Genomic DNA, 144179 nt, shown 5'->3' with positions numbered 1-144179 from the left:
CACCAGTTTAATGCCACAGATTAAACTTACAGAATACATATAAAAACATAGCATGTCATCCAATCACATAACGGATATATCACCAAAGGGATCCTCAAAGCCACATAGATCGATGGTGTGGAATACTGGCAGGCTTTCCGGATACTCAGCCAGTGTGCAGGATCAAACCCCAGGCAGATGGTCGAACTTCCGTATGGATCAGAGTCAGATGCAGAATAAAAACGGGAACCAAGCTTAACGCGTATTGGACGCAAAGTCCTTCATCAGAAGCGTGGTTCACAAGTACTGAGAGTCCGTTTATAAACCCCATTCATTAGGGATACCAGCTGTTACGAATCTCCATTGAATCTCGCGCTGTCGGACGGGCGCCTGCACCGTCATCATCGACGACCGGAACCGGAAGTGACGCTCGCGGTTCACCCGCGTTCCACGGGTCCGGAAGTCAAAGCGGCTGCTCTCCATAGCCGCGATGGTCAGCTGTTCCTGCGTTCCATCATCAGGAAGTATTATACAGTGTTCTCTGCAGTCGGAATATGCCACTTTTTATGGAGATCTGTATGGTATCCATATACATATGGGGTCTTCGTAGTGTCCTTGAATTTATAGAGTCCCAGCAATATAAATTCCAAGTTACATTCGTAAATAAAAGAAAAAATAAAAGACAAAGAACCAGCATGTATCAATGATAATTATGAAATGTGTGTAAAGTAGTATAAAGCAGTATTGGGACTGAGAGCTACATTAGATGAGAAAACATTTAAGCTCAAAGTCTCCATTGAGACCCTTTGGGATGAGAGTGCCCAGACGATGTATACTTTTCATCTCTGCTTGGGCCAATCTTTTTTCTAAATCCCTAGTTCTCCACTTTTGTTGCACTACTTGTATACCCCAAAAGTTTTTTAGAAAGCAAGTGTCCGACCCGTGTACTTTCTTAAAATGTGAGGATACATTGTGGGTGTCTAAGCCCTTACGAATATTATATATGTGCTCGGCCCACCTAACCCTTGCACTCCTTCCTGTCCTACCAACGTAGGAAAGGCCGCAGGTACATTCAAGCACGTATACAATATTCTTAGTGTGGCATGTGATAAATTCCCGAATGGGATAAGTGTGACCGTTCACAGTATATTCTGTAAATTTCCTCACCGGGATCTTCACTGTCTTACACATTAGGCATTCACCGCATCGGTGAAAACCCTTCGTTCTCACACTCTGCCTTATTTCTGTATCTAAACTGCTTTTTACAAGTTGGTTTTTTAAATATGGTGCCTTTCTATAGATAAAGGTGGGTCTGTTGGGAAGCACATCACCTATTACTGCGTCCTGCTTAAGGATATTCCAGTTGTTGATAAATATTTTTTCTATTCCTTTAAATGACTTGCTGAATTGACTTATAAAGGCCCATTTATAGCGATCATCATTAGTGTTCGGTTTTTCCTTAATTTCCAACAATTTAATCCTTTCTACATCATCCACTTTTTTTCTTGCTATATCCACAGTTCCTGATGTATACCCCTTTTGCAGTAGTCTGTCTGAAAGATCATCTAATTGTTGGTTACATGTATCTACATCTGAACAGTTTCTTTTTACTCTTATAAACTGGCTGAATGGTATTCCATCCAGCCAGTTTGAATGGTGTTGGCTGGTTCTGTCAATGAAACTGTTTGAATCAGTTTCTTTCCTGTAGGTTTTGGAATGAACCTGATTATCCGAGATATAAATACTTAGATCGAGAAAAGAAACTTCCTTGTTACTTTTGGTGAACGTAAATTTAATGTCCATATTATTGGAATTTAATATATTGCAAAAGAGTAACAATGACTCCTCGTCACCCCTCCAAAAAAATAGTACATCATCGATATAGCGCCGCCAGGACACCAGGCCCGCCACCAGAGTGCCATTTGGCCAAATCTGGATATCCTCCCAGTACGCCATAAACAAATTAGCGTAACTGGGGGCGAACCTGGTGCCCATGGCGGTGCCAACCCGCTGTAGATAAAATGTACCGTCAAAGAAAAAATAATTATTTATCAAAATAAACCTGATACTGTCCAGTATAAAGGTTTTTGTGAGGTCATTGTAACTACTGAGATTTAGGAAATAAGAGACTGCTGTAAGTCCTTTCTCAATGTCTATAATTGTGTATAGTGTACACACGTCAGCGGTACAGAGAAAGTCTCCCGCCTCCCATTCGTATGCTGTTAAACTTCTTAAAATATCTGCTGTATCTTTGACAAAAGATCTAGTCGTCATCACCAGCGGCTGCAGATAATAGTCAACCATTGCTGAAAGATTACTGGTTAGACTATTGCAGCCCGATATTATCGGTCTGCCCGGAGGGTGGAGGGGAACCTTATGGACTTTTGGGAGAACATACATGGTAGGAATGGATGGATTTTTTATATTCAAAAACTCAAAACACTAGCCATGAACATAGGCCAGGGCCTCAGCCGTTCCTTGCCACTCCGTGTGGTAAATGGCATATTGGCAAGTTTACGCTTCTCCTCCGACAATTTTATTTTAGGTTTTGGAGTCCTTTTTTTACTGATATTTGGTGTTTTGGATTTGACATGCTCTGTACTATGACATTGGGCATCGGCCTTGGCAGACGACGTTGCTGGCATTTCATCGTCTCGGCCATGACTAGTGGCAGCAGCTTCAGCACGAGGTGGAAGTGGATCTTGATCTTTCCCTAATTTTGGAACCTCAACATTTTTGTTCTCCATATTTTAATAGGCACAACTAAAAGGCACCTCAGGTAAACAATGGAGATGGATGGATACCAGTATACAATTATGGATGGACTGCCGAGTGCCGACACAGAGGTAGCTACAGCCGTGGACTACCGTACTGTACTGTGTCTGCTGCTAATATAGACTGGATGATAATGAGATGTAGTATGTATAAAGAAGAAAGAAAGAAAAACCACGGGTAGGTGGTATACAATTATGGATGGACTGCCGAGTGCCGACACAGAGGTAGCTACAGCCGTGGACTACCGTACTGTACTGTGTCTGCTGCTAATATAGACTGGATGATAATGAGATGTAGTATGTATAAAGAAGAAAGAAAAAAAAACCACGGGTAGGTGGTATACAATTATGGACGGACTGCCGAGTGCCGACACAGAGGTAGCTACAGCCGTGGACTACCGTACTGTACTGTGTCTGCTGCTAATATAGACTGGATGATAATGAGATGTAGTATGTATAAAGAAGAAAGAAAAAAAAACCACGGGTAGGTGGTATACAATTATGGATGGACTGCCGAGTGCCGACACAGAGGTAGCTACAGCCGTGGGCTACCGTACTGTACTGTGTCTGCTGCTAATATAGACTGGATGATAATGAGATGTAGTATGTATAAAGAAGAAAGAAAAAAAAACCACGGGTAGGTGGTATACAATTATGGACGGACTGCCGAGTGCCGACACAGAGGTAGCTACAGCCGTGGACTACCGTACTGTACTGTGTCTGCTGCTAATATAGACTGGTTGATAATGAGATGTAGTATGTATAAAGAAGAAAGAAAAAAAAACCACGGGTAGGTGGTATACAATTATGGATGGACTGCCGAGTGCCGACACAGAGGTAGCTACAGCCGTGAACTACCGTACTGTGTCTGCTGCGACTGGATGATAAATAATGATATAAAAAATATATATATATCACTACTGCAGCCGGACAGGTATATATTATATAATGACGGACCTGCTGGACCCTGTCTGTCAGCAGAATGAGTTTTTTATAGAATAAAAAAACACCACACAAGTCACACGACGAGTGTTTAACTTTTTCAGGCAATCACAATATAGTATACTATACTGGTGGTCAGGTCACTGGTCAGTCACACTGGCAGTGGCACTCCTGCAGCAAAACTGTGCACTGTTTAATTTTAATAATATGTATGTACTCCTGGCTCCTGCTATAACCTATAACTGCTCCCCAGTCTCCCCCACAATTAAGCTGTGTGAGCACAGTCAGACATTATACATAGATGATGCAGCACACTGGGCTGAGCACAGATATGGTATGTGACTGAGTCACTGTGTATCGTTTTTTTCAGGCAGAGAACGGATTATATTAAATAAAACTGCACTGGTGGTCACTGGTCAGTGGTCAGTCACTAGTAAACTCTGCACTCTCTAGTACTCCTAAGCTCCAGTAAATCAAGTGTCTCTGTCTCAATCTCACTCTCTCTCTTCTAATCTAAATGGAGAGGACGCCAGCCACGTCCTCTCCCTATCAATCTCAATGCACGTGTGAAAATGGCGGCGACGCACGGCTCCTTATAGAGAATCCGAGTCTCGCGATAGAATCCGAGCCTCGCGAGAATCCGACAGCGTCATGATGACGTTCGGGCGCGCTCGGGTTAACCGAGCAAGGCGGGAAGATCCGAGTCGCTCGGATCCGTGTAAAAAAAGCTGAAGTTCGGGCGGGTTCGGATTCCGAGGAACCGAACCCGCTCATCTCTACTCTACACCCCATTGTTATTCCTTGTGGAGCCCAGTGTACCCCGCAGCAGAAAAAAATATTATTATTACTATCTCAGCAGACATGCAGCAGTGCGGTAGCTGTACAGCATTAGCCTCCTAATACAACCTGCTACACTGTTGGCGGATTGCAGGAGCGTCATTTCCCTAGTGGCAGGGACGCTCTAGGATTGCACATCACATGACATTTCCCTGGTGGCAGGGACGCTCTAAGATTGCACATCACATGACATTTCCCTGGTGGCAGGGACGCTCTAGGATTGCACATCACATGACATTTCCCTGGTGGCAGGGACGCTCTAAGATTGCACATCACATGACATTTCCCTGGTGGCAGGGATGCTTTAAGATTGCACATCACATGACATTTCCCTGGTGGCAGGGACGCTCTAGGATTGCACATCACATGACATTTCCCCGGTGGCAGGGACGCTCTAGGATTGCACATCACATGACATTTCCCTAGTGGCAGGGACGCTCTAGGATTGCACATCACATGACATTTCCCTGGTGGCAGGGACGCTCTAAGATTGCACATCACATGACATTTCCCTGGTGGCAGGGACGCTCTAGGATTGCACATCACATGACATTTCCCTGGTGGCAGGGACGCTCTAGGATTGCACATCACATGACATTTCCCTGGTGGCAGGGACGCTCTAGGATTGCACATCACATGACATTTCCCTGGTGGCAGGGACGCTCTAGGATTGCACATCACATGACATTTCCCTGGTGGCAGGGACGCTCTAGGATTGCACATCACATGACATTTCCCTAGTGGCAGGGACGCTCTAGGATTGCACATCACATGACATTTCCCTGGTGGCAGGGACGCTCTAGGATTGCACATCACATGACATTTCCCTGGTGGCAGGGACGCTCTAGGATTGCACATCACATGACATTTCCCTGGTGGCAGGGACGCTCTAGGATTGCACATCACATGACATTTCCCTGGTGGCAGGGACGCTCTAGGATTGCACATCACATGACATTTCCCTGGTGGCAGGGACGCTCTAGGATTGCACATCACATGACATTTCCCTGGTGGCAGGGACGCTCTAGGATTGCACATCACATGACATTTCCCTAGTGGCAGGGACGCTCTAGGATTGCACATCACATGACATTTCCCTGGTGGCAGGGACGCTCTAGGATTGCACATCACATGACATTTCCCTGGTGGCAGGGACGCTCTAGGATTGCACATCACATGTCATTTCCCTGGTGGCAAGGACGCTCTAGGATTGCACATCACATGACATTTCCCTGGTGGCAGGGACGCTCCAGTATTGCACATCACATGACATTTCCCTGGTGGCAGGGACGCTCTAGGATTGCACATCACATGACATTTCCCTGGTGGCAGGGACTCTCTAGGATTGCACATCACATGACATTTCCCTGGTGGCAGGGACGCTCTAGGATTGCACATCACATGACATTTCCCTGGTGGCAGGGACGCTCTAGGATTGCACATCACATGACATTTCCCTGGTGGCAGGGATGCTCTAGGATTGCACATCACATGACATTTCCCTGGTGGCAGGGACGCTCTAGGATTGCACATCACATGACATTTCCCTGGTGGCAGGGACGCTCTAGGATTGCACATCACATGACATTTCCCTAGTGGCAGGGATGCTCTAGGATTGCACATCACATGACATTTCCCCAGGATAGTGATAGTGAGAGCACAACAGCTGCGGGATGGCTGCACAAATATGTCATCGTGACTCCACCCCCTACTATACAGCGGTGTGAAAACTGGCTCTGTATATCTGGGGCGGGGCTTCAATGACGCGATTCAGTGCAAATGGCGTCATTGTGTCCCCCTTGGACCGCCCACATGTTCTCTGGTGTGGGTGGCCGAGGGGGTGCAGGGGCCGGCAGCAGATGTAGGAGACTTGATTGCCTTTCCAGGGGGGCCTAGAGTGCCACACAATTTTCGGGAGCCTCCCAGCCATTCCGGACGGGTAGGTAAGTATGATATAAAGTAGAGAGATAGGCAACATATATAGAAGGAGAGCGGCTTCTCCGTCACCTGTCACATCTGCTCACCTCATGTGCCGGCCAGCGGGATTTCCCCATTACTCTTCCCTACCTGACTGAGCTGAGCTACAGTCCCCCGGTGCAGCCAGTACACGGGTTACCCCGATATTCCCCGCTGTACACAGATAACTGGTGGCAGCTGCAGATAGGTTTGGAGCACCGCTGTGGCAAAGAAAGAGGTGATAATATCTCCGCAGCATCGGGAGCGCGGTGACGCAGTGTTCCACTCTCCAGAGACTTGTGTCTCACGCCTATTACTGGAGATGTGCGGCGGGCACTTTTCGTGTTTTGTATTTTGGTTTTGGTTCTAATTCCACTTTCGTGTTTTGGATCTGGATTGGTTTTGCCAAAAACACCCTTTCATGTTTTAGTTTTGGATCTGGATGATTTTTGAAAAAAACATAAAAAGCTAAAATCACAGAATTTGGGGGTAAGTTTGATCCTACGGTATTATTAACCTCAATAACATTCATTTCCACTCATTTCCAGTCTATTCTGAACACCTCACAATATTGTTTTTAGGCCTAAAAGTTGCAGGAGGTGACTGGATGACTAAGCTAAGCGACCCAAGTGTGCGGCACAAACACCTGGCCCATCTAGGAGTGGCACTGCAGTGTCAGACAGGATGGCACTATTCAAAAACTAGTCCCCAAACAGCACATGATGCAAAGAAGAAAAAGAGGTGCAATGAGGTAGCTGTGTGACTAAGCCAAGCGACACAAACAATTAGGCCCATCTAGGCATGGCACTGCAGTGGCAGACAAGAGGGCAGATATAAAAAAAGGCCCCAGACAGCACATGATGCAAAGACAAAAAGAGGAGCAATGAGGTTGCTGTATGACTAAGCCAAGCGACACAAACAATTCCCACTGGAATTATACAGCAATATCACTGGAATTATATGGCAGTACCACTGGACATATACAGAAGTGTCAGACAGGATGGCACGTTAAAAAAATAGTCCTCAAACAGCACATGATGCAAAGAAGAAAAAGAGGTGCAAGATGGAATTGTCCTTGGGCCCTCCCACCCACCCTTATGTTGTATAAACAGGACATGCACACTTTAACAAACCCATCATTTCAGCAACAGGGTCTGCCACACGACTGTGACTGAAATGACTGGTTGGTTTGGGCCCCCACCAAAAAAGAAGCAATCAATCTCTCCTTGCACAAACTGGCTCTACAGAGGCAAGATGTCCACCTCATCATCATCCTCCGATATATCACCGTGTACATCCCCCTCCTCACAGATTATCAATTCGTCCCCACTGGAATCCACCATCTCAGCTCCCTGTGTACTTTCTGGAGGCAATTGCTGGTCAAGGTCTTCCTGGAAGAATTTATAATTAATTTTGATGAACATCATCTTCTCCACATTTTCTGGAAGTAACCTCGTACGCCGATTGCTAACAAGGTGAGCGGCTGCACTAAACACTCTTTCGGAGTACACACTGGAGGGGGGGTGTCACAACTGAGGGCTGGTGTCGATAACTGGAAGCCTCAGCTGTTGGGGCTGACAGAGGTGATAGAGGTCTCCTAGACATGCGCTAGACAGTAGTACCAGATGCCCGAAGGCGTGACCACGACAACAGAGGATGTCTTTGAGGGGTTTTATTAAATAATAAAAGTCAATAATGAGCAACGACAAGTGAACAATAAGCCCACAACTGGTCAAGACCAGTAATCCAGAATGTGCATGGGAGTGTTGTATATACTTGGGAACCCAGGTGAGGTAAAAGGAGATGCTGAGAATCATAGATAAAGGTGGGAGTACAGCTGGGGTTCGCAGGTAAGGCTGAGAATGAAGCTGGGGTTTGCAGGTAAACTGTGAATGTAAACAGAGGACCGCTGGAAATTGGCTGCCGGAAAGCCGGATTACACTCTGCTAGTGCTGGGTGTGGGAACAAGAGAGGCAGGTTGCATCACAGAGCACTAGAACAGGGGAGCTGGAACTGCACCACAGAGGGAACACCAGGAAGTCAGGCTAAGTAACAGGAAAGGTCCACAGGAGAGTCCACAGTGAACTGCACACTGGAATCGCTGGAGAGACAATTGAAGCACTGGCAACCTTCTGGGTGCTGGGACAGGATACTTATACCTGCTGGATAGCAGGGATTGGCTGACAATTATGCCCTGGCTCCAGCAGCACTGTGGATAGGTGAGAATGGTGACATGTGATCCAAGTCCAAAATGGATGCGCCCATAGACGGAGATTGAAGGGGAAAGAAGCACTCTGAAACCATGTGTTAAACAACAATGGCGGCGGAGGCTGCAGCAGCAGAAACTCCACGCGCCCAGATGCGCGCAGCGGCCACAGGAATGGAAGCGGCGACCGGAGCACACAGAGGACGAACTTCCAGCAGAGGACCACGGGCGCGGCAGTGACAGCCGCGACGGGGCCAAGAGCGCCGCACCACCACAAGCGCACACACTGAGGAGGCCGCTAAAACCAGCACTAAAGACAATAACTAAAAATATAGCTATAGCCCGGCCCTGGCTCGCTGAGCCAATCTCAGGAGGCACCTAACAGGTAGGAACCGGCGTCTAGTTACCCAGATCATGACAGGGGGCAACTTGGGTAAAATAAAGCCAGTTTGTGCAAGGGCCTCCAAATTGCCTCTTTTTCCTGCCAGCATACATACGGACTGTCTGACGTGCCTACTTTAATGCTGTCACTCATATAATCCTCCACCATTCTTTCAATGGTTACAGAATCATATGCAGTGACAGTAGACATGTCAGTAATCGTTGGCAGGATTTCAGTCTGGACCAGATGTCAGCTTTCGCTCCTGACTGCCCGGTATCACCACCAGCGGGTGGGCTACAAAATCTTATCCTTTTCCTTGCAGCCACTGGTGGTGGGAGAAATTGAAGGAGGAGCTGTTGACGGGTCACGTTCCGCTTGAGTTGAATATTTACTCACCAGCAGGTCTTTGCACCTCTGCACACCTGTGTCTGCCGGAAAGAGAGATACAACGTAGGCTTTAAACCTAGGATCGAGCATAGTGACCAAAATGTAGTGCTCTGATTTCAACAGATTGACCACCCTTGAATCCTGGCATAGCGAATGAAGTGCTCCATCCACAAGTCCCACATGCCTAGTGGAATCGCTCGATTTTAGCTCCTCCTTCAATCTCTCCAGCTGCTTCTGCAAAAGCCTGATGAGGGGAATGACCTGACTCAAGCTGGCAGTGTCTGAACTGACTTCACGTGTGGCAAGTTCAAAGGGTTGGAGAACCTTGCACAAGATGGAAATCATTCTCCACTGCACTTGAGTCGGGTGCATTCCCCCTCCTTTGCCTATATCGTACTTGGATGTATAGGCTTTAATGGCTGCTCCTCCATCCTCTGAAGCATATAGAGCGTTGAATTCCACCTCGTTACCACCTCTTGCTTCAGTTGATGGCGGGGCAGGTTCAGGAGTGTTTGCTGGTGCTCCAGTCTTCGGCACGCAGTGGCAGAATGTCGAAAGTGGCCCGCAATTTTTCGGATCACCGACAGAATCTCCTGTACACCCCTGTCATTTTTCAAAAGATTCTGCACCACTGAATTAATTGTATGTGCAAAACATGGGATTTGCTGGAATTTGCCCAGATGTAATGCACGCACAATATTGGTGGCGTTGTCTGATATCACAAATCCCCAGGAGAGTCTAAGTGGGGTAAGCCAACGCGCGATGATGTCCCTCAGTTGCCGTAAAAGGTTGTCAGCTGTGTGCCTCTTACGGAAACCAGTGATACACAGCATAGCCTGCCTAGAAACGAGTTTGGATTTGCGAGATGCTGCTACTGGTGCCGCTGCTGTTGTTGCTGCGGGAGGCAATACATCTACCCAGTGGGCTGTCACAGTCATATAGTCCTGAGTCTGCCCTGCTCCACTTGTCCACATGTCCGTGGTTACAACCGCATTTTTTAGTACACTGGCGATACTTTTTCTGACGTCTCTGTACATTCTCGGTATCGCCTGCCTAGTGAAGTGGAACCTAGATGGGATTTGGTACCGGGGACACAATACCTTCATCAATTGTCTAAATCCCACTGCACTAATGGCGGATACCGGACGCACGTCTAACACCAACATAAGTGTCAAGGCCTCAGTTATCCACCTTGCAACAGGATGAATGCTGTCATATTTCATCTTCCTCACAAAGGACTGTTGGACAGTCAATTGCTTAGTTGAAGTAGTACAGGTGGTCTTCAGACTTCCCCTCTGGGATGATGATCGACTCCCAGCAGCAACAACAGCAGCAGTCAGCAACAGCAGACATACCACTCAAGGATCCTCCCGAGGAATCCCGGTTAGGAGAGGACTCGTCAATCTTGCCAGGGACATGGCCTGCATGAACTGACGTTCATGGCTGAGGAGGAAGTTGACATTGAGGGAGTTGGTGGTGTGGCTTGCAGGAGCTTGGGTATAGGAGGAAGAAGGGATTTAGGTGCCAGTGGACTGCTTACGCTCTTACCCAAAGTTTCATAACTTGACAGTGACTTCTGATGAATGCGCTGCAGGTGATGTATAAGGGAGGATGTTCCTAGGTGGTTAACATCCTTACCCCTACTTGTTACAGATTGACAGAGGCAACACACAGCTTGACACCTGTTGTCCGGATTTGTGGAGAAATAATTCCACAACCAAGAGGTGGCTTTTTTGGTAGTTTGCCCAGGAATCACAATGGGCTTCTTCATCCCACGGACAACAGGTGTCTCCCCCGGTGCCTGATTTAAGCAAACCACATCACCATCAGAATCCTCATCTTCCTCCTCAGCGCCAGCAACACCCATATCCTCATCCTGGTGTACTTCTACAGTGACATCTTCAATTTCAATATCAGGAACTGGACTGTGGGTGCTCCTTCCAGCACTTGGCAGGGGGCGTGCAAATGGTGGAAGGAGCCACCGCTTCCCATTCAGTGTTGGGAAAGTCAGGCATCGCAACTGCCGACACACTTGGACTCTCCTTGGGGATTTGTGATACCATCTCAGAACGCACAGTTCTTTTCTGTGCTCTTTCCAGCTTAATTAATTTTTCCATCGTCATGTGAAGCTGAACCACTAGCCATGAACATAGGCCAGGGCCTCAGCCGTTCCTTGCCACTCCGTGTCGTAAATGGCATATTGGCAAGTTTACGTTTCTCCTCAGACGATAGAATTTTTTTTTTTTTGGTTCTTTTTACTGAACTTTGGCTTTTTGGATTTTACATGCCCTCTACTATCACATTGGGCATCGGCCTTGGCAGACGATGTAGATGGTATTTCATCGTCTATGTTATGGCTTGTGGCAGCAGCTTCAGCACTAGGAGGAAGTGGTTCTTCTTGATCTTTCCCTATTTTATCTTCAACATTTTTGTTCTACATTATTTTTTGGGAGTTATATAAGACAATATGCGGCACAGGAATGACTGGAATTACTGATGGACAGGACACTACCACTGGTCTGATGCAGCACAACAGGTTGTTGTTATAATTATTATACATCAGCAGTGGACATATAGCAGCAGCATATATCGTCACTGGAATTACTGATGGCCAGGACACTACCACTGGTCTGATGCAGCACAACACAGTCACACTTTATACAGCTACACTGGATATATGGCAACAGAGGACACCAACACTGTGACTGGCTGGACTGATGCAGCACAATACACTGACTACACTGGACTGGTCTGCACAACACAGCCCCACTTTACAGCTACACTGGATATATGGCAGCAGAGAACACAAGCACTGTGACTGCCTGGACTGATGCAGCACAATACACTGACTACACTGGACTGGTCTGCACAACACAGCACCACTTTACAGCTACACTGGATATATGGCAGCAGAGAACACCAACACTGTGACTGCCTGGACTGATGCAGCACAATACACTGAGTGACTACACTGGACTGGTCTGCACAACACAGCACCACTTTACAGCTACACTGGATATATGGCAGCAGAGAACACCAACACTGTGACTGCCTGGACTGATGCAGCACAATACACTGGCTACACTGGTCTGCACAACACAGCCCCACTTTACAGCTACACTGGATATATGGCAGCAGAGAACACCAACACTGTGACTGCCTGGACTGATGCAGCACAATACACTGACTACACTGGACTGGTCTGCACAACACAGCCCCACTTTACAGCTACACTGGATATATGGCAGCAGAGAACACCAACACTGTGACTGCCTGGACTGATGCAGCACAATACACTGACTACACTGGACTGGTCTGCACAACACAGCCCCACTTTACAGCTACACTGGATATATGGCAGCAAAGAACACCAACACTGTGACTGCCTGGACTGATGCAGCACAATACACTGAGTGACTACACTGGACTGGTCTGCACAACACAGCCCCACTTTACAGAAGCACTGGATATATGGCAGCAGAGAACACCAACACTGTGACTGCCTGGACTGATGCAGCACAATACACTGACTACACTGGACTGGTCTGCACAACACAGCCCCACTTTACAGCTACACTGGATATATGGCAGCAGAGAACACCAACACTGTGACTGCCTGGACTGATGCAGCACAATACACTAAGTGACTACACTGGACTGGTCTGCACAACACAGCCCCACTTTACAGAAGCACTGGATATATGGCAGCAGAGAACACCAACACTGCGACTGGCTGGACTGATGCAGCACAATACACTGGCTACACTGGTCTGCACAACACAGCCCCACTTTACAGCTACACTGGATATATGGCAGCAGAGAACACCAACACTGTGACTGCCTGGACTGATGCAGCACAATACACTAAGTGACTACACTGGACTGGTCTGCACAACACAGCCCCACTTTACAGAAGCACTGGATATATGGCAGCAGAGAACACCAACACTGCGACTGGCTGGACTGATGCAGCACAATACACTGGCTACACTGGTCTGCACAACACAGCCCCACTTTACAGCTACACTGGATATATGGCAGCAGAGAACACCAACACTGTGACTGCCTGGACTGATGCAGCACAATACACTGACTACACTGGACTGGTCTGCACAACACAGCCCCACTTTACAGCTACACTGGATATATGGCAGCAGAGAACACCAACACTGTGACTGCCTGGACTGATGCAGCACAATACACTGACTACACTGGACTGGTCTGCACAACACAGCCCCACTTTACAGCTACACTGGATATATGGCAGCAAAGAACACCAACACTGTGACTGCCTGGACTGATGCAGCACAATACACTGACTACACTGGACTGGTCTGCACAACACAGCACCACTTTACAGCTACACTGGATATATGGCAGCAGAGAACACCAACACTGTGACTGGCTGGACTGATGCAGCACAATACACTGACTACACTGGACTGGTCTGCACAACACAGCCCCACTTTACAGCTACACTGGATATATAGCAGCAGAGAACACCAACACTGTGACTGCCTGGACTGATGCAGCACAATACACTGAGTGACTACACTGGACTGGTCTGCACAACACAGCCCCACTTTACAGCTACACTGGATATATGGCAGCAGAGAACACCAGCACTGTGACTGGCTGGACTGATGCTGCACAATACACTGATTACACTGGACTGGACTGCACAACACAGCACCACTTTACAGCTACACTGGATATATGGCAGCAGAGAACACCAACACTGTGACTGCCTGGACTGATGCAGCACAATACACTGAGTGACTACACTGGACTGGTCTGCACAACACAGCCCCACTTTACAGCTACACTGGATATATGGCAGCAGAGAACACCAACACTGTGACTGCCTGGACTGATGCAGCACAATACACTGAGTGACTACACTGGACTGGTCTGCACAACACAGCCCCACTTTACAGCTACACTGGATATATGGCAGCAGAGAACACCAACACTGTGACTGCCTGGACTGATGCAGCACAATACACTGACTACACTGGGCTGGTCTGCACAACACAGCACCACTTTACAGCTACACTGGATATATGGCAGCAGAGGACACCAGCACTGTGACTGCCTGGACTAATGCAGCACAATACACTGACTACACTGGACTGGTCTGCACAACACAGCCCCACTTTACAGCTACACTGGATATATGGCAGCAGAGAACACCAACACTGTGACTGCCTGGACTGATGCAGCACAATACACTGACTACACTGGACTGGTCTGCACAACACAGCCCCACTTTACAGCTACACTGGATATATGGCAGCAGAGAACACCAACACTGTGACTGCCTGGACTGATGCAGCACAATACACTAAGTGACTACACTGGACTGGTCTGCACAACACAGCCCCACTTTACAGAAGCACTGGATATATGGCAGCAGAGAACACCAACACTGCGACTGGCTGGACTGATGCAGCACAATACACTGGCTACACTGGTCTGCACAACACAGCCCCACTTTACAGCTACACTGGATATATGGCAGCAGAGAACACCAACACTGTGACTGCCTGGACTGATGCAGCACAATACACTAAGTGACTACACTGGACTGGTCTGCACAACACAGCCCCACTTTACAGAAGCACTGGATATATGGCAGCAGAGAACACCAACACTGCGACTGGCTGGACTGATGCAGCACAATACACTGGCTACACTGGTCTGCACAACACAGCCCCACTTTACAGCTACACTGGATATATGGCAGCAGAGAACACCAACACTGTGACTGCCTGGACTGATGCAGCACAATACACTGACTACACTGGACTGGTCTGCACAACACAGCCCCACTTTACAGCTACACTGGATATATGGCAGCAGAGAACACCAACACTGTGACTGCCTGGACTGATGCAGCACAATACACTGACTACACTGGACTGGTCTGCACAACACAGCCCCACTTTACAGCTACACTGGATATATGGCAGCAAAGAACACCAACACTGTGACTGCCTGGACTGATGCAGCACAATACACTGACTACACTGGACTGGTCTGCACAACACAGCACCACTTTACAGCTACACTGGATATATGGCAGCAGAGAACACCAACACTGTGACTGGCTGGACTGATGCAGCACAATACACTGACTACACTGGACTGGTCTGCACAACACAGCCCCACTTTACAGCTACACTGGATATATAGCAGCAGAGAACACCAACACTGTGACTGCCTGGACTGATGCAGCACAATACACTGAGTGACTACACTGGACTGGTCTGCACAACACAGCCCCACTTTACAGCTACACTGGATATATGGCAGCAGAGAACACCAGCACTGTGACTGGCTGGACTGATGCTGCACAATACACTGATTACACTGGACTGGACTGCACAACACAGCACCACTTTACAGCTACACTGGATATATGGCAGCAGAGAACACCAACACTGTGACTGCCTGGACTGATGCAGCACAATACACTGAGTGACTACACTGGACTGGTCTGCACAACACAGCCCCACTTTACAGCTACACTGGATATATGGCAGCAGAGAACACCAACACTGTGACTGCCTGGACTGATGCAGCACAATACACTGAGTGACTACACTGGACTGGTCTGCACAACACAGCCCCACTTTACAGCTACACTGGATATATGGCAGCAGAGAACACCAACACTGTGACTGCCTGGACTGATGCAGCACAATACACTGACTACACTGGGCTGGTCTGCACAACACAGCACCACTTTACAGCTACACTGGATATATGGCAGCAGAGGACACCAGCACTGTGACTGCCTGGACTAATGCAGCACAATACACTGACTACACTGGACTGGTCTGCACAACACAGCCCCACTTTACAGCTACACTGGATATATGGCAGCAGAGAACACCAACACTGTGACTGCCTGGACTGATGCAGCACAATACACTGACTACACTGGGCTGGTCTGCACAACACAGCACCACTTTACAGCTACACTGGATATATGGCAGCAGAGAACACCAACACTGTGACTGCCTGGACTGATACAGCACAATACACTGACTACACTGGACTGGTCTGCACAACACAGCACCACTTTACAGCTACACTGGATATATGGCAGCAGAGGACACCAGCACTGTGACTGCCTGGACTGATGCAGCACAATACACTGACTACACTGGACTGGTCTGCACAACACAGCACCACTTTACAGCTACACTGGATATATGGCAGCAGAGGACACCAGCACTGTGACTGCCTGGACTGATGCAGCACAATACACTGACTACACTGGACTGATCTGCACAACACAGCACCACTTTACAGCTACACTGGATATATAGCAGCAGAGAACACCAACACTGTGACTGCCTGGACTGATGCAGCACAATACACTGACTACACTGGACTGGTCTGCACAACACAGCACCACTTTACAGCTACACTGGATATATGGCAGCAGAGGACACCAACACTGTGACTGCCTGGACTGATGCAGCACAATACACTGACTACACTGGACTGGTCTGCACAACACAGCCCCACTTTACAGCTACACTGGATATATGGCAGCAGAGAACACCAACACTGTGACTGCCTGGACTGATGCAGCACAATACACTGACTACACTGGACTGGTCTGCACAACACAGCACCACTTTACAGCTACACTGGATATATGGCAGCAGAGAACACCAACACTGTGACTGCCTGGACTGATGCAGCACAATACACTGACTACACTGGACTGGTCTGCACAACACAGCCCCACTTTACAGCTACACTGGATATATGGCAGCAGAGAACACCAACACTGTGACTGCCTGGACTGATGCAGCACAATACACTGACTACACTGGACTGGTCTGCACAACACAGCACCACTTTACAGCTACACTGGATATATGGCAGCAGAGAACACCAACACTGTGACTGCCTGGACTGATGCAGCACAATACACTGACTACACTGGACTGGTCTGCACAACACAGCCCCACTTTACAGCTACACTGGATATATGGCAGCAGAGAACACCAACACTGTGACTGCCTGGACTGATGCAGCACAATACACTGACTACACTGGACTGGTCTGCACAACACAGCACCACTTTACAGCTACACTGGATATATGGCAGCAGAGAACACCAACACTGTGACTGCCTGGACTGATGCAGCACAATACACTGACTACACTGGGACAGGTCTGCACAACACAGCCCCACTTTACAGCTACACTGGATATATGGCAGCAGAGAACACCAACACTGTGACTGCCTGGACTGATGCAGCACAATACACTGACTACACTGGACTGGTCTGCACAACACAGCCCCACTTTACAGCTACACTGGATATATGGCAGCAGAGAACACCAACACTGTGACTGCCTGGACTGATGCAGCACAATACACTGAGTGACTACACTGGACTGGTCTGCACAACACAGCACCACTTTACAGCTACACTGGATATATGGCAGCAGAGAACACCAACACTGTGACTGCCTGGACTAATGCAGCACAATACACTGACTACACTGGACTGGTCTGCACAACACAGCACCACTTTACAGCTACACTGGATATATGGCAGCAGAGAACACCAACACTGTGACTGCCTGGACTAATGCAGCACAATACACTGACTACACTGGACTGGTCTGCACAACACAGCACCACTTTACAGCTACACTGGATATATGGCAGCAGAGAACACCAACACTGTGACTGCCTGGACTGATGCAGCACAATACACTGACTACACTGGACTGGTCTGCACAACACAGCACCACTTTACAGCTACACTGGATATATGGCAGCAGAGAACACCAACACTGTGACTGCCTGGACTAATGCAGCACAATACACTGACTACACTGGACTGGTCTGCACAACACAGCACCACTTTACAGCTACACTGGATATATGGCAGCAGAGAACACCAACACTGTGACTGCCTGGACTGATGCAGCACAATACACTGAGTGACTACACTGGACTGGTCTGCACAACACAGCACCACTTTACAGCTACACTGGATATATGGCAGCAGAGAACACCAACACTGTGACTGCCTGGACTAATGCAGCACAATACACTGACTACACTGGACTGGTCTGCACAACACAGCACCACTTTACAGCTACACTGGATATATGGCAGCAGAGAACACCAACACTGTGACTGCCTGGACTAATGCAGCACAATACACTGACTACACTGGACTGGTCTGCACAACACAGCACCACTTTACAGCTACACTGGATATATGGCAGCAGAGAACACCAACACTGTGACTGCCTGGACTGATGCAGCACAATACACTGACTACACTGGACTGGTCTGCACAACACAGCACCACTTTACAGCTACACTGGATATATGGCAGCAGAGAACACCAACACTGTGACTGCCTGGACTAATGCAGCACAATACACTGACTACACTGGACTGGTCTGCACAACACAGCACCACTTTACAGCTACACTGGATATATGGCAGCAGAGAACACCAACACTGTGACTGCCTGGACTGATGCAGCACAATACACTGACTACACTGGACTGGTCTGCACAACACAGCCCCACTTTACAGCTACACTGGATATATGGCAGCAGAGAACACCAACACTGTGACTGCCTGGACTGATGCAGCACAATACACTGACTACACTGGACTGGTCTGCACAACACAGCCCCACTTTACAGCTACACTGGATATATGGCAGCAGAGAACACCAACACTGTGACTGCCTGGACTGATGCAGCACAATACACTGACTATACTGGACTGGTCTGCACAACACAGCACCACTTTACAGCTACACTGGATATATGGCAGCAGAGAACACCAACACTGTGACTGCCTGGACTAATGCAGCACAATACACTGACTACACTGGGCTGTTGCTGCAGGAGATGCCTGGTGTGAGTCAGCTGGCAGCCCTGCTAATGTTGGGCGCCTTTTATTATGAAAATGCCTCTTATTTGCATTACTATGTGGCTAGGATGCACAAGCAGCTTCTGCTGATTACAATGATATACAGCATGCCTATATACTCTGTGCGACTGCGGCTGTATCTGCATACGAAATGCTACACACAGTATATAGGCATGCTGTATATCATTGTAATCAGCAGAAGCTGCTGATGCCCCTAGGCATATCAAATGCCATATGCGTTTTCCTAGTTTTCCTATGCCTAGCATTTCAAGCACTTTGTATATAATGCTTTGATACGTGAGCTTAAAGGCCGATTACCCGATCCCAATGTCATAGGACCATTTGCAACACTGCAGCCCACTGCCCCACCCACCGGCCATTACCCTTTACACCCGTCGTCTACCCATCTACCAGTTCCTCCTCCTATGCCACCACCCCTGTATTCTGCGTCGGTAGTACGTCATCAGCCGCCTATCCAGCTCCGGCCCCAAGTGGCATGCACTCAGCATGGATGAGTGCACAGTCCCCTCTACAGGGTGATTCCTATTTTGTTAATTTGTGATTTAAAAAATAAAGCGTGTTTTCTGGATATTTGGTCATTTTACCATAACGATGGTTTGTGGACTACATCTGTCACTGCTACTGGACGTTGGGACCTCATATGCGTCTTGTGTTCTTTTAAAATAGACTGTGTAATAATTGAAATTCGTCTTCTTCACCCGAGTTATGTAGACATCCGTGTTTTTCCCTTGAATGTACATGGCAAATTGTTGGTGAGCCTCATTTCTTTGCCCTTGTTTCAGTAATCTTTGGACCAGAGGCAATCATTGGTTAGTGCCAGTCAATGAATCCAGACCACAATTCTTTGTTATATTTTTATATTTGAATTATATTTTATTATTTATGTTATTTACCCATCAGCTTTAATGGAGGAAACATCACTTTGATTTAGGAGTATAATCTCTATCTACTACTATATAAAAATAGGACTATTATATCCTTAAATAGTAGTATAATAACACTGTAAGACAAATAAGGATCATTTCCTTTAACAGTGTGAGTAATGTAAGTGATGTCCTGATATATGTAAATTTACTTTCTAGTGAAATTAAACATATTAAATAGATTCAGTGGGGGATAGAACATTTGGGACAAAATAACTAATCAAAATCATCTATACTGGCAAGACTCATGCCCATATAGCTATCTGATAGGATCTTATAATCAAACACACACGTGGACACACTTTTTAAATCTTTATTCACTTTTTCATCTCTTTAATACACATATATGTTAGTTTGTCATTTTTTAACTCTATGTTTCACTGTAGTCTGGATCAATCATTCATAATATAATTTTAATGAATATCGAATAAAGGTTATATTTTAATAAAAATCCTAGTTAGTGCGTCAACTAGAGATGAGCGGGTTCGGTTTCTCTGAATCCGAACCCGCACGAACTTCATGTTTTTTTTCACGGGTCCGAGCGACTCGGATCTTCCCGCCTTGCTCGGTTAACCCTAACGCGCCCGAACGTCATCATGACGCTGTCGGATTCTCGCGAGACTCGGATTCTATATAAGGAGCCGCGCGTCACCGCCATTTTCACACGTGCATTGAGATTGATAGGGAGAGGACGTGGCTGGCGTCCTCTCCGTTATAGTAGAAAAGAGTAAAGACTGAGTGACTTAGTTATAATTGTGGGGAGGATTGGGGATGGGGAGCAGCTGTTAGGGAGTACAGTGATTTAGATTAGGAGAGAGAGAGAGAGAGAGATTGACCTGATTTACTGGAGCTTAGGAGTACTGTAGAAGAGAGTGCAGAGTTTACTAGTGACTGACCACAGTGACCACCAGACAGTGCAGTTTTATTTAATATATCCGTTCTCTGCCTGAAAAAAACGATACACACAGTGACTCAGTCACATACCATATCTGTGTGCACTGCTCAGCCCAGTGTGCTGCATCATCTATGTATATATTATATATCTGACTGTGCTCAGCTCACACAGCTTATAATTGTGGGGGAGACTGGGGAGCACTGCAGTGCCAGTTATAGGTTATAGCAGGAGCCAGGAGTACAAGACAGTCACATACCATATCTGTGTGCACTGCTCAGCCCAGTGTGCTGCATCATCTATGTATATATTATATATCTGACTGTGCTCAGCTCACACAGCTTATAATTGTGGGGGAGACTGGGGAGCACTGCAGTGCCAGTTATAGGTTATAGCAGGAGCCAGGAGTACATATTATATTAAAATTAAACAGTGCACACTTTTGCTGCAGGAGTGCCACTGCCAGTGTGACTGACCAGTGACCTGACCACACTGACCACCAGTATAGTTAGTAGTATACTATATTGTGATTGCCTGAAAAAGTTAAACACTCGTCGTGTGACTTCACTTGTGTGGTGTTTTTTTTTTTTTTATTCTATAAAAAACTCATTCTGCTGACAGACAGTGTCCAGCAGGTCCGTCATTATATAATATATATACCTGTCCGGCTGCAGTAGTGATATATATATATTTTTTATATCATTATTTATCATCCAGTCGCAGCAGACACAGTACGGTAGTTCACGGCTGTAGCTACCTCTGTGTCGGCACTCGGCAGTCCGTCCATAATTGTATACCACCTAACCGTGGTTTTTTTTTCTTTCTTCTTTATACATACATACTACGACATCTCTTTATCAACCAGTCTATATTAGCAGCAGACACAGTACAGTACGGTAGTTCACGGCTGTGGCTACCTCTGTGTCGGCACTCGGCAGTCCGTCCATAATTGTATACCACCTAACCGTGGTTTTTTTTTCTTTCTTCTTTATACGTACATACTACGACATCTCTTTATCAACCAGTCTATATTAGCAGCAGACACAGTACAGTACGGTAGTTCACGGCTGTGGCTACCTCTGTGTCGGCACTCGGCAGTCCGTCCATAATTGTATACCACCTAACCGTGGTTTTTTTTTCTTTCTTCTTTATACGTACATACTACGACATCTCTTTATCAACCAGTCTATATTAGCAGCAGACACAGTACAGTACGGTAGTTCACGGCTGTGGCTACCTCTGTGTCGGCACTCGGCAGTCCGTCCATAATTGTATACCACCTAACCGTGGTTTTTTTTTCTTTCTTCTTTATACATACATACTACGACATCTCTTTATCAACCAGTCTATATTAGCAGCAGACACAGTACAGTACGGTAGTTCACGGCTGTGGCTACCTCTGTGTCGGCACTCGGCAGTCCGTCCATAATTGTATACCACCTAACCGTGGTTTTTTTTTCTTTCTTCTTTATACGTACATACTACGACATCTCTTTATCAACCAGTCTATATTAGCAGCAGACACAGTACAGTACGGTAGTTCACGGCTGTGGCTACCTCTGTGTCGGCACTCGGCAGTCCGTCCATAATTGTATACCACCTAACCGTGGTTTTTTTTTCTTTCTTCTTTATACATACATACTACGACATCTCTTTATCAACCAGTCTATATTAGCTATATGTCTATATGTGCTGATTGGGGAGGGTTTTTTGGAAGGGACATCCTGCGTGACACTGCAGTGCCACTCCTAAATGGGCCCGGTGTTTGTGTCGGCCACTAGGGTCGCTAATCTTACTCACACAGCTACCTCATTGCGCCTCTTTTTTTCTTTGCGTCGTGTGCTGATTGGGGAGGGTTTTTTGGAAGGGACATCCTGCGTGACACTGCAGTGCCACTCCTAAATGGGCCCGGTGTTTGTGTCGGCCACTAGGGTCGCTAATCTTACTCACACAGCTACCTCATTGCGCCTCTTTTTTTCTTTGCGTCATGTGCTGATTGGGGAGGGTTTTTTGGAAGGGACATCCTGCGTGACACTGCAGTGCCACTCCTAAATGGGCCCGGTGTTTGTGTCGGCCACTAGGGTCGCTTATCTTACTCACACAGTCAGCTACCTCATTGCGCCTCTTTTTTTCTTTGCGTCATGTGCTGTTTGGGGAGGGTTTTTTGGAAGGGACATCCTGCGTGACACTGCAGTGCCACTCCTAGATGGGCCAGGTGTTTGTGTCGGCCACTAGGGTCGCTTAGCTTAGTCATCCAGCGACCTCGGTGCAAATTTTAGGACTAAAAATAATATTGTGAGGTGTGAGGTATTCAGAATAGACTGAAAATGAGTGGAAATTATGGTTTTTGAGGTTAATAATAATATGGGATCAAAATGACCCCCAAATTCTATGATTTAAGCTGTTTTTTAGGGTTTTTTAAAAAAAACACCCGAATCCAAAACACACCCGAATCCGACAAAAAAAATTCGGTGAGGTTTTGCCAAAACGCGGTCGAACCCAAAACACGGCCGCGGAACCGAACCCAAAACCAAAACACAAAACCCGAAAAATTTCAGGCGCTCATCTCTAGCGTCAACACTACAGATTCTTCTGTTTCTTTTTCTTCTCCAAATCTGAATGAATCCAGACCAGAAATCTTTGTTATATTTTTATATTTGAATTATATTTTATTATTTATGTTATTTAAAAATACTATTAAAAATAATGGTGTTGTGTTATTATTTGCATCGTGGAGGAAAATACAGCACTTGGCATTAAAATAATCTAAAAAATACACATTAAATGTAAATGTTTCAGTCTTTCTTTTTTGCTGTGTACTGTTTTTGCTCCATACATGGTCATACAGGTGGGACTACAGGTACCAGTGGACCCTTTTTATTGGCCCGCTTGCTGGTTATTGTGGTTATCCGAGTTAAAATAGCTGAGAAGCCATATCTTATGCTAAATCCTATTGTGCTGAATCTTATGGTGGGTGCACAATAGACGATTTTCTAAACAATATCGCTCATTTTTACCCTCCAGTGTGTATGCTGTCAGTGACGGCCAATGCTCGCTCCCAGGGGTCATTAATGACCCCGCTGTCACCAGTACATGCAGCCCAATCTGACTGTATCGTCAGATGCTGCATGTTTGTTCCGGCCACGGCATGATGTCACTAGGCGATATCACATGTATTATCGCATAGGGGTATATTCAATCAGAGTCAAACCTGCCGTCTTGTCGGAAAGACGGCAGGTTTCAACTTTTTCAGGTTGAAGGGGTTCCGACCTATTCAATTCCCCCCTCAGTTTTCTGACAAATCGGGAAATTCAACTTGTCGGAAAGCATGTGGAGCGGCGGAATGGCTGCGGATCCGCGTGCTTCCGACAATCTCAATCCGACTTTAAAAAAAAGTCGGATTGAGGACATGAGACGGGGGAGCGGGGCGGCACATTCTGCCCCTGCAATGGAGATCTATAACTCCGGGCATTTTGGATTGTACGGCTGCAAGTGGAAAAAAAGAAGTCTGGTTTTTCCTGCTCACCCAGAGACAGCAGGAACTCAGAAGCAGGAGAGGGGTTTAAAACTCCAATACACCCACTGCAGGTGGCACTGATGCCTGTTAGAGGCCAGTGAGTAGGGTAAAGTTTGTAGTGCCAGGGACCATGGACATTGGCTGTGCCAGGAGAGCTTGGGAAGGGTGGCTGCAGGCCACTGCAGCAGACTGACTGCTGAGCACAATCATTTTACATTTGGTGTCACACAGTCTGGGACAAATTTGCTGAGTCACCGCGCAAAAGTCAGACACCTCCGGCACGGCCAAGGAGACAATCATTTCGGTTTATGTGAGTAATGGTTGGCGGACAATAACCATAGTTATATATTACAGCACTCAGTAATCTGAGAGCTATTGTTTACTATAGTAAATCTGCAGCCCCCCATCAGAAGACAGAGGAGCAGATGTTACAATTAGTGACCCAGACAATGGGCACAACAACTGCTGCCGGGCATCTGAAGACCATGTCTGCGTCAGATGAGCCAGAGGCGTATTTATTAATATGTGAAAGGGTAGCACAGCGCTTAAAGTGGCCTGTGGATACCTGGGCTGAGAAGTTCGCCCCCTATCTTACTGGTGAGGCTCAGAGAGAATACGCTGGACCCTGGGGTGGAATCTGCAGGGCTGGGTCCCACACGCTGATCCTCAGAATTTAGAGGAATTAATTACTCTGGACGTCTTGAAAAAAGAAGTCAAACTCCCAATATCAAAGTTTCAGCGCTTTAATGATGCATTTTCATCATGATACAAACAACACTGACCACAGTAAAGTGCAACAAGATCCTGGAGTGCACACCCTCTACTCCTCGCCGCCAAGCCAGGTGACCCCGATTACACACATACTGTATGTCCATTATACTCAAACTGAAATACTCAGCACTACTAATACAATTACATAATGGCTCTAAGAAGTGAATATTAGACCTACACAATAGATCAATATATTGTTATACTTCAATGTACTTCGGGGGTCATTCCGACCCGATCGCTTGCTGCAGTTTGTCGCAGCACAGCGATCGGGTCGGAACTGCGCCGGCGCCGCAGTGCGCCGCTGCATGGCAGTCGTCGGTACCCAGCGATCGCCTCTGAGACAGAGGCGGTTGCTGGGCTGTAGGGGGCTGAATGGCGGAGTTAAGCAAGGCGCGGCCGGACCGTTTTGGGGGGGGGGGGCGTGGCGCGTCGGCTGCGCATGTCTGAGTTTACGATCGAAGCTGTGCTAAATTTAGCACAGCTACGATCAACTCAGAATGACCCCATTAGTACCAATCGCATAAATGGAACTGTAATTAGCTATAATATGTCCCTGCAACACTATAGAAAACAATGTGGTCTCATCATTTCATTTAAGCCCTTTGGGGCTACGGATCGAAACCCAGATATCTGCTGTGCCGCCCTTTGTAAGAGTAACCGAGCCCAATTACTATACCTCCTCTTATAGAAAATGGAATATGATCAATGATCCTGTAGCGCAGACATGACAAGTTGTGTTTTGCTTCCACGCAGTGTCTTGCCGCAGGATGCTCACTATTCCCCTTATGTAGTGCAATGAGAATAGCGCTTCTGTGTAATGTCCTGCACTCCGTGAAGGTGCGCTCTGTTTTACCGACATAGATTAAGCTGCATGGACATGAAATAACTACGTGCTAGAAAGTGAGGAATATTAATGTGGATGATTGTATGTAGAATCTGGAGTGATACAGCTGCATGTTGTGTAATTAGGGCGTCTGAAACATCCTGTTTTACCAGATTCTCACCTTATTGTCCTTTCATTTTCCTGACACAGCGGAGTGTCATCTGTTTTCATAGACACATCTCTAAGATGTTTACCTCGCGTGTAACACTGCGGCAGAGAGCTCTGATTAATAGTTCTTAGGGGGTTATTCAGAGTTGTTAGCACACCAAAGAAGCACAGTAATGGGCAAAACCATGTGCAGTGCAGGTGGGGCAGATGTAACATGTGCAGTGCAGGGGGGACAGATGTAACATGTGCAGAGAGAGTTAGATTTGGATGGGTTATATTGTTTCTGTGCAGGGTAAATACTGGCTGCTTTATTTTTACACTGCAATTTAGATTTCAGTTGGAACACCCCCCACCCAAGTCTCACTCTCTCTGCACGTTACATCTGTCCCACCTGCACTGCACATTACATCTGCCCCACCTGCACTGCACATGTTACATCTGCCCCACCTGCACATGTTACATCTGCCCCAGCTGTACTGCACATGTTACATCTGTCCTACCCACACTGCACATGTTACATCTACCCCTCCTGCAGTGCATATGTTACATCTGCCCCACCTGCAGTGCACATTACATCTGTCCCACCTGCACTGCACATTACATCTGCCCCACTTGCACTGCACGTTACATCTGCCCCAGCTGTACTGCACATGTTACAACTGTCCTACCCGCACTGCACATGTTACATCTACCCCACCTGCAGTGCATATGCTACATCTGCCCCACCTGCACTGCACATGTTACATCTGCCCCACCTGCACTGCACATGTTACATCTGTTCCACCTGCACTGCACATATTACATCTGTCCCACCTGCACTGCCCATGTTACATCTGTCCCACCTGCACTGCACATGTTAAATCTGCCCCACCGGCACTGCACATGTTACATCTGCCCCACCTGTAGTGCACATGTTACATCTGCCCCACCTGTACTGCACGTTACATCTGTCCCACTTGCACTGCACATGTTACATCATTGGCCCCACCTGCACATGTTACATCTGCCCCACCTGTACTGCACATGTTACATCTGCCCCACCTGTACTGCACATGTTACATCTGCCCCACCTGTACAGCACATGTTACATCTGCCCCACCTGCAGTGTGCATGTTACATCTGCCCCACCTGCAGTGCACATGTTACATCTGTCCCACCTGCACTGCACATGTTACATCTGTCCCACCTGCACTGCACATGTTACATCTGCCCCACCGGCACTGCACATGTTACATCTGCCCCACCTGTACAGCACATGTTACATCTGCCCCACCTGCAGTGCACATGTTACATCTGCCCCACCTGCAGTGCACATGTTACATCTGCCCCACCTGCAGTGTACACTTTACATCTGCCCCACCTGCAGTGCACATGTTACATCTGCCCCACCTGCAGTGCACATGTTACATCTGCCCCACCTGCAGTGCACATGTTACATCTGCCCCACCTGCAGTGCACATGTTACATCTGCCCCACCTGCACTGCACATGGTTTTGCCCATTAGTGTAGTTCTTTGGTTTGCTAACACCTCTGAATGAGGCCACCAGTTCTGTATCACTTGCTATAATTGTCCACATTTTTTTGTTTGTTGCGTAATTCTTGTACTCCCCTGGTTAAAGTGATGAACCCGTGGGGTGCTGTGAGGTTTATTTTAGTATCGGGATGTAATAGCACCTCTGAGATTTACTCTGCGCCTTTTTCATTTGTTGTAATAACGTCTGTCTGGGGTTTTCCCTCTCTCTAAATATTATTATCATCTCTTTTAACTTGGCAGATACTGTGGGGTAAATTTACTAAGGTGGGAGGTATTTTTAGAACTGGTGATGTTGCCAATAGCAACCAATCAGATTCCACTTGACATTTATCTAACTGCTTCTAGAAGATAATAGATAGAATCTGATTGGTTGCTAGTGGCAACATCACCAATTCTAAAAAAAAAAAACTCCCACCTTAGTAAGTTTACCCCAGTGTCTCCATCGCTATTAATTCTACATGTCCTTAAAAACTGAGAATAGGGCAAACTCCTTTTTAAAGAAACAGGGTGACAGCTGTTACTATGTATAAATTGTTACCATCTGTGGCTTTCATAAAAATGGACGTACTTACTGTAGAATTCTCCACCGTGATGGAAATATCTAAACAATTCATATACTTTATCCTGGATATCAAAAGTGACGCTAACCGGATGCTGTAACATGTTACGCTTCTTAAGAGCTCCTTAGGACCTGACCGAAAAATGAATCTACCATCTACATAGTTGAGGTATAAAAATCAATGTTTGCAATATTTGGATCTGAGAAGAAAATGTATTTTTTTTAACCTCAAACATATAACTGTCAGCTAGGGCCGGCGCAACTGCCGAACCCATCGCACAGCCCGATAATTGTAGAAAAAATTCCCTGATGAAGTAGAAATAGATTTTTGTCTAAATCAGTTCTAATAGGCTAACAAACAAGTCACTGTCTGGTGCTGTATACTTGGAATTGTTAGTAATAATCAAGCATTATACTGCCTGCAGCCCCGCGTGATGGCGTATGCAGGTATATAGGCTATTCACGTCAGAGGTTCGGGGGTAGTGTTGGCAATTTACTTTGAATATTGTAACAATGATGTAGAATCTTTCGGAAAAGTGTGTTTGTTCTGTACACATGGCTGAAGGAAGCTGTCTAAAAATATAGCAACAGGTTTATATAGACACCCCCTGGCAGAAATGACTGGTCAGGGGGTTTCAACAAAGAGTTATGAACCTTGGGTACAGTGTATGATAAAGGAGTTAATGGAGACCAAGTACTCAGGGCAAAGTATATCTCACATGAATGAATGGTAACAACTTGCCTCAATAGTATATCCAATTATTTTTTAAACAATTTGCTGGGATCATCCCGTAATTTGACATATATAGAAGCATCAGACAGATAAATTTCATCAGTAGAATCATGAAGAATCTGGATAGTGACTGAACCTCTCTTATCGGATGGTGGAATCACTATTTCACTACAGTCACTTACATTTTATAGTGCTTGTCGCTGTTCTCTATTTAAGTCGTCATATTTAGGGAACAGCGGCATTAACTCATTAGTGACAAAACCTTTTAACACACAGGAAAATGTCTTAATTGATGCATTGGACACAGATACAATGACTTACATACACATGTAAATGAGCCGCAAAGTCAGTAAGATCTACTTGTTGATGAAAAGACTCTGATATTTTGTAGGAATTTTTCATGTATTGTGTTTTGGAGAATGGAATGACAGAATAGGAATGTAGTGGGTTGAATTTCATAGGTTGGGGGTGGGCCTGTAGGGGCATCATGTGTTGGTATTTTGTCCTATAAGGGTTGCGTGTGGTTTTTTTGTGTATATTTATTATGTGAGTGGGCTGGGTCAGCCTCTTTTGTTGTAAACTTACCACCCTCCCTCTCTATTTTGTTGCGGTTTGATGTGGATAGTTATTCATCGGCTATTTCGATGCGTGAAAGAACGGCAAGTTACCTGTTTTCGATTAGGAAATTGGAGTTCAATTGGTGGTTGGTTACTACTGCTGCACCACCTTTACGGGGGCAGCCTCATCACCTGTACGGGTGGGTAGTCAAAAAGGTTGAGTGGATACCTTTTGTGTTCTTAGACGGTTGGCTTCAGGGTTTTATAGAGTGCGTTGTTTGGGGTTAAGCTGTTTTGTAGCCATTCTTTCTTTGCCACCATACTTTTAATTATTAATTACCTTATACAGTCATTAAATTACGTTGTCATTTAAATAAATAGCTGACATTTTTCTGCCAAATCCATGTCTCCGTGTCTTCATTTCAAGATTAAGTATTATGTTGATTAAACTTGATGCAGACACAGGGCACTCATCCGCTAGCAGGTTTAACAGGAGGTTCCATATACTGTAAGTGGCCACGAGAAACCTTATATAAAATGCATGTAGCCATAGGGATCATTGTGCCTTATAACAATGTAGGGAGATGGCGCTGATGATCCCATTTAAATGTATCTATGATTTCTCTTTTTTCCCCAAGAATGTAACAGCTACATAATGAGATTAAGGTGTAATCAGGGAGATTGCTGGTCTATTCAGGGAGTCAGGGAGATCACTGCTATTACAGGGAGTCTCCTGCAGAATGCGGGAGGGTAGGCAACTATGGCGTGGACATGTGGATGGGACCTGGATTTGGGGATATGTCACCAGCTAGTGGAAGAAGAGAGAGATAAGTATAGTTGTAGGAGGTTGTGTGAAAGTATTTTATGGTGACAGGATGAGGATGTTACAGCCAGTGTATATACGGGACCAGTACGAAATCCCGCTGGACGGGATCCTGGCGGTCGAAATACAGACGCCGGAATCCCGACCACACAATCCCGACAGGGGTGGCGAGCGGAATGCAGCCCCTTGCGGGCACGGTGCCTCGCTACGCTTGGCACACTATTATATTCTCCCTCTATGGGTGCCGTGGACACCCACGGAGGGAGAATATGTGGGGATTGTGGCGGTCGGGATTCCGGCGTCGGTATTTCGACTGCCGGGATCACGTCCAGCGGGATGTTGACCGCATCCCGTATATACGGCCGTACTAACCCATAGGGGTACTGGGGAAACCCCCAGTGAGGGGCCCACCCTCTCCACCAGGGATCAGGTCTAGAATGTGCACTTGAATTATACCTTATATATGTTACCTTTTACGGTACAGGACTACGGTGTATTCACTACAGTGCATTGCTGTTATTAATCTGGTACATTATCCTATACACTAGCAGTATTTACTATATTTATTAATAATGGGGCCCAAATCATACAGTCTCTAATAGCTGGCCAAGCCTCTGTGGTGGATGGTCACACCCCAGGCACAGGTCCATTGATTCCCCAGACGGGCCCTTCTGCCCCCGCCCAGCACTGAGGGTATATAGATAAGTTAAAAGCTCATGAGTGTTAGTAAAAGGAGAGTGGATTACTGAGGCTGCAACGTGCGTGGAGAGATGAGTGACAGTGAAGGATGTTACCGCTTGCACAGGAGGTGTTACACCTGCAGGGCTTCTTTCCCCTGGGGTAAGTGTAGTGATGTTCCTCAGAATGAAGGTTGGGGAAGGAGTGTAGAAAGAGGTGTCTTCATAGGGATTGAGACTAGAGATGAGCGGGTTCGGTTCCTCGGAATCCGAACCCCCCCGAACTTCACGCTTTTTACACGGGTCCGAGGCAGACTCGGATCTTCCCGCCTTGCTCGGCTAACCCGAGCGCGCCCGAACGTCATCATCCCGCTGTCGGATTCTCGCGAGGCTCGTATTCTATCGCGAGACTCGGATTCTATATAAGGAGCCGCGCGTCGCCGCCATTTTCACACGTGCATTGAGATTGATAGGGAGAGGACGTGGCTGGCGTCCTCTCCGTTTAGATAGAGAGTGAGACACTTGATTTACTGGAGCATTGGAGTACTCAGAGAGTGCAGAGTTTTGCTGATAGTTATACTAGTGACCACCAGTTTTATTTATTATTTAATATAATCCGTTCTCTGCCTGAAAAAAAACGATACACAGTCACATACCATATCTGTGCTCAGCCTCAGTGTGCTGCATGATAATATCATCTATGTATATCTGACTGTGCTGAGTAGTGCTCACTGCTCACACAGCTTAATTGTGGGGGAGACTGGGGAGCAGTTATAGCAGGAGTACATATTTAACAGTGCACACTTTTGCTGCCAGAGTGCCAGTGTGACTGACCAGCAGTGACCACCAGTGACCACCAGTATATTGTCTGCCTGAAAAAGTTAAACACTCGTGTGGTGTTTTTTTTTTAAATTCTATAAACGCATTCTGCTGACAGTGTCCAGCAGGTCCGTCATTCATTATATTTCTATCTTCTTCATACTAGTAGTTTAGGAGTCTGCAGTGCTGACAGTGTCCAGCAGGTCCGTCATTATATAATATATACCTGTCCTGCAGTAGTAATATATATATATTTTTTATATCATTATCATCCAGTCTATACTAGCAGACACAGTACGGTAGTCCACGGCTGTAGCTACCTCTGTGTCGGCAGTCGCTCGTCCATAATTGTATACCTACCTGTGGTGGGTTTTTTTTTTTCTATCTTCTTCATACTAGTAGTTTAGGAGTCTGCAGTGCTGAAAGTGTCCAGCGGGTCCGTCATTATACAATATATACCTGTCCTGCAGTAGTGATATATATATATTTTTTATATCATTATCATCCAGTCTATACTAGCAGACGCAGTACGGTAGTCCACGGCTGTAGCTACCTCTGTGTCGGCACTGGCAGTCGCTCGTCCATAATTGTATACCTACCTGTGGTGTTTTTTTTTTTCTATCTTCCTCATACTAGTAGTTTAGGAGTCTGCAGTGCTGACAGTGTCCAGCAGGTCCGTCATTATACAATATATACCTGTCCTGCAGTAGTGATATATATATTTTTTTTATATCATTATCATCCAGTCTATACTAGCAGACGCAGTACGGTAGTCCACGGCTGTAGCTACCTCTGTGTCGGCAGTCGCTCGTCCATAATTGTATACCTACCTGTGGTGGTTTTTTTTTTTCTATCTTCTTCATACTAGTAGTTTAGGAGTCTGCAGTGCTGACAGTGTCCAGCAGGTCCGTCATTATACAATATATACCTGTCCTGCAGTAGTGATATATATATATTTTTTATATCATTATCATCCAGTCTATACTAGCAGACGCAGTACGGTAGTCCACGGCTTTAGCTACCTCTGTGTCGGCAGTCGCTCGTCCATAATTGTATACCTACCTGTGGTGGTTTTTTTTTTTCTATCTTCTTCATACTAGTAGTTTAGGAGTCTGCAGTGCTGACAGTGTCCAGCAGGTCCATCATTATACAATATATACCTGTCCTGCAGTAGTGATATATATATATTTTTTATATCATTATCATCCAGTCTATACTAGCAGACGCAGTACGGTAGTCCACGGCTGTAGCTACCTCTGTGTCGGCAGTCGCTCGTCCATAATTGTATACCTACCTGTGGTGGGTTTTTTTTTTCTATCTTCTTCATACTAGTAGTTTAGGAGTCTGCAGTGCTGACAGTGTCCAGCAGGTCCGTCATTATACAATATATACCTGTCCTGCAGTAGTGATATATATATATATTTTATATCATTATCATCCAGTCTATACTAGCAGACGCAGTACGGTAGTCCATGGCTGTAGCTACCTCTGTGTCGGCAGTCGCTCGTCATCCATAAGTATACTAGTATCCATCCATCTCCATTGTTTACCTGAGGTGCCTTTTAGTTGTGCCTATTAAAATATGGAGAACAAAAATGTTGAGGTTCCAAAAATAGGGAAAGATCAAGATCCACTTCCACCTCGTGCTGAAGCTGCTGCCACTAGTCATGGCCGAGACGATGAAATGCCATCAACGTCGTCTGCCAAGGCAGATGCCCAATGTCATAGTACAGAGCATGTAAAATCCAAAACACCAAATATCAGTAAAAAAAGGACTCAAAAATCTAAAATAAAATCGTCGGAGGAGAAGCGTAAACTTGCCAATATGCCATTTACCACACGGAGTGGCAAGGAACGGCTGAGGCCCTGGCCTATGTTCATGGCTAGTGGTTCAGCTTCACATGAGGATGGAAGCACTCAGCCTCTCGCTAGAAAAATGAAAAGACTCAAGCTGGCAAAAGCACAGAAAAGAACTGTGCGTTCTTCGAAATCACAAATCCACAAGGAGAGTCCAATTGTGTCGGTTGCGATGCCTGACCTTCCCAACACTGGACGTGAAGAGCATGCGCCTTCCACCATTTGCACGCCCCCTGCAAGTGCTGGAAGGAGCACCCGCAGTCCAGTTCCTGATAGTCAGATTGAAGATGTCAGTGTTGAAGTACACCAGGATGAGGAGGATATGGGTGTTGCTGGCGCTGGGGAGGAAATTGACCAGGAGGATTCTGATGGTGAGGTGGTTTGTTTAAGTCAGGCACCCGGGTAAACACCTGTTGTCCGTGGGAGGAATATGGCCATTGACATGCCTGGTGAAAATACCAAAAAAATCAGCTCTTCAGTGTGGAAGTATTTCAACAGAAATGCGGACAACATTTGTCAAGCCGTGTGTTGCCTTTGTCAAGCTATAATAAGTAGGGGTAAGGACGTTAACCACCTCGGAACATCCTCCCTTATACGTCACCTGCAGCGCATTCATCATAAGTCAGTGACAAGTTCAAAAACTTTGGGCGACAGCGGAAGCAGTCCACTGACCAGTAAATCCCTTCCTCTTGTAACCAAGCTCACGCAAACCACCCCACCAACTCCCACAGTGTCAATTTCCTCCTTCCCCAGGAATGCCAATAGTCCTGCAGGCCATGTCACTGGCAATTCTGACGAGTCCTCTCCTGCCTGGGATTCCTCCGATGCATCCTTGCGTGTAACGCCTACTGCTGCTGGCGCTGCTGTTGTTGCTGCTGGGAGTCGATGGTCATCCCAGAGGGGAAGTCGTAAGACCACTTTTACTACTTCCACCAAGCAATTGACTGTCCAACAGTCCTTTGCGAGGAAGATGAAATATCACAGCAGTCATCCTGCTGCAAAGCGGATAACTGAGGCCTTGGCATCCTGGGCGGTGAGAAACGTGGTTCCGGTATCCATCATTACTGCAGAGCCAACTAGAGACTTGTTGGAGGTACTGTGTCCCCGGTACCAAATACCATCTAGGTTCCATTTCTCTAGGCAGGCGATACCGAAAATGTACACAGACCTCAGAAAAAGACTCACCAGTGTCCTAAAAAATGCAGTTGTACCCAATGTCCACTTAACCACGGACATGTGGACAAGTGGAGCAGGGCAGACTCAGGACTATATGACTGTGACAGCCCACTGGGTAGATGTATGGACTCCCGCCGCAAGAACAGCAGCGGCGGCACCAGTAGCAGCATCTCGCAAACGCCAACTCTTTCCTAGGCAGGCTACGCTTTGTATCACCGCTTTCCAGAATACGCACACAGCTAAAAACCTCTTACGGCAACTGAGGAAGATCATCGCAGAATGGCTTACCCCAATTGGACTCTCCTGTGGATTTGTGGCATCGGACAACGCCAGCAATATTGTGTGTGCATTAAATATGGGCAAATTCCATCACGTCCCATGTTTTGCACATACCTTGAATTTGGTGGTGCAGAATTATTTAAAAAACGAGAGGGGCGTGCAAGAGATGCTGTCGGTGGCCAGAAGAATTGCGGGACACTTTCGGCGTACAGGCACCACGTACAGAAGACTGGAGCAACACCAAAAACGCCTGAACCTGCCCTGCCATCATCTGAAGCAAGAAGTGGTAACGAGGTGGAATTCAACCCTCTATATGCTTCAGAGGTTGGAGGAGCAGCAAAAGGCCATTCAAGCCTATACAACTGAGCACGATATAGGAGGTGGAATGCACCTGTCTCAAGCGCAGTGGAAAATGATTTCAACGTTGTGCAAGGTTCTGCAACCTTTTGAACTTGCCACACGTGAAGTCAGTTCAGACACTGCTAGCCTGAGTCAGGTCATTCCCCTCATCAGGCTTTTGCAGAAGAAGCTGGAGACATTGAAGGAGGAGCTAACACAGAGCGATTCAGCTAGGCATGTGGGACTTGTGGATGGAGCCCTTAATTCGCTTAACAAGGATTCACGGGTGGTCAATCTGTTGAAATCAGAGCACTACATTTTGGCCACCCAGAGCCGGCCTTAGCTATAGGCAGGCTAGGCATTTGCCTAGGGCATTCAAGCATGTCTAGGGGCATCCAAGCATGTCCCTGCAGTATCTCATGCTGGGAGGGACAGTCCGCAAACTAACTGTTACTTTCCAAATGTATTCAATCAGTACTTGTATACACTGCTGTTTACATTTGTAAAAAAAAAATGCACACTGTGCCTTAAATTTCCTCTGACATGCTTGAATGCCCCTGACTTGTGAGACCTCAGACAGACAGCAGAAGCCAAGTAAATGCAATTCCTGGACCTGTGACATTTTCACTGACTATATAAGGTTATTACTGGATGGCTTCTATAACACATGTGTATTTTGGAAGACTGCTTCACAGAAACCTGACATCACCTATACTGCTTGTGCACATGGGGGAGGGGGACCCTGTTATCCTGTGTCCCTTATCCCTGTGCAATTCCCAGGTGTCTGCAGGGACATAACATGGGCAATGTTCTCCCCACACTTTATTTCCTAGTCAGTCCATGCCATAAAATTCCCCTGCCATCTAGCACTGTAACGTGGTCAGTAAGTTGCGTTGTGCTATTTCTATATGAAACATCAGTGCAGCGTGACTTTCGGACACATCAGACTGGAGGGCAGAGCATATCACTCCCACAGTATAAAGTAAAGGGCATGCAGTAACAGACACCAGCAAACACACTGAATAGTGAAGAGAATGGACAGTTTCTACATGTTTGATACTGGTCTTTTTGTATAACCAGCAAGTGTGGCAGTATCTGTGGCAGTATATGTGTATTATGGGCATTACTAATGTGGGGCATATGTGTAAAGTGCATTACTGTGTGGCATTATGTGTATTATGGGCATTACTAATGTGGGCATATGTGCAAGGTTCCTTTACTGTGTGGAATTATATGTATTATGGTCATTACTGTGTGGCATTGTGCAGAGTTGAACTGGCCCACAGGGTAACCCCCCGGTGGGCCCCACTACCTGAGCGTTGCAGGTACAGATGCAGAACTAGCGGCGGAGCTAGGGGGCACCAGACAAAATTTTGCCTAGGGCATCAAATTGGCAAGGGCCGTCTCTGTGGCCACCGTGCTCGATACTAGATTTAAAACCTACGTTGTATCTCTCTTTCCGGCAGACACAAGTCTGCAGGGGTTCAAAGAACTGCTGGTGAGAAAATTGTCAAGTCAAGCGGAACGCGACCTGTCAACATCTCCTCCTTCACATTCTCCCGCAACTGGGGGTGCGAGGAAAAGGCTCAGAATTCCGAGCCCACCCGCTGGCGGTGATGCAGGGCAGTCTGGAGCGACTGGTGATGCTGACATCTGGTCCGGACTGAAGGACCTGCCAACGATTACGGACATGTCGTCTACTGTCACTGCATATGATTCTCTCCCCATTGAAAGAATGGTGGAGGATTATATGAGTGACCGCATCCAAGTAGGCACGTCACACAGTCCGTACGTATACTGGCAGGAAAAAGAGGCAATTTGGAGGCCCTTGCACAAACTGGCTTTATTCTACCTAAGTTGCCCTCCCACAAGTGTGTACTCCGAAAGAGTGTTTAGTGCCGCCGCTCACCTTGTCAGCAATCGGCGTACGAGGTTACTTCCAGAAAATGTGGAGAAGATGATGTTCATTAAAATGAATTTTTATCAATTCCTCCATGGAGACATTCACCAGCAGCAATTGCCTCCACAAAGTACACAGGGAGCTGTGATGGTGGATTCCAGTGGGGACGAATTGATAATCTGTGAGGAGGGGGATGTACACGGTGATGAATCGGAGGATGATGATGAGGTGGACATCTTGCCTCTGTAGAGCCAGTTTGTGCAAGGAGAGATTAATTGCTTCTTTTTTGGTGGGGGTCCAAACCAACCCGTCATTTCGTGTTTGTGTCGGCCACTAGGGTCGCTGAGCTTAGTCACACAGCTACCTCATTGCGCCTCTTTTTTTCTTTGCGTCATGTGCTGTTTGGGGAGTGTTTTTTGGAAGGGCCATCCTGCGTGACACTGCAGTGCCACTCCTAGATGGGCCAGGTGTTTGTGTCGGCCACTAGGGTCGCTTAGCTTACTCACACAGCTACCTCATTGCGCCTCTTTTTTTTCTTCTTTGCGTCATGTGCTGTTTGGGGAGTATTTTTTGGAAGGGCCATCCTGCCTGACACTGCAGTGCCACTCCTAGATGGGCCAGGTGTTTGTGTCGGCCACTAGGGTCGCTTATCTTACTCACACAGCTACCTCATTGCGCCTCTTTTTTTCTTCTTTGCGTCATGTGCTGTTTGGGGGGTGTTTTTTGGAAGGGCCATCCTGCGTGACACTGCAGTGCCACTCCTAGATGGGCCAGGTGTTTGTGTCGGCCACTAGGGTCGCTTAGCTTACTCACACAGCTACCTCATTGCGCCTCTTTTTTTTCTTCTTTGCGTCATGTGCTGTTTGGGGGGTGTTTTTTGGAAGGGCCATCCTGCGTGACACTGCAGTGCCACTCCTAGATGGGCCAGGTGTTTGTGTCGGCCACTTGGGTCGCTGAGCTTAGTCACACAGCTACCTCATTGCGCCTCTTTTTTTCTTTGCGTCATGTGCTGTTTGGGGAGTGTTTTTTGGAAGGGCCATCCTGCGTGACACTGCAGTGCCACTCCTAGATGGGCCAGGTGTTTGTGTCGGCCACTTGGGTCGCTGAGCTTAGTCACACAGCTACCTCATTGCGCCTCTTTTTTTCTTTGCGTCATGTGCTGTTTGGGGAGTGTTTTTTGGAAGGGCCATCCTGCGTGACACTGCAGTGCCACTCCTAGATGGGCCAGGTGTTTGTGTCGGCCACTTGGGTCGCTGAGCTTAGTCACACAGCTACCTCATTGCGCCTCTTTTTTTCTTTGCGTCATGTGCTGTTTGGGGAGTGTTTTTTGGAAGGGCCATCCTGCGTGACACTGCAGTGCCACTCCTAGATGGGCCAGGTGTTTGTGTCGGCCACTAGGGTCGCTGAGCTTAGTCACACAGCTACCTCATTGCGCCTCTTTTTTTCTTTGCGTCATGTGCTGTTTGGGGAGTGTTTTTTGGAAGGGCCATCCTGCGTGACACTGCAGTGCCACTCCTAGATGGGCCAGGTGTTTGTGTCGGCCACTTTGGTTGCTGAGCTTAGTCACACAGCTACCTCATTGCGCCTCTTTTTTTCTTTGCGTCATGTGCTGTTTGGGGAGTATTTTTTGGAAGGGCCATCCTGCCTGACACTACAGTGCCACTCCTAGATGGGCCAGGTGTTTGTGTCGGCCACTAGGGTCGCTGAGCTTACTCACACAGCTACCTCATTGCGCCTCTTTTTTTCTTTGCGTCATGTGCTGTTTGGGGAGTGTTTTTTGGAAGGGCCATCCTGCGTGACACTGCAGTGCCACTCCTAGATGGGCCAGGTGTTTGTGTCGGCCACTTGGGTCGCTGAGCTTAGTCACACAGCTACCTCATTGCGCCTCTTTTTTTCTTTGCGTCATGTGCTGTTTGGGGAGTGTTTTTTGGAAGGGCCAACCTGCGTGACACTGCAGTGCCACTCCTAGATGGGCCAGGTGTTTGTGTCGGCCACTTGGGTCGCTGAGCTTAGTCACACAGCTACTTCATTGCGCCTCTTTTTTTCTTTGCGTCATGTGCTGTTTGGGGAGTGTTTTTTTGGAAGGGCCATCCTGCGTGACACTGCAGTGCCACTCCTAGATGGGCCAGGTGTTTGTGTCGGCCACTTGGGTCGCTGAGCTTAGTCACACGGCTACCTCATTGCACCTCTTTTTTTCTTTGCGTCATGTGCTGTTTGGGGAGTATTTTTTGGAAGGGCCATCCTGCCTGACACTACAGTGCCACTCCTAGATGGGCCAGGTGTTTGTGTCGGCCACTAGGGTCGCTGAGCTTACTCACACAGCTACCTCATTGCGCCTCTTTTTTTCTTTGCGTCATGTGCTGTTTGGGGAGTGTTTTTTTGGAAGGGCTATCCTGCGTGGCACTGCAGTGCCACTCCTAGATGGGCCAGGTGTTTGTGTCGGCCACTAGGGTCGCTTAGCTTACTCACACAGCTACCTCATTGTGCCTCTTTTTTTTCTTCTTTGCGTCATGTGCTGTTTGGGGAGTATTTTTTGGAAGGGCCATCCTGCCTGACACTGCAGTGCCACTCCTAGATGGGCCAGGTGTTTGTGTCGGCCACTAGGGTCGCTTAGCTTACTCACACAGCTACCTCATTGCGCCTCTTTTTTTTCTTCTTTGCGTCATGTGCTGTTTGGGGGGTGTTCTTTGGAAGGGCCATCCTGCGTGACACTGCAGTGCCACTCCTAGATGGGCCAGGTGTTTGTGTCGGCCACTTGGGTCGCTGAGCTTAGTCACACAGCTACCTCATTGCGCCTCTTTTTTTCTTTGCGTCATGTGCTGTTTGGGGAGTGTTTTTTGGAAGGGCCATCCTGCGTGACACTGCAGTGCCACTCCTAGATGGGCCAGGTGTTTGTGTCGGCCACTTGGGTCGCTGAGCTTAGTCACACAGCTACCTCATTGCGCCTCTTTTTTTCTTTGCGTCATGTGCTGTTTGGGGAGTGTTTTTTGGAAGGGCCATCCTGCGTGACACTGCAGTGCCACTCCTAGATGGGCCAGGTGTTTGTGTCGGCCACTTGGGTCGCTGAGCTTAGTCACACAGCTACCTCATTGCGCCTCTTTTTTTCTTTGCGTCATGTGCTGTTTGGGGAGTGTTTTTTGGAAGGGCCATCCTGCGTGACACTGCAGTGCCACTCCTAGATGGGCCAGGTGTTTGTGTCGGCCACTTGGGTCGCTGAGCTTAGTCACACAGCTACCTCATTGCGCCTCTTTTTTTCTTTGCGTCATGTGCTGTTTGGGGAGTGTTTTTTGGAAGGGCCATCCTGCGTGACACTGCAGTGCCACTCCTAGATGGGCCAGGTGTTTGTGTCGGCCACTTGGGTCGCTGAGCTTAGTCACACAGCTACCTCATTGCGCCTCTTTTTTTCTTTGCGTCATGTGCTGTTTGGGGAGTGTTTTTTGGAAGGGCCATCCTGCCTGACACTGCAGTGCCACTCCTAGATGGGCCAGGTGTTTGTGTCGGCCACTTGGGTCGCTGAGCTTAGTCACACAGCTACCTCATTGCGCCTCTTTTTTTCTTTGCGTCATGTGCTGTTTGGGGAGTGTTTTTTGGAAGGGCCATCCTGCGTGACACTGCAGTGCCACTCCTAGATGGGCCAGGTGTTTGTGTCGGCCACTAGGGTCGCTGAGCTTAGTCACACAGCTACCTCATTGCGCCTCTTTTTTTCTTTGCGTCATGTGCTGTTTGGGGAGTGTTTTTTGGAAGGGCCATCCTGCGTGACACTGCAGTGCCACTCCTAGATGGGCCAGGTGTTTGTGTCGGCCACTTTGGTTGCTGAGCTTAGTCACACAGCTACCTCATTGCGCCTCTTTTTTTCTTTGCGTCATGTGCTGTTTGGGGAGTATTTTTTGGAAGGGCCATCCTGCCTGACACTACAGTGCCACTCCTAGATGGGCCAGGTGTTTGTGTCGGCCACTAGGGTCGCTGAGCTTACTCACACAGCTACCTCATTGCGCCTCTTTTTTTCTTTGCGTCATGTGCTGTTTGGGGAGTGTTTTTTGGAAGGGCCATCCTGCGTGACACTGCAGTGCCACTCCTAGATGGGCCAGGTGTTTGTGTCGGCCACTAGGGTCGCTTAGCTTACTCACACAGCTTCCTCATTGCGCCTCTTTTTTTTCTTCTTTGCGTCATGTGCTGTTTGGGGAGTATTTTTTGGAAGGGCCATCCTGCCTGACACTGCAGTGCCACTCCTAGATGGGCCAGGTGTTTGTGTCGGCCACTTGGGTCGCTGAGCTTAGTCACACAGCTACCTCATTGCGCCTCTTTTTTTCTTTGCGTCATGTGCTGTTTGGGGAGTGTTTTTTGGAAGGGCCATCCTGCGTGACACTGCAGTGCCACTCTTAGATGGGCCAGGTGTTTGTGTCGGCCACTTGGGTCGCTTATCTAAGTCACACAGCTACCTCATTGCGCCTCTTTTTTTCTTTGCGTCATGTGCTGTTTGGGGAGTGTTTTTTGGAAGGGCCATCCTGCGTGACACTGCAGTGCCACTCCTAGATGGGCCAGGTGTTTGTGTCGGCCACTAGGGTCGCTTATCTTAGTCACACAGCTACCTCATTGCGCCTCTTTTTTTCTTTGCGTCATGTGCTGTTTGGGGAGTGTTTTTTGGAAGGGCCATCCTGCGTGACACTGCAGTGCCACTCCTAGATGGGCCAGGTGTTTGTGTCGGCCACTTGGGTCGCTGAGCTTAGTCATCCAGCGACCTCGGTGCAAATTTTAGGACTAAAAATAATATTGTGAGGTGTGAGGTGTTCAGAATAGACTGAAAATTAGTGGAAATTATGGTTATTGAGGTTAATAATACTATGGGATCAAAATGACCCCCAAATTCTATGATTTAAGCTGTTTTTTAGGGTTTTTTGAAAAAAACACCCGAATCCAAAACACACCCGAATCCGACAAAAAAAATTTGGTGAGGTTTTGCCAAAACGCGTTCGAACCCAAAACACGGCCGCGGAACCGAACCCAAAACCAAAACACAAAACCCGAAAAATTTCCGGTGCACATCTCTAATTGAGACCTGTATTCCACAACGGCTCTGTCACAGATAGATTGGATATCTGCCCTAACCTCGCTGCAGGGCTTGTGCCTCGGTACCTCGGGCTGGGTGGGTGGTGTTCTTCTTTGCCCTCCGTCACTCCTTCTCTCTTCTCCTGCAGGTCAGCACTTGGACAGCTCTCCAGAGATAAGACAGGCATAGATCAGAGTAACACCTGGGGTCATTCTGACCCTTTCGCTCGCAGCGGTTCTTCGCTGCGGTGCGAACGGGTCCAGAATGCGCATGCGCGGCGTGTGCATCGAGCACGCACGTCATTGCGGGCAACGACACTAACAACGAAGATAATGGTCGCAGCGGCGACCGCAAGAAGATGGACAGCGAGAGGGCGTTCCTGGGCGTCACCTTACCATTTCCTGCTGTTTTCGGGGAGTGGTAAGTAAAATGCAGGGGTGTCCAGGCGAACGGAGGGTGGAAGTGTGACGTCAAAGCCGGCCCCATCAACGCTGAGATCGTCGTACAGGGTAAGTGTGTCCAGGGCTGGTCTTGTTTTACACAAAACTTTTTTAGCATAGCAGGGTTGCACAAGCGATCGCAGCCCTGCTAAGCTAAAATACACTCCCCCATAGGTGGGGATTAGTTGATTGCACCAGCAGCAAAAAGGTGCTGGCTGCAATCAACTCAGAATGACCACCACTGTCCCCAGGTTGGAGGTGGCTGTTGCTGCCACAGAGGGCTGTCTCCTACCCTGCACCATGGTGCAAATCAGGCCACCTCTGAAGCAAACTTCAGCCTGCTTCAATGTATCTCCAGTGCTATCTGCTGCCTAACAGCTTCTCCTGCTGTCACACCACATGCTGCCATACAGTGAATGGCTGTAAGCACTCTGATTGGTGGGTTGTTCCAGCCATCCACCAATCAGCATGCTGGCAGCCATTCACGGTCTGGCTGCAGGCTGGGAGGCAGGTAGAGAATGATGCACTCTGATTGTGTGTAATTCACATAATACTATAGAGCAGGGCTGGCCTAACCGGTCCTCGAGATCTACCAACAGTTCATGTTTTCCAGGCCTCCTGGAGATCTGTAGAATAGTCAGTTAGGAATGAATGCAGCACATCTTAATTAGTAATGACTACACCTGTGCACCAGCTAGCTGGTCTTGAAAATGTGAACTGTTGGTAGATCTCGAGGACTGGTTTGGCCAGCTCTGCTATAGAGTGTGCGTCTGCAGTTTATTTTTTTTCTGTGTGGAACTACAAGTCTTAGGATGATAGCAGAAATAAGGGTGTGCAGTCCAAGCCCTCCTCCATATATTCTATGTTCTGTATATGTGTACACTTGAAGGTAGAGACTCTTTCAGCTTGGATTAGCACCCCTTCCACCTACCCAAGGGAGTTTTTAATTAGCATGGATTTACAAGCTGCATATTGGGGCAGGCACTATGATGGTAAGTTATGAAGAAAATTGTAGAGTTTGTCAGTTTTAGGGATAGGTTGGGGGCGCGGGGCCCCCTGGGTTGGTCTGGCTTCACCACTTTGGGGCATCACGCTGTAACGATCTAGCACTTTTTTAGCACCTAATTATTATTTTTACCAATGTACAGGAACACCTTTTAACATTCTACTTATTACCTCTCTCCCATGTAACACACTTAACACACAGCTTTCACTTTTTACTTCTAGAAAACCTTTTGCTAGTGTCATGCCTTGGGGCAGATGGCCTGTGGTGACAGGGGGGTCGCCTGTCCTGGACTAGAACCTTAGTGTGAGGTCATCTGGTCGCTGTTGGTGGGCCCATATATTTTTGCCCATAATCAGTACCAGACCCCAGGCAGAGCAGCTCTGGCCATGACGCTCTGCCCCACTACACCCCCCCCCCCCCCCCCCCCCCCCTTAATCGTGCTCTCCCTACACTGAGTGTTTTTATTTGCTGTATTCTGGGTTAATCCAGTTTTCTGAATTGAGGAAATGTACACATTTAAAATTCACACAATTCAACCTGTTCCTCTCTATTTCTGCTTATATAACATCTAATCCTAAAGGATAACATAATATCTATAAATACATGTCCTTTAAGTGATATTGAGACATTTATAGCGCCTACCTTACAAATAATTACCAATAATTAATAAAATAAAGGTGACAATTATGAAATCGCACAGTGAGCAGATACTGTGACCCCCACAAGACCGTGCGCGGGTGAAGGATCTATAATTAAATGACTCTGAGCCTGTTATTACCAAGCCCTTCATTACAGTAAGTACTGAGCTCGGCCTGAGGAAGGGCTTCCAGACCCTCGGTGGGTATCAGAGGTAGAGACTGGTGTCCTCTGGGTGTGGAGTCTCCATCTGCTCACCAGATGTAATTACTATTATCCATGTAAATACTGACACATACACCTTTATATATGCTGTATACACCTTTATATATCAGCGCAGACTGCCACTGACCAGGTACAAATGAACATAGAAAATGAACTTGATAAAGTCGCTGTAACACCGTGATGTTATGTTCCCCAGATTTACTAATATAGCAACTGGAACAGTGGTTTCTCCAGACGTCATCAAAGGCAGGCAGGTGTAAGCATTATACACCAGGCACCAGGTACTATAAGTGCTTCACTCCTTTTATAATATCATGAGAATGCTGCAAAACAATTAGCAGGACACATGAGCAATTATTCTATTTTATCAGAACCTGATTGATTTTATACACAGTATACTGTGTGTGTGTGTGTGTGTGTGTGTGTGTGTGTGTGTGTGTGTATATAAATATATATATATATATATATATATAAACAGCAAATATTATCGGCAGCACTCGGCGGAATGAAGACACAAAGAGTCAGGATGAACTGCAACGTTTCGATGTGTATTTACATCGTCATCAGGCAAACATAATACAATAACCAAACTCTGCTCACCTTATATCCCCACCATGTGTGACACTAACCACGGCGTCCGGAAACAGGAAGTTTGACGTCCAGAAATGACGTCATCGCTCCCCGTCCGTAACCATGGTATTAACATATAAACAATATAGTGAAAATAAAAACAGCAGCAACAGAGAGTATCGCACAGACTCAGGAAATATAAATACAAGTAAAACGAGCTTGGTGAATGTGCATGCATGATATATATTGTATAACGAGAAGCGTTACCCTATAATGAGTGAACAATAAACCAGTCTGAATGCCATGGGGAGAATAAATCATGCATTAAATGAATGCATGTAAACCCAAATTATCATTAAGACCACGGGGCGTAATGGTTCCCAATCTAAAAACCGACAGAACATTGCGGGAACGCATGGCGGGACATCGTTCCACCATACGTGCTGCTATTGATTCTGGCAAAAGTGATCCAACTAGATTCGCATTTGAGCAGTTTGAGTGAGCGATTACCCCCCCGCAATGATGGTGGAATATGATCTATAATCATATATCTAAGATTGGCCATGCTGTGACCCGCTTCCACAAAGTGTCGCGCCACAGGATGGTCACTTTTGCCAGAATCAATAGCAGCACGTATGGTGGAACGATGTCCCGCCATGCGTTCCCGCAATGTTCTGTCGGTATGGACATCTAATAATATAAACAATAAATTTAGTCGTGCAAGTCACAGCTATACATCAGGTAATAAAACCAAGTAGCAGATCATCCCACTGCTGGATACCTGGGATGATCTGCTACTTGGTTTTATTACCTGATGTATAGCTGTTACAGATAACCTCCTGAGGAAGGCCCGTTTTGGGCCGAAAGCGCTTGAGGATACCATTCAAGTGGAATATGTAACGTATATCACAATAAAATGAGAACTTTTTGTATATTTTGAAAAATCTGGAGAGTGCCTCCATTATTTCTCTCTCTCTCTCTCTCTCTATATATATATATATATATATATATACTGTATATAAATACACACACAGTGGAGTCACATTATAATGATCAGGTCTGAATTAGGCCCAATGTCTGCAGCTAATGACATTTAACTGGGCTATAATATATATTATTTGTATTCTCCTTTTTTATATGGCGTCACAAGGGATCCGCAGCGCCCATTACACAGTACATAATCAAATGAGCAAAACAGAACTTACAGTTCAAGACAATATAGGACAAGTACGGAAAACCAGAGATGACATCAAAGGGGATATGGAGTATAAGATAGTGTAAGTAAGAGATGGAAAGGCACATGAGGAAAGAGGGCCCTGCTCTTGTGAGCTTACAATCTAAAAGGTGAAGAGCTAACAGACCGGGGTGACACAGAAGGGTTAGACCATCATGGTGGACAAGAGGGTTTGGAGGACAGTTGGCTGGGTTTGGTGAAGAAGTACATCTTTGTAGAGAGGTGGAGAGTCGGATGGGGAGAGGTAGAGAATTCCAGAGAAAGGGAGCAGCATGTGAGAAAACTTGGAGGTAGGAGTCGGAGAAAGGAATCAGTTGGCAGGAGAATCGGCGTGCACTAGCAGAGTGAAGAGGACGGGCGGGAGTGTAGAGGGAGATTACATATAGGATATATACTGTATGAGCCTGGTGCTTAAACGAAGTGTGGTATTTCCTGCAGCAGCAAATCAGGTGATGTCTTTTATTTGTATAAAATTGTAATAGGAAAACGGCAAACGAAATTTATTCACTTTCTCTGTGCAACCGTTTCCATAAGTCTCACCAAGTATGTCTGTTCAAAATGATGTGGCTTGCTCAGTAGATAAGTGGAAGTATGTGGCCCTATGCCACACAGTAGATGCACACACTACTCCTAAGGAATCTATATAATCCTGTTAATGATATCCCCCTCTGTTTAAAGTCCCAAAACTATATATTACACAAACCATTCATACAGAAGACAATGAAGACAAAGTGCAGGAAAAAGTGGATGAAGAGTTAAATAGCACATTGTGGATGGTGAGATGTACAGGACAGTGAGGATGATAAGATGTGTAGGACAGTGAGGATGATGAGCTGTGTAGGACAGTGAGGACGATGAGATGTGTAGGACAGTGAGGATGATGAGCTGTATAGGACAGTGAGGATGATGAGCTGTGTAGGACAGTGAGGATGATGAGCTGTGTAGGACAGTGAGGATGATGGGCTGTGTAGGGCAGTGAGGATAATGGGCTGTGTAGGACAGTGAGGACGATGAGAAGTGTAGGACAGTGAGGATGATGAGCTGTGTAGGACAGTGAGGATGATGAGCTGTGTAGTACAGTGAGGATGATGAGCTGTGTAGGACAATGAGGATGATGGGCTGTGTAGGACAGTGAGGACGATGAGAAGTGTAGGACAGTGAGGATGATGAGCTGTGTAGGACAGTGAGGATGATGAGCTGTGTAGTACAGTGAGGATGATGAGCTGTGTAGGACAATGAGGATGATGGGCTGTGTAGGACAGTGAGGAGGATGAGCTGTGTAGGACAGTGAGGATGATGAGCTGTGTAGGACAGTGAGGATGACGAGCTGCGTAGGACAGTGAGGATGATGAGCTGTGTAGGACAGTGAGGATGATGGGCTGTGTAGGACAGTGAGGACGATAAGAAGTGTAGGACAGTGAGGACGATGAGCTGTGTAGGACAGTGAGGATGATGAGCTGTGTAGGACAGTGAGGATGATGAGCTGTGTAGGACAGTGAGGACGATGAGATGTGTAGGACAGTGAGGACGATGGGCTGTGCAGGACAGTGAGGATGATGGGCTGTGTAGGACAGTGAGGATGATGAGCTGTGTAGGACAGTGAGGATGATGAGCTGTGTAGGACAGTGAGGACGATGAGCTGTGTAGGACAGTGAGGATGATGGGCTGTGTAGGGCAGTGAGGACGATGAGATGTGTAGGACAGTGAGGACGATGAGCTGTGTAGGACAGTGAGGATGATGAGATGTGTAGGACAGAGAGGACGATGGGCTGTGTAGAACAGTGAGGATGATGGGCTGTGTAGGACAGTGAGGATGATGAGATGTGTAGGACAGTGAGGATGATGGGCTGTGTAGGACAGTGAGGATGATGGGCTGTGTAGGACAGCGAGGATGATGTGATGTGTAGGACAGTGAGGATGATGGGCTGTGTAGGACAGTGAGGATGATGAGCTGTGTAGGACAGTGAGGAGGATGGGCTGTGTAGGACATTGAGGATGATGAGTTGTGTAGGACAGTGAGGATGATGAGTTGTGTAGGACAGTGAGGATGATGAGTTGCGTAGGACAGTGAGGATGATGAGCTGTGTAGGACAGTGAGGACGATGGACTGTGTAGGACAGTGAGGATGATGAGCTGTGTAGGACAGTGAGGATGATGGACTGTGTAGGACAGTGAGGATGATGAGCTGTGTAGGACAGTGAGGATGATGAGCTGTGTAGGACAGTGAGGGTGATGAGCTGTGTAGGACAGTGAGAGTGATGGACTGTGTAGAACAGTGAGGACGATGAGCTGCGTAGGACAGTGAGGATGATGAGCTGTGTAGGACAGTGAGGATGATGAGATGTGTAGGACAGTGAGGATGATGGGCTGTGTAGGACAGTGAGGATGATGAGCTGTGTAGGACAGTGAGGATGATGAGCTGTGTAGGACAGTGAGGAGGATGGGCTGTGTAGGACAGTGAGGATGATGAGCTGTGTAGGACATTGAGGATAATGAGTTGTGTAGGACAGTGAGGATGATGAGTTGTGTAGGACAGTGAGAATGATGAGCTGTGTAGGACAGTGAGGACGATGAGCTGTGTAGGACAGTGAGGACGATGGACTGTGTAGGACAGTGAGGATGATGAGCTGTGTAGGACAGTGAGGATGATGGACTGTGTAGGACAGTGAGGATGATGAGCTGTGTAAGGCAGTGAGGATGATGAGCTGTGTAGGACATTGAGGGTGATGAGCTGTGTAGGACAGTGAGAATGATGGACTGTGTAGAACAGTGAGGATGATGAGCTGTGCAGGACAGTGAGGATGATGAACTGTGTAGGATAGTAAGGATGATGAGCTGTGTAGGACAGTGAGGATGATGAGCTGTGTAGGAAGGTGAGATTGATGGACTGTGTAGAACAGTGAGGATGATGAGCTGTGTAGGACAGTGAGGATGATGAGATGTGTAGGACAGTGAGGATGATGAGCTGTGTAGGACAGTGAGGATGATGAGATGTGTAGGACAGTGAGGATGATGAGCTGTGTAGGACAGTGAGGATGATGAGCTGTGTAGCACAGTGAGGATGATGTGATGTGTAGGACAGTGAGGATGATGAGCTGTGTAGGAAGGTAAGATTGATGGACTGTGTAGCACAGTGAGGATGATGAGCTGTGTAGGACAGTGAGGATGATGAGATGTGTAGGACAGTGAGGATGATGAGCTGTGTAGGACAGTGAGAATGATGAGCTGTGTAGGACAGTGAGGACGATGAGATGTGTAGGACAGTGAGGACGATGGGCTGTGCAGGACAGTGAGGATGATGGGCTGTGTAGGACAGTGAGGATGATGAGCTGTGTAGGACAGTGAGGATGATGGGCTGTGTAGGACAGTGAGGATGATGAGCTGTGTAGGACAGTGAGGATGATGAGATGTGTAGGACAGTGAGGACGATGAGATGTGTAGGACAGTGAGGATGATGAGATGTGTAGGACAGTGAGGATGATGAGCTGTGTAGGACAGTGAGGATGATGAGCTGTGTAGGACAGTGAGGATGATGAGATGTGTAGGACAGTGAGGATGATGAGCTGTGTAGGACATTGAGGATGATGAGCTGTGTATAACATCATTCTCACTAAGCTGTGTAGGACAGTGAGGATGATGAGCTGTGTAGGACAGTGAGGATGATGAGATGTGTAGGACAGTGAGGATGATGAGATGTGTAGGACAGTGAGGATGATGGGCTGTGTATAACAGTGAGGATGATGAGATGTGTAGTACAGTGAGGATGATGAGTTGTGTAGGACAGTGAGGATGATGAGCTGTGTAGGACAGTGAGGATGATGAGATGTGTAGGACAGTTAGGAGGATGAGATGTGTAGTACAGTGAGGATGATGAGCTGTGTAGGACAGTAAGGATGATGAGCTGTGTAGGACAGTGAGGATGATGAGCTGTGTAGGACAGTGAGGTTGATGAGATGTGTAGGACAGTGAGGATGATGAGCTGTGTAGGACATTGAGGATGATGAGCTGTGTATAACATCATTCTCACTGAGCTGTGTAGGACAGTGAGGATGATGAGCTGTGTAGGACAGTGAGGATGATGAGATGTGTAGGACAGTGAGGATGATGGGCTGTGTATAACAGTGAGGATGATGAGATGTGTAGTACAGTGAGGATGATGAGTTGTGTAGGACAGTGAGGATGATGAGCTGTGTAGGACAGTGAGGATGATGAGCTGTGTAGGACAGTGAGGATGATGAGCTGTGTAGGACAGTGAGGATGTTGAGCTGTGTAGGACAGTGAGGATGATGAGCTGTGTAGGACAGTGAGGATGATGAGATGTGTAGGACAGTGAGGATGATGAGCTGTGTAGGACAGTGAGGATGATGAGCTGTGTAGGACAGTGAGGATGATGAGCTGTGTAGGACAGTGAGGATGATGAGATGTGTAGGACAGTGAGGATGATGAGCTATGTAGGACAGTGAGGATGATGAGCTGTGTAGGACAGTGAGGATGATGAGCTGTGTAGGACAGTGAGGATGATGAGATGTGTAGGACAGTGAGGATGATGAGATGTGTAGGACAGTGAGGATGATGGGCTGTATAGGACAGCGAGGATGATGGACTGTGTAGGACAGTGAGAATGATGAGCTGTGTAGGACAGTGAGAATGATGAGCTGTGAAGGACAGTGAGGATGATGAGCTGTGTAGGAAAGTGAGGATGATGAGCTGTGTAGGACAGTGAGGATGATGATCTGTGTAGGACAGTGAGGATGATGAGCTGTGTAGGACAGTGAGGATGATGGGCTGTGTAGGACAGTGAGGATGATGGGCTGTGTATGACAGTGAGGATGATGGGCTGTGTAGGACAGTGAGGATGATGGGCTGTGTAGAACAGTGAGGATGATGAGCTGTGTAGGACAGTGAGGATGATGGGCTGTGTAGGACAGTGAGGATGATGAGTTGTGTAGGACAGTGAGGGTGATGAGCTGTATAGGACAGTGAGGATGATGAGCTGTGTATAACAGTGAGGGTGATGAGCTGTGTAGGAAGGTGAGATTGATGGACTGTGTAGAACAGTGAGGATGATGAGATATGTAGGACAGTGAGGATGATGAGATATGTAGGACACTGAGGATGATGAGCTGTGTAGGACAGTGAGGATGATGAGCTGTGTAGGACAGTGAGGATGATGGACTGTGTAGGAAGGTGAGATTGATGGACTGTGTAGAACAGTGAGGATGATGAGCTGTGTAGGACAGTGAGGATGATGAGCTGTGTAGGACAGTGAGGATGATGAGCTGTGTAGGACATTGAGGGTGATGAGCTGTGTAGGACAGTGAGAATGATGGACTGTGTAGAACAGTGAGGAGGATGAGCTGTGTAGGACAGTGAGGATGATGAACTGTGTAGGACAGTTAGGATGATGAGCTGTGTAAGACAGTGAGGATGATGAGCTGTGTAGGAAGGTGAGATTGATGGACTGTGTAGAACAGTGAGGATGATGAGCTGTGTAGGACAGTGAGGATGATGAGATGTGTAGGACAGTGAGGATGATGAGCTGTGTAGGACAGTGAGGATGATGAGCTGTGTAGGACAGTGAGGATGATGAGCTGTGTAGGACAGTGAGAATGATGGACTGTGTAGAACAGTGAGGAGGATGAGCTGTGTAGGACAGTGAGGATGATGAACTGTGTAGGACAGTTAGGATGATGAGCTGTGTAAGACAGTGAGGATGATGAGCTGTGTAGGAAGGTGAGATTGATGGACTGTGTAGAACAGTGAGGATGATGAGCTGTGGAGGACAGTGAGGATGATGAGATGTGTAGGACAGTGAGGATGATGAGCTGTGTAGGACAGTGAGGATGATGAGCTGTGTAGGACAGTGAGGATGATGAGCTGTGTAGGACAGTGAGGATGATGAGATGTGTAGGACAGTGAGGATGATGAGCTATGTAGGACAGTGAGGATGATGAGCTGTGTAGGACAGTGAGGATGATGAGCTGTGTAGTACAGTGAGGATGATGAGATGTGTAGGACAGTGAGGATGATGAGATGTGTAGGACAGTGAGGATGATGGGCTGTGTAGGACAGCGAGGATGATGGACTGTGTAGGACAGTGAGAATGATGAGCTGTGTAGGACAGTGAGAATGATGAGCTGTGAAGGACAGTGAGGATGATGAGCTGTGTAGGACAGTGAGGATGATGAGCTGTGTAGGACAGTGAGGATGATGATCTGTGTAGGACAGTGAGGATGATGAGCTGTGTAGGACAGTGAGGATGATGGGCTGTGTAGGACAGTGAGGATGATGAGCTGTGTATGACAGTGAGGATGATGGGCTGTGTAGGACAGTGAGGATGATGGGCTGTGTAGAACAGTGAGGATGATGAGCTGTGTAGGACAGTGAGGATGATGGGCTGTGTAGGACAGTGAGGGTGATGAGCTGTATAGGACAGTGAGGATGATGAGCTGTGTATAACAGTGAGGGTGATGAGCTGTGTAGGAAGGTGAGATTGATGGACTGTGTAGAACAGTGAGGATGATGAGATATGTAGGACAGTGAGGATGATGAGATATGTAGGACACTGAGGATGATGAGCTGTGTAGGACAGTGAGGATGATGAGCTGTGTAGGACAGTGAGGATGATGGAATGTGTAGGACAGTGAGGATGATGAGCTGTGTAGGACAGTGAGGATGATGAGCTGTGTAGGACATTGAGGGTGATGAGCTGTGTAGGACAGTGAGAATGATGGACTGTGTAGAACAGTGAGGAGGATGAGCTGTGTAGGACAGTGAGGATGATGAACTGTGTAGGACAGTTAGGATGATGAGCTGTGTAGGACAGTGAGGATGATGAGCTGTGTAGGAAGGTGAGATTGATGGACTGTGTAGAACAGTGAGGATGATGAGCTGTGTAGGACAGTGAGGATGATGAGATGTGTAGGACAGTGAGGATGATGAGCTGTGTAGGACAGTGAGGATGATGAGATGTGTAGGACAGTGAGGATGATGAGCTGTGTAGGACAGTGAGGATGATGAGCTGTGTAGCACAGTGAGGATGATGTGATGTGTAGGACAGTGAGGATGATGAGCTGTGTAGGAAGGTAAGATTGATGGACTGTGTAGCACAGTGAGGATGATGAGCTGTGTAAGACAGTGAGAATGATGAGCTGTGTAGGACAGTGAGGACGATGAGATGTGTAGGACAGTGAGGACGATGGACTGTGCAGGACAGTGAGGATGATGGGCTGTGTAGGACAGTGAGGATGATGAGCTGTGTAGGACAGTGAGGATGATGGGCTGTGTAGGACAGTGAGGATGATGAGCTGTGTAGGACAGTGAGGATGATGAGATGTGTAGGACAGTGAGGACGATGAGATGTGTAGGACAGTGAGGATGATGAGCTGTGTAGGACAGTGAGGATGATGAGCTGTGTAGGACAGTGAGGATGATGAGCTGTGTAGGACAGTGAGGATGATGAGATGTGTAGGACAGTGAGGATGATGAGCTGTGTAGGACATTGAGGATGATGAGCTGTGTATAACATCATTCTCACTGAGCTGTGTAGGACAGTGAGGATGATGAGCTGTGTAGGACAGTGAGGATGATGAGATGTGTAGGACAGTGAGGATGATGAGATGTGTAGGACAGTGAGGATGATGGGCTGTGTATAACAGTGAGGATGATGAGATGTGTAGTACAGTGAGGATGATGAGTTGTGTAGGACAGTGAGGATGATGAGCTGTGTAGGACAGTGAGGATGATGAGCTGTGTAGGACAGTGAGGATGATGAGCTGTGTAGGACAGTGAGGATGATGAGCTGTGTAGGACAGTGAGGATGATGAGATGTGTAGGACAGTGAGGATGATGAGATGTGTAGGACAGTGAGGATGATGAGTTGTGTAGGACAGTGAGGATGATGAGATGTGTAGGACAGTGAGGATGATGAGCTGTGTAGGACAGTGAGGACAATGAGCTGTGTAGGACAGTGAGGATGATGAGATGTGTAGGACAGTGAGGATGATGAGCTGTGTAGGACAGTGAGGATGATGAGCTGTGTAGGACAGTGAGTACATTGAGATTTGTATCAAATTGAGATTGGCTGGACAATGGATCAAATAACCAAATGAATTAATTATTGGGGGTTTTTTTTTTTTTTTGTTTTTTTGCCTAAAATGACACATTACCCCTCTTTCCTTTGTTGCACTTAAATTCTGTCAAACAATTGGTCAAGATATGTGAGGTCTAAGCGCCTGATTTACAGACTGACACATTGCCTGGAAAGTCTGTGTGGAAACATAATAACACTGCAGTCTTACATGTGTATTTTGAGTCACACATGTATGAAGGTACAGTAAGTCCATGTCATATCACAGGAACATTTCATTTTCTACATGCAGCATGTATCAGACGTGCAGATGTGTATTCTTACATCACATGTAGCATAGACATGTAGCATAGACATGTAGCATAGACATGTAGCATAGACATGTAGCATAGACATGTGGATTAACAGCGCAAATGGAAGAAATACCTAACACGCTGTCAGGGGCAGCTGACATGGGATTGTCAGGCCCAGTATGTGATAATAGCAGAAACGTATAAAGATAAAGGGAGTTTTATCCTCAGATATTTATTTCTACGGTCTAGGATCCGTATATGTGTGGCTTTTCATTATTTGTGTCTAGTCCTTTGACTTCTTTAGCCCCTATTTTTTTTTTTTTATGTCTTAATAAATATGATATTACATTAACAGTGTTGACGTTACAACAAATGCTATAATATAGACACAGATGGAGCCATGTTTATCTTGGCCTTTAATATGATTAATTGAGCCAGGGCAGTCAGACTTAATCCCCTGCTGTAATGACTTAATCCCCTGCTGTATTGTTCTCTGTATTGTTTTTCATCTGAGAACAATAGATGAAGGGTTTATGCTAATAAACCATGGTGTGCCTAGGTGCAGCAGAGAAGCCAAGATAACCGTGGACCCATCTGTACATGTTTGGCCTGGGATATGAGACTGACGCACATCACTGGTGGTTTTGACCACTAACCCGCTGGATTTACTATCAACAGCTTGGACGATAATTAAATTATCAACCCACTGGATGTCAGGCAGCGTACACATGTCCAGACCACCAGTGGTTTCCCCAAAACCACCAGACAAGAACCCCTGCAAATCTTCCGCAATGCTGCCCTGTCTATCTGACCAATCAGAAGGTCAGAAATCGCAGTACACTAATGAGGCAATGAAGGGGGCTCATTCATGGGGCTATATTAAGTGTTAATTGGTGTAAAATGTTTTTACAGTATGTCTAGGCCAACATGTATTATTTTATGGCTCTATAAGTGTTGTCCGGATCACAAAATAACACACAGTATGTTGCCCCTGTCATACATACCAAGAATTACCTACTGCTAGTTATCTCTCTCTCTCTCTCTTGTAGCCTAAAAGAAGCTTGTTCTCATGGATGGTCAGCATAAGTATAAGATAGAAGAGATGGAAGATTAGGTTTATAAAGGGTCCTTAATTGTTCTCTATCTTGTTAGTAGAACTTGATCCAATTTGGTTCTTCTTAAAATCTGCACCAGGTCAATCCTCTGTGCGGTTATGTGTGTCCAAGCATCGCTTTAAGAGAGACCAGTGCTTATGTAAGTCCGGGCCCATATCTGTGGGATTCAGGTGATTTAGCCATAGAATTAAAACGCCAATCATTTTAAAGGCAGAGCTACTTACTTTTACCTCATGGAGGAAAGATGAGAATTTGTATAAATGTACATTATAAAACAAATCATATCCTTGACTGGTATTTTTGGTGCATGGTAACAGTTGTGAAGAAATTAAACTTGAGCTTTTATAATAAAAGATGTTCTACCTCATTTCCTCTTCCTGTTCCAGCCACGCAACCTGCTGCCACCCATATCCATGAGAAACATGCTCCATTCATTCATCTAGAGCGATCACATGGACTCCATGAGGAGAATCCTCCAGCTTCTTCTGCTTCTCTCCTCACTGGGTGAGGGACACGCACAGTCTGACTGCAGTCTCCAGGGATGGGCAATGGAGCCAGTCACTCAACAAGGGGACATCCTCCTAGGGGGAGTCTTTGTTGTCCACTCTGGCTTTGGCTTCCAACAACCGACCTTCCAGGAGCTGCCAAAGCCAGTTCTATGCACTGGGTAAGTGTAGGTGGCACCTTTGTGATTACAGGATGTGATCCCTTCCTTCAGTTTAAGCTCAGCTGAGAGTCATGGCAGTGGGAGGTACACGATATAGGTGACCCCCTTTCTGCACATCTGTAGAGCGTGGTGGGCAGATAGGATTCGGCCACACAAGGATAATTATTGCAGTATGTAATATAGACAATACTTTTATTCTGCCTTCAAAATGGGTTCAATAAAAGCTGAAGCCAAGTTACAGTCACCTTGTGTAAGCTAGCAATAATGTCATACTTTCTAGAAGAAAGGCTTGCCTTGCTCTCACACAGGCTCAGTCTCTCATATCCAAAATGCTTGGCACCAGAAGTATTTTGGATATTGGATGTTTCCATGGTTTGGAATATTTGCATATCATAATGAGATAGGACCCGCGTCTGAGCACAGAATGCATTTATGTTTCATATACACCTTATACAATGCTTGAAGGTCATTGTATACAATACTTGTAATACGTGTGTGCATTAAACAAATTTCATGTACATTCATCCATCATTATATGATGGATGAATGTCTCCTGTCTGATGGATCAATGTACATAACATTTCTCATTTGTGCTCAAAGAATCCTGTATTTTGGAATTTTGGATATGGGAGGCTGAACCTTTATAACAGAGCAATCTTACCTGTGACTAGACAGATATATACATATATATACTGTATATATAGCATCTGAAATCCATCTCATGTCATGAACATCTTCTCCATGCCCCAGTTTCCACATCCGTTATTACCGGGATGTCCTAGGCTTCATCTTTGCGATTGATGAAGTTAACAAGTCTCCGGACCTGCTGCCTAATGTCTCCCTGGGCTTCAATCTCTTGGACTCATGCATGTCAGAAGTCAGGGCTGTCGGTGGAGCTCTGTCCCTGCTGTCAGGGGTCAGAAACCCCTTTCCAGGATTTGACTGTCACATTCCCTCTTTCATGGTTGGGATAGTAGGAGATCTAGTGTCTGCTTTATCGCTTCCGATTGCACGGATCCTCGGTGTCCTCCATTACCCACAGGTATGGAACGTTTGCAGTCAAGAGTCTGTGTGCTTTTACTAACCAATAATGAGTTATGTCTTAGAACTCCCAGAACTGTACATACTGTCTCAGCGATACATTGTGATTATAATTACCATTGAGCTTCACTTGCTTCCTTTTCATATGTATTTGTTACAGGTTGAGTCTCCCATATCCGAAATACTTGGGACCAGTAGTACTTTGGAATATTTGCACACCATGGGGTATATTTACTAAGCTCCCGATTTTGACCGAGATGCCGTTTTTTCATCAAAGTGTCATCTCGGTAAATCTCGGTCATTTACTAAACACTAATCACGGCAGTGATGAGGGCATTCGTAATTTTTTGCTAGTTCAGGTAAAAAATTACGAATGAATACACCGGGGTAAATTTACTAAGATTCGTAATTTCCGAAAAAAGGTCAAAGTTCAATCACGAATGACATCGACAGTGTAAAACTGCAACTTTTTGAATTGATTACGATGGATTTACTAAGCTGTCGTATTCGGGTTTTTCTTTTCTTCCGATGTCGATGTCATTCGTTTTTTTTTACCTATTTTTACGGCAGTGATTAGCAAAACACTGCCGTTTTTTTTTTACAATCAATCTCGGCCGGATCTGTGTGATCCGTGCTGGTGTTTATTTTTTTTTATTTTTTAAATTAAACACTGTAAAATCATTAAAAAAAATGCGTGGGGTCCCCCCTCCTAAGCATAACCAGCCTCGGGCTCTTTGAGCCGATCCTGGTTGCAAAAATATGGGGGGAAAAATGACAGGGGTTCCCCCATATTTAAGCAACCAGCATCGGGCTCTGCGCCTGGTCCTGGTCCCAAAAATACGGGGGACAAAAAGAGTAGGGGTCCCCCGTATTTTTAAAACCAGCACCGGGCTCCACTAGCTGGACAGATAATGCCACAGCCGGGGGTCACTTTTATATAGTGCCCTGCGGCCGTGGCATCAAAAATCCAACTAGTCACCCCTGGCCGGGGTACCCTGGGGGAGTGGGGACCCCTTCAATCAAGGGGTCCCCCCCCCCCAGCCACCCAAGGGCCAGGGGTGAAGCCCGAGGCTGTCCCCCCCCATCCAATGGGCTGCGGATGGGGAGGCTGATAGCCTTTGTTGTAAAAGAAAAGATAATGGGGTAAATTTACTAAGATTCGTAATTTCCGAAAAAAGGTCAAAGTTCAATCACGAATGACATCGACAGTGTAAAACTGCAACTTTTTGAATTGATTACGATGGATTTACTAAGCTGTCGTATTCGGGTTTTTCTTTTCTTCCGATGTCGATGTCATTCGTGGTTTTTTACCTATTTTTACGGCAGTGATTAGCAAAACACTGCCGACTTTTTTTACAATCAATCTCGGCCGGATCTGTGTGATCCGTGCTGGGGTTTGTTTTTTTTTTTTTTTTTTATTAAACACTGTAAAATAATTAAAAAAAATGCGTGGGGTCCCCCCTCCTAAGCATAACCAGCCTCGGGCTCTTTGAGCCGATCCTGGTTGCAAAAATATGGGGGGAAAAATGACAGGGGTTCCCCCATATTTAAGCAACCAGCATCGGGCTCTGCGCCTGGTCCTGGTCCCAAAAATACGGGGGACAAAAAGAGTAGGGGTCCCCCGTATTTTTAAAACCAGCACCGGGCTCCACTAGCTGGACAGATAATGCCACAGCCGGGGGTCACTTTTATATAGTGCCCTGCGGCCGTGGCATCAAAAATCCAACTAGTCACCCCTGGCCGGGGTACCCTGGGGGAGTGGGGACCCCTTCAATCAAGGGGTCCCCCCCCCAGCCACCCAAGGGCCAGGGGTGAAGCCCGAGGCTGTCCCCCCCCCATCCAATGGGCTGCGGATGGGGAGGCTGATAGCCTTTGTTGTAAAAGAAAAGATATTGTTTTTAGTAGCAGTACTACAAGGCCCAGCAAGCCTCTCCCGCATGCTGGTACTTGGAGAACCACAAGTACCAGCATGCGACGGAAAAACGGGCCCGCTGGTACCTGTAGTACTACTACTAAAAAAATACCCAAAAAAAAGACAAGACACACACACCGTGAAAGTAAAGATTTATTACATACATCCACACAAACATACATACATACTTACCTTATGTTCACACGCAGGTCGGTCCTCTTCTCCAGTAGAATCCAAGGGGTACCTGTTGAAGAAATTATACTCACGAGATCCAGGGGTCCAGGCTCCTCGGGAAATCCAGGGGTAATCCACGTACTTGCATAAAATAAGAAAACGGAAAGCCGAGCCACGAACTGAAAGGGGCCCCATGTTTTCACATGGGACTCCTTTCCACGAATGCCAGAAACCCACTCTGACTGATGTCTAAGTGGGTTTCTTCAGCCAATCAGGGAGCGCCACGTTGTAGCACTCTCCTGATCGGCTGTGTGCTCCTGTACTGAGTGACAGGCAGCACACGGCAGTGTTACAATGTAGCGCCTATGCGCTCCATTGTAACCAATGCTGGGAACTTTCTGATCAGCGGTGACGTCACTTTAGGTCAACCGCAGGGCAGAAAGTTCCCAGCATTGGTTACAATGTAGCGCTTAGGCGCTACATTGTAACACTGCCGTGTGCTGCCTGTCAGTGAGGACAAGAGCACACAGCCGATCAGGAGAGTGCTACAACGTGGCACTCCCTGATTGGCTGAAGAAACCCACTTAGACAGAAGTCAAAGTGGGTTTCTGGCATTCGTGGGAAGGTGACCCATGTGCAAACATGGGTCCCCTTTCAGTTCGTGGTCGGGATACCGTTTTTTTATTTTTAACAAGTACGTGGATTAACCCTGGATTTGCCCCGGAGCCTGGACCCCTGGATCTCGTGAGTATAATTTATTCAACAGGTACCCTTGGATTCTACTGGACAAGAGGACCGACCTGCGTGGGGCCATAGGTAAGTATGTATGTATGTGTGTATGTATGTAATAAAATTATACTTTCACGGTGTGTGTGTCTTGTCTTTTTTGGGGTATTTTTTTAGTGGTAGTACTACAGGTACCAGCGGGCCCGTTTTTCCGCCGCATGCTGGTACTTGTGGTTCTCCAAGTACCAGCATGCGGGGGAGGCTTGCTGGGACTTGTAGTACTGCTACTAAAAACAATATCTTTTATTTTACAACAAAGGCTATCAGCCCTCCCATCCGCAGCCCATTGGATGGGGGGGGACAGCCTCGGGCTTCACCCCTGGCCCTTGGGTGGCTGGGGGGGGGGGGACCCCTTGATTGAAGGGGTCCCCACTCCCCCAGGGTACCCCGGCCAGGGGTGACTAGTTGGATTTTTGATGCCACGGCCGCAGGGCGCTGTATAAAAGTGACCCCCGGCTGTGGCATTATCTGTCCAGCTAGTGGAGCCCGGTGCTGGTTTTAAAAATACGGGGGACCCCTACTCTTTTTGTCCCCCGTATTTTTGGGACCTGGACCAGGCGCAGAGCCCGATGCTGGTTGCTTAAATATGGGGGAACCCCTGTCATTTTTTTCCCCATATTTTTGCAACCAGGATCGGCTCAAAGAGCCCGAGGCTGGTTATGCTTAGGAGGGGGGACCCCACGCATTTTTTTTTTTAATTTTACATTGTTTAATTAAATTTAAAAAAAATAAGAACCCCAGCACGGATCACACAGATCCGGCCGAGATTGATTGTAAAAAAAAACGGCAGTGTTTTGCTAATCACTGCCGTAAAATTAGGTAAAAAAAACACGAATGACATCGACAGAAAATCCATCGAAGAAAAGAAAAACCCGAATACGACAGCTTAGTAAATCCATCGTAATCAATTCAAAAAGTTGCAGTTTTACACTGTCGATGTCATTCGTGATTGAACTTTGACCTTTTTTCGGAAATTACGAATCTTAGTAAATTTACCCCCATGTTGTGGATGAAAGAAATATTGTGCGCATTGGACGATCAGTAAATAAAGGTGCCACTATCTCCGTCATGCTCAAAAATTTTTGGATTTCGGATATCAGATTTTCGGATGTGGGAGACTCAACCTGGACTCACACAAGCTATGAAATAAATCCATTTTCCTTGTGCAGATCAGCCATGGAGCAACACTCTCAGCTCTCAGCAATAAAATCAATTTCCCGTCATTTCTGCGCACTGTGCCCAGCAACGAGTTTCAGAACGTAGCTCTCACCCAGCTTATTGGTCGCTTTGGTTGGACATGGGTGGGTATGCTGATTGTGGACAATGATGTTGGACAGCAGGGCGGGCAGGCCATCCAGGCCGGCATAGAGAGAAGTGGAGGCTGTGTAGCATTTCTGGAGAAGATCCACCTGAGTTATTCTGCAAAGCAGGTAAAGAGAGTGGTAGACGCCATAAAGGAAAGTTCGGTCAGTGTTGTCGTACTCCACAGCCCTGAGGTCCATGTGAAGGCTCTGTTTGATGTCATGTTTGATGAAGGTGTGACTGGGAAAATTATCATATCTTCAGCATCCTTTGGAATGACACCTGGACTTTTCTCCAAAAAAGCCTGGAACGTTTTGAACGGGACAGTTGGGCTGATTCCTAATACAGGCATTATGCCAGGCTTCAGTGACTTCCTCCAGAACGTCCACCCAACCAGCAACTCTACATATCCATTCATCAGGCTTTTCTGGGAGAAGGCCTTCAACTGCAGGTGGCCTGGAGGAGATATTGGCCCTGGTAGCTCAATCGCCCCTGATATAAAGGATAAAGTATTCTGCACAGGGACAGAGGAGTTTGGGGAGACAACTTCATTGTTATTTGAGACAAATGACCTCAGTTATACATATCACGCCTACCTGGCAGTGTACGCCTACGCCCACGCTCTACACTCACTTCTGGGATGTCGTACGGAAGACAACAGGGACTCTGAGCCAAGAGCCTGCGGAAGCATTAGTGATGCACGGCCCTGGAAGGTAAGAGCAGACTTGGACTGGCCCACAGGGGTACAGGGAAAACCACCGGTGGGCCCCACTGCCTGGGGCCCCACCTCCTGCTATTGTGCACTTGAATTATACATTATACACATGTCACCTTATACTGTACTATGGTTTATTTTTTTCAGTGCATTGCTGTTATTAATCTGTTATTAATCTGGTACATTATCAGGCATGCAGCAGCTGAATTTACTGTATATATTTATGAAGGGGCCCAGACGTTGCACTCTCTAATGGTTAGTCAAACCAATGAGGTGGCAGACCCCACCCCCCTCTGCAGACTGCCACACCCCTAAACACATCTGCCACACCCCTAAACATGGCCCCCTACCACTGCATCCCCCGGTGAGCCCTACATGCCCCAGTCTGACACTGGGTAAGAGCGACATGTTTAATCACAGCACCTACTAGTAAGGTAGGTCTTATCTGTAGGGAGCACACATCGCGATGGGATGGGCCGTCAGAGACGTCTCTCCACCAACTTATATTTATTAATGGTGTGATTACTCCCAAATGTGCTACGTATAGAGAAATCGCACAGTAATGAAACTGAGATTTCTATGTGCATAGTAACACAATACCAAGTACCCCCATACACACAAGTCACAGCAGTTTTCTCCTTACGGCTTATGGGCTTCAGCAATCCAACTTTGATCAGAAATAAAGCAGATACCTGGCACCAATGAAACTCCCAGCGCGACCTCCTATTTGCCTGCTGCTTCCTACACGCGTGGAGGCCCCGGCCCTGACATAAAAAATACCAGAAGAGGAAAAAGAAGAAAGATCTGGCAACTAGTAAAATATATGTCTTTATTTCACTTGATAAATTACTTCGCAGACATCAGATGGCAATATACCCCAATGATTATCACAATACAAATATACAAACATTTTGACAATAAAAACACACATATATGGAACATAATTAGACCACGTGGGTGTTCAGAGAGGGACGTATGTTTAATTACTTCTACAGCCTGTATATTAGAGATGAGCGGGTTCGGTTTCTCTGAATCCGAACCCGCCAGAACTTCATGTTTTTTTTCACGGGTCCGAGCGACTCGGATCTTCCCGCCTTGCTCGGTTAACCCGAGCGCGCCCGAACGTCATCATGACGCTGTCGGATTCTCGCGAGGCTCGGATTCTATCGCGAGACTCGGATTCTATATAAGGAGCCGCGCGTCGCCGCCATTTTCACACGTGCATTGAGATTGATAGGGAGAGGACGTGGCTGGCGTCCTCTCCGTTTAGAATAGATTAGAGAGACACTTGATTTACTAATTTTGGGGAGCATTAGGAGTAGTACAGTGCAGAGTTTTGCTGATAGTGACCACCAGTTTTATTTATAATCCGTTCTCTGCCTGAAAAAAGCGATACACAGCACACAGTGACTCAGTCACATACCATATCTGTGTGCACTGCTCAGGCTCAGGCCAGTGTGCTGCATCATCTATTATCTATATATAATATTATATATATCTGTCTGACTGCTCAGCTCACACAGCTTATAATTGTGGGGGAGACTGGGGAGCACTACTGCAGTGCCAGTTATAGGTTATAGCAGGAGCCAGGAGTACATAATATATTATATAGTGAGTGACCACCAGACACACAGTGCAGTTTATTTAATATATCCGTTCTCTGCCTGAAAAAAGCGATACACACAGTGACTCAGTCAGTCACATACCATATCTGTGTGCACTGCTCAGGCTCAGGCCAGTGTGCTGCATCATCTATATATATTATATATCTGTCTGACTGCTCAGCTCACACAGCTTATAATTGTGGGGGAGACTGGGGAGCACTACTGCAGTGCCAGTTATAGGTTATAGCAGGAGCCAGGAGTACATAATATTATATTAAAATTAAACAGTGCACACTTTTGCTGCAGGAGTGCCACTGCCAGTGTGACTAGTGACCTGACCACCAGTATATATAATATTAGTAGTATACTATCTCTTTATCAACCAGTCTATATTAGCAGCAGACACAGTACAGTGCGGTAGTTCACGGCTGTGGCTACCTCTGTGTCGGCACTCGGCAGCCCGTCCATAATTGTATATACCACCTAACCGTGGTTTTTTTTTCTTTCTTTATACATACATACTAGTTACGAGTATACTATCTCTTTATCAACCAGTCTATATTAGCAGCAGACACAGTACAGTGCGGTAGTTCACGGCTGTGGCTACCTCTGTGTCGGCACTCGGCAGCCCGTCCATAATTGTATATACCACCTAACCGTGGTTTTTTTTTCTTTCTTTATACATACATACTAGTTACGAGTATACTATCTCTTTATCAACCAGTCTATATTAGCAGCAGACACAGTACAGTGCGGTAGTTCACGGCTGTGGCTACCTCTGTGTCGGCACTCGGCAGCCCGTCCATAATTGTATATACCACCTAACCGTGGTTTTTTTTTCTTTCTTTATACATACATACTAGTTACGAGTATACTATCTCTTTATCAACCAGTCTATATTAGCAGCAGACACAGTACAGTGCGGTAGTTCACGGCTGTGGCTACCTCTGTGTCGGCACTCGGCAGCCCGTCCATAATTGTATATACCACCTAACCGTGGTTTTTTTTTCTTTCTTTATACATACATACTAGTTACGAGTATACTATCTCTTTATCAACCAGTCTATATATTAGCAGCAGACACAGTACAGTGCGGTAGTTCACGGCTGTGGCTACCTCTGTGTCGGCACTCGGCAGCCCGTCCATAATTGTATATACCACCTAACCGTGGTTTTTTTTTCTTTCTTTATACATACATACTAGTTACGAGTATACTATCTCTTTATCAACCAGTCTATATATTAGCAGCAGACACAGTACAGTGCGGTAGTTCACGGCTGTGGCTACCTCTGTGTCGGCACTCGGCAGCCCGTCCATAATTGTATATACCACCTAACCGTGGTTTTTTTTTCTTTCTTTATACATACATACTAGTTACGAGTATACTATCTCTTTATCAACCAGTCTATATATTAGCAGCAGACACAGTACAGTGCGGTAGTTCACGGCTGTGGCTACCTCTGTGTCGGCACTCGGCAGCCCGTCCATAATTGTATATACCACCTAACCGTGGTTTTTTTTTCTTTCTTTATACATACATACTAGTTACGAGTATACTATCTCTTTATCAACCAGTCTATATATTAGCAGCAGACACAGTACAGTGCGGTAGTTCACGGCTGTGGCTACCTCTGTGTCGGCACTCGGCAGCCCGTCCATAATTGTATATACCACCTAACCGTGGTTTTTTTTTCTTTCTTTATACATACATACTAGTTACGAGTATACTATCTCTTTATCAACCAGTCTATATATTAGCAGCAGACACAGTACAGTGCGGTAGTTCACGGCTGTGGCTACCTCTGTGTCGGCACTCGGCAGCCCGTCCATAATTGTATATACCACCTAACCGTGGTTTTTTTTTCTTTCTTTATACATACATACTAGTTACGAGTATACTATCTCTTTATCAACCAGTCTATATATTAGCAGCAGACACAGTACAGTGCGGTAGTTCACGGCTGTGGCTACCTCTGTGTCGGCACTCGGCAGCCCGTCCATAATTGTATATACCACCTAACCGTGGTTTTTTTTTCTTTCTTTATACATACATACTAGTTACGAGTATACTATCTCTTTATCAACCAGTCTATATATTAGCAGCAGACACAGTACAGTGCGGTAGTTCACGGCTGTGGCTACCTCTGTGTCGGCACTCGGCAGCCCGTCCATAATTGTATATACCACCTAACCGTGGTTTTTTTTTCTTTCTTTATACATACATACTAGTTACGAGTATACTATCTCTTTATCAACCAGTCTATATATTAGCAGCAGACACAGTACAGTGCGGTAGTTCACGGCTGTGGCTACCTCTGTGTCGGCACTCGGCAGCCCGTCCATAATTGTATACTAGTATCCAATCCATCCATCTCCATTGTTTACCTGAGGTGCCTTTTAGTTGTGCCTATTAAAATATGGAGAACAAAAATGTTGAGGTTCCAAAATTAGGGAAAGATCAAGATCCACTTCCACCTCGTGCTGAAGCTGCTGCCACTAGTCATGGCCGAGACGATGAAATGCCAGCAACGTCGTCTGCCAAGGCCGATGCCCAATGTCATAGTACAGAGCATGTCAAATCCAAAACACCAAATATCAGTAAAAAAAGGACTCCAAACCTAAGATAAGCTGAAGGCTGCATAAGCCTGAGGCAATATAAGCGATCAACTTTTTGTGATTGGTTGTTAAATGACTAAGCAGTTGCTAGGCAGATCAGTTTCCCAGTTGGGTTTTTTCCTATTGGATTAGAGGGTTGTGCATCAGGATGGAGAGGAGGGTCTCAGTTTAGTATATAAGGGGTGGCCATTTTGCCAGACTTCCTCTTGCCTTCAGTTTTGCCCAGGAAGGATAAGTATCACACTGCTTGTCTTTTCTTTGCTATAGATTTGTGAGTTTTAGTTGCCTTCACTGGGCATTATTTAACAGCCTTATCTCTGTTGCTGTGTGCTTTGATTGTGGTGCAGACTGTCCCCTCACCCTCCTGTCATGCCTCGTCCTCGTCGCTCTGCTCCCCCTCCCAGGCGCCTCGTGGAGGCAGGGAGTGCCCTCCGCTCCCGCTCTCCGAGCGTCGCTCCCCAGAGTGGGCTTTCCCCTGCTGCGGACAGGCGGCGGGGGCGGGCAGTTACAGCCCGCTCCCCTGCCGCACAGGGAGACGGGCGGCCAGCGGCCGCTCGTCACGTGGTTCCGGGGCGCGCGGCTCGGCCGAGCCGCGCACCCCGGCGCTTGCAGCAGGACGGGCCTCTCCCCGCCCTCCAGCTCCGGTCTCTTCCAGTCCCCCTCCGTCCCCCCCACCAGCAGCCGCATGTCACAGGGCGCGGGTGCGCGCGACCCGGCTGGGCCGCGTGACCCGGCGCTTCCGGCGGCAAGTTCGTTCACTCACCCTCAGCCTGGCACCGCGGACGGCTCCCTTCCTCCACCCTCGCTCGTGGCTCCCGGCGGCGTCCTGGTGGCACAGGACCGCCGCAGCAGAGCTGCGGGGGGGGAGGTGGGTTTTAATGTGCAGAGTGATATGAGCCCAGGGCAGCGGGTAGCGCCTCCCGCTGTCCCTGGGACAGTTCAGGACAGCACACTGCCAAATTACATCAGGGAGGCCAGCGCACCCCTGATGATTGGTGGCGACGCGGGGCCCCTGGTGTCCGGGACGGGGGACGTGGCGCCGGCTGCCGCCACGCCCGCCCCGGCTGCATCAGCATGGCAGGTTTTCCCCCCGGCATCAGAGCCCTGCTTGGGCGCCCCCTGGGCGTCGGCTGCCCCGCCGCCATGGGCGGCGCCCTCGCTTACAGGGTATCAGTCTCCCCACGCCCTCCACGGTCCTTTGCAATGCGGGTCCACGCAGGCGTCCGTATCGACGGCTTATTTTACGCACGGCGGGGCGCTCGCGGTAACAGCTCAGCAAGGCTACGCGGGGAGCCAGTCCTTCCCCGGGGGGTTTGCGTGGCCTCCGGCCCCAGCATTCCCTTTTGCCGCCAGTATGCCTTCCATGGGTTTCATGACCATGGCCGACACACAGTTTTCCCCGCGTGGGGCCAGCGCGTGCGCCGGCGGGCAGTCCACGTGGTCGGTCGGGGGACCCCGAGTCGCGGTGCCCATGCCGGCCTTTGCGGGCCTGCAGCCAGGACAGGCACCGGGCGGGGGGTATCAGGTGGCACAAGGTTGGCCCCCTCTCCCGGCGCCCCCTCAGTTCCTTCCGGCTTCATACGGAGGGGCAGGAGCAGGCGTCTGCCTGCCGCATGCGGCTTGGCGGCCATCTTACCCCGCGATTTTTGGCGCAGCAAGCGGGTCGGCCTTTACGCAGTCGATCGGGTACACCTCGGCGGGGGCCCCCTCCCTACAGTTGCCGGGCGGCCATCCGCCGCAGAGCGGAGGGGCGGTCCCTCCGCCGCCGCAATTGCGGGCAAGTGTTAATAATGTTCTGGTTCCCCCTGTGCCTGTGGTCCCCTCTTCTTCTCCCTCACAGGTCCCGCCTAGTTCGGGGGCTACAACCGGCATGAGGCGAAGATCACGGACAAGCGGGACGGCGAACGTGGAGGTACGGCCATCAGCGGAGGCGGGTGCAGCGGACGAAGAGGTTCCGGGTCCTTCGAACTCCGGTGAGCTAAATATTCCTTTACACGTTTCAACATGTAGTTCATCGTCTTCCAGCAGCATATCATCCGGCTCTCCGCGGCGCCCGCGTAAATTAGCTAGGCTCATCGCGCGGCGAATGGCTAAGGAGGCGCATAAGGCGGCCGCTCCTGCGCAGGTGGTCCCTTCGGACCCTCCCCGTTTCGGCGAGATGGTGCATTGCGCCAACACGGCGGTTACAAGGGGAGTTCGCAAGCGCATGCGGGAAAAGATCCGCAAGGGGAAGTATGTGGACGTATTCACCCTTACGGAGGAAATGCGGCAGGGTTTTGAGGCAGCCAAGAAACCGGGCGGTATGGGGGAAAATGCGTTCCGCAATTTCCACCAGTGGCTGCGTGGGTTTTTGGTGTTCATGGTTTGCTACACGGAATCCCGTCCCGCGGAGTATGCCAATTTGGTGAAATATTTGTTTTTAGTACACGATATGTACTTAAAATCCAAAGGGTCTGCGTGGCGGGATTACGACGAGAAGTTTCGTCGCAATCAGGATGGCAACCCCATCCTGCCCGCGGGTTTTAGGGACGTTGAGGTGTGGTTGGAGGTCACGCAGCAGGTCAAACCCACCCCAGACGTCACGGCCAAGAAGCCCGGGGCGTCCGGGGTGGCAGCTTCCCGATTGACGGGGAAAGGGAAGTGTTTCGCCTACAACGACGGTAAATGCGTCAAAGGAACGAGCTGTCGTTTTCGCCACTCATGCAGGGTGTGCGGATCCAATCACCCGGCCAAGGAATGCACCGCGTCAACAGGCAGTAAGCCTGCCTCTTCCACCGAGGCCGGTGGAATTGGCAAGTAAGGCCTTCTCCCCGATTATAGTTTCCGAGTTGCTGCGCTGGCTTGCGTTATATCCCGATCGGACGGCCGCATCGTTTCTCTCGGAGGGTTTTCAGCAGGGTTTTCGCTTGCCGATTCCGGATTCGGTGTATGTGGTTGCACGCCAGAATTTGAGATCGGCTCGTGAATTCCCGCAGGAGGTCCGGCGGAAGGTCGACGGGGAGATTGAGCGAGGGCGCATGGCTGGGCCCTACGCCTTTTCCCCGTTGCCCTCCTTGTGCATTTCCCCAATAGGGGTGGTGCCCAAGAAGGCCATAGGCAAGTTTCGTTTGATACAGCACTTGTCTCACCCGCCGGGGGTGTCGGTCAACGACGCTATCCCGGAAGCCCAATGCAGAGTTCGATATCAATCGTTTGACGACGCGCTGCGCTTAGTGCGGGATGATGGTCCAGGGAGTCTGTTGGCAAAATTGGACGTGGAGTCAGCCTTTCGCCTACTCCCGCTACACCCAGATTCCTTGCGGTTTCTGGGTTTCAAAATAGGGGGCGAATTCTACGTCGATCGGTGTCTCCCCATGGGCTGTTCTGTATCCTGCGCCTACTTTGAGTGTTTTAGCACATTTTTGCACTGGTGCGTCCAGACCGCCTCCGGGCAACCGGGGGTGGCTCACTATCTGGATGATTTTCTTTTTGTAGGACCCGGGGACAGTTCGGTCTGTGGGGACATTCTCTCGGTGGCCAGGTCGTTATTCTGCGCTTTAGGGGTACCTGTTGCGCAGGATAAGTGCGAGGGTCCTTGCACTTGTCTTAGCTATTTAGGTATCGAGATCGACACGGTGGGGGGGTGCTGTCGCTTGCCCGAGGATAAGGTGCAGAAGCTATTGGGTTTGATTACAGACTGTTTAGGAAAACGCAGGGTTCGGCTTAAGCAGGTGCAGTCCTTGCTTGGCTCTCTCAATTTTGCGTGTCGGATTATCCCCATGGGTAGGATTTTCTGTCGCAAACTTGAGCGGGCCACAGCGGGGACGGTTCGACAGAATCACTCCGTTTACCTGTCCCGCGAGATCAAGGATGATTTGCGGGTTTGGGTCTCTTTCCTGGTGTCCTTCAACAGGGAAGTGTTGTGGCCCGCTCCTTGTTGTTCCAGTGAGCAGCTGCAGTTGTTCACGGATGCTTCAGGCAGTCGGGGTTTCGGAGCGTTCTTTGCTGGCGCGTGGTGCGCTGCGGCCTGGCCGGCATCTTGGGTAACGCGTGGGTTTACCAAGAACCTGCTGCTGCTGGAATTGTTCCCAATCTTAGTGGCGCTGGAGTTATGGGCCGGACAGTTCGCAAATAGGGACATTTTGTTTCTTTGCGACAACCTAGGGGTAGTGCATGCGATAAATAATCAGCGTTCATCATCGCCGCAGGCCCTGCGATTACTAAGGCATTTAGTGCTAGTTTGTTTACAGCGTAATATTAATTTTAGGGCTCGCCACGTTCCCGGAGTTGACAATGGATTTGCGGATGCATTGTCCCGGTTCCAGTTTGACAAATTCAGGACGTTGGTTCCGGGAGCGGAGGCAGAGGGGTTACAGTGCCCACCTTCTGTCTGGCAGATGGTCGAAGCGGTTTAACGGCGTTGGCCAGGTGTGCACTGGCTCCCTCCACGCTACGTGCGTACGATGCTGCATAGCGGGATTGGTCAGCCTTTCAGAGTAGGTACGGGGTAGCAGGTGAGTCCTCGGCCGACGCCCTGTTGACCTTTGTTTGGGAGCATTACCAAAACGGTAGGTCAAAAGCGGCCATGGCTACTGCCCTTGCGGGCATCGCCTTTCACTCGCGACTCCACGGGACAACGGACCCCACGGGGTCGTTTGTCCTTTCCAGAGCGCTGAAAGGTTGGGCTAGGTTGCACCCGGCGCCCGCGGATTCACGTAGGCCTATAACGTTGCAGCTGCTAGCGGACTTGCTGCATGTGCTACCTCGGATTGCGTCCTCGGAATTTGAGGTGGCTTTGTTTAGTAGCGCGTATGCCCTGGCCTTTTTCGGGGCGTTTCGGGTGAGCGAGCTAGTGGCGAGCAGCAAGGCGTCCCGGGAATCGGGTCTGCTCTATGAGAATGTGCGCTTGCAGGAGGGCCTGTTGGTCTGTAGGATTGTGCGATCCAAGACAGATCAAACAGGTCGGGGTCGCTGGTTGTCCTTGGAGGCTCAGGAGGGTATGGGCGTTTGCCCGCTGCGGCTGACGCAAGAGTATGTGCGGTTAAGACCTCCGGGGGGCAACCAGTTGCTGGTACACGCGCAGTCGGACCCTCTGACGAAGTTTCAGTTTTCATCGGTGTTTAAGAAATGTTTAACGGCGTTGGGCTTGCAGGAGGCGGACTTCGGTACTCATTCCTTTCGGATTGGGGCGGCTACCCATGCGGCAGCCGCTGGTTCATCACCAGCGGCTATTCGGGAGTTGGGTCGCTGGAAGTCGGCCTCCTATAAGTCCTACGTCCGTATAGATAAGTTATAAGTGCGCCGGTTGCGCTAACCCAAAAACGTGTTTACTCGTCGGTTTTTGAACGCTTACCGTTCAGGAATCGAGGGTGTGAAGCGAATTTTTAAAATTTTTCCTCCGAGGGGGCCTAATTTCAATTGGCTGTTCTACCAAGGTCCACGGGAGGTTTTTTGAGTTTTCTCCTTCACTTGGGTTTAATTGGTTTACGTTGTGTTTCAGTTACAGATTATGTGCATAATCTGACATTAGGATATTTTCTTTTACAGCTGTCATCAATTTTGGAGACCACATATGGATGGTTGGTCATTCATACGTTTTTTGGGCAGAGAAACATCCCATGGCGGCTAGGGCGAATGAGATTTTTGGGTCCAGGCAGTTTAGATGGCTAGGTGTTAGGGGCATGTTATGGGGTGATTTGTTGCGCGTCCTGTTTGCACGGGAGCGCCGCTGGGGTCGCCCCAGTTGTATTATCATCCATCTGGGTGGTAATGATCTGGGCCGAGTGAAAGGCATAGACTTGATTTTGTCTATAAAGGCGGATGTAGTGGCTATACGTTGTCACTGGCCTGGGGTATGCATTGTCTGGTCGGAAATGGTGCCCCGTTTCCATTGGCGTGGTGCGGTGCGTTTCTCGGCGCTGGAGAAAGCACGCAAAAAGGTGAACTCGACGGTGTCTCTGTTTGTCAAGGCCATAGGCGGAGTGGCAATTAAGCATCCTCTGCTGGTGCTGCGGAACAGACAGTTCTATAGAGACGATGGGGTTCACCTTTCTCCGGAAGGAGTGCAGTTTTTTCTGGAAGATATTTTCGGTCTTTTTCGGTAGAGCTAGTTTGTTTCTGGTTGGTTAAGTTTCTGTTTGCGGATGGCGGTGGCGGTTTGGTAAACCTTGGTGGCGGGAAATCGCTGCCAACCAGCTGTCACACAGGCATAAGTGGTCATTGTGGGGCTCCCTCTTTAAATGGACGGCAGGTGTGTCCTTTTCTTGCGGTTGGACATTTAGACGTTCCCCTGCGGGAACCGAACGTTTGCCAGAGAAAGAGGGGTAAGGCCAGCACAATGCGGGTTATGCGGGAAGGAGGCGGGGTATGTGTACTCCCCTCCTTGGTTTGGTGGTTTCCATCTAGGTGACGGGTGCTGGTGGTTTGGCAGCGGTTTTCTGTTTTTGCCATCCTCCAAACTAGAGTTAATTATATATTCAATTTCAATTCTAATTCGGCCTCAATTATTAGTTTAAAGAGTTGGTCAGCGATTAATAAACATCGTCTGACCTTTAACTCCAGCTACTGTGTCCGTGTCTTTATTTCAGTGTGTGGTGTGGTTTTATTTAGTGATAAGCTAGCTTAAATACAAGGTTTATGTAATCACAATAAAGTTATGAGCGGCTTAGATAAGCTGAAGGCTGCATAAGCCTGAGGCAATATAAGCGATCAACTTTTTGTGATTGGTTGTTAAATGACTAAGCAGTTGCTAGGCAGATCAGTTTCCCAGTTGGGTTTTTTCCTATTGGATTAGAGGGTTGTGCATCAGGATGGAGAGGAGGGTCTCAGTTTAGTATATAAGGGGTGGCCATTTTGCCAGACTTCCTCTTGCCTTCAGTTTTGCCCGCCCGCCCTCCCAGAATGCGGATAGGTCTTGTTTTGCTGTGGGCTATTGAAAGCCAGATTGGCGGGAAATCGCTGCCAACCAGCTGTCACACAGGCATAAGTGGTCATTGTGGGGCTCCCTCTTTAAATGGACGGCAGGTGTGTCCTTTTCTTGCGGTTGGACATTTAGACGTTCCCCTGCGGGAACCGAACGTTTGCCAGAGAAAGAGGGGTAAGGCCAGCACAATGCGGGTTATGCGGGAAGGAGGCGGGGTATGTGTACTCCCCTCCTTGGTTTGGTGGTTTCCATCTAGGTGACGGGTGCTGGTGGTTTGGCAGCGGTTTTCTGTTTTTGCCATCCTCCAAACTAGAGTTAATTATATATTCAATTTCAATTCTAATTCGGCCTCAATTATTAGTTTAAAGAGTTGGTCAGCGATTAATAAACATCGTCTGACCTTTAACTCCAGCTACTGTGTCCGTGTCTTTATTTCAGTGTGTGGTGTGGTTTTATTTAGTGATAAGCTAGCTTAAATACAAGGTTTATGTAATCACAATAAAGTTATGAGCGGCTTAAATAAAATTGTCGGAGGAGAAGCGTAAACTTGCCAATATGCCATTTACCACACGGAGTGGCAAGGAACGGCTGAGGCCCTGGCCTATGTTCATGGCTAGTGGTTCAGCTTCACATGAGGATGGAAGCACTCAGCCTCTCGCTAGAAAAATGAAAAGACTCAAGCTGGCAAAAGCAGCACAGCAAAGAACTGTGCATTCTTCGAAATCCCAAATCCACAAGGAGAGTCCAATTGTGTCGGTTGCGATGCCTGACCTTCCCAACACTGGACGTGAAGAGCATGCGCCTTCCACCATTTGCACGCCCCCTGCAAGTGCTGGAAGGAGCACCCGCAGTCCAGTTCCTGATAGTCAGATTGAAGATGTCAGTGTTGAAGTACACCAGGATGAGGAGGATATGGGTGTTGCTGGCGCTGGGGAGGAAATTGACCAGGAGGATTCTGATGGTGAGGTGGTTTGTTTAAGTCAGGCACCCGGGGAGACACCTGTTGTCCGTGGGAGGAATATGGCCGTTGACATGCCAGGTGAAAATACCAAAAAAATCAGCTCTTCGGTGTGGAGGTATTTCACCAGAAATGCGGACAACAGGTGTCAAGCCGTGTGTTCCCTTTGTCAAGCTGTAATAAGTAGGGGTAAGGACGTTAACCACCTCGGAACATCCTCCCTTATACGTCACCTGCAGCGCATTCATAATAAGTCAGTGACAAGTTCAAAAACTTTGGGTGACAGCGGAAGCAGTCCACTGACCAGTAAATCCCTTCCTCTTGTAACCAAGCTCACGCAAACCACCCCACCAACTCCCTCAGTGTCAATTTCCTCCTTCCCCAGGAATGCCAATAGTCCTGCAGGCCATGTCACTGGCAATTCTGACGAGTCCTCTCCTGCCTGGGATTCCTCCGATGCATCCTTGCGTGTAACGCCTACTGCTGCTGGCGCTGCTGTTGTTGCCGCTGGGAGTCGATGGTCATCCCAGAGGGGAAGTCGTAAGCCCACTTGTACTACTTCCAGTAAGCAATTGACTGTTCAACAGTCCTTTGCGAGGAAGATGAAATATCACAGCAGTCATCCTACTGCAAAGCGGATAACTGAGTCCTTGACAACTATGTTGGTGTTAGACGTGCGTCCGGTATCCGCCGTTAGTTCACAGGGAACTAGACAATTTATTGAGGCAGTGTGCCCCCGTTACCAAATACCATCTAGGTTCCACTTCTCTAGGCAGGCGATACCGAGAATGTACACGGACGTCAGAAAAAGACTCACCAGTGTCCTAAAAAATGCAGTTGTACCCAATGTCCACTTAACCACGGACATGTGGACAAGTGGAGCAGGGCAGGGTCAGGACTATATGACTGTGACAGCCCACTGGGTAGATGTATGGACTCCCGCCGCAAGAACAGCAGCGGCGGCACCAGTAGCAGCATCTCGCAAACGCCAACTCTTTCCTAGGCAGGCTACGCTTTGTATCACCGCTTTCCAGAATACGCACACAGCTGAAAACCTCTTACGGCAACTGAGGAAGATCATCGCGGAATGGCTTACCCCAATTGGACTCTCCTGTGGATTTGTGGCATCGGACAACGCCAGCAATATTGTGTGTGCATTAAATATGGGCAAATTCCAGCACGTCCCATGTTTTGCACATACCTTGAATTTGGTGGTGCAGAATTTTTTAAAAAACGACAGGGGCGTGCAAGAGATGCTGTCGGTGGCCAGAAAAATTGCGGGACACTTTCGGCGTACAGGCACCACGTACAGAAGACTGGAGCACCACCAAAAACTACTGAACCTGCCCTGCCATCATCTGAAGCAAGAAGTGGTAACGAGGTGGAATTCAACCCTCTATATGCTTCAGAGGTTGGAGGAGCAGCAAAAGGCCATTCAAGCCTATACAATTGAGCACGATATAGTAGGTGGAATGCACCTGTCTCAAGTGCAGTGGAGAATGATTTCAACGTTGTGCAAGGTTCTGATGCCCTTTGAACTTGCCACACGTGAAGTCAGTTCAGACAGCCAGCCTGAGTCAGGTCATTCCCCTCATCAGGCTTTTGCAGAAGAAGCTGGAGGCATTGAAGAAGGAGCTAAAAGGGAGCGATTCCGCTAGGCATGTGGGACTTGTGGATGCAGCCCTTAATTCGCTTAACAAGGATTCACGGGTGGTCAATCTGTTGAAATCAGAGCACTACATTTTGGCCACCGTGCTCGATCCTAGATTTAAAGCCTACCTTGGATCTCTCTTTCCGGCAGACACAGGTCTGCTGGGGTTGAAAGACCTGCTGGTGACAAAATTGTCAAGTCAAGCGGAACGCGACCTGTCAACATCTCCTCCTTCACATTCTCCCGCAACTGGGGGTGCGAGGAAAAGGCTCAGAATTCCGAGCCCACCCGCTGGCGGTGATGCAGGGCAGTCTGGAGCGACTGCTGATGCTGACATCTGGTCCGGACTGAAGGACCTGACAACGATTACGGACATGTCGTCTACTGTCACTGCATATGATTCTCTCAACATTGATAGAATGGTGGAGGATTATATGAGTGACCGCATCCAAGTAGGCACGTCACACAGTCCGTACTTATACTGGCAGGAAAAAGAGGCAATTTGGAGGCCCTTGCACAAACTGGCTTTATTCTACCTAAGTTGCCCTCCCACAAGTGTGTACTCCGAAAGAGTGTTTAGTGCCGCCGCTCACCTTGTCAGCAATCGGCGTACGAGGTTACATCCAGAAAATGTGGAGAAGATGATGTTCATTAAAATGAATTATAATCAATTCCTCCGCGGAGACATTGACCAGCAGCAATTGCCTCCACAAAGTACACAGGGAGCTGAGATGGTGGATTCCAGTGGGGACGAATTGATAATCTGTGAGGAGGGGGATGTACACGGTGATATATCGGAGGGTGAAGATGAGGTGGACATCTTGCCTCTGTAGAGCCAGTTTGTGCAAGGAGAGATTAATTGCTTCTTTTTTGGGGGGGGTCCAAACCAACCCGTCATATCAGTCACAGTCGTGTGGCAGACCCTGTCACTGAAATGATGGGTTGGTTAAAGTGTGCATGTCCTGTTTTGTTTATACAACATAAGGGTGGGTGGGAGGGCCCAAGGACAATTCCATCTTGCACCTCTTTTTTCTTTTCTTTTTCTTTGCATCATGTGCTGATTGGGGAGGGTTTTTTGGAAGGGACATCCTGCGTGACACTGCAGTGCCACTCCTAGATGGGCCCGGTGTTTGTGTCGGCCACTAGGGTCGCTAATCTTACTCACACAGTCAGCTACCTCATTGCGCCTCTTTTTTTCTTTGCGTCATGTGCTGTTTGGGGAGGGTTTTTTGGAAGGGACATCCTGCGTGACACTGCAGTGCCACTCCTAGATGGGCCCGGTGTTTGTGTCGGCCACTAGGGTCGCTAATCTTACTCACACAGCTACCTCATTGCGCCTCTTTTTTTCTTTGCGTCATGTGCTGTTTGGGGAGGGTTTTTTTGAAGGGACATCCTGCGTGACACTGCAGTGCCACTCCTAGATGGGCCCGGTGTTTGTGTCGGCCACTAGGGTCGCTTATCTTACTCACACAGCGACCTCGGTGCAAATTTTAGGACTAAAAATAATATTGTGAGGTGTGAGGTATTCAGAATAGACTGAAAATGAGTGTAAATTATGGTTTTTGAGGTTAATAATACTTTGGGATCAAAATGACCCCCAAATTCTATGATTTAAGCTGTTTTTTAGTGTTTTTTGAAAAAAACACCCGAATCCAAAACACACCCGAATCCGACAAAAAAAATTCGGTGAGGTTTTGCCAAAACGCGTTCGAACCCAAAACACGGCCGCGGAACCGAACCCAAAACCAAAACACAAAACCCGAAAAATTTCAGGCGCTCATCTCTACTGTATATGTGAACTTACTGAACACCTCCTCACTTTTTACATATAGGGTGGGATGTATTAAGATACATCGCAGCGATGTTCATCACATATGTACTAACATATGCGATCAATATCACAATACGGTGATGGAGGCCCCCCGCAATACCTGTGAGGTGGTCTGCAGGGGGTCTGCGTCACGTCACAGGGGTCTTCACCTGCTCCCCTGCCGGGAAGCAGCAGCAGGCTGTCCCCGGCGTCTCCACCTCCCCCCTGCAGCCGGTAGGACCTCCGGCTGCATTGCTAGGGGGAGGAGGAGATCACCTTCCGGGTCCAGGCTGCCTGGAGGAAGGTATGCCAGGGGGGAAGGGAGAGGCATCTGCGGCAGGGGCCGGCGCCTGCGGCGGGTTGTGGCAGCTGACGAAAACAAGCCTATAGGATTCTACAGGGTATCGCCATCCAGATATGGTAATACCCACATCGGCAAAAACGCGTTGGTCGGGTAATGGTACATACGAAAATGCAATAAAACCCCCCGTTTTACCGCATTTTTTCTTTAGTACATCTCACCCATAACATGTAGACATTTTAAACTTAGAGGTCTTTTTACTAAGCCTTGGATGGAGATAAAGTATATTAATCACGCTGTAACTCATATGGGCAGTCACACAGAGCCCTTGATATAGGTTTAAGGGGTCTATTTACTAAGACTTGGATGGAGATAAAGTGGACGGAAATAAAGTACCAGCCAATCAGCTCCTAACTGTCATGTCACAGGCTGTGTTTGAAAAATGACAGTTAGGAGCTGATTGGCTGATACTTTATTTCCGTCCACTTTATATCTATCCAAGGCTTAGTAAATAGACCCCTTAAACCTATATCAAGGGCTCTGTGTGACTGCCCATATGAGTTACAGCGTGATTAATATACAGCTTCTATATACCTTATAATTACCTGAGATTCCTTTTACCATAAATAGCTTTCAAATTGTAAGACAACATACACAGGCATAGGCTCACTTATTCTCCTCTGGACAGAACATTGGTGGTCATTCCGAGTTGATCGCTCACTAGCAGTTTTTAGCAGCCGTGCAAACGCTATGCCGCCGCCCACTGGGAGTGTATTACAGCTTAGCAGAAGTGCGGACGAAAGGATCGCAGAGCGGCTACAAAAAAATTTTGTGCAGTTTTAGAGTAGCTCAAAACCTACTCAGCGCTTGTGATCACTTCAGACTGTTCAGTTCCGGATTTGACGTCAGAAACACGCCCTGCGTTCGCCCAGCCATGCCTGCGTTTTTCCTGGCACACCTGCGTTTTTCCGAACACTCCCTGAAAACGGTCAGTTGACACCCAGAAACGCCCCCTTCCTGTCAATCACTCTGCGGCCAGCAGTGCGACTGAAAAGCTTCGCTAGACCCTGTGCAAAACTACATTGTTCGTTGCAATAGTACAAAGCGCGTGCGCATTGCACCGCATACGCAAGCGCAGAAGTGCCGTTTTTTTGCCTGATCACTGCGCAGCGAATGAAAGCAGCTAGCGATCAACTCGGAATGACTCCCATTATCTGCAACTCAGAGTTCCTTTGGTATAAGCACTCATACCACTTTCACTCCGCACAAATAACCCGGTATCGACCTCATATATTGCCGGCTTGATGCGGGTCGCTGTTTGCAGTGAAAGGGTCACTCCCGAATTCCTGACCCACAACAATCACGTCATGCAGTCAAGATTCAATTTAGTCAATACATTTTCATCAGGACAAAAGATAAAATCAAGTGCTCAGCTTATGTAGCTTCACCCAGTGTTCAGAACGAGCCGCCGCGTCCCGCGCTGGTCTCTTCCGACGTCAGCAGAGAGCGCCCGTCGCAGGCCTCCTGACGTCAGGTTGACAGGTAACGGGAAGCGTTGCGGTCAGTGTGTCTGATCCCATCACCATACATGCTGCAGTAAAAACGTAGTAACATCAAAGCATGAAAATAGGATTTTAATATACCTACCGGTAAATCCTTTTCTCGTAGTCCGTAGAGGATGCTGGGGTCTATTTTAGTACCATGGGGTATAGACGGTTCTGCAGGAGCCTTTGGCACTTTAAGACTTTTCAACAGTGAACTGGCTCCTCCCTCTATGCCCCTCCTCCTGACCTCAGTATAGGAACTGTGCCCGAGGAGACGGACAACTTCGAGAGAAGGATGATATTAAGCTAGTGGCGAGATTCACACCAGCTCACACCGCTCAACCATGCCGCACAACATGCCATACAACTCAACACATGCCAACGAGCATGAATAACTTTACAGCAACTGCTGAATAACAACTTAACACGTGATAACTTGTGTAAGAAGAAAAAACATAGGGGGTCATTCCGAGTTGTTCGCTCGCATGCGGATTTTAGCAGATTTGCTCATGCTAAGCCGCCGCCTACAGAGAGTGAATCTTAGCATCTTAAAATTGCGAACGATGTATTCGCAATATTGCGATTACACACCTCGTAGCAGTTTCTGAGTAGCTCCAGACTTACTCGGCATCTGCGATCATTTCAGTGCTTGTCGTTCCTGGTTTGACGTCACAAACACACCCAGCGTTCGCCCAGACACTCCCCCAATTCTCCGGCCACTCCTGCGTTTTTTCCGGAAACGGTAGCGTTTCTTCCCACACGCCCATAAAACGGCCTGTTTCCGCCCAGTAACACCCATTTCCTGTCAATCACATTACGATCGCCAGAACGAAGAAAAAGCCGTGAGTAAAAATCCTAACTGCATAGCAAATTTACTTGGCGCAGTCGCAGTGCGGACATTGCGCATGCGCATTAAGCGGAAAATCGCTGCGATGCGAAGATTTTTACCGAGCGGACAACTCGGAATGACCCCCATAATGCAGGAAAAAGGAGCACTGAGCAGGCGCCCAGCATCCTCTACGGACTGTGAGAAAAGGATTTACCGGTAGATATATTAAAATCCTATTTTCTCTTACGTCCTAGAGGATGCTGGGGTCCATTTTAGTACCATGGGGATGTACCAAAGCTCCCAGTACGAGCGGGAAGGTGTGGATGTCCCTGCAATACTGACTGACCAAATTGAAGGTCATCAGCAGTTAAGGTGTCAAACTTGTAGAACTTAGCAAACGTGTTTTCCCCTGACCAAGTAGCTGCTCTGCAAGTCTGCAAAGCCGAGATCCCCCGGGCAGCCGCTTAGGAAGAACCCACTTTCCTTGTAGAATGGGCCTTTACCGAAGTCGGTATCGGCAATCCTGCCGTGGAATGAGCATGCTGAATCGTACATCTGATCCATCGTGCAATAGTCTGCTTAGAAGCAGGACACCCAATCTTGTTGGGGTCATACAGGACAAACAAAACTTCTGTTTTCCTTATCCGAGCTGTTTTCGTGAAATAAGTCCTCAAAGCTCTGACGACATCCAAGGACCTTGAAACAGCTGAGGTGTCAGAAGCCACTGGCACCACAATAGGTTGGTTCATATAGAAAGAAGAACCTTTGGAAGAAATTGCTGACGTGTTCGCAGTTCAGCCCTATCTTCATGAAAGATCAAGTAAGGGCTCTTGTGAGACAAAGCCCCTAACTCAGACACTCGTCTGCCTGATGCCAAGTCCAACAGCATGACCACTTTCCAAGTGAGAAACTTCAACTCCACCTCTTGCAGAGGTTCAAACCAATATGATTTAAGGAACTGCAACACCACATTAAGATCCCATGGTGCCACAGGAGGCACAAATGGAGGTTGGATGCGCAGAACCCCCTTCACAAATGTCTGCACCTCAGGAAGGGAAGCCAACTGTTTCTGAAAGAAAATGTGTGGCATACTGGAATGTTAGTAGACAAGAGATATTGGAAAGTTCCAAAAGCCTTTTAATTCTTATCAGTGAGTGGGGGAGTTTTATGGCCCCAAACCAGTTCTAGCAGACCCTGCCACATGTAGGGGGTTAGGACAGAAAGTGCAGGGGGATTTTAGAAAAAGGAACAAAGCACAGGACACTGCAGTGTGAGCTGAGGACTGAGGATGGAAGGCACAGGCTAAGTGTCCAGGAGAAACGCAGGCTGGGGACTGTGGAACAAGAATGGCACTCCACAGTCCCTGGCATGATGGAAAGAAGAGCAGCGTGTGGGTGTTGCTATGAAGAGAGGGAGAGCCCATATCTGCAGTGTGACAGGAGAGCCAGCAGCTTCAGTGGGAGATGGAGAGTGCAGTGTGAGAGCCACAGTATGCAGAGTACAGTGGAAGGAACCAGGAACAAAGGACCTTCAGGGGTACCCAAGAAGCAGGACGGGAGGTGTGAGTCTGCGGGATAGGACGAGCTGGGTGAGTGGTAGGAACCACATTTGGCGGAAGGCCCCCAGTAACGTGTACATGAGATCCCGTTTAGATGGAGCCCCTAGCGAATGGGGGAGAGCACACTAAAATGAATTTCAGTTTGCGAAAGCCGCACTACTGATTCCCAGAGACTGCGCTGGTATGTACTGTACTGTAATGATGTCACATCACTGTAAATGCTGTTATTGCCCGTGAAGCAAATGAAAGGAGATGTAACTTGATGTAACCCATATGAATATTGCGCTGGAGAGGAGAACAAGGAGTTAAATGTTACTGTCGTGATAACCCTGTCTGAACTGTGAATAAACTGCTTGCTTATGTGATGACATGGCTTGGTGTGCAATGCTTGTTTAAAATCACTGATTGACCGGCCGCTGCCCGGCTAGCACAATTTGGCGTCCATGAACAGGATCGGTACCGAAGATTTATTTGACAATTTGGGGAAAACTTTATTGGGAGGGGCCCATGAAAGCCACCTATCTCTTTTGACCCAGCGAACTGGGGGAGACAAGGGCCGGCACGGGCAGGTTCTAAGTGTTTGGCACAATTGCCAGAAGATGTTGGAACATTCATGATCATCTGTGACCCAGGACTGTAATTCACAGGAAATAGGCAGCAGTATATGTGATTTGTATTTCATGTGATGTTTTGCATGCCATGTTTTTCTGCTCATGTGATTGTTATATTGTGTGTTTGCATGCCATGTTTTTTTGCTCATGTGATTGTTATATTGTGTATGATGTATACTTCAATTATGCTTGTTTATTGTGTGTTATGTTTTGACCTTGCTGTAGAGTATAAGAGACTGTTCCTTGCTAGACTTTTTGCAAGCTCATAGTTAATTAGTTATATTGCGTGGGGACACGCAAGATTTTAGCAGGGGTGTATGTGGCATACTGGAATGTTAGTAGACAAGAGATATTGGAAAGTTCCAAAAGCCTTTTAATTCTTATCAGTGAGTGGGGGAGTTTTATGGCCCCAAACCAGTTCTAGCAGACCCTGCCACATGTATGGGGTTAGGACAGGAAGTGCAGGGGGATTTTAGAAAAAGGAACAAAGCACAGGACACTGCAGTGTGAGCTGAGGACTGAGGATGGAAGGCACAGGCTAAGTGTCCAGGAGAAACGCAGGCTGGGGACTGTGGAACAAGAATGGCACTCCACAGTCCCTGGCATGATGGAAAGAAGAGCAGCGTGTGGGTGTTGCTATGAAGAGAGGGAGAGCCCATATCTGCAGTGTGACAGGAGAGCCAGCAGCTTCAGTGAGAGATGGAGAGTGCAGTGTGAGAGCCACAGTATGCAGAGTACAGTGGAAGGAACCAGGAACAAAGGACCTTCAGGGGTACCCAAGAAGCAGGACGGGAGGTGTGAGTCTGCGGGATAGGACGAGCTGGGTGAGTGGTAGGAACCACGTTTGGCGGAAGGCCCCCAGTAACGTGTACATGAGATCCCGTTTAGATGGAGACCCTAGCGAATGGGGGAGAGCACACTAAAATGAATTTCAGTTTGCGAAAGCCGCACTACTGATTCCCAGAGACTGCGCTGGTATGTAATGTACTGTAATGATGTCACATCACTGTAAATGCTGTTATTGCCCGTGAAGCAAATGAAAGGAGATGTAACTTGATGTAACCCATATGAATATTGCGCTGGAGAGGAGAACAAGGAGTTAAATGTTACTGTCGTGATAACCCTGTCTGAACTGTGAATAAACTGCTTGCTTATGTGATGAGACGGCCTGGCGTGACAATGCTTTTTTAAAATCACTGATGGACCGGCCCCTCCCCGGCTATCACAAATGGACAAGCCCGAAATTTGGACCTTGATAGATCCCAATCTTAACCCTGCATCCACACCAGCCTGTAAAAATAGGAGAAGACGTCCTAATTGAAACTCCACCATTGGAGAATTCTTGGATTCACACCAAGATACATATTTTCTCCAAATGCGATGATAATGTCTAGACATTACTCCTTTCCTGGCCTGAATAAATGTGTGAATGACTTCGTTGGGAATACCCTTTCGGGCTAGGATCTGGCGCTCAACAGCCATGCCATCAAACGTAGCTGCGGTAAGTCTTGATAAACCAATGGCCCCTGCTGAAGCAGGTCCTCTCGAAGAGGAAGAGGCCGAGGATCTTCTATCAGTAACTCCTGAAGATCTGGATACCAAGCCCTCCTTGGCCAGTCTTGGATAATGAGAATTGCCGGAACCTTTGTTCTTCTTGTGATTTTGAGAATTTTCGGTATAAGAGGAAGTGGAGGGAACACATATACTGACTGGAACACCCACTGGGTCACCAATGCATCCACTGCTATTGCTTGCGGGTCTCTCGACCTGGAACAATATTTCTGAAGCTTGTTGTTGAGACGAGATGCCATCATGTCTACTTGAGGAACGCCCCAACGACTTGCTACCTCCGCAATACTTCTTGGTGGAGGCCCTATGCTCCTGGATGGAGATCGTGTCTGCTGAGGAAGTATGCTTCCCAGTTGTCCACTCCCGGAATGAAGATTGCTGACAGAGCTCTTGTATGTCTTTCTGCCCAGAGGAGTATTTTTGTCACCTCTGCCATTGCCACTCTGCTTTCCGTTCCTCCCTTCCGGTTTATGTAATCTACCGCTGTTACATTGTCTGACTGGATATGTATGGGACGATCTTGAAGAAGATGCGCCGCTTGTAGAAGGCCTCAACTCCAGAATGTTTATGTGAAGAAGTGTTTCTTGACTTGACTATCTTCCTTGGAAGCTTTCCCCTTGCGTGACTGCTCCCCAACCTCGGAGGCTTGCATCTGTGGTCACCAGGATCCAGGCTTGAATCCCGAACCTGCGTCCCTCCAGGAGGTGAGAACTTTGTAGCCACCACAGGAGCGAAATTCTGGCTTTCGTTGACAGGAGTATCATCTGGTGTATGTGTAGATACAATCCAGACCACTTGTCCAGTAGATCCCACTGGAACACCCTGGCATGGAATCGGCCATATTGTAGAGCCTCGTAGGCCGCTACCGTCTTCCACAGCAGGCAAATGCACTGATGAATCGACACGTGTGCTGGTTTAAAAATTTGTTTGACCATCCTATGGATCTCCAGAGCCTATTCCACCAGTAGAAACACTTTCTGTACTTTGGTGTCCAGTATCATTCCCAGAAATGATAACCTCATTGTCGGTTCCAATTGTGATTTTGGAAGGTTTATGATCCAACCGTGCTGTTGAAGCACCGTCAGAGATAGTGCATTGTTTTGCACTAACGTCTCCCTGGATCTCGCTTTTATCAGGAGATTGTCCAGATAAGGAATTATGTTGACTTCTTTCTTGTGAATGAGAACCATCATCTCCGCCATCACCTTGGTAAATACTCTCGGTGCCGCGGAGAGTCCGAATGGCAATGTCTGGAACTGGTAGTGGCAGTCCTGAACCGCAAATCTCAGATATTCTTGATGTGGAGGGTAAATGGGAACATACAAATAAGCATCTTGATGTCCACCGACACCATAAATTCCTTTCCTCCAAGCTGGAGATTACTGCTCTCAGGGACTCCATCTTGAATTTGAATCTTTTTAGACAAAGGTTCAGCGATTTTAGGTTTAAAATCGGTCTGACCGAGCCGTCCGGGTTCGGAAGCACAAACAGGCTTGAATAAAATCCTTTTTCCTGTTGTAGCCCAGGAACTAAGGTAATTACTTTTTCCTGACATAATTTATGTATTGCTTCCAGTAAATTTCTTCTGTCTTGAACAGAAACTGGAAAAGGCTGATTTGAAAAATGGGCATGGGGGAGATCTTGAAACTCTAACTTGTAACCTTGAGATACTATTTGTAGTATCCAAGGATCCAGATCTTATTGTACCCAGATCTGGCTGAAGAGTTGTAGGCGTGCCCCCATTTGAGCGGACTCCCGTAGGGGAGCCTCAGCGTCATGCTGTGGTTTTAGCAGGAGCAGCGGCTGACTTCTGCTCCTGTGATCCTGGTGCAGTTGTAGGTTTCCTACCTCTTCCCCACCCTCCTCCTGCGAAGAAGGGGGTACCTTTGGCTTTTTTTGTGTTTGTTGGGCTGAACGGACTGCATCGTGTGCGAATGATATGCTTTATTTGCAGGTGCCGCTGCATAAGGGAAAAATGCTAATTTACTTGAGGTAGTCGTCGAAATCATGACATCCAGCTGGTCCCCAAATAGCGCCTCACCTTTGTAGGGGAGCGCTTCAATATTCCTCTTTGATTCTGCATCTGCATTCCACTGGCAAATCCACAGTGCTCTGCAAGCTGAAATCGCCGTAGCTAAGGATTTGGAACCTAATAAGAAAGAATCAGAATCGGAATCAGCTTTATTGGCCAGGTATACTTGCGTATACTAGGAATTTGTCTTCGGTTTGCTATACAACAGCCAAGTAGGTAACAGGTAAGTAGGTGTGTGTGTGTGTGTGTTTGGGGGGCAAGTAAAGTTACACAGATACGTATACCGTAGGGACACAAGTTAGTTACATGTACGTCTAGTCAGTCAATGTTCAGGAGTTCAGCAGGCGGACCGCTTGGGGAAAGAAACTTTTGAGGCTTCTGGTGGATCTGGCGGGGACGGCCCTGTAACGCCTGCCTGAAGGAAGCAAGTTAAACATGCTGTGGCCGGGGTGTAGCTGGTCTTTTACTATCTTCATTGCCCGCTTTTTAGCTCTGGACAAGTACAGGTCCTGGACTGAGGGAAGGTCGGCCCCGATGATCTTCTCTGCGGTTCTGACCAGGGCCGTCTTTTCGTATGGGCTCAATGGGCTCTTGCCCAAGGGCCCCAAGAGTATAAGGGCCCTAGGATGATAGCTGGGGGTCCCCTCTTTCCAGGGGTACCAGATTTTTGAAAATCGGCCCTGGGGAACCGGAGATATCCAACATGAAAGCAGTGGTCCCCATCTGAGCCTGTTAATTGCTCTTCCCAGCCAGTTATCTCAGGTTCTGTCTGACTTAGAGTTTTTGTGAGGGTATAATCCAAAAGCTGGGACTCTCCCCTTTCAGTGGACACTGACAGCTTGTCTCTACTATGCCCAGAACCAGAGATATCAGCCTTCCAGCAGCTGGTCCCTGCTCCAGCTCCACACGCCTAATATGAAGTTTTATATTTTCATCTGTGAATTGCTCTGGCACCTGAACTCTGATCCCCAAGTCCCCAGTACCTCCTGACAGGTGTCCCCAGTACCTCCTGAAAGGTGTCCCCAGTACCTCCTGAAAGGTGTCCCCAGTACCTCCTGAAAGGTGTCCCCAGTACCTCCTGAAAGGTGGGACTCTTTAGTGTTTTTAGCCCATTCAAAGCTAAGAAATATATTTTCAGGAACTGGAGATATCTGCAGTCAAGTAAGCTGCTCTCCCACCGGAAAATTATGAATATTAAGCCCATCCCACTGTCCACCCTCCCCTACGTATTAAACACCCCCTACCACCCTTCATTCAGCCCAATGCCCCCTTCTACAGTTTAGCCTCATCTGTGCAGTAAAGGAGTAATTAGCAGAAATGACTGCTACAGGTCCTACATGCTCAGCGGAAGATAAAACACCCCCTACCGCCCGCAGGACATCAAAGCTGCCGCTGAGGGCACCCCCCACCCCTACCGCTGGAGGATAGGTAGGGGGCCCAGTGCATTGCTGTGCCCAGGGGCCTACACTGCTGTTAAGATGGCCCTGGTTCTGACCACCTTTTGGAGCCTGCATCTGTCCCTCGCGCTGGCGGAGCTGTACCATACGAGTATCGAGGAGCACAGTACCGACTCCACAATCGCGGAGTAGAAGAGGAGCAGAAGCTTCTGTGGGATGTTGAACTTCCTTAGTTGCCTGAGGAAGAACAACCTCTGCTGCGCTTTCCCAACAGTGGCGTCAGCGTTGGACCCCCATTTAAGGTCCCTGGAGATTGTGGTCCCTAGGACTTGAAGGAGTCCACTAGCGATACCACACTGTCAGCAATCGTTAGCGGAGGTGCACTAGATGACTTCTTCCTGAAGTCCACTATCATCTCGACAGTTTTGAGGGGGTTGAGCTCAAGGTTGTTGTGGATGCACCACTGGGCCAGCCGGTCTACTTCCCGTCTATAGGCCGATTTGTCCCCATCCTTGATGAGGCCGATGACGGTGGTGTCATCGGCGAATTTGATGATCTTTACTGATTGCACCTCTGAGGTGCAGTCATTTGTGTACAGGGAGAAGAGCAGGGGTGAGAGGACACAGCCCTGAGGGGCCCCTGTACTAATGGACCACGCTTGAGAGGTGAATTCCCCTGCTTTCACCACCTGTGTCCTATCTGTCAGGAAGTCTATTATCCAGGAACAGGTAGCTTCTGGGACCCCTAGGCGAAGTAATTTGGGGTGGAGGATGCTGGGGACGATTGTATTGAAGGCCGAGCTGAAATCGACAAACAGGACCCTCGCGTAGGTACCGGGAATGTCTAGGTGCTGTAGAATGTAGTGCAGGCCCAGGTTGACTGCATCCTCGACACACCGATTCGAGCGATAGGCGAACTGCAGGGGGTCCAGTTGGGGGCCAGTCACAGTTTTCAGGTGATTCAAAACCCAACATGGTGGCCCAAGTAATGTTCCGGTAACCATATAAAGGGACTTTAAGGTCGTCTTTAACTTACTGTCAGCAGGCTCCTTTAATGAAGCCGACCCTGGGGCAGGTAAAATTATTTTCTTAGACAACCTAGAAACTGAGGTGTCTACCATGGGGGAGTGGAGGGGGGGGGGGGGGGTGACTCCCGGCTTTTCCTGTCTCCCTCAGGGAAAGGGTACGCCAAATGTATTCTCCTAGGAGTATTACATTTCTTTTCTGGCTTAGACCAGGAATTTTCAAAGAATGTATTCAATTCCTTTGAAGGAGGAAAAGTTATCACCTGCTTTTTATTTAAATTAAAATAAGCCCTTTCCTCAGGTTCAGGTGTTGTTTCTGTAATCTTTAACACCTCCCTAATAGCAACTATCATACACTGAATGCTTTTTGCTAATTTGGGGTCCACCCCTCTGAAATCCCAAGTGTCGACATCTGTGTCAGAATCTGTGTCTGTGTCACCTTGAATAATCTGCGCAAGTGACCTTTTCTGGGAACTTGAGGTGTCCCGAGTGGATGACGTGGAGGGATCAGCAAATAGTACATCCTCCACTGACTTTCTCCAGCATTTTGTCTGTTGTTCAGACTCAGAGAATTTTCTAGAAAGCTTTGACATATTACTTTGTAATTTTTGCCACCACATTACACTCCTGCGCATCTAAAATGGCTTCCTCAGGGGAAGAGCTCTCTCCATTGTCTGACATGTCACAAATGTGCACTTTCACACCACAATCATGCAGGGGAGCTATCGGTGACAGACCCACACTAAAATCTGTCAGAGAAACGCAGAGAGATTTACCATTTAACACACTGCGCCCTATATGAAGAGAATTGTATATGTATATCATACTTACCGACTTTGTGGCTGCTCTCTCCGGGAGAGAGCAGCCAGGTTGACTCGGCAGGGGGGGCAGGCTGCGATGTGCGTGCAGAGGGGGGCGGGCCGGAGGTGGACCGGGGGTGTGGCGGAGGCGGGCTGGGGGCGTGACCATGGGGATTGTGTCATGTAAGCCCCGGCTGTGTAATGCCGCTATTACCGGAATTTTACAGCAGGGGGCGTGGCTATGATGACGCGATTCAACAAGAATCGCTTCATCGCCTGCCCGGACCGCCCACTTTACTCGCTAAGTGGGCGGCCAGGCAGAGGGGGACCCCTGAAATTGGGAGACTTGCCTGCACTTCCGGGGGGCCGGGAGGGTCACCCGATTTTCGGGAGCCTCCCGGCCATTCCGGGAAAGTAGGCAAGTCTGATGTATATTTATTATACAAAACCTTCAGCGCTTCATTTCAGTATTAGGCACGCTCACCTAATGTAATAAACACTCCCCCCCCCCCCCCCTCCCCTCCCCTATAACACCCTGGTACTTGTTTCAGCATTGTTTTGAGGAGGAAACAAAGTCTGTCAGCTTCTCTCTGTGATCTGCAGGAGAAAATAGCAGAGTGAGTGTCTGGCAAGTCTGAGGAGAAGCCCTGCCCTTCCTGCCTCAGCTACAATGATTTTTATACTAGCTGGAGTTTGTAAATCAGAGGCTATACACATAGGCGTGCGCAGCACATTTTATTAGGGGGTGCACCGTCGGAGGGGTGTGTCTAGCACCGCCTTTTGGGTATGTCTAGCACCATCTATTGACGGTCAACACAATATAAATATCCACCCTTGTACCAATCCTAATAAAGCAGATACACTGTCAGATGTTGTGGTGTGCACCAAACAAACACCCCTGATGGCACTCACTGTAATTACACTGATCCTCCTCAGCCTGGTCTGGCTCCCCCTCTCTTTCCCCTGCAAGCTGCAGCAGCTTACTTACAAGTCAGTCACTCACTGACACTGACAGTCGCAGACTAGTTACTGCTGCTGCTGGAAAAACGAGTGACGTGTCAGTGTTGCTGCCGACCGCCTGCCAGTATTGAATTTGTCTTCCTAAGAGGAACGCTGGCTGCATGCTGCTCCTCATCAGTGGCTGGCGTTGGCATAGCATAGAATAGGAGAGAGGTGGGCGTGTGGCGGGTGGGCGTGCGAGCAGCATGACGTAATCACGTCACATCATGCTGTTTTTGTACATGGAAGTGGAGCCGGGAGTTTGAAAGCCGGTGGCAGTGGCACCCTTGATTAACCCAGGCGTCTAGTCAGTAATACAGTCCTGACAGGGTGCAGCGTAGAGGAGACAGTAATCAGCCTGCTCGCTGCATCAGGCAAGTGAGATCGGGTGCCAGACATTAGGGGGTGCCTGTGCGCACCAGGCACCCTCCCTGCACACGCCTATGTCTGTACATGTATTTACCGTTTGCCAGTGAGAGTAAGGATATTCCATGCAGCTCAGGGCGCCCCCCTCCGCGCCCTGCACCCTGTGTGTGTTTTGAGTAGAGATGAGCAGGTTCGGTTCGTCGAGATCCAAACCCCCCCAAACTTCACGTGGTTTACACGGGTCCGAGTCAGCCTCGGTTCTTCCCGCCTTACACGCAAAACCCGAACGGGGAAAAACATCATCATCCCACTGTCGGATTCTCGCGAGATTCGGATTCCGTATAAAGAGCCGCGCGTCACCGCCATTTTCACTCGTGCATTGTCGAGATAGAGAGAGGACGTGGCTACGATCTCTGCCCGAATAGCCCAATATCAGCAAATCTCAGCTCAATATCTGTGCTCAGTATCAGTGCTGCATTGTGGAGACCACTGACCAGTATATGGTAGTACAGTACAGTAGTCCAGTGCTGTTCTCGCTGCCCAGTGTCACTCAGTTCTATTATCCTGAACAGTGCACAGTGTATCAGTGCTCATTATTATCATTGCTGCATTGTGGTGACCACTGACCAGTATATGGTAGTTGTGGCCGGAGAGACTAACCAGCCACACGCGTAGTGGCGGCCGCGGCACTGATGGGGTTAATCCTCAGCTGCCAGGCACCATTTGGACAATGGGCATTTGGCGCCACTTTTAAACTATGCACTGGCGCTAGGCGCAAGCTTTAAATGTATTGTGCGTGCTAGGCACCGGGTATTTAAAATATGTTTAATAAGGTGTCATATGTTCTATCGCTGCGCAGTTGGAGAATGATGAACTGGTGGACAGGGCACTTATGAGGAAAGTACAAGGTATTTTGTTTCTAAAAGACCTTGACAATTGTAGTTCAGCAACTTGTACATAGCCAGTCATATGTTAATTGTCCTAGCTAAAGCAGGGTCTCGATTAGCAGGCCTTTTGGTCGGCAAATGTTTTCTTTCAGGTACAAATGAAGGTTTGGAAAGAAGACTGTGCCTTCAGCATCTCCTGTGGTGTGATGACTCAAAACTGGTTTTACATGGAGACACAAGTTGCTGCTAAATCAGATTGTGTTTTATGAATGCAAACTAGTGGGTTTTGTGTAACAACAGTTTGATGTAAGATTTCTTAGGCTGCATTATGTGTGATGCAGATTATGTGTAATTTACAGTATAAGAACGTTGTCTATGTGTGAGAGGGTGAATGCAATTGAAATGCAAGTTACATTTACATTTGTGAAAGAGACAGGAAGATGATAATCAGATTGTGTTTGGGAAAGCCACTGGTTTGGTTATATATGAAGAGGAGCAGATGTGCTTTATCTAATTCTTAACTTTTGAAATGTAACTTGTATTTCTTTATATTTTCTGCGATAACCTGATTGGTTGGAGAAGACAGGGAGGGCTTACCCCCCTGTGGTACTGTGTGTAGAACTGAGATAAAAAGAGGATGCCTGCGTGTATTATACCATTTTGATTCTGCTGTAAACATCTTGCTGTATTGCTGAGCCTTTTTGAAGGCTGTATTTGGGCAAATAAAGATCTTCTGCCTAAAGACGACGCTTCATCTTATGACCTGCAGGCCTATGCAAAACATAGCCCCGTTCTCCGGCTGTCCCAGGAGCACCCCAACGTCTCCAAGTTCCGCCTTCTGTCAGCAACTGGTAGAGGACTGGTGGGGATTCATCAATACCACACAGGTGTGGTAAAGCAGCGTGTCGGCACATACAGAGCAGAACCATGGTTCCAAACGCCACGGCAGGTTAGGAGTTTGGTGGTGGCAGCATAAATCCGCCCACAGCGCAGTGGGTGGAGTCAGTAACAGGCGGTTACTGACGGTAAGTGGGAATCCCCTGTGTGGCCAGGTCTTGTGTGACCTAAGCATCCATTCTGTGTACTGGGGACGGGACCGTCCGGTCACAGTAGTACAGTACAGTAGTCCAGTGCTGTTCTCGCTGCCCAGTGTCAGTTCTATTATCCTGAACAGTGCTCAATATCTGTGCTCATTATTATCATTGCTGCATTGTGGTGACCACTGACCAGTATATAGTAGTACAGTACAGTAGTCCATTGCTGTATATTGCTGCCCAGTGTCAGTTCTATTATCCTGAACAGTGCTCAATATCTGTGCTCATTATTATCATTGCTGCATTGTGGTGACCACTGACCAGTATATAGTAGTACAGTACAGTAAGCCATTGCTGTGTATTGCTGCTCCATGTCAGTTCTATTATCCTGAACAGTGATCAATATCTGTGCTCATTATTATCATTGCTGCATTGTGGTGACCACTGACCAGTATATAGTAGTACAGTACAGTAGTCCATTGCTGTATATTGCTGCCCTGTGTCAGTTCTATTATCCAGAACAGTGCTCAGTATCTGTGCTCATTATTATCATTGCTGCATTGTGGTGACCACTGACCAGTATATAGTAGTACAGTACAGTAGTCCAGTGCTGTTCTCGCTGCCCAGGGTCAGTTCTATTATCCTGAACAGTGCTCAGTATCTGTGCTCATTATTATCATTGCTGCATTGTGGTGACCACTGACCAGTATATAGTAGTATAGTACAGTAGTCCAGTGCTGTTCTTGCTGCCCAGGGTCAGTTCTACTATCCTGAACAGTGCTCAGTATCTGTGCTCATTATTATCATTGCTGCATTGTGGTGACTAAAAGTCCAGTGTCTTGTGCTGCATCTTGCTGCTGTAGGGTGCTGTGGTAGTGTCCTGTCACTGTGCATAGGTCATCATCATTCCAGTCACAGTGGTATCTGGTATCTATCTAGTGGTATCTAATTCCAGACATTACTGCCGTCTAATTCCAGCTATATTACTGGCATATAATTCCACACATTAAAAAATGGAGAACAAAAATGTGGAGGGTAAAATAGGGAAAAATCAAGATCCACTTCCACCTAGTGCTGAAGCTGCTGCCAATAGTCATGGCAGAGATGATGAAATGCCATCAACGTCGTCTGTCAAGGCCGATGCCCAATGTCATAGTAGAGAGCATGTAAAATCCAAAAAGTAAAAGTTCAGTAAAATTGACCAAAAAATCAAAATTAAAATCGTCTGAGAAGGGTAAACTTGCCAATATGCCATTTACGACACGGAGTGGCAAGGAACGGCTGAGGCCCTGGCCTATGTTCATGGCTAGTGGTTCAGCTTCACATGAGGATGGAAGCACTCATCCTCTAGCTAGAAAAAAGAAAAGACTCAAGCTGGCAAAAGCACAGCAAAGAACTGTGCGTTCTTCTAAATCACAAATCCCCAAGGAGAGTCCAATTGTGTCGGTTGCGATGCCTGACCTTCCCAACACTGGACGGGAAGAGGTGGCTGCTTCATTTTATACCGCCACTGGAGCTGCCAGGAAAAGGATCATATTTCCAAAACCACCCGCTGGCGGTGATGCAGGGCAGTCTGGAGCGAGTGCTGACATCTGGTCCGGACTGAAGGACCTGCCAACGATTACTGACATGTCGTCTACTGTCACTGCATATGATTCTGTCACCATTGAAAGAATGGTGGAGGATTATATGAGTGACCGCATCCAAGTAGGCACGTCACACAGTCCGTACTTATACTGGCAGGAAAAAGAGGCAATTTGGAGGCCCTTGCACAAACTGGCTTTATTTTACTAAGTTGCCCCCCCCCCTCCAGTGTGTACTCCGAAAGAGTGTTTAGTGCAGCTGCTCACCTTGTCAGCGATCGGTGTAGGAGGTTACTTCCAGAAAATGTGGAGAAGATGATGTTCATCAAAATGAATTATAAATTCCTCCGTGGAGACATTTACCAGCAATTGCCTCCAGAAAGTACACAGGGACCTGTGATGGTGGATTCCAGTGGGGACGAATTAATAATCTGTGAGGAGGGGGATGTACACAGTGAAAGGTGTGAGGAATCGGAGGATGAGGAGGAGGTGGACATCGTGCCTCTGTAGAGCCAGTTTGTGCAAGGAGAGATTGATTGCTTCTTTTTTGGTGGCGGCCCAAACCAACCAGTCATTTCAGTCACAGTCGTGTGGCAGACCCTGTCGCTGAAGTGATGGGTTTGTTAAAGTGTGCATGTCCTGTTTATACAACATAAGGGTGGGTGGGAGGGCCCAAGGACAATTCCATCTTGCACCTCTTTTTTTTTTATTTATCTTTGCATCATGTGATGTTTGGGGCCAATTTTTATAAGTGCCATCCTGTCTGACACTGCAGTGCCACTCCTAGATGGGCCAGGTGTTTGTGCCGCCCACTTGTGTCGCTTAGCTTAGTCATCCAGCGACCTCGGTGCAAATTTTAGGACTAAAAATAATATTGTGAGGTGTGAGGTGTTCAGAATAGACTGGAAATGAGTGGAAATTATGGTTATTGAGGTTAATAATACTATAGGGTCAAAATTACCCCCAAATTCTATGATTTAAGCTGTTTTTGAGGGGGTTTTGAAAAAAAACACCCGAATCCAACAAAAAATTTTTAAGGGAGGTTTTGCCAAAACGCGTCCGAATCCAAAACACGGCCGCGGAACCGAATCCAAAACCAAAACACAAAACCCGAAAAATGTCCGGTGCATATCTCTAGTTTTGAGATGCATGCTCGCGCAGCTTCAGCCGCTGCGCTGTACCTTTTTTGCCACCAACGATGACCGGAGGACCCCCTCTCTGCAGGACTCCGGTAATATACTCACCAGCCTTCTGACTTCTGGCTCTGTTAGGGGGTGGCGGCAGTGCTGTGGGAGTGAACGCTAGACAGGCTTGGGCTGTGTTCAGTACCCCTCAGGAGCTAATGGTGTCCTGTCAGCGGAAGCAGAACCATTAACTAATTGAGAAGTTGGTTCCTACTTCCCCCCTAAGTCCCATGGAGCAGGGAAGCTGTTGCCAGCAGCTTCCCTGTAAAATAAAAAAACCTAACAAAGTCTTTTTCTAGCAGAACTCAGTAGAGCTCCACTGGAGTGCATCCAGTCTCCTGGGCACAATTTCTATACTGAGGTCTGGAGGAGGGGCATAGAGGGAGGAGCCAGTTCACACTGTTAAAAAGTCTTAGAGTGCCGAAGGCTCCTGCGGAACCGTCTATACCCCATGATACTAAAATGGACCCCAGCATCCTCTAGGACGTAAGAGAAAAAGATATTGTCTTGACAAATTGTTATATACGATGTATCAAGCAATGTAGTATCAAACGATACCTGAGGTTAGATTCTAGAAAAAAATACGTAGTATTATGTTTATTTAATGGCAATGCCTGCATGATACTGGTGCATATTGCCTGGAGATTAGGGTCTTGCTTGTTACATCGTTTGATACTACATTGCTTGATACATTGTATATAACAATGTATCCAGACAATGGGGGTCATTCCGGCCCGTTTGCATGCAGCGGTTCATCACTGCGGTGCGAACGGGTCGGAACTGCGTATGCGCGTCGGGCACATTGCACTTCCGTCGCCGGGCGGCGGCCCGAATAAAGAAGAAAGTGATCATTAGCGCGATCGCAAGAAGATTGACAGCAGAGAGCCGTTCTGGGGTGGCTACTCACCATTTTCCGGGCGTGAAGATCCGAACGTAGGTGTATTCAGGCATTTGGAGGGCGGATGTCTGATGTCAATCCCGGGACCTTCGTCGCTGGATCCGTCGCACGGGGTAAGTAGGTCTGACCCTGGTCTTGTTTTGCAGGAACTTTTTTAGCATAGGAGGGCTGCACAAGCGATCGCACCCTGCTATGCTAAAATACACCCCCCATAGGCGGCGTCTAGTTGTTCGCACGAGCAGCAAAAAGTTGCTACGTGCGATCAACTCGGAATGAGGGCCAGTATCTTTTTCATGCTTTGATGTTGCTACGTTTTTACTGCAGCATGTATGGTGATGGGATCAGACACACTGACCGCAACGCTTCCCGTTACCTGTCAACCTGACGTCAGGAGGCCTGCGACGGGCGCTCTCTGCTGACGTCGGAAGAGACCAGCGCGGGACGCGGCGGCTCGTTCTGAACACTGGGTGAAGCTACATAAGCTGAGCACTTGGTTTTATCTTTTGTCCTGACGAAAATGTATTTAATAAATTGAAACATTATATTTGCAATACTGTCTAAGTATATTTATTATCTGAAAGAAATCCTGAGAGTACCGTCAATACCAGCCGTTTGTATTATTATCCTGGAGATCACCAAGGTGGATGAATGCTGAGAGGTAGAGTGCATTTGCTTACACACACACACACACACACACACACACACACACACACACACACACACATACACACACACATATATATCACTTGAAGAAATAGCGGCGGCACTCTATTTCTTCAAGTGCAGTACATAAGGGACATGGCCCTTGCGGAGGGCATCGGAGCAAGGTACACCCTGTGGGGGAAGCCCAGAGTGCCGGAGTGACACAAAGGGGTCGATTCAATTCGGCAATAGTTGAATAGCGCCGGGAGTTTGCTCCCGGCGCTATTCAATACAGCGACGACTGACCCTCAATTGTCGGGAATTCTTCTGTCATCCCCGGGGGATGAGAGAAGAAACCAGACAAAAGTGCTGCCGCACGGCCGGCGCAAGACTGATTCTGTCGGGAATCAGCATCGCCCCAGGTAGTTAAGTCGGAGAACGCCCGTTCTCCCGACAAAACTACCTGTTAAGTCGGCGAGAACGGGCCATCGCCGACTTAACTGGAGCTGAATTGAATAGTGTCGGGAGCAAACTCCCGGCGCTATTCAACTGTTGCCGAATTGAATCCACCCCAAAGAATTGGATATATATATATATATATATATATATATATATAGTGGCAGAGACAGCATGTTTTCATGTGGAAGTAATCCGGAGGATCCAGGCCAGGTTTTGGAAGCAGTAGCAGAATCCCAGGTGTGTGATCAGCAGCACCTGGGATTTGCTGATATAAGGGCTTTCAGGACAGAGTCACCTTGCTCTTGATGGTGGAGTAGCTGCCCAAGTGATAGGCTGGGGTGTGTGGTTTAGACTAGGCACCACTGGAGCCTGTCAAGAGTCTGCTATGCTGAGAGTATCTGTATGTTACTGCCTGTAATACCGACTGCATATAGATTTAACTTGCTATGTGGTGACCTGCTGTGCAAAATACACACTGAAAGTGTTGATCTGAGCCCCCGTGTTTGTGATCCTTGTCACAGGTGGTGGAGAATGTGAGCAAGGACACGGTGTACAGCAGAAACTGGTGGTAAGCATACCGGTGTTCAAACTGCAAGCTTTCCCTTTTCTTTTCTTCCTCTCTGGTTATGCAATGCAAGTGGCAGCCTTAATGGGCCATAGCATTACAGGCAGACTGTTTGCTGTTATGTATTAAATAGCCAGCAAAACAGGCGGGTGTCGGCTTGGATTTGTCCTTAAAGGGGCAACGCAAGGCAATATAGAGGAGTTACTAAAACACTTTGCTGAACATGCAGCTGGGCAACAAACCCAGATTCAGATGTTACATGAAAGACAGCAAACTCAAATTCAAATGTTGTGCGATGAGTTAAAAGCGCTTAAAAAATCTGAGCCAGAGCGGGAAAGGCTACTAAAGCTCACCCCAGCGGAGGATATAGAGGCATTCCTTTGCACATTTGAGCGCACGGCCACACGGTTGAGATGGCCTGTGGAGGAATGGTCTGACAGACTGGCTCCATGTTGCCACAGCGGGTGTATGTGGATATGACTGTGGCTGAGGCACGCTCTTATCCTGGCCTGGTGTGCTTTGAGTGCGGCAGGACTGCCCGAAACAGGGTGAGCCGATGGATTGCAGTGCGGGGAAAACGGCTCAGCCGTTAGTCAGCATGGCGGCGGCAGGGGAATCCCAAGCAGAGTCCTCCCTGTTCTGGGTACAGGTACAGGTGGAAAACCGGGAGATTTGGGCCCTGGTGGATACCGGCAGTGAGCTCACCATTGTCATGGCCAACGTGGTTCCTCCGGGAGCAGACAAGGTCCAACCTCCTGTCAGGGTGTTGTGCGTCGATGGCGATGTGGAGGAGTGCCCACGGGTCTACTTACCCCTGATCGTTCAAGGTCGGTCACTATAGGTGGTAGTGGCGGTGACCTTCAGACCCCGCATCTGCTGATCCTGGGCCGGGACTTTCCATTGCTGCAGGAGCTGGTTTCCTGGCATGCTACCAACAAACCGTCAACCACCGAAACAACTCAGAAGCCAGAGACTAGAGACTACCAAAGTTTAGCATCCGGGAGAGAGGCTGCCAGTCCCAGACCACCCCAAGAGACTCCGAGGTCCATTAGAACCCAGTTGGTGAGAAGATATCCCTGCAGGACTTTGGGAGAGATCAACGCGATGACAGCAATTTGGCACACGCCTTTGAGACTGTTAAAGTAGTTAACAGCAGGGTAGTTGATGGTTTACCATCTGAGGGAGTACCATATTTCGTTTTGAAAAATGATTTGCTATATCGTGTCGCTACTTTACAAGGGAAAAAGGTAGATCAGCTCTTGGTTCCCCGGAAACTGGAGCAGTTGGTGTTAGAAGCTGCCCATGCGCATTTGTGGGGTGGCCATCTAGGGGAGGAGAAAACACTCCAATGCATCCAGTTAAGGTTCTTTTGGCCCGGCATCTATGCCTCCGGTAAGAGGTATTGCCAGGAATGCCCAGTCTGCCAGACGACAGCCCCTCGGCCAGAGTTTAGAGCTCCACTGGTACCCCTCCCTATCATTTCCGTACCTTTTGAGCGGATTGGTATGGATCTGATAGGGTCAGTGGAAAAATCTGCTCGAGGTCACCAATACATATTGGTGGTAGTTGATAATGCCACCAGGTACCCAGAGGCTATACCCCTGCGCAATATGAAATCTGGAACCATGTATACCCGCTTAGGAATACCGAAAGAGGTCTTAAAGGATCAAGGTACAACTTTTGTGTCTAAACTCATGAAAGATTTATGTTGGTGGCTAAACATAGACAGGATTACCACCTCGGTGTACCACCCGCAGACAGATGGCCTGGTAGAAAGATTTAATAAAACCCTTAAACAAATGATAAAGATAGCAGTGTCACAAGAAAAACGAGATTGGGATCTGCTCCTACCTTACTTGATGTTTGCGGTCAGAGAGGTACCCCAATCCTCTACAGGGTTTAGTCCCTTTGAGCTCCTCTATGGGAGACAGCCCAGAGGAATACTAGATCTCGTAAAAGAAGGGTGGGAAGAACAACGATGCCAAGAACCTAATGTTGTTTAGTTTGTGGCCCAGTTATATGGCCGTCTAAGGCAGATTGCGCCACTACTGGACGAACACAAGGAAAGGGCCCAACAACGTCGGAAACAGAGGTATGACGTCACCTCAGTTAACTGGTCCTTTAATCTGGGAGATAAAGTGTTAGTGCTGGTGCCCACCACAGAAAGCAAGATGTATGCACAATGGCGGGGCCCCTATGAGATCATCGAGGCAGTGGGACCGGTCAATTACAGGGTCCGACAGGAGGGTAGAAGGAGGGAGGTACAAGTCTACCATGTAAACCTGTTAAAACCCTGGAAGGAAATTGCCAATCGGCCCACTTTGGTAGCTAAAAAGATTTCAGAATGCCAGGTACCTATGGAAGTCACGCTTACTCCTGAACAGAAACGGGAAGTTTTGAACTTGGTGAAATGCTACCAAGACGTGTTTTCTGCCATTCCGGGAAAGACACAGATCATCCAACATGATGTTGTGACTCCACCCGGGGTGGTCATTAAACAGAGGCCATATCGCATACCCGAAGCAAAGCGGGCAGCGGTAAAGCAGGAGCTGGAAGAGATTTTACGCCTAGGGGTTATCGAGGAATCCACCAGTGAATGGAATAATCCGATTGTCCTAGTACCGGAGCCTTCAGGTGCCTTACGGTTCTGCAATGACTTCCGTAAATTAAATCAAGTGTCCCGGTTTGATTCTTACCCTATGCCCTGAGTGGATGAGTTGGTAGAAAATTTAGCCAATAGTCAACATCTCACTACACTTGATTAGACAAAAGGTTATTGGCAGATTCTGTTAACAGAAGCTGCTAAGGCAAAAACAGCCTTCTCTACCCCAGAAGGCTTATCCCAATATAAAATGCTCCCATTTGGTTTACATGGTGCTCCAGCAACCTTCCAGAGAGCTATGAATAAGTTGCTGTGGCCCCACAGGGAATATGCGACTGCTTATTTAGATGACATTGTTATTTTCAGCTCTGACACCTACCAAAGGTAGAAGCCGTATTACAATCTCTACGGGCACACGGGTTTACCACCAACTCTAAAAATGTGCCATTGGTATGATTGAGGCCAAGTACAGTATTTGGGGTACATTGTGGGCAGAGGACAGGTTAAACCTCAGCCTAGTAAGGTAGAAGCAGTCCTCAGCTGGTCTAGACCTAAATGTAAATCACAACTTAGGACATTTCTCGGTTTGGTCGGATATTATCACAGGTTCCTTCGAGATTTCGCCACTAGAGCGGCTCCACTAACCCAATATCTTAAACAATTCCCAGACAAGAGAACGTGGTCTGGACCAGTGGAAACTGCTTGGCAGGATTTAAGATGAGCTTTGTGTACTGATCCTGTCTTACAAGCTCCTGACTTTAAAAAGCAATTTGTGTTACAAACGGATGCCTCTGGGACAGGATTGGGAGCAGTCCTATCCCAAGAGGTAGATGGAGAGGAGAAGCCCATCCTCTACCTGAGCCATAAATTACTGCCCAGGGAGCGCAGGTACTCAACTGTAGAGCAGAAGTGCTTGGCCATTAAATGGGCAGTTGAGTCACTAATGTATTATTTATTGGGATGATAGTTTTTGTTGGTCACAGACCATGCACCCTTACAGTGGATGCATACAAACAAAGAGGTGAATGCTCGTGTGACCCGTTGGTTTTTAGCTTTGCAGTCATTTAAGTTTGAGGTGAGGCATCGTCCGGGGAAACAGCACCTCAATGCCGATGCCCTTTCCAGGAGGTTTGTAGGTCCTGTTCCTCCAAGCAACCCTATGGTGAAGCTAGGGGAGGAGGAAGAAGGCGAGGTGGGTGACCTCTGGAAGGTGGTGGAAAGCTGTGTACCTGGGCGGATGACACAGGTGGGGGTGGACGAGGCAGAGAGCTCGCCTGAAAATAGTGTAGCTTCACCAGGGTGGTTGAAGCTCTGGGGGAGGAGTGTGGCAGATACAGCATTTTTTCATGTGAAAGTAATGTGGAGGGTCCAGACCAGATTTTGGAAGCAGTAGCTGATCACAGACCTGGGATTTTCTGCTATAAGGGTTTCCAGGGCAGAGTCACCTTGCTCTTGACGGTGGAATAGCTACCCAGGTGATAGGCCGGTTTGTGTTGGTTAGACTAGGGACCACTGGAGCCTATCAAGAGTCTGCTATGCTGAAAGTGCCTGTATGCGACTGCCTGTAATACCGACTGCATATATATGTAACTTGCAATATGCTGACCTGCCGTTCCAAATAAACACCGAAAATGTTCATCTGAGTCCCCGTGTTTGTAATCCTTGTATATATATATATATATATATATATATATATATGTATACATATACTGTACATAGAACCCAGCACTCTCCTCAGCAACCTCATTCACTTCAAAACTTTAGTACATAACTGGATAAATAGTAGGGTCTTAGTTCATGGATTGTACAATGCATTTAAGCTTGCAGCCCACATCACGGGACCCCATTTCATAACAAGTATATGTATATGTAGTTTTTGCAACATTTCAGGTCACCTTTAAGACAAGTCCTCAGCAGTATGTGTAGCAGACACAATGCTGTTATAAGTGCAGCATATATATAATATCTCCGCACTATGTCACTACATCTTCGCACCAAGGGCCTAATTCAGACCTGACCGCTGTTGTGTGAAATCGCACAGCGGGTGATTATCAAATGACTGTGCATGCGTATGAATCGTAATGCGCAGGCGCGAGTGCAAACTGGGAAAAATCCTGCGTTTATTTATTGCAAGGCGAACGCAGGATGAGTGACAGGAAGCGGGCATTTGTGGGTGGTAACTGGCCATTTTCTGGGAGTGTCAGGAAAAACACAGGTGTTCCCAAGCGTTTTCAGGGAGGGTGTCTGACGTCAGCTCCGGCCCCGATCAGCCTGATTCTATCGCACTGTAGGAGTAAGTCCTGGGCTGCGCACAGACTGGAAACATCAGTAGATGGTGAGTGAGTTGTGAACGGATTTGCAGCTGTCTAGTGACTGGCGACGTTTTCGCACGGCGTACACATGCGTTCGCACACTTGCACAGGGCGGGTTTTCACTCTCTATGGACGGTGGCTATCTGATCACAGACCTCTGTAAAACCGCAGCACCGCAATCAGGTCTGAATTAGGCCCTATCTCCGCACTATATCACTGCAGTGCACTACATCCCCACACTGTGGGGTCTATTCATGAAGCAGTGAAAAGAGTGGAGAAGTGAGGCAGTTGGGAAGATGCCCATGACAACACCTTGGAGGAGGTGACAGCATCAGAGCAGGTCAGCCTCTGTACTCCAGCTCAGCAATTGAAGTTATGATATAACATTCGGCTTACTGTTATCATATTCACAAAGACTGTACACTTATGAGGAGTAAAAGTATCTCATTCCTCTCACTAATTGTGACTAGATTACATAGAACTTATTCAGGCATGTAGACAATTATATCATTACCCTACTAACTACCAGATCACCATTCTCAGTTACAGTCACTTGTATGCAACAAGATATGGTTTACCTTCCAAAAAAACACGCCCACCATTTCCCCAGCTACCATGGTTACCAAGAACCATATCCAATCAGATCAGTTTAAGCACACACTTCTCTGACACCCACTATCCCTGAGGAAGGCCATGAGGCCGCTAAGCGTCGGATACCACCCACACACTCACGAAGAGCCAACCCATCACCACCAACTCATACTACCAACCGCTATGTGAAGCACAATCCATCGCCACCAACCCATCACCACCAACCGCTACATGCGGCACAACATATCACCACCAACCGCTACAGATGGCACAACCCATCACCACCAACAACCGCTATGTGAGGCACAACCCATCTCCACCAACCCTTCACCACCAACCGCCACATGCGACACAACCCATCACCACCAACCGCTACAGACGGCACAACCCATCACCACCAACCCACCAACAACAACCGCTATGTGAGGCACAACCCATGGCCACCAACCTATCACCACCAACCGCTACATGCGACACAACCCATCACCACCAACCACTACGTGCGACACATCCCTGCACCACCAACCCATCACCACCAACCACTCACTACATGCGACACAACGCATCACCACCAACCCATCACCACCAAACGCTACGTGCGACACAACCCATCACCACCAACCCATGACCACCAACCGCTACATGTGGCACAACCCATCACCACCAACCGCTACGTGCGGCACAACCCATCACCACCAACCGCTACATGGGGCACAACCCATCACCACCAACCGCTACGTGCAGCAAAACCCATCACCACCAACCGCTACATGCGGCACAACCCATCAACACCAATCGCTATGTGCGGCACAACCCATCACCACCAACCGATACATGCGGCACAACCCATCACCACCAACCGCTACGTGCGGCACAACCCATCACCACCAACCGCTACATGCGGCACAACCCATCACCACCAACTACTACGTGTGGCACAACCCATCACCACCAACCACTACTGCAACACAACCCATCACCACCAACCCATGACCACCAACCGCTACATGTGGCACAGCCCGTCACCACAAACACATCACCACCAACCACTACGTGTGGCACAACCCATGACCACCAACCGCTACATGCAGCACAACCCATCACCACCAACCGCTATGTGTGGCACAACCCATCACCACCAACCGCTACATTCGGCACAACCCATCACCACCAACTGCTACGTACGGCCACCAACCCATCACCACCAACCGCTATGTGAGGCACAACCCATCGCCACCAACCGCTACGTGTGGCACAACCCATCACCACCAACCTATCACCACCAACCGCTACGTGTGGCACAACCCATCACCACCAATGCATCACCACAAACCGCTATGTGCGGCACTACCCATCACCACCAACCACTATGTGCGGCACTAGCCATCACCACCAACCACTACATGCGGCACAACCCATCACCATCAACCGCTACGTGCGGCACAACCCATCACCACCAACCCATCACCACTAACCAGGAGTGAAGACACAAGCTGGCAACGATCAAGCACCAGAGGATGGCACGGCACATAGTGGAGTGACCGGTAGGTGAGTTTCTGTAATGGAGGGAGTGTGGTAAAGGCTTGTTAAGCCTGAACCTTTAACACTCCCTCCCCAAGCAATGGATGGACTCATACAGGGACCTACGCCCAGAGGGACAGACCATCAGATGCAGGTCTTCGCCAAACTCCGACCAGCGCAGAGCCCCTACAAATCCCCACTACTGAAAGCGCTGCCACTGGTTTACACTGGAGTCATCCCTGACAGAACAAGCTTCTAAGGTATCCACTGCATTGTGCACATTGCTAACCTCAGTGGGGCAGCGGGATGCCGCACCCCACTAACTGTGCCCATTCCTACAAAAACCTGTTGCTCCACTAGTAGTAGAGCTACTATATACTACCCTACTGCATGCATATATTTATGTACAACCGCTGCCACACTTTTTATTATTAGTGATCATTTGTGATCTTGTTATTCTTTTAACTTTACAAGTAAAATCTAATGTACTACAACTATTCATTGGGGGTTATCCAATTAGATCCGATCCATTTTTGGCCGGCAAAAACGGACCGATATCAGTCCATTTTCATCAGCTGAAAATGGACCCACAATTGCGCAAAAACACATGGGATCGGAGATAAGTCCCCGATCCCATGTGTTATTGCTGCTGCGGTAGACGCTTATCACGGATCATGGCATACACCGTAATGCCCATTACACATTATGCCATACACCGTAATGCTTATTACACATTGTGCCACACACCGTAATGCCCATTGCACATTATGCCACACACCATAATGCCTATTACACATTTTACCACACACCGTAATGCCCATTGCACATTATGCCACACACTTTAATGCCTATTACACATTATGCCACACACTGTAATGCCCATTGCACATTATGCCACACACTGTAATGCCTATTACACATTATGCCACACACTGTAATGCCCATTACACAATATGCCACACACCATAATGCCCATTACACAATATGCCACACACCATAATGCCCATTACACATTATGGCACACACTATAATGCCCATAACACATTATGCCCCACACCATAATGCCCATTACACATTATGCCACCACATGTATTCAGCTTCACTGTTAGGTCAGGCAGCATCCATCAACCCTGTAAGTGCCGTGCACCCATGCCACGGCGGGGTCTGTGGGGGTTGTAGTTACGCTACTGCCCCAAAGTGACATTGCTGTTTGTACATAACTACAGTGGGCATACAAGTATCAGTTTATATGTTAACAATGTATCAAGTGCAAAGTTTGCTACATTACACATACATCCATATACTGTACACACACACAGTCTCTCACCTGGCTTGCAGCTGCAGCTACATTGTAGATAGGCACTATCCTCCATAGATGAGGAGAGGGAGCATTATTTTATTAACCCCCTCGCCTTGCGGCAAAATGCCGTAATTCACGGATCCATCACGAAGGGGCGGGGCCAAAAGGAAATTATATTAATTGTTTCATATTGGCTCCTTTTTGGTCTTGTGTAAGGGGGCCTGTCGGGATCTCCTATATAATAGCCCAGATCTGTGATTCTGTGCCTGTGTGTATAACGCTGGGCGTGGCTAGGAGCTCTCATTGGGTTAGTGGCAGGTCTATCACACCCAGTCCACAGCTGATTGGGCGAGAAACGCCCTCCCACACAGGTTACATCCAATAGGAGGCTCTGCCCTTTGCCTGCTGTGTTTTCACAGAGCAGGATTAGCAATGGGACTGATGAAGCTGCAGCTCCAGCCCCACACCCCAAAATAGGCCCCCTGCATCTGCAGCAACACACCCTCCAACAATTTACACATAAAAATCGCTGCAAATCCGAAAAGGGGGCATGGCCACGGGTACAGCCGCGTGGCCACCCCCCTTTTTCTATACTGTCAATGGCAGTTTGGAGAGTAAATAATCGGTACAGACCATAAAAAAAAAGGGACTGTACCTGCCAAAAAGGTGCAGCTGGAGGGTATGCCACTGCATCTGCAGCAAGTTTCTGCGCAATAGATAGGGGAACAATAGAACCTTTTACTGCAGCGTCCTATGTCCTGCTGCCAGTCCGCCTGCCCCCTCCGGCATCAACAATCCCCACTCCTTAGCGGCGGCGCAGGTGGAACAAAAGCTGCTGCGGCCACTGGCATAGATGTGTATGAAAGCGGCGCAGCAGAAGCCTTTCAGAGCCCTCCCTGCGCCGCATACTCTCTGAGCCCCGGAGCCTCTGCGTGTGAAGTCACAGAAGTGCCTCCCCGCCACAGCCGCGCCCAGATCCCCAGAGGCCCTGACTCCGCAACACAGCACCTGGCCTACCGGCCTGGAAGCCCCGAGATGGCTAATGTAACGGATACAGAGGGTGATATCGCGGAGGGTAATGTCTGGACGCTGAATCAATGTAAAAGGTGACAGTGCTGTGCAGTGCAGTGAGTGTGCAGACTGGGCTGAGGCTAGGGTGTTCGGCGCCCCCCTGCAAACTATAAATTGGCAACCTTGCGTACTTTACAAAGGCACAACGCACATAATACCCCCTGTAGTAGAGACACTTACACATGTAACGCCCCCTGTACCCAGACTTGCCTACTCTCCCGGAATGGCCGGGAGGCTCCCGAAAATCGGGTGACCCTCCCGGCCCCCCGGAAGAGCAGGCAAGTCTCCCGATTACAGGGGTCCCCCCCTGCCCGGCCGCCCACTTAGCGAGTAAAGTCGGCGGTCCGGGCAGGCGATGACGCGATTCATGTTGAATCGCGTCACCATAGCCACGCCCCCTGCTGTATAATGCCGGTAATAGCGGCATTACACAGCGGGGGGCGGGGCTTACACGGGACGATCCCGTAGTCACGCCCTCGGCACGCCTCCGGTCCGCCCCCCTCTGCACTCACATCGCAGCCCGCCCCCCTGCCGAACCGACCTGGCTGCTCTCTCCCGGAGAGAGCAGCCAAAAAGTCGGTAAGTATGCCTGTACCAGAGACGCTTACACATGTAATGCCCCCTGTACCAGTGACGCTTACACATGTAGTGCCCCACTGTACCAGTGACGCTTACACAAGTAACGCCCCACTGTACCAGTGACAATACACAAGTAACGCCCCCCTGTAGCAGTGACGCTTACACACGTAACGCCCCCTGTACCAGTGACGCTTACACACGTAATGCCCCCTGTACCAGTGACGCTTACACATGTAGTGCCCCACTGTACCAGTGACGCTTACACATGTCACGCCCCCCCCTGTACCAGTGACGCTTACACACGTAATGCCCCCTGTACCAGTGACGCTTACACATGTAGTGCCCCACTGTACCAGTGACCATACACAAGTAACACCCCCTGTAGCAGTGACGCTTACACACGTAACACCCCCTGTACCAGTGACGTTTACACACGTTACGCCCCCTCTACCAGTGCCGCTTACATACGTAATGCCCCCTCTACCAGTGCCGCTTACACACGCATGCTCCCCGCTTAGACACGTAACGCCCCCTGTACCATTGACGCTTACACAAGTAACGCCCCCCTGTACCAGTGATGCTTACACATGTAACACCCCCTGTACCAGTGATGCTTACACACGTAACACCCCTTTTACCAGTGACGCTTACACACGTAACGCCACTTGTGCCAGTGACACTTACACACGTAACGCCACCCCTGTACCAGTGACGCTTACACATGTAACGCCCCCTGTGGCAGTGACGCTTACCCCCGTAGCAGTGACGCTTACACACGTAACGCCCTCTGTACCAGTGCCGCTTAGACACGTAACGCCGTCTGTACCAGTGACGCTTAGACATGTAACACCCCCTGTAGCAGTGACGCTTACACACGTAACACCCCCTGTAGCAGTGACACTTACACACATAACGCCCCCTGTACCAGTGACGCTTACACACGTAACACCCCCTGTACCAGTGACGCTTACACACGTAACACCCCCTGTAGCAGTGACGCTTACACACGTAACACCCCCTGTACCAGTGATGCTTACACACGTAACGCCCCCTTTACCAGTGCCGTTTACACACGTAATGCCCCCTCTACCAGTGCCGCTTACACACGTAAATCCCCCTCTACCAGTGCCGCTTACACACGTAACACCCCCTGTACCAGTGATGCTTACACACGTAACGCCCCCTGTACCAGTGACGCTTACACACGTAACACCCCCTGTACCAGTGATGCTTACACACGTAACGCCCCCTGTACCAGTGACGCTTACACACGTAACACCCCCTGTACCAGTGATGCTTACACACGTAGCGCCCCCCGTAGCAGTGCCGCTTGCACACGTAATGCCGTCTGTACCAGTGATGCTTAGACATGTAACGCCCCCTGTACCAGTGTCGCTTAGACACGTAACACCCCCATGTACCAGTGATGCTTACACACGTAACGCCACCTGTAGCAGTGACGCTTATACACGTAACACCCCCTGTAGCAGTGATGCTTACACACGTAACGCCCCCTGTACCAGTGCCGTTTACACACGTAATGCCCCCTCTACCAGTGCCGCTTACACACGTAAATCCCCCTCTACCAGTGCCGCTTAGACACATAACGTCCCCTGTACCAGTGACGCTTACACACGTAACACCCCCTGTACCAGTGATGCTTACACACGTAACGCCCCCTGTAGCAGTGATGCTTACACACGTAACGCCCCCTGTAGCAGTGATGCTTACACACGTAGCGCCCCCCGTAGCAGTGCCGCTTGCACACGTAATGCCGTCTGTACCAGTGATGCTTAGACATGTAACACCCCCTGTACCAGTGTCGCTTAGACACGTAACACCCCCCTGTACCAGTGATGCTTACACACGTAACGCCACCTGTAGCAGTGACGCTTATACACGTAACACCCCCCTGTACCAGTGATGCTTACACATGTAATGCCCCCTGTACCAGTGACGCTTACACACGTAATGCCCCCTGTAGCAGTGACGCTTACACACGTAATGCCCCCTGTAGCAGTGACGCTTACACACGTAACGCCCCCTGTAGCAGTGACGCTTACACATGTAACGCCCTCTGTACCAGTGCCGCTTAGACACGTAACGCCCTCTGTATCTGTGCCGCTTAGACATGTAACGCCCCCTGTACCAGTGATGCTTACACACGTTATGCCCCCTGTACCAGTGTCGCTTACACACGTAATGCCCCCTGTACCAGTGCTGCTAACACACGTAACGCCCCCTGTACCAGTGATGCTTACACACGTAATGCCCCCTGTACCAGTGATGCTTACACCCCCCTGTACCAGTGACGCTTACACACGTAACGCCCCCTGTAGCAGTGACGCTTACACAAGTAACACCCCCTGTAGCAGTGTCGTGTCAAAGTCGAAAAATATTGTAGCACACACATATGTACTAACACACACACACACATGCCCGCTGCGCGTGCACTTGTTCCGCCGTGCGTGCACATATCCGCAATTTGCGTATGATCGCTCCCGCGATCCTGCGCGTGGTATGGGTATTTACGGCGGAGTTTGTGAGCGCATAGAGGGTTATCAAAACATTACATATTTAACCCAAATAGTGCACTTTGTACACATAGCTCCCCTGCACCACACCAGGAAGTACCAACAGTTTAAATGATTCCAGGACTAAGGGATTCGCCTTTGCATGATAGGAAGGGACAGACTAAGGTTATAAGGTGATGTCTAGTATCCAGCTGTAGGGTATTTTAAGGGTAACATTCCGGTGTTGGTTAGAGGAAGATCGCAGGTTCCTGCGTATAGTTATGTGCAGAAGTAAAATATAGATATAAACTGTATTTACTGTATATTATGTATGCGGCAGGAATCCAGAGGAGACCACCCACAAGAGCAGTTGAGAAAGACATCGCCCACCTTTTCAACTCAACCTATGACCTCTCCTGTAATGTAAAGATGCATCTCTGTGTCCAATGGACAAAGGGATTGCAGTATCCATTGTATTGTATATGGAAGTAGTGTATAAAAAGCCTGTTGTTACCAAGACTCTGAACGCTATCTACCTGATGAGCGGAGGACTGGTCCAGGTTGCGCAAGCGAACATTCTCACGTATATACATTGACTGTAGCCATTATTCTGTTGTAGATTTATCTTGTTAGCCTTGTAGTGTATAATTTGTACTGTTATCCCCTTTTCAAATAATCCACTTTGGCCTTAGAACCCAGCGGTTAACTACAAATCGGTGTTGTGTCCTCATTTCCCTGCTAGGGTTTAAAGTGTATTTAACTGTATAAGGTTTAAGTGTATTGATAAGGTGTGTACGCACTGCGGGTACTTAATACCGTCAGTGCTGCGTAAAGTTTAAGGTGTAACATCATTGCAGTGCTTTGCAGCACAAGGTTTAGAGTGTAATAATATCATTGCATTGCATTACGAATAAGGTTTAAAGTTTATCAAGTGTGTGCACGCGCTGTGCGTACTTTGTACACCCAGCGCGGCGTGTGTACGCTAAGTACGTACTACGTACGGGACTCTGTGCGCAAATAGCGTACAAAGTGCGTATCGTGTATATTAAAGTCTAGCGCCCGAAGTGGCTCTATGGTAAAGGTGTGATTTAGAGGTATAGCTTTATGTTTTAAGATAATATCGACATTATCAATTGGGGGCATCGTCCGGTTTTTCCTCATACCCACAATCTAGCAGGTGAAAGCAGACTTTATCTATCAGCAAAGGGCGGACAGGTATCCTACGTAAGCCTTTTCCTGGCCGTAGAATACACTGGTAAACTCTATCTCAATTGCTGATAAGATAAGCGTCTGCTCTGCATGGTTTGTAGGGATGCTGGTGGGATCCGTAAGGTAAATACGCAAAGCTATTTTTTTAAAGTCTGTGAATTTCTGTTTGGCGCCAAATGCGCACACAACACACGCATACACATGTGTTTTGTACTTTGTATACCTGCTCACATTGTTGCCATAAGTAGTGATTATTAGATTCATTTTGACCTGTGCTGAGAAATTTGTTGCTATTTAGTTAAAATATAGAATAGATATTAAGGAAGTAAAACGTAAAACACAAATACAGTCTGGCCTAGTTAAACAGGTTTATACAGAAAGATACTGTGTGTTGTGTTAAGTGAGCGATTATAGTTAATATCGCTTACATTTATAGAAGTGTGGGATTTGTACTATTGCGGATGTACGGTTTTTGTACACGTGTCTCGGACAAAGGACGGGACTGCGTACGCAACGTAAAGACGTGCAGTAAAGACGTACGCACGGTCGCGTGTTTACGCAACGTGCGTAAGGGTACGACCGCTAAGTACAAATTACACAATAGCATTGTTTAGTATTAGGCGCGGGACGGTAGCCACGCGATAATAGCACAAATTGCTCGGTTTCCAAAATTTAGTTTAAATAAAACCTTTTCTACTGTATTACCTCTGGGGAAGCTATCAGTCAACAGGAAAGGATATTTTTATGATCAGAAAACTATAGAGTGTTAGTGTGGGCTGAAAAAGGTGTGAATGTATTGAACCCCGCTTGGTGAACTTGGTGAACTCGGTGAACTTGGTGAGCACGGTCTAGGTGAATATGTGCAACGGAGTGTGATAAAGTTTTTTCTAAAGTTGTTGTTTTCTTGGTATTACACTCCGGCTGTTTTGGAGCACAGTGTGAAGACTCCAGTGATCCTACAACTTATAGATAGCAAGTGTCTATAAGCGGTACGATTGGACCGCATGGTTGTGTGAGCAATACGTGGCGCAACGTGATACGAAGTTTTGCATATTTGTACGTAAATCTCGTCATCATACGCGTTGTGTAGAGCACATGCAAGCGTGATTTGTGTAAACATTGTCTTTTAGGCAGATATTCACTGGGTACGGTAAGTTACTTCTAAAGGCCCAGGGGATATAGGCAGAAGTAGGGCCTGCATTGGCTACACGTGTCTGCTAAAAGGGGCGGATCCGTGGTACTCGGAGCAGAAGAAGTTAGTGGAAGAACTTTGAGGACTTCCACCGTTACTGTGTTTGGAGCATTTTAAGGAAGTTTTCCCGTGTTAAAAGGGTCCACAATAGGAGCCAAGTGCACAACACAGGGACGTTCCTCAGTCAGGGTTCAGACAGCAGAATTGAGACCCAGGGGGTCAGCTCGGTTGGTAATGTGGGGGAAGTATGGTCCCCACACTGAGACCTTTTGTGATGAATGGACACGAATGACTGTGGGGGATAAAGCATCATTTCCTGGGATAGGTAGTTTTGAACCAGAGGTATTGCAGAATTTAAGGGTTAGGATATGTCTGATAAAATCCCAAAAGCAAAGGGTCAGACACACAAACTGTTTAAATTTATGGCAGCAAGAGGGCGATATGCAGAGGGAACTAGCTCACGCAGCCGGTTCCAAACCTAGCAGGAAACTGATGGCAACCGCACCACCACCACCACCGTATATTATAGGGGAGAAAGTGGCTACAGACAATGGCATACTGGTATATGATAAGAGTAAAGTTGATAAATGTACTAATGCTAACTCGTGCAAGTTGTATCCCATTTTAAACTTTCCTCAGGACTGCGAGCAAGAAGATGAGCCCAGCACGATATCAGCACTCTCCCTAGCAGCTACCATACAAGACACCCAGGTGGGCACGGCCCAACCAGTAAGATCAGTAGTGAAGGCCCCCTAGCGGAGGGATAGGTGAGGTCGTGTCCACAGGTAAGTACGGTACCGTACATTATGCAGAGACAATTGCACCTCACATTGTAGAAGCAACTCAAAACGATCAGGGTGATCGCAGTCCCCAATGGGAAGACTGACGCTCAGGGAATCACTCCCGTCAGGAACATTGCTATGCATTGTCCTTGGTCCCGGACAGAATTGAGGACAATTATGTCTGAATTTCCCGATCCCAGAAAGGATCTAGTCGCATGCCAGAGGTTTATTAAACAATTAGGTAACGCCAGCGAACCCACAAACAAAGATTGGCGAACAGTGCTACGGGCATGTTTACCCTCCAATATTGACCCCGCGAAATTCATTACTGATTGTAAATTAGACGCAGAAGTACCTCTCACTGAAGAGTACACTCAGGAGAACGTACGACAGATCAATCTGCAATTAGGAGTATATTTCCCTATTGTTGTCAAATGGAATAAAATCTTTTCCATAAGACAAAAAGAAGGTGAAACTGCTTCTGAATATTTCCATCGAGCACTGCAGGAAATGGCTAGATACACTGGGGTCGAGGACATTAAGGAAAATGTACATCACAGGGAGGTAGCTGTGTCAGTATTAATAGACGGGTTAAAAGAAACGTTGAGAACAAGGGTACAAACCACTCTACCTAACTGGAGAGGTATCTCGGTGGCTGCATTGAGAGAGTCCGCTGTCGAGCATGATAGGAACATCATTAGGCACAGAGAGGAACAGGGGGAAAGGCTGATGACAGTAAGTATACAGGCTCTTACAGCAAAGCCGCATCAGCCAAATCCCCAGGCCTCTGACTCATGGAGAAAGCCAAGAGTTTGTTATCTGTGTAAAAGGGAAGGGCATTATGCCAGCTATTGTAACAGCACACAAAAAGTCAGACCCCCTAGACAAGAACACGAGCAAAGTTATGATACACGTAATTGGGATCAGGGATCACATAGGAAAAATTATGAGCCACACGCAGGGGAAACAAGGAGGTATCCACCTAGGAGAGACTGGCAGGCCTCCGAAAATTCTCAGTTACCCCCCCCCCCCCTCACATATTGTAGCTGCCAGCGCGCTGCGGGAGGGTCACAATATACAATAGGGGTTAGGCCACGCCTGTAGTCTGCAGCCAGTGAAGTTGATTGCTAGCCTTAGTAATGAACCTGAGGTCACAGTTGATGTAGCTGGTAGATCATTCCTGGTAGATACAGGGGCGGCCAGGTGAACTCTGTGATTTGTCTTCAAAGTTTCCTCTTCATCCCGACAGATTTGCAGCTCAAACGTCACATGTCTACTCGGTCTTTTCGGAGGTCTGCCCAAACCCAGTATATCTCACCAGCATCACTGTGCCTGACCATGCACAAAGGGTGGAGAGTGGAAATACTGGTGAAGGGAGACTGTGCATAGATACCGATAGACATGATGGTGTGACAGCCTGATGGTGAACGCAAATCTGACAAATTTTCTTTTTATTATTTTCTCTCTTTTACACTTTCCACGGATGGTTTACTTCACATAACTGATAATACACAACAGTTAAACAGATTTATGTTCCCTACAGAAAGGTCGCTGACCCGGAGAGAACACCGTATTACTGGAGTGTCTGTTCCGGGAAGGCTGAGAGGCAGGACTGTTGTCACGGCACCTGAGCGCGGAGAACAAGACCAGAGGCGGTTGTCGCACCAGTTTTCTTTTTCCTTTTTATTATTTTCTCCATCTCCCATTACCCTCCTTTCCTCCCCCTTCTTGTTCCCTTTCTCTCCCCTTAACAAGATGGACTTACCCCAAGAGACTGCGTTCCGGGTTTTCCTGTTAACCTTGTTGTTGACCAGAACAGTCTGTTTCGGTGAGAGTCCGAGAGAGGTCGAGAAAGGATATGGAATGGGTTCTGATGGCGAGGACGGATTTGTAGAATTCCAAGAGCAACACATCACTCGAGCAAAGACGAGTATCAGAAAACGATCTGGTAGTCAGGGAACTAGGAGGCACTGTGAAGGGTTATTGGCTGAGGAAAATTGCATTTGTAAAAATTGTGAGAACATAGTTGAGGATGGGTGCATCCAGAGATGTCAGTCCAGCCTTAATGTCAACATGGACCGTCATCCATTGAGTGATTACCACTCACTAGTGGGTAAGGTTTTAAACCAAACAGAATGCTGGGTGTGCTCACAAGTACCTCAAGGTCAGAGCAAGTCAGGATTAGTACCGTACCCTTTAGCTATAGATGAGGTACTCAAATTACGGGCTGTGAGACCGGTGGACAAGAAATTTAATATTTCTAGGCCCCCTAGTTTGAAGCTCCACCAGTATCATGTAGATAGATCCTTAGTGTGTTTCAACATTTCCAATTCCCGAAAACCAGGAAATTGGGAGGTGACATGGAATAACCAAACCATGGCATTTTCGCACAGAGCTGATAGGATACCCATAGACTCTGAACTTATACGCCAAATAGCCAACAGTGGAAGGTATTTTCGGTATAGGTATACTCAAGGAAGTAAGACCATGCGGGTTGGAGAAGTATCACCAGGGTACTGTGCTCATATCATCCAGCCTGATACGTGTACTGAACAGATGAGAGAGTTAGGGATAGGATTTTTCACTTGGAAAGTTTGCAATATGGTAATGTCATATTCTGTCCCATATGTTCTCCCCGATGATGCCTATTTCATATGTGGGAGGAAGGCGTATAAGTGGCTTGCCCCAAACTCAGAGGGATTGTGTTACATTGGAAGAGTGTTGCCAGAGGTCATGACCATAACTCTTGATAAGATGAAAGACGTTCACCGCAGTGCTCAAGCTCCTTATACTCATACTCATTATGAACACATCGTTAAGAGACACCTCATAGATAGGACAGAGCACGTAGCCTCTGATTTGATCCACGAATCCACCGGGATTCAAATCCTTCTCGCATTAGACATCACCCGTACTGCCAGAGGAATTATAAATTATAGCTATATCCATGCGCTAGTGAACCTGATAGATAATATCACTGAGATGTATGACGACACCTTCAGGTATACGGGTAGGGAGTTGCAAGCCTACAAAACGGAACTGATCCAGCACAGGATGGTCCTCAATTATATCACAGCCGTGACGGGTGGCTACTGTGTCACTTTGGCAACTCAATATGGTGTGAAGTGCTGCACGTATATTACAAACAGCACTGATGACCCCGCGGAGATTATAGATCAAAAGATGGACGATATCTTGCAGTTGAAGTGGGAGTTCCGAAGGAGACACAACCTTACCCTGACTGCTGTGAGTAATGAACTGACCGGCTGGGTCTCATGGTTGAACCCACGCAATTGGTTCTCAGGTTTAGGAGAATGGGCTCAAAATGTTATTATGAGTGTAGGGAAGTTTCTCCTTTGTATCCTGGGAGTCGTCATAATTATTGGCTTGATATTTAGGTGTATTCGAATTCTAACGCGGCGCAAGCACGGCACAAAATTGATGAGTCTAAGGAGTGGGGGCATTGTTACAGCAGATTTAATTTACGACCCATCCATAGAGACAATGTTATAAGGATTGCAAATGAATTCCATGGCCCGTTTCTTTCACCCATTTTTCCTTTGTTTCCCCCTCAGCAAAAATACACCCATCCGGAAAAGACTTTGATCAACACCCAAGAATGATTCCGAAAATGTTTATGTGAATGTATTTTAGATATGTGTCTTATCTTCATCTCTACAACCTTCAGTTAGTGACACACATAGACGACAGGTGATATCCACATATATTAGCACTCACATATGTTCTCCCTCCATGTATCATCAACTAAATGTGCACCCCATTTTTTGGAACAAGAAGCCGAAAAGAGCTCGGTAGTGTTTGTTGGCCCACTTACAGACCCTTAATACGGGATGAGAAGGATTTAATGTATACTTCGCAATACCTCGAAGCTTATCTAGAACATATACGGCACGGTGATACATGCCCCTCAGACATGGAGTCATACATACATGCTTTTACTATCTCACTAGGTCATACATTTCCCTCCTACACCTCTCCTCCCGCCATCCAATCATCTGTAGATATTGTATTGTATATATTTTTCTGTTTAATGTTTAGATAGTAGTAGTTATTGTTGACTGCCAAAGGGTGGACTGTCAAAGTCGAAAAATATTGTAGCACACACACCACGTACTAACACACACACATGCCCGCTGCGCGTGCACTTGTTCCGCTGTGCGTGCACATATCCGCAATTTGCGTATGATCGCTCCCGCAATCCTGCGCGTGGTATGGGTATTTACGGCGGAGTTTGTGAGCGCATAGAGGGTTATCAAAACATTACATATTTAACCCAAATAGTGCACTTTGTACACATAGCTCCCCTGCACCACATCAGCAAGTATCAACAGTTTAAATGATTCCAGGACAAAGGGATTCGCCTTTGCATGATAGGAAGGGACAGACTAAGGTTATAAGGTGATGTCTAGTATCCAGCTGTAGGGTATTTTAAGGGTAACATTCCGGTGTTGGTTAGAGGAAGATCGCAGGTTCCTGCATATAGTTATGTGCAGAAGTAAAATATAGATATAAACTGTATTTACTGTATATTATGTATGCGGCGGGAATCCAGAGGAGACCACCCACAAGAGCAGTTAGGAAAGACATCGCCCACCTTTTCAAATCAACCTATGACCTCTCCTGTAATGTAAAGATGCATCTCTGTGTCCAATAGACAAAGGGATTACAGTAACCATTGTATTGTTTATGGAAGTAGTGTATAAAAAGCCTGTTGCTGCCTGGCCGGTCAGAAGACTCTGAACGCTTTCTACCTGATAAGCGGAGGACTGGTCCAGGTTGCGCAAGCGAATATTCTCACGTATGTACATTGACTGTAACCATTATTCTGTTTTAGATTTATCTTGCTAGCCTTGTAGTGTATAATTTGTACTGTTATCCCCTTTTCAAATAATCCACTGTGGCCTTAGAACCCAGCGGTTAACTACAAATCGGTGTTGTGTCCTCATTTCCCTGCTAGGGTTTAAAGTGTATTTAACTGTATAAGGTTTAAGTGTATTGATAAGGTGTGTACGCACTGCGGGTACTTAATACCGTCAGCGCTGCGTAAAGTTTAAGGTGTAACATCATTGCAGTGCTTTGCAGCACAAGGTTTAGAGTGTAATAATATCATTGCATTGCATTACGAATAAGGTTTAAAGTTTATCAAGTGTGTGCACGCGCTGTGCGTACTTTGTACACCCAGCGCGGCATGTGTACGCTAAGTACGTACTACGTACGGAACTCTGTACGCAAATAGCGTACAAAGTGCGTAGCGTGTATATTAAAGTCTAGCGTCCGAAGTGGCTCTATGGTAAAGGTGTGAGTTAGAGGTATAGCTTTGTTTTAAGATAATATCGACATTATCAGACGCTTACACACGTAATGCCCTCTGTACCAGTGACGCTTAGACACGTAACGGCCCCTGTACCAGTGATGCTTACACACGTAATGCCCCCTGCGGCAGTGACGCTTACACACGTAACACCCCCTGTAGCAGTGACGCTTAAACACGTAACGCCCCCTGTACCAGTGACGCTTACACACGTAACACCCCCTGTACCAGTGACGCTAACACACGTAACGCCCCCTGTACCAGTGACGCTTACACATGTAACACCACCCCTGTACCAGTGACGCTTACACATGTAACGCCCTCTGTACCAGTGCTGCTTACACACGTAACGCCCCCTCTACCAGTGCCGCTTACACACGTAATGCCCGCTCTACCAGTGCCGATAACACACGTAATGCCCCCGTAGTAGTGCCGCTTAGACATGTAACGCCCCCTGTACCAGTGACGCTTACACACGTAACGCCCCCCTGTACCAGTGACGCTTACACACGTAACGCCCCCTGTACCAGTGACGCTTACACATGTAACGCCCCCCTGTACCAGTGACGCTTACACACGTAACGCCCCCTGTAGCAGTGACGCTTACACACGTAACACCCCCTGTAGCAGTGACGCTTACACACGTAACGCCCCCTGTAGCAGTGACGCTTACTTATACGTAACACCCCCTGTACCAGTGCCGCTTAGACACGTAACGGCCCCTGTACCAGTGATGCTTACACACGTAATGCCCCCTGTAGCATTGACGCTTACACGCGTAACACCCCCTGTAGCAGTGACGCTTACACATGTAACGCCCCCTGTACCAGTGACGCTTACACACGTAACACCCCTTTTACCAGTGACGCTTACACACGTAACGCCCCCTGTACCAGTGACGCTTACACACGTAACGCCACCCCTGTACCAGTGACGCTTACACACGTAACGCCCCCTGTACCAGTGACGCTTACACACGTAACGCCACCCCTGTACCAGTGACGCTTACACACGTAACGCCCCCTGTACCAGTGACGCTTACACACGTAACGCCACCCCTGTACCAGTGACGCTTACACACGTAACGCCCCCTGTACCAGTGATGCTTACACACGTAATGCCCCCTGTACCAGTGACGTTTACACACGTAACACCCGCTGTACCAGTGATGCTTACACACGTAACGCCCCCCGTACCAGTGACGCTTACACACGTAACACCCGCTGTACCAGTGATGCTTACACACGTAACGCCCCCTGTACCAGTGACGCTTAGACACGTAACGGCCCCTGTACCAGTGATGCTTACACACGTAATGCCCCCTGCGGCAGTGACGCTTACACACGTAACACCCCCTGTACCAGTGACACTTACACATGTAACACCACCCCTGTACCAGTGACGCTTACACATGTAACGTCCTCTGTACCAGTGCTGCTTACACACGTAATGCCCGCTCTACCAGTGCCGATAACACACGTAATGCCCCCGTAGTAGTGCCGCTTAGACATGTAACGCCCCCTGTACCAGTGACGCTTACACACGTAACGCCCCCCTGTACCAGTGACGCTTACACACGTAATGCCCCCTGTACCAGTGACGCTTACACATGTAGTGCCCCACTGTACCAGTGACGCTTACACACGTAACGCCCCCTGTACCAGTGACGCTTACACACGTAACGCCCCCTGTACCAGTGACGCTTACACACGTAACCCCCCCCTGTACCAGTGACGCTTACACACGTAACGCCCCCTGTAGCAGTGACGCTTACACACGTAACACCCCCTGTAGCAGTGACGCTTACACACGTAACGCCCCCTGTAGCAGTGACGCTTACACACATAACGCCCTCTGTACCAGTGACGCTTAGACACGTAACGGCCCCTGTACCAGTGACGCTTACACACGTAATGCCCCCTGTAGCATTGACGCTTACACGCGTAACACCCCCTGTAGCAGTGACGCTTACACATGTAACGCCAACTGTACCAGTGATGCTTACACACGTAACACCCCTTTTACCAGTGACGCTTACACACGTAACGCCCCCTGTACCAGTGACGCTTACACACGTTACGCCACCCCTGTACCAGTGATGCTTACACACGTAACACCCCCTGTAGCAGTGACGCTTACACACGTAATGCCCCCTGTACCAGTGACGTTTACACACGTAACACCCCCTGTAGCAGTGACACTTATACACGTAACGCCCCCTGTACCAGTGATGCTTACACATGAAACACCCGCTGTTCCAGTGACGCTTACACACGTAACGCCCCCTGTACCAGTGACGCTAACACACGTAACGTCCCCTGTAGCAGTGACACTTATACACGTAACGCCCCCTGTACCAGTGACGCTTACACACGTAACACCCCCTGTAGCAGTGATGCTTACACACGTAATGCCCCCTGTACCAGTGACGTTTACACACGTAACACCCCCTGTAGCAGTGACACTTATACACGTAACGCCCCCTGTACCAGTGATGCTTACACATGAAACACCCGCTGTTCCAGTGACGCTTACACACGTAACGCCCCCTGTACCAGTGACGCTAACACACGTAACGTCCCCTGTAGCAGTGACACTTATACACGTAACGCCCCCTGTACCAGTGACGCTTACACACCTAATGCCCCCTGTACCAGTGACGCTTACATACATATCGCCCCCTGTACCAGTGACGCTTACACACGTAACGCCCTCTGTACCAGTGCCGCTTACACACGTAACGCCCTCTGTACCAGTGCCGCTTACACACGTAACGCCCTCTGTACCAGTGCCGCTTAGACACATAATGCCCCCTGTACTAGTGATGCTTACACACGTAATGCCCCCTGTACCAGTGCTGTTTACACACGTAATGCCCCCTGTACCAGTGCCTCTTAGACACGTAATGCCCCCTGTACCAGTGCCTCTTAGACACATAATGCCCCCTGTACAATTGATGCTTACACACGTAAAGCCCCCTGTACCAGTGATGCTTACACACGTAACTCCCCCTAAACTACAGCTCCCATCAGCCCTTAGCGACAAAGCATTCCGGCCCTTAGGGCTGTTGGGAGCTGTAGTTTATTGAGTGCATCTTCTTCTCTGTAATGCAGAGCATTGGAACACCGGCGCTAACCATAGTGACTGGCTGCTGTGCGAGTCTCCGGGAGAGCCACTGCCAAAGGGAGGACAGCAGCTTAGCTGCTGACAGGAGGAGAAGCAGGAGAAGCATAAGCCGCCCCTCCCCCACTCACAGTACCTCCGGCCCCATCCGCAGCACCCCCTCCTTCACCCGCAGCAACCCCGCACCACCGCATTCACCCCTCCCCCACCCGGGGCACTCCCGCAACTGCTCCTCCCCCACCCGCGGTAGCTCCGGACCCCCACCTGTGTCTCCACCGCACCAGCCCTTCCCCACCTGTAGCACCACCGCAACTGCCCCTCCCCCTCCCGCCGCACCCCCGGATCCCATCCGCGTCTCCCCCCCACCCGCCACTCCCCAACCAAAGCACCTACTGGGTGATTCATCAGGCCCTGCGTGCGCTGTTCACGCCGTTGCAAGGGGCTACGACCCATTAACCATCGCACGCCATTTGTCCGTGCAATATTTAACCACTCACACAATTATGATTGGAGGTAATACTCCATATAATACAAATATTGCACTCCACAAGGGTGTGCAAGGGTTAAGGGGGCGTAGCCCCTTATGACGGTGTGAAGAGCGCCGTAGGGTGCGATGAATCACCTAGTTACTGATAATTGGTGAAGTGAATGTCGGTATTGTCACCGTCAGCATTTGTGGATGTTGGGATTTTGTCAGTCCGTATTCAGACCTGAAGGGAGGTCTGTGGGAATTAACGATGATCGGTGAGGTGGATGTTGGTATTGTCACCATCGGCATTTGGGGATGTCGGGATTTCATCAGTCGGTATTCAGACCTGAAGGGGGGCCTGTCGGGATTACTGATAATCGGTGAAGTGAATGTAGGTATTGTCACCGTCGGCATTTGGGGATGTCGAGATTTCATCAGTCAGTATTCAGACCTGAAGGGGGGCCTGTCGGGATTAACAGTGATCAGTGAGGTGGATGTCGGTATTGTCACCGTCAGCATTTGGGGATGTTGGGATTTCATCAGTCGGTATTCTGTCAGAGATGTGATTGCCGGTATTTACATTAAGTACAATTATTGATTTTTGAGATTATAACTATGGGGGTCATTCCGAGTTGATCGTAGCTGTGCTAAATTTAGCACAGCTACGATCCTTCACACTGACATACGGGGGGACGCCCAGCACAGGGCTAGTCCGCCCCGCATGTCAGTGCCGGCCCCCCCGCACAAATACAAAAGCATCGCACAGAGGCGATGCCTTTGTATCTGTGGAGTAATTCCCGGACAGCGCAGCTCCTGCGTCTGGCCGGGAGTTGTGTGTCGCTGCCGCTGGCCGCAGCGGCTGCATGAGACGTCACACAGACGCCGTGCCACGCCCCCCTAACGGTCCAGCCACGCCTGCGTTGGCCAGACCGCGCCTTCTTAAAAGCGGCTTAACGCCGCCGTTCAGCCCCATCCCGCCAAGCGACCACCTCTGTCTCAGAGGCGATCGCTGGGCACCGACGACTGCCATGCATCGACGCAGTTCCGACCCGATCGCTGCGCTGCGACAAACTGCAGTGAGCGATCGGGTCAGAATGACCCCCTATGTCAGCATTTTAACATATTCAGCATTATGTTGATATGTAATATGATCATGTTATATTGGCTGTAGGTATTTCAACAGTTGGTAATATGTATGTGTCGGGATATTTACACCATGCCGGTATAACAGTGTCGGTGAATTAATTGTCGGTATGTTAGTTGTAGGTAAATCATACTGATCCCATACAGGTGTGAGTCAGTGCACGCGATGTATATACGGGTGTGAGTCAGTGCACGCGATGTATATACGGGTGTGAGTCAGTGCACGCGATGTATATACGGGTGCGAGTCAGTGCCGCAATGTATATACGGGTGCGAGTCAGTGCACGCGATGTATATACGGGTGCGAGTCAGTGCACGCAATGTATCTACGGGTGCGAGTCAGTGCACGCGATGTATATACGGGTGTGAGTCAGTGCACGCGATGTATATACGGGTGCGAGTCAGTGCACGCGATGTATATACGGGTGCGAGTCAGTGCACGCGATGTATCTACGGGTGCGAGTCAGTGCACGCGATGTATATACGGGTGCGAGTCAGTGCACGCAATGTATATATGGGTGCGAGTCAGTGCACGCGATGTATATATGGGTGTGAGTCAGTGCATGCGATGTATATACGGGTGCGAGTCAGTGCACGCAATGTATATATGGGTGCGAGTCAGTGCACGCGATGTATATATGGGTGTGAGTCAGTGCATGCGATGTATATACGGGTGCGAGTCAGTGCACGCAATGTATATATGGGTGCGAGTCAGTGCACGCGATGTATATATGGGTGTGAGTCAGTGCATGCGATGTATATACGGGTGCGAGTCAGTGCACGCAATGTATATATGGGTGCGAGTCAGTGTGGCTGTACAACGCACAGTATCGCTTTCTTGCAGATTTTGGGGCTGTGAGCAAAAATGTGTGGGTCTGCCACTAGAAGGGTCCACGAGGGGTGCGAGTTTGGGTGCTGCGGCCATCATTAACACACCGCTGCAATGGCAATTCACACCCTCCGCAGGGAATAGGCGCCCTCACGAATAGTCTTCATCTCCCTCTCTGCCACTGGGCATAATCCGCCGCTCATCCTAAGAAGCCACAATTAATATTCATAACTAAGGTTAAACATTTCCATGTGACTCGTTGTGAATGAAAGTTATGACATCACAGATTAATACCATGTGACTCATTGCGAATGAAAGTTATGACATCACAGATTAATACCACGTGACTCGTTGTGAAGGAAAGTTATGACATCACAGATTAATACCAAGTGACTCCTTGTGAATGAAAGTTATGACATCACAGATTAATACCATGTGACTCGTTGTGAATGAAAGTTATGACATCACAGATTAATACCATGTGACTGAAAGTTATGACATCACAGATTAATAACATGTGACTCGTTGTGAAGGAAAGTTATGACATCACAGATTAATACCATGTGACTCATTGTGAATGAAAGTTATGACATCACAGATTTATTACCATGTGACTCGTTGTGAAGGAAAGTTATGACATCACAGATTAATACCCTGTGACTCGTTGTGAAGGAAAGTTATGACATCACAGATTAATACCCTGTGACTCGTTGTGAATGAAAGTTATGACATCACAGATTAATACCATGTGACTCATTGCGAATGAAAGTTATGACATCACAGATTTATTACCATGTGACTCGTTGTGAAGGAAAGTTATGACATCACAGATTAATACCCTGTGACTCGTTGTGAAGGAAAGTTATGACATCACAGATTAATACCCTGTGACTCGTTGTGAAGGAAAGTTATGACATCACAGATTAATACCCTGTGACTCGTTGTGAATGAGAGTTATGACATCACAGATTAATACCATGTGACTCGTTGTGAATGAAAGTTATGATATCACAGATTAATACCATGTGACTCGTTGTGAATGAGAGTTATGACATCACAGATTAATACCATGTGACTCGTTGTGAATGAAATTTATGACATCACAGATTAATACCATGTGACTTGTTGTGAATGAAATTTATGACATCACAGATTAATACCATGTGACTCGTTGTGAATGAAAATTATGACATCACAGATTAATACCATGTGACTGAAAGTTATGACATCACAGATTAATACCCTGTGACTCGTTGTGAAGGAAAGTTATGACATCACAGATTAATACCCTGTGACTCGTTGTGAATGAAAGTTATGACATCACAGAGTAATACCATGTGACTCGTTGTGAAGGAAAGTTATGACATCACAGATTAATACCCTGTGACTCGTTGTGAATAAAAGTTATGACATCACAGATTAATACCCTGTGACTCGTTGTGAAGGAAAGTTATGACATCACAGATTAATACCCTGTGACTCGTTGTGAATGAGAGTTATGACATCACAGATTAATACTATGTGACTCGTTGTGAATGAGAGTTATGACATCACAGATTAATACCATGTGACTCGTTGTGAATGAAAGTTATGATATCACAGATTAATACCATGTGACTCGTTGTGAATGAGAGTTATGACATCACAGATTAGTACCATGTGACTCGTTGTGAATGAGAGTTATGACATCACAGATTAATACCATGTGACTCGTTGTGAATGAGAGTTATGACATCACAGATTAATGCCATCTTCCTGTGACGGGAGTCATGGCTGCTGCTGTTAATGTCATTCTGCCACTTTCCCAGGTGCTTCAGTATCTGAAGAAAACCAGTTTCCATACAAAGTCGGCGGAAGCTGTGAGGTTTAATTCCGACGGCGACCTCCCTGCGTTCTATGATGTCATCAACATTCAGATCCTCAATAATAGTTTCAATCTGGTGAAAGTTGGGAGATTTGACCCAGAGGTCAGGTGGGGCGACAAAGTCACCCTGAACACCAGCGCTATTCTGTGGAACGGCTGCTTTTCATGCGTGAGTCCACTGAGGTTTTTCTCCTATTTCCTAATTGTAATTAATAAGTGATGTCTCCAGTATACAGGGAATATGCTATGAGGGGTTTATGTAGGGGGCGATTCAGAGTTGTTAGCAGAACAAAAAAGTTGCTGCACTGCAGGTGGGGCAGATATACAGTAACATGTGCAGTGCAGGTGGGGCAGATATACAGTAACATGTGCACTGCAGGTGGGGCAGATATAACATGTGCAGTGCAGGTGGGGCAGCTATAACATGTGCAGTGCAGGTGGGGCAGATATAACGTGCACTGCAGGTGGGGCAGATGTAGGAGAGAGAGTTAGATTTGGGTGGGTTATAGTGTTTCTGTGCAGGGTAAATACTGGCTGCTTTATTCTTACACTGCAATTTAGATTTCAGTTTGAACACACACACCCAAATCTAACTCTCTCTGCACATGTTACATCTGCCCCACCTGCAGTGCACATGTTACATCTGCCCCACCAGCAGTGCAGCATGGTTTTGCCCAATTGGTAACGTTTGTGGTTTGCTGACAACTCTGAATAACTCCCGTTGTCAGGACAGTGGATAACGGCTCGCACCAGTTACACAGGTGCTCTTTCTCCATGTCACGACAATGACATGGGTTCTGTCTTTGTGTGACAGGTGCCAGTCTCCGTCTGCAGTGCCAGCTGCCGCCCCGGGCACAGACGAGCCCCTCGGCCAGGGAAGCCCATCTGCTGCTATGACTGCGTACCTTGCTCTGTTGGTGAGGTGGCCAATGGCACAGGTGAGACGCCCGATATGTGTTCATGCGGCTGGAAGTCATAGACGCTTCCATGTGAATAAACTGCTGATAGAGGGTGAATATCGTGAGAATGGCGGTCATCACGAGTTGTTCGCTCGTTGCCGATTTTCGCTGTGCTGCGATTAGTTGCTCAATGCGCATGCGCATGGTACGCAGGGCGCATGCGCTTAGTTACTTAACACAAAACTTAGGAGATTTGCTGATACTCGAGCGATGCTTTTCAGTCGCTCGAGTGTTTGTTGAGTGATTGACAGGAAAGGGGCGTTTCTGGGCGGCAACTCAGAGTTTTCACGGCGTTGGCTAAAAAACGCAGGCGTGCCAGTGAAAAATGCGGGAGTGTCTGGAGAAACGGGGGAGTGGCTGGCCGAACGCAGGGCGTGTTTGTGACGTCAAACCAGGAACTAAATGGACTGAGCTGATCGCAGTCTAGGAGTAGGTCTGGAGCTACTCAGAAACTGCAGGGAATTATTTAGTAGCAGTTCTGCTAATCTTTAGTTCGCAATTCTGCTAAAATAAGATACACTCCCAGAGGGCGGCGGCCTAGCGTGTGCAATGCTGCTAAAAGCAACTAGCGAGCGAACATCTCGGCATGAGGGCATATATTGGATTTTTTACTGACACCTGAAAGAGCTTTTTGCACAAACTGTTTATTTATGTCATGTAGCATTGTGTAGTAACACACAGTCCTAGACACACGTACACTGTTATACACCATTCAGTCTGTGACTACACTATCACTTGTGTCATCATGACGGTCTATGTGTTTCTTATTATTCCACGTAGAGAATAAAATAAAGTCAGTCCTTCTGTATGTGGTAACAGAGAAAGTGACGGCAGATAAGAGCCACATGGCCCGTCCAGTCTGCCCTAAACACATGTACACACAATAGAGTTTATATGCTTGTTAGACAATTAACCCATCAGTATATATTTGGGAACCCACACAAGCACAGGGAGAATATACAAACTCCACACACGGTGGGAATTGGAACCCATGACCTCAGTGCTGTGGGGCAGTAAGTCTAACCATTACACCGTCCATACCGCATACTACAGCTTACATGTATATCTGTCACAAATCATGTATTTCTCCGTAGATGCAGACTTGTGCCTTAGATGCCCCTCTGACCAGTGGTCCAATGAGGAAAGAGACAGGTGCGTCCCAAGGGTGACCGAGTTCCTTTCATATGAAGAACCTCTGGGAATCATGTTGGTCCTGATGGTCCTTATCTTCTCCTCGCTCACTCTCTGCATCTTACTGCTGTTCATTAAGCACCAGGAGACACCCGTCATCAAAGCCACCAACCGGGAGCTGAGCTACATCCTGCTGGCGTCTCTCATCCTCTGCTTCCTCTGCTGCCTGGTCTTCATCGGCCGACCTTCCACCGCCAGGTGCCTCCTGCAGCAAACGCTCTTCAGTGTGGTCTTCTCCATCAGCATCTCCGCAGTCCTGGCTAAGACTGTCATGGTGATACTGGCATTTACAGCCACCAGACTAAACAGCCCCTTGAGGAAATGGTTGGGTCCAACCATCCCACGTAGCATTGTAGGACTGTGCTCAATGCTTCAGGTCGGGATCTGTTCTGTTTGGCTCCACAAAGCACCCCCTTTCCCAGCACTCAACACGGAGTCTGAGAACCATAAGATAATCATTGAGTGTAACCAAGGACAAAAACTGTTTTTCTACATGACGTTGGGGTTCATGGGCTTTCTGGCCCTGGTAAGTTTCATGGCAGCCTACCTGGCTAGGAACCTGCCGGGCAGCTTCAACGAGGCCAAGCTGATCACCTTCAGCATGCTGGTCTTCTGCAGCGTCTGGCTCTCTTTTATCCTGGCCCACCTGAGCACCAGCGGCAAATACACCGTGGCCGCACAGATATTCGCCATCCTGGCCTCTAGCGCCGGACTCCTGACCTGTATATTCCTTCCCAAATGCTACATTATCCTGCTGAGGCCGGAGAAGAACAGCCGAGAGATCCTAGCGGGGGGCAGCAAAAAGAACAGAAATGGTGGCTGAATAAAATGTCTATTTGTCTTGTTCCTCTGCAGCTCTATAATTATTATTATTATTATTATTATTGTTGTTGTTTCTTATATAAAGAATTACTTAAAATAATGATGGATCAGCCGAGTGAGAATCCTGGAATTACCAGTGAACACAAGTTCCATCTGTCTCAGAATAAGACGGAGATCTGCAACAATGTGTGACTTCTCCGCCGGGATGTAAGGAAGTCCGTGTTCAGCGTCTGTGTGGGACGCCGGGCGGCTTCGTACGCTTTATTAAAGAGGCAATTATTTACAAGGCATGTTTTAACCCTGTAAATGATTGCACCTTTAAAAAAATGTCAGCATTCGGACGGAATTTTGCACAGACGCGGAACGGGGACATCCATACATCCCGGACCTGGGGGGTAATTCTGAGTTGATCGCAGCAGGACATTTTTTAGCAGTTGGGCAAAACCATGGCCCTCATTCCGAGTTGATCGGTCGCAAGGCGAATTTAGCAGAGTTACACACGCTAAGCCGCCGCCTACTGGGAGTGTATCTTAGCATCTTAAAATTGCGATCGATGTATTCGCAATATTGCGAGCACAAACTACTTAGCAGTTTTAGAGTAGCTCCAGACTTACTCTGCCTGTGCGATCAGTTCAGTGCTTGTCGTTCCTGGTTTGACGTCACAAACACACCCAGCGTTCGCCCAACCACTCCCCCGTTTCTCCGGCCACTCCTGCGTTTTTTCCGGAAACGGTAGCGTTTTCAGCCACACGCCCATAAAACGCCGTGTTTCCGCCCAGTAACACCCATTTCCTGTCAATCACATTACGTTCGCCGGAGCGATGAGAAAGCCGTGAGTAAAAATACTTTCTTCATAGCAAAGATACTTGGCGCAGTCGCAGTGCGAATATTGCGCATGCGCACTAAGCGGAATTTCACTGCGATGCGATGAAAAATACCGAGCGAACGACTCGGAATGAGGGCCCATGTGCACTGCAGGGGAGGCAGATGTAACATGTGCAGAGAGAGTTAGATTTGGGTGTGGTGAGTTCAATCTGCAATCTAAATTGCAGTGTAAAAATAAAGCAGCCAGTATTTACCCTGCACAGAAACAAGATAACCCACCCAAATCTAACTCTTTCTGCACATGTTATATCTGTCTCTCCTGCAGTGCACATGGTTTTGCCCAACTGCTAAAAAATTTCCTGCTGCGATCAACTTGGAATTACCCCCCCCGATCTATACCTGCGCTGTGTGCAGAACCTCACCATCTGCATCCGAGACCGGAGATCTGTACAGCTCAGATTCAGCCTCAGGAATGTCAGGGCTAACCTTCTAGGGGTGACATACAGTACACTACAGTATACACACACATATATACCACTGACATACACTACAGTATACACACACATATATACCACTGACATACACTACAGTAAACACACACATATATACCACTGACATACACTACAGTAAACACACACATATATACCACTGACATACACTACAGTATACACACACACACACACACACACACACACACACACACACACATATATATTACTGACATATACTACAGTATACACACACATATATACTACTGACATACACTACAGTATACACACACACACATATATACCACTGACATACACTACAGTATACACACACATATATACCACTGACATACACTACAGTATACACACACATATATACCACTGACATACACTACAGTATACACTTACATATATACCACTGACATACACTACAGTATACACACACATATATACCACTGACATACACTACAGTAAACACACACATATATACCACTGACATACACTACAGTAAACACACACATATATACCACTGACATACACTACAGTATACACACACACACACACACACATATATATTACTGACATATACTACAGTATACACACACATATATACTACTGACATACACTACAGTATACACACACACACACACACACACACACATAAATACCACTGACATACACTACAGTATACACACACATATATACCACTGACACACTACAGTATACACACACATATATACCACTGACATACACTACAGTATACACACACACATATATACCACTGACATACACTACAGTATACACACACACATATATACCACTGACATACACTACAGTATACACACACATATATATTACTGACATATACTACAGTATACACATTACACACACATATATACTACTGAGATACACTACAGTATACACACACATATATACTACTGACATACACTTCAGTATACACACACATATATACCACTGACATACACTACGGTATACACACACATATATACCACTGACATACACTACGGTAAACACACAAATATATACCACTGACATACACTACAGTAAATACACACACATATATACTACTGACATACACTACAGTATACACACACATATATACTACTGACATACACTACAGTATACACACACACATATATATTACTGACATATACTACAGTATACACACACATATATACTACTGACATACACTACAGTATACACACACATATATACTACTGACATACACTACAGTATACACACACACACATATATACCACTGACATACACTACAGTAAACACACACATATATACTACTGACATACACTACAGTATACACACACATATATATACCACTGACACATTACAGTATACACACATATATACCACTGACATACACTACAGTAAACACACACATATATACTACTGACATACACTACAGTATACACACACATATATACCACTAACACACTACAATATACACACACACATATATATCACTGACATACACTACAGTATACACACACATATATACTACTGACATACACTACAGTATACACACACATATATACTACTGACATACACTACAGTATACACACACATATATACCACTGACATACACTACAGTAAACACACACATATATACTACTGACATACACTACAGTATACACACACATATATACCACTGACATACACTACAGTAAAGACACACATATATACCACTGACATACACTACAGTATACACACACATATATACTACTGACATACACTATAGTATACACACACATATATACTACTGACATACACTACAGTATACACACACATATATACCACTGACATACACTACAGTATACACACACATATATACTACTGACATACACTACAGTATACACACACATATATACCACTGACATACACTACAGTATACACACACATAGATACTACTGACATACACTACAGTATACACACACATATATACTACTGACATACACTATAGTATACACACACATATATACTACTGACATACACTACAGTATACACACTCATATATACCACTGACATACACTACAGTATACACACACATATATACTACTGACATACACTACAGTATACACACACACACATATATACCACTGACATACACTACAGTATACACACACACACACATATATATTACTGACATATACTACAGTATACACACACATATATACTACTGACATACACTACAGTATACACACACATATATACTACTGACATACACTATAGTATACATACACATATATACTACTGACATACACTACAGTATACACACACATATATACCACTGACATACACTACAGTATACACACACATATATACTACTGACATACACTAAAGTATACACACACATTTATACCACTGACATACACTACAGTTTACACACACACACATATATACCACTGACATACACTACAGTATACACACACATATATACCACTGACATACACTACAGTGTGTACACACACATATATACTACTGACATACACTACAGTACACACACACATATATACCACTGACATACCCTACAGTATACACACACACATATATATTACTGACATGTACTACAGTATACACACACATATATACTACTGACATACACTACACACACACATATATACCACTGACATACACTACAGTATGCACACACATATGTATTACTGACATATACTACAGTATACACACACATATATACTACTGACATACACTACAGTATACACACACATATATACCACTGACAAACACTACAGTATACACACATATATATACTACTGACATACACTACAGTATACACACACATATATACCACTGACATACACTACAGTATACACACACATGTATACTACTGACATACACTACAGTATACACACACACATATATACCACTGACATACACTACAGTATACACACACATATATACCACTGACATACACTACAGTATACACACACATATATACCACTGACATACACTACAGTATACACACACATATATACCACTGACATACACTACAGTATACACACACACACACACATATATACTACTGACATACACTACAGTATACACACACATATATACCACTGACATACACTACAGTATACACACACATATATATTACTGACATATACTACAGTATATACACACACATATATACTACTGACATACACTACACTATACACACACATATATACCACTGACATACACTACAGTATACACACATAGCATATATACCACTGACATACACTACAGTATACACACATATATACCACTGACATACACTACAGTATACACACACATATATACCACTGACATACACTACAGTATACACACACATATATACTACTGACATACACTACAGTATACACACACATATATACCAATGACATACACTACAGTATACACACACATATATATTACTGACATATACTACAGTATACACACACATATATACTACTGACATACACTACAGTATACACACATATATGCCACTGACATACACTACAGTATACACACACATATATACTACTGACATACACTTCAGTATACACACACATATATACCACTGACATACACTACAGTATACACACACATATATACTACTGACATACACTACAGTATACACACATATATACCACTGACATACACTACAGTATACACACACATATATACCACTGACATACACTACAGTATACACACACACATATATACCACTGACATACACTACAGTATACACACACACATATATACCACTGACATACACTACAGTATACACACACATATATACTACTGACATACACTATAGTATACACACACATATATACTACTGACATACACTATAGTATACACACACATATATATACCACTGACATACACTACAGTATACACACACATATATACTACTGACATACACTACAGTATACACACATATATACCACTGACATACACTACAGTATACACACACATATATGCCACTGACATACACTACAGTATACACACACATATATACCACTGACATACACTACAGTATACACACACATATATACTACTGACATACACTACAGTATTATACACACACATATATACCACTGACATACACTACAGTATACATACACATATACATTACTGACATACACTATAGTATACACACACATATATACCACTGACATACACTACAGTATACACACATATATACCACTGACATACACTACAGTATACACACACATATATACCACTGACATACACTACAGTATACACACACATATATACCACTGACATACACTTCAGTATACACACACATATATACCACTGACATACACTACAGTATACACACACATATATACTACTGACATACACTATAGTATACACACACATGTATACCACTGACATACACTACAGTATACACACACATATATACCACTGACATACACTACAGTATACACACATATATACTACTGACATACACTACAGTATACACACACATATATACCACTGACATACACTTCAGTATACACACACATATATACCACTGACATACACTACAGTATACACACACATATATACTACTGACATACACTATAGTATACACATACACATGTATACCACTGACATACACTACAGTATACACACACATATATACTACTGACATACACTACAGTATACACACACATATATACCACTGACATACACTACAGTATACACACATATATACTACTGACATACACTATAGTATACACACACATATATACCACTGACATACACTACAGTATACACTAGAGATGAGCGGGTTCGGTTTCTTTGAATCCGAACCCGCACGAACTTCACTTTTTTTTCCACGGGTCCGAGCGACTCGGATCTTCCCGCCTTGCTCGGTTAACCCGAGCGCGCCCGAACGTCATCATGACGCTGTCGGATTCTCGCGAGGCTCGGATTCTATCGCGAGACTCGGATTCTATATAAGGAGCCGCGCGTCGCCGCCATTTTCACTCGTGCATTGAGATTGATAGGGAGAGGACGTGTCTGGCGTCCTCTCCATTAGAATAGAGATAGATAGATTAGATAGAGAGAGATTGTGCAGAGTCGCAGACAGAGTTAGTTTACCACAGTCAGTGACCAGTGCAGTTGCTAGTTAACTTTTATTTAATATAATATATCCGTTCACTTCTCTCTGCTATATCCGTTCTCTGCCTGAAAAAAAAAACGATACACAGCACAGTCAGTCACACAGTGTGACTCAGTCTGTGTGCACTCAGCTCAGCCCAGTGTGCTGCACAGTCATCAATGTATAAATTAAAAGCTTATAATTAATTGTGGGGGAGACTGGGGAGCACTGCAGGTTGTTAGCAGGAGCCAGGAGTACAATTATATTAATTAACAGTGCACACTTTTGCTGCAGGAGTGGTGACCAGTGCCTGACCACCAGTATAGTATTGTTGTATACTACTAATATCTCTTTAAATATCAACCAGTCTATATTAGCAGCAGACACAGTACAGTGCGGTAGTTCACGGCTGTGGCTACCTCTGTGTCGGCACACGGCAGGCAGTCCGTCCGACCAGAATTGTATTATTTATTATTATATACCTACCACCTAACCGTGGTTTTTTTTTCATTCTTTATACCGTCATAGTGTCATCCTAATTGTTACGAGTATACTACTATCTCTTTATCAACCAGTGTACAGTGCGGTAGTTCACGGCTGTGGCTACCTCTGTGTCGGCACACGGCAGGCAGTCCGTCCGACCAGAATTGTATTATTTATTATTATATACCTACCACCTAACCGTGGTTTTTTTTTCATTCTTTATACCGTCATAGTGTCATCCTAATTGTTACGAGTATACTACTATCTCTTTATCAACCAGTGTACAGTGCGGTAGTTCACGGCTGTGGCTACCTCTGTGTCGGCACACGGCAGGCAGTCCGTCCGACCAGAATTGTATTATTTATTATTATATACCTACCACCTAACCGTGGTTTTTTTTTCATTCTTTATACCGTCATAGTGTCATCCTAATTGTTACGAGTATACTACTATCTCTTTATCAACCAGTGTACAGTGCGGTAGTTCACGGCTGTGGCTACCTCTGTGTCGGCACACGGCAGGCAGTCCGTCCGACCAGAATTGTATTATTTATTATTATATACCTACCACCTAACCGTGGTTTTTTTTTCATTCTTTATACCGTCATAGTGTCATCCTAATTGTTACGAGTATACTACTATCTCTTTATCAACCAGTGTACAGTGCGGTAGTTCACGGCTGTGGCTACCTCTGTGTCGGCACACGGCAGGCAGTCCGTCCGACCAGAATTGTATTATTTATTATTATATACCTACCACCTAACCGTGGTTTTTTTTTCATTCTTTATACCGTCATAGTGTCATCCTAATTGTTACGAGTATACTACTATCTCTTTATCAACCAGTGTACAGTGCGGTAGTTCACGGCTGTGGCTACCTCTGTGTCGGCAGTCGGCAGGCAGTCCGTCCATCCATAATTGTATTATTATTATAATATATACCACCTAACCGTGGTTTTTTTTTCATTCTTTATACCGTCATAGTGTCATACTAGTTGTTACGAGTATACTACTATCTCTTTATCAACCAGTGTACAGTGCGGTAGTTCACGGCTGTGGCTACCTCTGTGTCGGCAGTCGGCAGGCAGTCCGTCCATCCATAATTGTATTATTATTATAATATATACCACCTAACTGTGGTTTTTTTTGCATTCTTTATACCGTCGTCATAGTGTCATACTAGTTGTTACGAGTATACTACTATCTCTTTATCAACCAGTGTACAGTGCGGTAGTTCACGGCTGTGGCTACCTCTGTGTCGGCAGTCGGCAGGCAGTCCGTCCATCCATAATTGTATTATTATTATAATATATACCACCTAACCGTGGTTTTTTTTTCATTCTTTATACCGTCGTCATAGTGTCATACTAGTTGTTACGAGTATACTACTATCTCTTTATCAACCAGTGTACAGTGCGGTAGTTCACGGCTGTGGCTACCTCTGTGTCGGCAGTCGGCAGGCAGTCCGTCCATCCATAATTGTATTATTATTATAATATATACCACCTAACCGTGGTTTTTTTTTCATTCTTTATACCGTCGTCATAGTGTCATACTAGTTGTTACGAGTATACTACTATCTCTTTATCAACCAGTGTACAGTGCGGTAGTTCACGGCTGTGGCTACCTCTGTGTCGGCAGTCGGCAGGCAGTCCGTCCATCCATAATTGTATTATTATTATAATATATACCACCTAACCGTGGTTTTTTTTTCATTCTTTATACCGTCGTCATAGTGTCATACTAGTTGTTACGAGTATACTACTATCTCTTTATCAACCAGTGTACAGTGCGGTAGTTCACGGCTGTGGCTACCTCTGTGTCGGCAGTCGGCAGGCAGTCCGTCCATCCATAATTGTATTATTATTATAATATATACCACCTAACCGTGGTTTTTTTTTCATTCTTTATACCGTCGTCATAGTGTCATACTAGTTGTTACGAGTATACTACTATCTCTTTATCAACCAGTGTACAGTGCGGTAGTTCACGGCTGTGGCTACCTCTGTGTCGGCAGTCGGCAGGCAGTCCGTCCATCCATAATTGTATTATTATTATAATATATACCACCTAACCGTGGTTTTTTTATACCACCTAACCGTGGCAGTCCGTCCATAATTGTATACTAGTATCCAATCCATCCATCTCCATTGTTTACCTGAGGTGCCTTTTAGTTCTGCCTATAAAATATGGAGAACAAAAAAGTTGAGGTTCCAAAATTAGGGAAAGATCAAGATCCACTTCCACCTCGTGCTGAAGCTGCTGCCACTAGTCATGGCCGAGACGATGAAATGCCAGCAACGTCGTCTGCCAAGGCCGATGCCCAATGTCATAGTACAGAGCATGTCAAATCCAAAACACCAAATATCAGAAAAAAAAGGACTCCAAAACCTAAAATAAAATTGTCGGAGGAGAAGCGTAAACTTGCCAATATGCCATTTACCACACGGAGTGGCAAGGAACGGCTGAGGCCCTGGCCTATGTTCATGGCTAGTGGTTCAGCTTCACATGAGGATGGAAGCACTCAGCCTCTCGCTAGAAAACTGAAAAGACTCAAGCTGGCAAAAGCACCGCAAAGAACTGTGCGTTCTTTGAAATCCCAAATCCACAAGGAGAGTCCAATTGTGTCGTTTGCGATGCCTGACCTTCCCAACACTGGACGTGAAGAGCATGCGCCTTCCACTATTTGCATGCCCCCTGCAAGTGCTGGAAGGAGCACCCGCAGTCCAGTTCCTGATAGTCAGATTGAAGATGTCAGTGTTGAAGTACACCAGGATGAGGAGGATATGGGTGTTGCTGGCGCTGGGGAGGAAATTGACCAGGAGGATTCTGATGGTGAGGTGGTTTGTTTAAGTCAGGCACCCGGGGAGACACCTGTTGTCCGTGGGAGGAATATGGCCGTTGACATGCCAGGTGAAAATACCAAAAAAATCAGCTCTTCGGTGTGGAGGTATTTCACCAGAAATGCGGACAACAGGTGTCAAGCCGTGTGTTCCCTTTGTCAAGCTGTAATAAGTAGGGGTAAGGACGTTAACCACCTCGGAACATCCTCCCTTATACGTCACCTGCAGCGCATTCATAATAAGTCAGTGACAAGTTCAAAAACTTTGGGTGACAGCGGAAGCAGTCCACTGACCAGTAAATCCCTTCCTCTTGTAACCAAGCTCACGCAAACCACCCCACCAACTCCCTCAGTGTCAATTTCCTCCTTCCCCAGGAATGCCAATAGTCCTGCAGGCCATGTCACTGGCAAGTCTGACGAGTCCTCTCCTGCCTGGGATTCCTCCGATGCATCCTTGCGTGTAACGCCTACTGCTGCTGGCGCTGCTGTTGTTGCCGCTGGGAGTCGATGGTCATCCCAGAGGGGAAGTCGTAAGCCCACTTGTACTACTTCCAGTAAGCAATTGACTGTTCAACAGTCCTTTGCGAGGAAGATGAAATATCACAGCAGTCATCCTACTGCAAAGCGGATAACTGAGTCCTTGACAACTATGTTGGTGTTAGACGTGCGTCCGGTATCCGCCGTTAGTTCACAGGGAACTAGACAATTTATTGAGGCAGTGTGCCCCCGTTACCAAATACCATCTAGGTTCCACTTCTCTAGGCAGGCGATACCGAGAATGTACACGGACGTCAGAAAAAGACTCACCAGTGTCCTAAAAAATGCAGTTGTACCCAATGTCCACTTAACCACGGACATGTGGACAAGTGGAGCAGGGCAGGGTCAGGACTATATGACTGTGACAGCCCACTGGGTAGATGTATGGACTCCCGCCGCAAGAACAGCAGCGGCGGCACCAGTAGCAGCATCTCGCAAACGCCAACTCTTTCCTAGGCAGGCTACGCTTTGTATCACCGCTTTCCAGAATACGCACACAGCTGAAAACCTCTTACGGCAACTGAGGAAGATCATCGCGGAATGGCTTACCCCAATTGGACTCTCCTGTGGATTTGTGGCATCGGACAACGCCAGCAATATTGTGTGTGCATTAAATATGGGCAAATTCCAGCACGTCCCATGTTTTGCACATACCTTGAATTTGGTGGTGCAGAATTTTTTAAAAAACGACAGGGGCGTGCAAGAGATGCTGTCGGTGGCCAGAAAAATTGCGGGACACTTTCGGCGTACAGGCACCACGTACAGAAGACTGGAGCACCACCAAAAACTACTGAACCTGCCCTGCCATCATCTGAAGCAAGAAGTGGTAACGAGGTGGAATTCAACCCTCTATATGCTTCAGAGGTTGGAGGAGCAGCAAAAGGCCATTCAAGCCTATACAATTGAGCACGATATAGGAGATGGAATGCACCTGTCTCAAGTGCAGTGGAGAATGATTTCAACGTTGTGCAAGGTTCTGATGCCCTTTGAACTTGCCACACGTGAAGTCAGTTCAGACACTGCCAGCCTGAGTCAGGTCATTCCCCTCATCAGGCTTTTGCAGAAGAAGCTGGAGGCATTGAAGAAGGAGCTAACACGGAGCGATTCCGCTAGGCATGTGGGACTTGTGGATGCAGCCCTTAATTCGCTTAACAAGGATTCACGGGTGGTCAATCTGTTGAAATCAGAGCACTACATTTTGGCCACCGTGCTCGATCCTAGATTTAAAGCCTACCTTGGATCTCTCTTTCCGGCAGACACAGGTCTGCTGGGGTTGAAAGACCTGCTGGTGACAAAATTGTCAAGTCAAGCGGAACGCGACCTGTCAACATCTCCTCCTTCACATTCTCCCGCAACTGGGGGTGCGAGGAAAAGGCTCAGAATTCCGAGCCCACCCGCTGGCGGTGATGCAGGGCAGTCTGGAGCGACTGCTGATGCTGACATCTGGTCCGGACTGAAGGACCTGACAACGATTACGGACATGTCGTCTACTGTCACTGCATATGATTCTCTCAACATTGATAGAATGGTGGAGGATTATATGAGTGACCGCATCCAAGTAGGCACGTCACACAGTCCGTACTTATACTGGCAGGAAAAAGAGGCAATTTGGAGGCCCTTGCACAAACTGGCTTTATTCTACCTAAGTTGCCCTCCCACAAGTGTGTACTCCGAAAGAGTGTTTAGTGCCGCCGCTCACCTTGTCAGCAATCGGCGTACGAGGTTACATCCAGAAAATGTGGAGAAGATGATGTTCATTAAAATGAATTATAATCAATTCCTCCGCGGAGACATTGACCAGCAGCAATTGCCTCCACAAAGTACACAGGGAGCTGAGATGGTGGATTCCAGTGGGGACGAATTGATAATCTGTGAGGAGGGGGATGTACACGGTGATATATCGGAGGGTGAAGATGAGGTGGACATCTTGCCTCTGTAGAGCCAGTTTGTGCAAGGAGAGATTAATTGCTTCTTTTTTGGGGGGGGTCCAAACCAACCCGTCATATCAGTCACAGTCGTGTGGCAGACCCTGTCACTGAAATGATGGGTTGGTTAAAGTGTGCATGTCCTGTTTTGTTTATACAACATAAGGGTGGGTGGGAGGGCCCAAGGATAATTCCATCTTGCACCTCTTTTTTCTTTTCTTTTTCTTTGCATCATGTGCTGATTGGGGAGGGTTTTTTGGAAGGGACATCCTGCGTGACACTGCAGTGCCACTCCTAGATGGGCCCGGTGTTTGTGTCGGCCACTAGGGTCGCTAATCTTACTCACACAGCTACCTCATTGCGCCTCTTTTTTTCTTTGCGTCATGTGCTGTTTGGGGAGGGTTTTTTGGAAGGGACATCCTGCGTGACACTGCAGTGCCACTCCTAGATGTGCCCGGTGTTTGTGTCGGCCACTAGGGTCGCTAATCTTACTCACACAGTCAGCTACCTCATTGCGCCTCTTTTTTTCTTTGCGTCATGTGCTGTTTGGGGAGGGTTTTTTGGAAGGGCCATCCTGCGTGACACTGCAGTGCCACTCCTAGATGGGCCCGGTGTTTGTGTCGGCCACTAGGGTCGCTTATCTTACTCACACAGCGACCTCGGTGCAAATTTTAGGACTAAAAATAATATTGTGAGGTGTGATGTGTTCAGAATAGGCTGAAAATGAGTGTAAATTATGTTTTTTGAGGTTAATAATACTTTGGGATCAAAATTACCCCCAAATTCTATGATTTAAGCTGTTTTTTAGGGTTTTTTTAAAAAAACACCCGAATCCAAAACACACCCGAATCCGACAAAAAAAATTCGGTGAGGTTTTGCCAAAACGCGGTCGAACCCAAAACACGGCCGCGGAACCGAACCCAAAACCAAAACACAAAACCCGAAAAATTTCCGGCGCTCATCTCTAGTATACACACATATATATCACTGACATACACTACAGTATACACACACATATATACTACTGACATACACTACAGTATACACACACATATATACCACTGACATACACTACAGTATGCATACACATATACATTACTGACATACACTATAGTATACACACACATATATACCACTGACATACACTACAGTATACACACATATATACCACTGACATACACTACAGTATACACACACACATATATACTACTGACATACACTACAGTATTATACACACACATATATACCACTGACATACACTACAGTATACACACACATATATACTACTGACATACACTACAGTATACACACACATATATACCACTGACATACACTACAGTATACACACATATATACTACTGACATACACTATAGTATACACACACATATATACCACTGACATACACTACAGTATACACACATATATATCACTGACATACACTACAGTATACACACACATATATACTACTGACATACACTACAGTATACACACACATATATACCACTGACATACACTACAGTATGCATACACATATACATTACTGACATACACTATAGTATACACACACATATATACCACTGACATACACTACAGTATACACACATATATACCACTGACATACACTACAGTATACACACACACATATATACTTCTGACATACACTACAGTATTATACACACACATATATACCACTGACATACACTACA

The 144179-nt window shown here is 47.3% G+C and overlaps 1 protein-coding gene across 1 annotated transcript; it reads left to right on the top strand.

Moving 5' to 3' along the window:
- Positions 1–56968: 56968 nt before the first annotated feature.
- Positions 56969–130244, top strand: LOC134910064 (extracellular calcium-sensing receptor-like). Its single transcript, XM_063917682.1, has 6 exons — positions 56969–57087; positions 57838–58129; positions 62170–63015; positions 127216–127440; positions 128086–128209; positions 129325–130244. Exons 1-6 carry the CDS (start codon positions 56969–56971, stop codon positions 130242–130244), a joined length of 2526 nt encoding a protein of 841 aa, XP_063773752.1.
- The last annotated feature ends 13935 nt before the right edge of the window (positions 130245–144179 follow it).

This window comes from Pseudophryne corroboree, chromosome 4 (assembly GCF_028390025.1).
Source record: "Pseudophryne corroboree isolate aPseCor3 chromosome 4, aPseCor3.hap2, whole genome shotgun sequence".
NCBI lineage: Eukaryota > Metazoa > Chordata > Amphibia > Anura > Myobatrachidae > Pseudophryne > Pseudophryne corroboree.
Note: the sequence above shows the minus strand (reverse complement) of the source record. Positions and strands in the feature narration are given on the sequence as shown.

What these genes read in the sequence shown, in the direction of transcription:
- LOC134910064 (XM_063917682.1), top strand. Translation starts at nt 56,969, where the DNA reads ATGGAGCCAGTCACTCAACAAGGGGACATCCTCCTAGGGGGAGTCTTT. An exon ending in AAGCCAGTTCTATGCACTGG is followed by an intron (nt 57,088 to 57,837) that starts GTAAGTGTAGGT and finishes TCCATGCCCCAG; the next exon opens with TTTCCACATCCGTTATTACC. An exon ending in GTGTCCTCCATTACCCACAG is followed by an intron (nt 58,130 to 62,169) that starts GTATGGAACGTT and finishes TTCCTTGTGCAG; the next exon opens with ATCAGCCATGGAGCAACACT.